Raw genomic sequence first — 144,179 nt, 5'->3', positions numbered from 1 at the left:
AAATGTTTTCCAGGATTACTTGCTTCATCCCCTTCCCATGGATTGAAGTGGGGATGGCTGATCACTAATTGCTTGGATTGTCTTTCTTGCCCCTCTGAAACTGACATTTGCTTTCTTATGATTCTTGAGAAACTCTGTCAGTTGTTGTGACCTTTTGTAGATTGAGGGCACCCTCAACATGGCATTGAGCATCTCTCCCAGCACTTTTGGGTAGATCCAATTAGGCCTCAAGGCCTTAAGCACGAAGAGTTTAAGTCTGATCCTAACTAGATCCTTCTCCAACACAGTTAAGTATTCCTTTCTCCAGCCTTTCCCATTGGTCTCAAGGATGTGGGATTTCTGAAGGCAAGTCTTAACAGTAAAGCTTTATCAATATCCTTTGCCACCAGGTCCCTTGGCCTTCTCACATGAAAGACCCACATTTCCCCTGGTTTTCTTTGTGCTGCTGGCACTTTTGTAGCAGGTTTTCTTGCTCCTTTCCCTTCTCTTGCTAGATTCAAGGGCTTTGGCTTTTCTAACTCTGGTAAGTAAATTATGGACAGGAGCAGTATGTTGCAGGTTGGAAGTTTCACAGAATCATTGGTGAATTCTGAAAGTTTTGGGGTTATGGGACTCACAAAAATTAAGAGCAGGGATGCAGTAAATTGGAAAAGGGTAATTTGAATGCAAGGTCTTTTGCAATAGCCTTGCAGTAAAACTGTGTCTGGTTGTTCAAAAGCAAGCTTTAGTTTCTATTTAAAAAAATTTCCCAAATCACATATCCTGATCCAACATTTCAGAATGTTAAATCAGAATGTCATCTTTGGTTTAAACTGGGCTGCAGAATATACAGGGTTTAGAAGGAAAAGATAGGAGTACCACTTGGATCTCATGGCATACTTGGCGGAAGGAAAGGCAGGTAGCAGGATAGCAACTTGTTTCCTACACCATTATTCCAAAAGACAGGAAATGCACAAGGAGAATCCAAAGAGGTTCAATGTACTTTTTGAACAGAGCAAGCAGCCTGCCTGACCTTGTGAACATCTTGGAGCCTAGTGGGACAGAAAGATACAAGGCATATACCACAGGACTGAGAAGGTTCAGAGACCTCCTCTACTGGAGCAGGAGGTGACAGTAGTGAAGTCCCCACTGAGCACTGCAGAATGCTCCTAGGCTGGGCAGGCATGTGAATGCTGTGCTGATCCAGTGACTATTTTCTATCATCTTGTTTCTCTGATGGGGAGTCTAAGACTCCTCTAGCTTTTGGTGCACTTTGACAAAAATTTGAAGTGCTGCACTGGGTCACGGAAAACTAGCTAATCTGTTCTCTGTACCTGAGCTTGAAACAGCCCTGCGTCATTCCTGACAGATGATTGATTTAGAAACTGCTTGAAGAAACCTCCAGTAATGGCAGTTTGCCAGTCATCCTTGGTAAACTACTCCAATTCCTCACTATCCTTAACAAAAGAGAGGTTCTTTTTCTAAAATTATGTCTAGAAGTGTTTTATTACTCTAATGAAAATTAGAATTATTTTTCTAATTCTAATTAATGAAAATTAGACTAATGAAAATTAGTCTGCTGGTGAGATGCATGACACTGTCTTCTAAAATGGTTTCTGGGTGGAAGCTTTTCTTTGGTGCACACTCTATACATTCATATGTTTGCTTGGGGATTTTTTTCTTTTTCATTTGTTATTTATCTTTCAGCTTTACTTCAAGGACATAATAAAGGACCATTAGTTGTTTGGGATTTTTTGGAACCCATTTAATAATGTTAACTTGAACGTTAGCTTACGTAGTAGTCGGACTTTTCCAGTTGTTGGAGTATGCCACCCTGTAAAATGATCTGTGGAAACCCTGACAGAATATGTCCCTGTTGTCTTTTGATCTGAACACTTTGGATTTCCTTTCCATTCAGACTGGGTCAGGCAGGTCTAAGGTTTGGGGACCTGGTGTGTTCTTGGAGGTTGACCAGCCAGAGGGTTGGATTGAGGGTGTGGTGGTTGTGCAGAACCTGAAAATCAGTTTGGTCTCAGTTACCTAGTTTGGAGACCAACTGAAATGACATGTTGTCCATCTGAATGCTTATTCCCCTTATTCTTGCTGTTAGGTGCAGAGAGTTTAAGGGACGGTTGCAAAAGCTGATTTCAAATACCTAAACGCAGTGGATCCCATTGTGGAAAAAAATCCACGAACTGTGACGTAGTGAAATGTGTCTCATACAGCCTGAATTACTTCTTCCAAGTTGTACCAGCTTGATAAAATGAGACATTGTATCACAAGAATTGAAAGTTTTTCCTGAATAAAACTACTCTGAGTGGGAGGAAGGACTTGAAGCACCACCATGCCATTTTTGGTGAGTTTTTCTGTGAGTGTATTTCTTGACAAGAAGACCCCCCAGTAATTCCCACATACCAGAATGGCTGTGTTGGAAGCCCAGTAGCCTGTTGTAAAATGGTTCAGAAGTTCAGCTGTTTTGAAAGTCTGTGCTGGGCTCAACCTGCAAGGAGAGGAGAGCGAGCACCTTTTCTGTGTGCCAGAGGATTTGTTGTGAGAAGGTGTACTCCACTGTATTGGTTATTAAAGTGCAGGGTTTGAGTGCTAGCCACTCCTTATACAAGAAATTTTGTATGTCGCTATTAGGCTTCATTACTTGGGTTTTAAGTGGATGTGTAGGGCAGTTGGATCAGTTGTCATCATCTAAGAACAACTCTTAAGATGAAGGCAAGCAATTTGTGCTTAATGTAGTAGAAAAAGGGGGAGCCAGTAGGAGGACTGGCAGGATGAAATAGGGGTAATGTGCTTGAGGCAGTAATCCAGAGAAAATGATTTTTGCATTTTGAATGGATTTGAGGGGGTAAGATTGCTTCTGTCACAGCCAGAAGGAAAGAGATTATCTTGCATCTCAGCAACGATAATGAGGGACTGGGTGTTTTGGTTTTATGAATAGAACAGGAAGGGAAGGCACTAAAATGCTAAAAGCAGGCAGGATTTTGAGGCTGTCCAAGGTGTATGGAGGCAGTTGGAGAAGAAAGCTAAAGGTGACACCCTGGCATCATGAGAAAGAAATGATTGAAAGGTGAGAAGGTGAAGGTCAGCTGCGTGTTCCCTGCCATATCAGGGTGTGTTTTGATTGACCAGCATGAAGTTCCCTTGGGGAATTCAGCATTCAAATGTCTCTACCTTGACATTGTTTACAGTGTGGTGTTATATTGTTGTCTAAACTCTGCAGTATGTTTGCAAACTCAGGTTTGCAAACTGCTGGAGCCCTGTCCTATAGGATTGTAGTTCTCTCTTTCCCTGTGGATTTGGATGCTTTTCAGAATACACCTGCAGTGAAATTTTTCATCCCTTCAGTAAGGGAAATGGGAAGTATGAATATCTTATACAATAGAATGGAGCCTAGGATGTGAAAAGAGTGGGCTGGGACTAAATGCAGACGTTTTGGGTTCTGGTTGAAATACTGTTTCTTAATATACAAAAGAGAAAAATGAACATTTGTATACAAAGCAAATGTGTTTCGTGAAACACATTGCTTACAAATAAGCTTATTTTTTTGTTAGAGTCATAAGTCTATTTCTGCTCATCCTATTTTAATCTCTATTTCCTGTTTGCTTTCACCATTTGTACACTGGGAAGGAAGCTACTGTGTCTTACAGATTTTTCACACTGCTGTTTCTATTTCTGCTATGAGAAATTAGCCTTTAGAGCAGTGTAGCAAAAGACATTTTTGCAGTGTGTTTGATGGACTGCAAAGAAGTTGGAACCAATAGAGAAAACACAGATAAGGACAATAATTTTTTTTTCATAAAGTTCATGACGAGTACGAAATTGAATAGAAATTGTGTGTTATAGAAGGCTGTTCATAGTGTTGCAATTGTGATAAGCCCTGTACAGCACATGGTGAAACGATGATGCCATTGAAGGAATGTTTCCACTACAGCTTGTTCTTGTTTCAGGCAGGAAGCTTACACTGAGAATAGTTTTAAATCTTTATACATATATATACGTGTGTGTATGTATATATATTTGTATGTACATATATATATATATATATGTATATATATGTAGGTATGTATGTATGTATATATTCAGTATTAAAATTCTCTGTTGAAAATTATTTTGGTTTTATTAAGAAGTAATATTTTCAAACTATGTATTTAATCATTTTACCTGCTGTCTTACCTCTTCCCTGTCAGGCAGCTTGGATTAAGGAATTCAGCTGCTTCTGCTTAATGGCTTTTTTTTCCTACCCTTGCAGAACAGTGCTTTTTTTGTTTGGGCTCTTAGTGCTTCAGGTGAAAAATCTAGAATTCCTGAAAACCTGTCTTTCTACTTGCTGAAGCAGTTTGTGAAAATACTACTTTTCACTGCAATATTTTATAATTGCAGTATATTTGCTTTGTTCCCACTTTCTCAAACTAATAATTTCTTCTAGAGTAGAGAAGTATTTCTTGTAGAGGAGTACCTTTAGTGATAAATGTGCTAGTGTTTTTTGTTTTGTTTTGTTTTGTTTTTTTTATGGAGTAACAGGTCTTTGATCACCTTGGCTCTATAAGGAATAGCTAGAGCAGCACGTAGCCCAGGGCTGCAATCTGTATGGAGCAGGCCTCCGTATTTTTCCTGGTTTTGGGCTTAGCTAGGGCCTGTGAAATAGCAGCAAATGTGGGTGCCATCTGGACTTCCTCTCTGTGCTCAGGCAAGGTCTGGGAATCCTGCATCACTCCTAGAGGGAGTGTTGTTTTTTTCCCCTTCTAATTGCAGTGTGGGATAACCCCAAGTTTTTCCCAGGACTGTGAAAACACAAAGTCTGCCTTTCCCAAATCTTTTGAGGTTGCCCCTTTTTATTTTTTTTCCCCTTCCCTGAGGAAGGCCATGAAAATCACTGCATAATGCATTTGGTTAAAACATTCATGTCAGATGTGACTTGATCTGGAGCTAACCTCACATGAAGCCTACTTGTTTACTTTAACTGGATGAAGAATTAATAAAATGATAAGTTGGTTTCACTGAGGTTTTTTTAATCAGTTGAAAATGATTGTTTATTCCCACAATCATGACTAATAATTGCAGAGAATAATTTTGAACACTGATGCATTTTCTCCTCCCAAAATGCAAAATCCTAAATGCAAGGACAGCATGTATAGAAAAGAGATGGAGTCCAAATATGTAGCTACTGGGCAAAAAAAGAGAAATAATGAAACCTTCCAATATTCAACTTTTAAACATTCACCTGAATGTTTACGTTGGTTTCAGGGTTTCATTAGATCCTATTGTGTGTTTACTCATTCTATGTTGCAAGCAAGAATATGCTAAATGCTTATAATTGCTTTGCCTTCTGCAGCTGAGGACTTACTTCCTTGAGAAAATGGTGGTAGAAGTACATCTCTTTTCTGTTGAAAGAAATCAGCATTTGTCATTTACATATGGAGGTGTTGTTATTCCAAGCACTTTCAACAGTATCAATTTTCTGCAGAAGACTGAGTTGTGGAGGTGAAAAGCATGGACTGAGAAAGCATAATAGTGAACAGTGCCTTGTCTGTCTTTCTCCTCTTCGCACTCCCCCTCCCAAAGTGCCACAAATTAATAATCATGTATTGGTTGTCAGCTTGCAAAACCAGCATTAATATAAAACACTTAACTTCACCTGTAGAGCAAATTAAGTGTGGATGGCAGTGGGTAAACTGTAAAGTTTATTATACTACCTTATTGCCATAATTGTCTTTTAGAACATGGTTTACAGTAGATTTTTAAATGGTGACCCCTCATGATTATCCAAACAAAACAAAAGAAGATTACATTACTACTGCTAAGTACAAAGCCAGAGAATTCCTGACTTACCCCACTGGATGTGTTTTGTTTGGCTTTCCTCCGAAGCTGAGGCATTTGGGATAATCACAGTCTGGAGCAGTTGCCCTCTTACTCAAATTGGGAAGGGGGTTGCATGTGTAAATTCCCTATTTGATGACAGTACAGCAAAAGCGGATTTTGTAATAAGCCTTTAGAAGTATTTCATGCAGTCACTAAGGTACTTACCTTAGCCTTTTGATGATATGTTATAGTTTATGACAGTGAAAGTTAAAATGTTTTGACTCCTAGAGCATCCAAAACATGGTAAATATTTGCTGAATTTCAATCTGAGGTCTGGAAGAAAATGGTTCAAGTACTTACATCCAGCGTGCTAATGTAGCATGCTCGTTCTGGTATGATAATCTTATTGTACTGGTGTGTGAAGTGTCAAAATGATGGGTGAAGGTTTTCCTGTAATCTGAATGGTCATGTTTAGGTTTTTAATAGCTATTTTTCAGAGGTTCCTTTGTCTCTTCAAATGCCTCACACTGTCTTTTAGTGGGACAGCACTGTTGGCTTCCTTTGCAGCAGGAAAACTTCGAATGTTGCCACCACTACTAAGGTATTCCAATGAGCGAGGTGGTGGGCATTGATATGTGATCTGCAATTACTTTCTGGAAGGAGGCTTTTCCAGACACAGAAACCGAATTGTCAAAATGAAAGGCAGTGGTTTTTGCTTCCTGTTTCTTAATACTCGACAGAATCTTTTGTGACTCTGACCAATGTGATTACACTCAAAGCAGAGATGTTGCAATTTGTCACTGAGCTTTGGCAATGGGGGCTGACACAGCAAACATGAGGGAAAATCAAATGTGCTGTAGCATTAAAGTTCATTTGATAAGCTTTAAGTGGTAACTTGGTGATCCACCAGCTTTTTACCAAGACTTGGTATGTTGCAGCTTACACCAGCTTTCTGCTCTACAAAGACCTGAGGTGAAAGAGTTGTCTATTTGCCAATATCTTGTTTTCTTAGGAGATTCTTGTCTAAATTGTGTGTGTTTGGTGGTGATTATTTAGTATTCAATACTATTAATTTGGGAGTGATGAGACACTAATAAATTAAATATTATGAGCTCTCTCCTGATGATAAACTAGAACTGTGGCAAAAGGAACAGATCAGCCAAGCTTCCTCTGGCTTCTATTTTTAGGACTTGAGTTTTCATCTGTTTGAAAAACTTCTGTTGTTCTGATTTTCATTGTTTGATTAGCAAGTTTATGCTGCTGCCTGTTGAGTTTCTATGCCCATGAGTTAATTTATCTTGCTTTGCATTCTTCGGGTGGTTAAAGACAGAGTGAGTCAGTGTTTTGCAGGTGAAGGTTTAGACAAGTTCTGGATAAAATAATAATGAAGGCTCTGTCTAGATTTTTATCTCGGTGCAGCAGAGGCAGACAGTTGAGAGACAAAGATGAATCTGGGTGGTCTTGATACTGGAGACTGCCATGAGCATGGATGTTCCCAGCTGGGGGACAGGGAGGAAAAAAAGTTCTTGAAATTATGAAATGCATGTGTTGAATAACAGTGTTTTGCTGTGCAAGAAACCTGTCTTGTTCAAAAAGCAATCCAACCAGCTATTCTAGCATTGCTTATCTTAAAAGCAGCAGCAGGTAACACTAATGCAGTCAGGAGTACCTTGTTTGCTGTAGGGGTAGAAAAACTGTTCTGCAGGAGTTAAAACCTGGGGAGTTAAGATACAACACATCTCCCATACATTTATTTGTCTTTTAGCAAATGGTATTTGAATCAGTTCAGTGACATGGAGAAGTTTATGGAAAAGTACATTGCTAGAGCTGTAACTGAGGTGATTTCATAGTTTATTTTTAGATGCTTTGGGTTGAAAGTTGCTAATTGAGGGTGGGGGTGACAAGGGAAGGTTTGCTTGAAGTTGGGTTAAGCCAAGGTTATCCGTATTTGTCTCAAGCACGGAAGAGCTGGCAGGAGAATTGACTGAACTTTGTGAACTTGCACAGACCTGACCCTTAACACACTCACACACACAAACTCACAAAAACTCATCCTCAAACACTTTCTCAGCCTTGCATTCCAGCCAGTTTCTCTAACAAGCATACCACAGTCCTTTCCAGCCCACACTGGGAGGACATTAAATAATTTTTAATCCTAAAATTCCTGCTCCCTCCTCCTCCTCTTTAACTTTCCCATCCACCCTCTGCATGTTCCCATTGTGGGGAAGGATGAGTGCTGTTTTCTCTTATCTCCTTGGCTATGAGGTTAATTTCACAACTGTTCCATGTTTCAGTTTTTCACCTACCACAGACTTAATGTATTAAAATGGGCCAAATCTGGCACTCCTTATCCCAGACAAATGTTTTATTGAAGTCTTTGGGAACTTTGCCTGGGACTCTATGAGATTGCAGGCAGTGGTATTTAAAAGAGGTTTCCACAGTCACTTGATTTGATTTAAGTTTTTTTTGGGGGGGGGATATAGCTTAATCAAGGCAGTTCTTTCAAGTCTGAAATCATCTCTTATGATGAAGAAGAGGTTTGGAATACCTCATTAATGCTTTCACATCTCCATGCATCAATTCCCAGCCATTTCTACTCCTTGTTTTCTGTTTGAAGGCAAACCCTAAAAGAGATGCCATTTATGTTACTTTCCCCCTTGAAGGTTAGGCTGGACAATCTTGGATTCTGAAAGGAGAGGTTATGGCAGCTTGTTATTGGGTACAACTGATTGTCTGCAAGTGATGTGATGAAAGAAAGAGTCTATCTGATATTCTGACTTTAAAACACTAATAAAAATCTTCAGGGTGGGAGAGGGGGATTTAAACCCCCTTTGCATGCTCAGACGTATACCTGTATTCTCTCACTCTGATTGATGAAACAGTAGCAGGATGAAAAATTACTTCTTTTGGGGAGGGTAAGTTCATACTGGTTTTGATCCACTGGGGGCCAAATAGTATCAGGGTGAATTGTCAGTGAGGGGAAGAAATGGGCCTGTGGGGTTAGTCCTGATAGCCCCACGTGTTTCTGGGCAGGAAACACTTCTGGCCATATAGCATTGTGCTTGCTAGAAAACCCATAGGCGGTAGCAAACCTATGAAATATAGGGCTTTTCTATATTTATAGTAAGAGGAGGATAGATGTATTTCTTTTAAGACTTCAAAGGAAAAAAATGAAAGGGAAAAAGTTAAACTCTGTCAAGACTCACCAAAATACTGATGTGTCAGCTCCTGAATAGGAGCGCAGTGTGTTCTCTGCAGGGAAGTGCTGTTGTAATCAAGGGAAATGTGGAGAATTGAAGTATAGCAGATATCCTGGATTCCCATTAAGCAGTTTAAAAAGATTATTAAAATAAAGCCTTCTCTAAGACTGAAAGGAATTAGGAAATTGTTCCTTCACTAACTAGACATTTGTTTCTGTTTGAGGCATCATTCTTCATAAGCGTATAGGAGAGGCCATGCTAGCAGCATGTTCTCTCACCCTCTGCTTCTGCACTGATGCTGATATTCCAAGTGCCTTTGCAAGAGCCTCATGCTCAGGTCAGAGTTGCAGACTTGCCCCCCTGATCTGTTCCAGCTTGTGGATTGCAGCAGATGTACCATCTCCTAAGGAGATAGGAGCTCTTTTTTTCATCCTCAAACTCAGAAGCAATCTAAAAATCTGGTTCTCTACTTGTATCTGAAGAGAAACAGAAGACCAAATTACTTTCATTTGGACTGCAGAGAGGCCACAAAGTCCTAGAGAATTTAGTGAAAGGTTTTTGTGGTGGGAGGAAGTGGAGGCAGAGGCTGAGGATTCAGCCCAGTGCAGAGGCCATAACGCTGCAGTAGCAGCAGGTTGCTGTAATGGCTCCTGTAATCTCCTGCTGCTGTATGGTTTTCCAGATGAGCTTAAGAAACGTTTTCCTCTAAGCACTCTGTCTCCCAAAACTGCTTTAATACTTCTTATTGTTTTTTTTTCCTGTGGAAACCTTGGTGGGCCTCTCTGTTGTTTGCTGACTCCATGAGTTCTCTTGACACTGCTCAGCTCCTCAGTGACTTGTTCCATTCCCAGTAGTGCTTGTCCTCACAGATCATGCAATGAGTGCATGAGCAGAAGAGTGTTCTTGTCCACTTCCCTGTGTGTTTAACTGAAGTTCATGATGGGCTGTTGAAATTACCCGAACTATACTATGAAAATGTGCCTTTTATATATATATACATTTTTTTTTTTTTTTTTAATAATGGCTCTTTTCATAGTGTACATGAAAAAAGAGTTGAGGTAAATGATTAGCACAATAAGGAAAAATAAACATCTTCTCTTAGATTTTTTTAAAAATCATATCTGTTTTTCTTTCGTTTAATCCGTGCCAAGATTTCTGTATGTGGTTTCCTTGCGTACTTACATTGTGCTGTTTCATCTCCAAAGAAGTTTGTTTGCTTGTTTTTCTGTGTTCAACTTTTTCCCAGTTATGTTATATTTTTCCTTTTTTCTACCTGAAAACAAAACTTCTGTTTTTGACTTGTCTCCATATTTTGTTCAATGGTGGAAAAAGCTGAATATGTTTGACTAGTAGTTGAGTTTCTGCAGCTCAGCTCTTTTTCATGACACTCACTTTTACAGGGTGATTTGTACAACAATTAACATTCCTCCAGGCTGAGAAGAGCTCTAATGGAAGGCTGTCTTCGAGCTGAGAGAGCAGCAGAAGTGGTCTGGGAGTAGAAAGATTAAACAGTGAGGTTAAACAGGTCAAATGAGAAGTAACAGTCAGTTGAAAAAAAGTGCATAGTACAGGGGATTAGAAGAAAGGATGAAGTTTAATGGCCAGGTTTTGCAATGAGGTTGTTACTTATGTGTAGGTAAATTGTCCTTGTTTTGACATCAGTATACAGAAGTCTGGCTCTGTCCCTGAAGCTCAAAATGTTATTTTGTAAAAATATAAAAACCTGATTTCTTGCATACTGCCTTTCCCACATACATCTCTGACTTAGTGAGCTTCCAGCATTCTCTGTGGAGGTTGTTTCAGACTTCCATCCACTGACAAAGTAAATTTCTTCAGTTGGCAAAGGCAGGTAATGGTTTACAACCTGCCTGTGATTTCTCACAGCTGCACACAAATGCAATTTCAAGAGTAAGACACCACAAATGTTATCAGCGTGTTTTTTCTTATGCTATGTACGAGCAGAATCCAAGATCAGATAAAGAAAATGTCATGTTGACCTGTGGTTGACTCTGAAATATTTTTGACTCTTGGCTTCGTAAGTTAGTTGTCTTTATCTACTGAGGCAGATTCCTTGTCTGTGATGGTGAAACCAAATTTTCCATCATGCATTATTAGAAATGAATATTATGGAAGATCTTGGTGATTCTTGACTAAAAATTGTTCTAGTACCCATTTCTTGAAAAAATGCCAATAACCTAGATATTTTTGGTACACTTTGTGGCTGAAATGCATTACCAGTAGATTCCAGGAAGGAGTGAAATGTGTATACTGTTATACTGTTTTCTCTTACTCTTTGTAGATTACTTCCCCTTATTAAAATGCAGCTGGTCAGAGAGCATAAATGTGTGCTCTGTGTGACACAACAGTGAGAACTGGGTGCAGGCTGGATGCGACTTCTTCATTTCCCTCTGAGAGGAGCTCTGACAAGTCTGGAGGAAATTTTGCGCAGGATGTTCAGGGGTTTTGCTACAGATCACCTCAGTGGGCTATAGTATTACTACTTTTCCCTAGTGAACAGAAGCAAGGATTGGTTACTTTTCTAAAATTCATTGAGCCTTTGTGATTTTTGATTCTAGTCTAATGGTTTTCCATTTTGTGCAGAAACATCTTTCCTTGTTTTGTTATGTGTAATGATAATGAATAATGAGGAAATGGCTTCATAGGTGACAAAGGACATTACAAAAATCCTACTGTGAATTAACTGTAAGATAAATTGTGTTAAAATCATCAGCTTTGGGCACAGCTCTCCTGCTGTGTTTCATCCTTCCTTCCTGCATTCTCTGCTTTTTGATAGGCTGTGTAGCTTGGTCTTTGCCAGGAAAGCATAAGGTATTGGAAAGAAAGTGGAGTTAATTGTATTTAATGGTGGGTCAGGAAGGGAGGAGGAGAGATAAGGGTTTAATAACAAGAGCCAGCACCAATACTGAACATAGATATGCTTTAAAATCTGTTCTACTAAAATAATTTCAAAAGCAGCTCCTTCAGAAATATTGATCATCTTGGCAAAGCACCATGATGATTTTTTTGAAATCTGAACTCTGTATGACCTAACACAAGGCCTGTTAAGGAAATCTTTCCCCCCCTGCTTCCTTGTATCTTTATCCTCTTTTGCCCCCTAAACCACTGACCAACAAGCAAAAGCCTCGGAACTGGCTATTCCTGCCTTGGTGGTTGGAATAGCTTTTCCTTTTCTGAAAGGAAAGGTTTATGGAGAATTTAGGACCTGTGCCTCCAGAGCCTCTTGCTTCAGAGCTTGCTGAGCCATCTCCGAGCAAATTGGTGCTTTTATGTAGTGTAAGATGGAAATATCATCTGGTATCCTCAAAGTGTGGGTGTACCATAGCTCAGAGGGAGCACAGGGTTCATGCACCTGCTGGCAGTGCTGGAGCCAAGTCAAAAATCAAGTCATGTTCAATGCTAACTTCTAACCTGCTCCATGCAGAGCTGCAAACACTTCTCCATTCCTCCATTTGGGAGCTTTGGGGGTTTTGGTGGACCACAGAAATATTGATGCTTGCTGTGCTGCTGCTGTCCAGGCTGCCTTTGATGAAAGGTGCATGGCACATGGTTCACATCTGAAGGACATTGCTTCTTGCAAACTGGGGATGTCTGCCTCTAAATCCCCTCAGTTGTGTTCTCTCCAGGCCATGCCCCAGCCTGTTGTGGGGAGCCAGGCAAACCAGTGGGAATCAGAGCATTTGGGTGTTTCCTCATCATCTCTTTGATTCTGCTATGTTTTCACTTTTTTTTCAGCCGATGAGGTGTTTTGTTTATTTTTTTTTTTTCTGATGGGTGAGATTCCTGTCATAAAATACCAACAAGAGTTGGGAAAAGAGTTTCACAGAAATATATTGTTGTAATAATACCCAAGAAAATTTCCAAGCATGATCTGAATGCAAGGCTTGATTTCTTTTGCTATGGGTCAGAGGAGCATAAACTGTTCCTTTCATCTGTGCAGTGTTGAATTCTGGGACAGAAATGCTTGGTATTTAGTATTTGGTATTTTATTTTAACTATTTTTCTGCTGAAAAATAATAAAGATCAAAATAGTGTCCATTTTGGTAATAATACAGTGTCTGGTCCAGTCTTAGAAGTTGCAAATGTCTTGCAGATAAAGGTTGCAAATTTTTATGTCTGGCAATTTCTATTCTAGCTACATAACTTATGGCTTAAGGTGAGATTCAGGATGACATAGGTTAATAATAATTTGATATGTTAAGTATTGCAAGAGACAGTGTTGAGAATTTGCTTCAACTGTTATGGTTTTTGATAGAAAGAAAATTAAATGTACTTAGTTTTTAATTTTACAGTGCACAAGGCTGGAGTCTGAGTATCCTGAGACTTTACTGAATATTTGATATCAAATATATACATAAATGACCTACTAAATAAACATTAGATAAGAAATTTTGAATTATGCAAGGCAGTTTCTTTAACAGCGTCAAAAGGTATATTCATAATTGTGTGTTGTTAAATCCTGCACCATGTATTAGGTTGGTTATGGCAAAAGCTTTCACACAAACCTCATTTTTTCTTCTGAAACTGATGGTATTTTCCTGAGTTCAAGACATTTTAATGGTTTTTATACTTTATCTTTTAAAAGAATGATAGTTGAAGATATGGTAATTTTGTTCTTCTTCCCCAAATGGGTTGAGATTAAGCTCATCATTTTAGCTTATTTCTGAGTAGCTGCTAATTTTTTTGAGGGCTGTGTGTAATGAACTAATTGTTGCCAGAATTAATTACATCTATAAGGAAAGTTTATAGATGAATGGAAGCTGTGGAACAGAGGAAGCTGTTTTGTTTTTGAAATCTGACCACTGTTAATGTCTGCAAACCTGAAAGATGATGCAGTGTAGTTTTGTTTATATGACCATTATATTCCTTGGTGCACATAATTAATATTTTTTTAAGAATGAAAACTGCAAGAATGTAATAGATTATTTTAATTATCAATTTTTTTGCCTGTGTTTTCTTTAAGGGTTAAAAATGTGTGCAGAAGATAACGTTACGTATATTGTTTACAAGGTCTCTTCTCTGAACACTTTGAAGTGGGGTACTTTACTGACCTGTGCTCAGAGTCATGTTTGAGCTGCAACTTGATAGAATAAAGCATTTAAGACTGCATAAAGATTTAAGAGTGTAGACATTGTTTGGTGTCTTTTGCTGTCATCAGTAAAGGTAAAATATTATTTCCTTTATTAAGCCCTTGTCCATTGATAGTTGTTATTCAGATTATATCTAAGATATATTAAAAAAAGAATTAAAAACAGAGCAAACACCACAACAGATATTTAGCCGGCAATTTGTGGAGGTTGTACAACTTTCCCCCAGACATGGAGGTGGTAGTCCTTAATTTGATAGGAGCAATCTCCTGAATTCTACTCATGGATTTCTGTTCTACTGGATTTAGTGACCAAATCTTGATGGGCTTTCACGTGAAGATATATTTAAAATACTTTTTTTCAGTCTAGTTTAAATTTAAACAAAATTTCAGATTGCAGGCTTGTTTCATAGTTAATGACCAGCTTTAGAGTTAATTTTCAAGGCATGTAACCATGTGTTTCCATGTATATTGTAGATATTGTAGATTTATTTAAAAAAAAATCTTCGTATCAAGAAAAAAATGAAAGAAAGGAAAATAGATCACCTTTTTCCATTTTAAGTTTAAGCTTCTCATGGAGAAGCCCTGGATAAACAGAGCTCTTCTTGCAGTGGTGGAGTTGAGTAAGTGGGACAGAGCAAAGCTGGCCCGGGGATATAGAGGTCCCTTGAGTGGGATGAGCCACAGTGGGATGGTCTCAGGGCTGGGTTTCACACACTAGGTGTTGGCAGACAGGGCTCCTTGGTACCTGCCTCAGCTCTCTCAGCAGTTGTGACCCCATGCTTTGAAAGGTTGGATTAGGGTACAGCATGTCTTCAGGAATGCATTTCTGGAAGTTATGAAATATTTTTGGAATATATATATATATATATATATATATATATATATATATACACACACATATGTATTTTCCCCTTTGAAAGTGAGGTGGGGAGCAGGAGGGGGTAATGTTTTGGGATCCTGTACTAAAAACCTGAGGCTAGCCAGGTGTAATGAAGTTTATGATGTCTGCCTGAAGGTATTTGCAACCTACAGTGGCAGCTGTGAAGGGCAGATTATAGCTTTCATCTCACCCGCATGCAGATGAGTTCAGTGGGAGAGAGGTCCTGCAGCCGTGACTCACTTGAACCCCCACACTTTATCTTTCTTTCCACCTGGCTCTATCTCTAACCTGAACTTTGCCCTGAGCCCTCGACTAGGTCCCCCGGTTACGTCCCAGGAGAGGAGTTTCTTGCAGCCCTGTTTTCTTGGCACTTTGCCTGGGGCAGGCCCTGTGCAGCCACCTCCTTGTGGGCCCTTGGGCTATGTCGTTCATCCTGATCCCTGGGTTTATGCTGTACTCTGAGCCAAGGGCATACATAACAGGGCAGGGGAATGGTCACAGCACCAAGCCTGACAGAGCTCAAGAAGTGATTGGGCAGTGCTCTTGGGCACAGTGCTGTAAGTCTTTGGGATTGTGCTGTGTAGGGCCAGGAGTTGGTCTTGATGACCCTTGTGAATCCCTTCCAACTCAGCACATTCTGTGTGTGGTTCCTTGCTCTTATGGGAGATGGCCCAACAAGGTTATCTTGATGTTATTTTTCTCTGTAATGGGGGATGAAGGGATTCCTGCTGCTGCTGTTCTTCCTCCTGTTCTATACCAGTGGGTGATGATAGGGGTCACAGTATGAAATGGGGCACTGGGGGTGACTGTCATGACATATGTATTGATGTGACCCAGATTTATAGGGTTTGCCTTCTACACTATTTTGTTTCTTGATGGTGGGTTAAGACGGGGGATTCAGATCATCTTCTCTCCTGAGGTCTCTGTGGGTCACATTATTTATGGTCTTTATTAAGAAAAACCTCAAAACCTCCCTCCCCACCATCACAAAATCAATTCATGGCTCCATTGGACAGACTTGAAATAACTATAAGAAACTATTCCTTATTTTTCTAAGGTTCTGAGGCTCAATTTGCCACTTCTCTGATAATACCCTTGGAAAAAATGCAGCCAAACTCTAGGTCATGTCAGCTTTTTGTTGTTGACTAAGAGATATGATTTTACCTGTTAAAACAACATTCAAAAGATCATTAGTGGTAGTGATGATTGGGAAAGTAATCTTTTGGGAAACCTTCTGGTTGTGGGGGAAGGCATAGCAGTGTTTGGAGGAGGGAAGAACAGCAAGATGGATTTTTTTTTAGAAGTATATTTACATTTCCAGGAAAACCTCACAAACAGTTGATCTTTGACTTACTCTAGTTCACAGTGTTTTTAAAGCAGAGATGGTGCTCTGCACCTCCCTCCCCACCGTGTGTCTGTGTGTGTGTGTGCACGTGGGTGTTTCTGCAAGTGTTGTGTTAAAAAGCAATTGGCGTTTGCTGACTTTCTGTATCTGAAACTGTTTCTTTTGGGCGTATGAACTGATTCTGTGCACCCTGGCATGTGCCTGACCCTACTGAACCCTCATGGGCAGCCCTGGGTGCCCAAAGTGCAAAGGCAGGTCCCTGTCAAATGTGGTGCCAAGGCAGAGGGGCCGTGGTGGAGATTCCCCTGTGCAGGCACTCCTGTCTCCATCGTGTGAAACCATTCCACATAACCCTAACAGAAGGCTGCCTGTCAGCTGCAGGCCTGGGGTGGGCAGGCTCCTTACTTGCTGTGATTTCCTTGCATTAAAAACAGGGAAAAAGGGCAATTTCACCATCTTGCCTGGCTGATGGTGTGATTGGTAGCTGGCTCTTTTTTGGCAGGGCTGTAGCCCACGCCTTCCCAGGTGCACACCCATGTGTATGTACACACAGTCTTGGGTGAGCATTTTGTAGGAAGATCCTGTGGGGGAAGATATATGGAAAGATCTATTTAAGTGGCCTGATTTATTCCATTGTGTTTCATTTGATTGGTTTGACTCCTTCTCTCTTCCCTCATGTTTTCCCAAATGCTAGGAAGGCCCTGCATTTTTCTTTGCTGTGTATGTTTGGCATATGTGTTTCAGATCACTTTGGCAGGCTTTTGAAAACAAGGCTTGAGTTTCTGTGAGTACTCTAAAGTTTTTCCCCTTATAGATAAAAGTATTGAAAATCGCATACGATTGGTTGGTTGAACGGTATAATTTACGCAGAGAAGGCAATTTATTCTTCAGTGTCTCAGCCATGTGTCTTGATTTAATTATTCAGTTTTCTCCTCATGCAATACAGGCACATAGTTGCATAAAAAAAAATGAAACGGAGCATTCTATCTGGCCATCTTCAATCTTCAATAAAGATGATATTGTTCTGAATATGTTAAAAATAACAAAATTCTTTTGCAGAGATTATGATAAAGGGAATTTAATTTGTGTGTGCATGTTTGGTTGCACAAAAATGAGGCCAATACCTGAAGCATGCTGTTAGAATTAAGGGCCAGTTAAAGAAATCAAAGTGCCCTTCAATTTCAGTGCACCCAAACTCGAGAATGAACCTCATAGTCTGCTCATTAAGAACTCATCTCTGTTTTGAAGCCCATACTTTAAAAAACAAAAAACAAAAACAAACAAAAAACTCTTGAGCAACAAAGCATACTTTTCAAGTGTATTTTTCCAGAGCTACCTGAAACTTCTGGCTTTCTTTGTTCACTCCAGCTGTCAGCAGATTTCAAGGTGTGTGTCTCCGTGTTTGAAGAAGTTATCATAGATATTGGTGACAGCTGGGCTTTGAAATGTTCTTTGCAGTCAACACAAAGTACATGAGGAGTGAGTCATGAACATTTACAGATCATACTTTACTTCATATGTAAGTCTTCTAATAATGAGCCTGCCTAACTGAGCTGGGAAAGCTCATGACTTCACCATGGTCCTCAAAAAATTATCCAGTTGCTAAAGCTAAGGATGTGAGCAATGTGTTTTATGATGCTACATTCAATTAACCAATCAAATTAAGATGTTAATCTCCTCTGTCACTGCCAGAGGGGTCCAAACTACTGTGTTTTCCACCCCTCAGGGGCTTCCAAGGGTATCTTTTGTTTTTGCAGTTTTAGCTATTTAAGTTAGAAAACATGAGGCTGCGCATTTTGAATGTAGGACTTTCCAGTCATGAAGTTCAGTGATTTTTTTCTCCATTACTGGTCTAATGCACTGTACAATCCTCAGCAAGGTAACTGAATGCAGCAAATTATGTTTAATCACATAGAATTAGAGAAGTTTGTAATTTGTGTTTGTAGATGTCGTGCCTGCTCCAGGTGTTAACTGAACCACCAGAAGTCTGCAAAGACAAAGCTCTCTGAACTCTGTGCAGTTATTCTGGACTCCATGTGTGGAAGAAATACTATTTAAAAAAGTGAGGGTGCGCTTAGCACTCATGGGTATAATAAAAGTTTATCACTGACAATGTGTCCTTTCTTTTTTCCTTCTCAGGATTTTCAGAATGTTTTGTAAAACACAGCTTTTGTCTGATTTTCTGAGCATTGGAAGAATCTCTAATATTGTTCACAGGGTTGAATGCCTGGATTCCACAAATTTGCCAGGCCTTAGTGTCTTCAGTTCATGCTGCAAAGTTCAGTGTTACAGACATGTACTTTAAAAATCCCTGACTTCAGACTGGAATACCTGCTTATGTTGATTTTCTTTCAAAGTTATACAAATGCACATATAAATGCACATGATGTGATGGAGAAAACTGTATAATGTATAGTAATGCTGCATAAAAAATTAATAATAAGTGTAGGAATAAAAAATAAATGGGAGGAGAACATATATTCATGAGACTGTACTTGCACGAGTGATGTACAAATATGGAGGTTTTTGTACCTAATTTAACTGCCATGTTGAATCCTTTATTACTGTTTACTTAAGAGGGTTTAAGTCTTGGTCATGCCTTTTGGCTGTTGGAACTGCAATTTCCATCCTGCTGCAGCCCATGTTTCCAAGATGGGCAGCAGTTTCTGTGTGGGGAGAGTAGCAGAGGACACAACAAAGGTGTGCTGGGAGTGTTTTGGGGACATCACCCACTGCTGCTGCCCAGAACCTTTGTTGTGTGCTTAGACATGGTTTGGGGAAAAAAGTGGATGATCACTGGAAGCTAGTGAATGCAGAAAACAGGAACATATATGTCCTAGAGTGGATTTGTCTTCCGCTAACACAACTCAGCTTCCTTTTTCTCGCATGAATGTTCCATAAATTTAATTTCTCAAGGCTGTGTTTTAAGAGCGCATTCCAGGTTGTGCTCCTGTCTAAAAAAATTTCTAGTAAGGAAGCAACCCGACTGAAATTTTGAACTTTATCCAGTGATTGAAGACCCTGTAATGCTTAAATGGGATTTATTGTAACTGAACAGGAAAAGCCCTGAAATACAAGGCAATGTAGTTGTGTAAAAGCATTGTGTTTTCTGTCATCTTATACTCATTTGACCTTGAATTAGGGCAATGTCTTTGACTTGAGTATCCGTAGGACATAATACAGCATGAGCAAATTGTTTTAAAGCCCCTATTATTATAATTTAACTTTTTATCAGTGCATGACATAAAGTTACTGAGTGCTTGTGTCCTGTTTTTCTTTCTTTCAGGTTTGAGTCACAGAGAAAACTGTGGATTTATGGTTTTGAAGTAGGTGTGAATGGGATTGAAGGAATTACATGGAGGATTCTGAACTCCCCTTCTTCCTGCTTCAGGAAAAGTCAGGTGAGTGTATTACGAAATAGTTTATAATTAGCTCAGTCCTTACTTCAGAATGTTTTTAGTCAAAACAGGAAGATAAAATTCAGATGGCTCTATGTACAAATGAACGAAATTTCAGATACTACAGATACACTTCCTAATTACAAACATCAGCCTTCAGAATTTGCTGTTCATTTTTAGTAATAAGAGAGTTTCCATTAAAAAAATAGTGTGAGATTTCTGTAAATCTCACCCCCTCCCACCCCCACCAACTCTCTGATGTAATTTTTCTGTATTTGAAAGCTTTTAGCCCAATGTCAAAGAAAGCTGAATGGACAAAATCAATTTTACCTTTCTTGAACTGATTCTGAGTGAGGCTGTTACTAGGGAAAAGTGCAAGGTTGAGCTTTATTAGACCCTTGCACGAATTTGTTAGTGAAACAGGTGAGAAACAGCAGCAGAAATGTCCATATCACACCTAGGCTGCTCCTGGAGCCTGTTGGAGTAGCTGATATGTTAGTTCCAGTGGCTGCAAATCCAGCTGGTGTGTCTTCCTGCCTCCCTCCCTTGCTGTATCTCTGCTCACAGGGGGGTGGAAAAGAAGTCCAAGGCCAAACCCTGTGGGGGGATAAATGGGACTTCACTTTGGGTTGTCTTTCTCTGGCTCTGCCTGTAGTTACATGGGGCCATCGTTAGAAAAAGGCACATGACTTTTCTGTGGAAATTGCATCTTGACGTGGCTTTCAACTTAGTCACTACCTCATGTGCGTCACCTTCAGATACTGACCAACAAATATGATCTGTGCTTCTTAGAATAACATTTTCAAGGTGAAAAGATGCAAGTCCTGTTAGAAAAGCACATGGTGTTTAAGCCCTGGCTTTTGGCAGAGGTTTCTCACTTCTACATCAATGCACACAAGACCATATGTATATAGTCCTGTGAATGTACAGTGCTGAGCAGTGCATAACAGGATGAGATTTCAGTTGCAGGTGCTGCTGACCAGACAGCTCATTCACCAAGTTGTGATACAAGAAATATTTAAGGACTAGTAAAAATGAACCCTAAAACTGACAGAGTGACAGCAGAATTTTTGTATTAGTTCAAACATGCTTGTAATTCTTGAATCTAGCTTAGATTTGTTCTGTCTAAATTGTGTGTAGGGCTGAAAATGAAGGGTGCACTGTCCAAAGTAGCTTTGGATCATCTTCTGAGTCTTTTACTCTTGTACAGGGGAGCAGGTAACACCTAAAAGCAATAGGTGTGTCTGGACAGCACTCTCAGCTTCAGAGAACCAGAGCGAAGGTGATGCCATGCTGCCTACAGCCCTGAAGCCAAGAGACATGCCATGGGTGGTGTAGGGAGAAAAGGCAATGATAATATTGGGTTGAAAGTGTCAGGGACAATGTCTGAAGCTTTGCCTGAAGTGGAAATAGGCAGCAGGTGCAAATATATGCTGGAGAGGGGCAGGCTGCAACAGGGTTCAGGAGTATCCCAGCACTTGGAGGGGGTAAAAGGGTAGGCAGCAGAGCAAAGAGGGTGTCAGTGGTGTATCAGGAGCACCTGGAGCTCAGTGGGTGAAGGAGGAAAACAAATGGGAATAGTAACTTGTGTGCTTCTCCAGAACAGAGTAGGCTGAAAGCATACAGTGGAGAGTGAAGAGGGTGGGAATTTTTCTGTTCAACCCTCTACACCAAACATTTTTTTCCCCTCCAGAGATGTTTCTTGGTGGACTGCATTTGAAACTAAGTATTAAGGAGTCTCCCCTGCAGCTGACAAGAGAGAGGGGTGAAGAAAAATACAGGGAACCAGAAGTCAAGCCTTTCTGAATGAGGGAAAAGAGCAAAGGGGTGAGAACTGTGCAGGCAATAATGAGAAAACAAGTGTTTTGAGGGGAAGTTTTGGAAAGTAATGGGAGAGCAGAGATCTTCATCAGGAAATAAACAGTGATAAGATTTGATTTCCAACTTTCTTGGTTTTTTTTTACCAGTATTATGTAAATGGCAGCTTTTATTGGAGGGGAGGAAAAATCACTTTTCCCATTAAGGAAGTGGAGAAATCTCACTATATTTGCTTGCTTGCACAAAGAATGCTTTAATGTAAGTGTGGGAAAGCAATAGAAACATTTTGGTAGTACTTCTTGTATTTTCTATTTTTTGAAGAGGGGACTGCATATGGTTACATAACCTGGGGTAGCCATCAGCCTAAAAACCCACCCCTGTGGGTCTTCAGGTACTTTCTGAAGAGAGGTTCTTTTTTCCCCACAATCTTTCATATACTGACTTGCTTAGAAAAGGCTAACAGTTTAAAACTTTATTTTGAAGTTTGTCCTAATGAAGTCTAGATATATTCTGGCCTGGACGTTCACTGCTTGATGGTAAGATTAAAATGGCTGTGAACGTTTTAAAGATTTGGGCTTTGCATAAGTACCTTTTGTTCTGTAGTGGGTAGGTGGCTGTCTCTTGGCAAGATGTTACTCCTGCCTGAAACCAGAGCAGGTCTGAAGCTGACCTAATAGCTCATAAATTGGCATATTCTCTCAAAAAATGTGATCAGCTTGGCAAGGTATAGACTGGTTTGTACTTGTGGTTGTATTAACTTTTACCTTGTGTCTGCTTTTTCTTCAGCTATGATTGTGCTTGCAAGGTGTTTCTGGTACATTTGCTTTATCAGGAGGAGACTGAGGGTGTCAGACTTTTCCCAGAAAAGTCTGGCCCTCGTCTTTCCTCATTCAGTCCATTTGTGGTGTCATATGGAGCTGGGAATGTCCTACTTTAGCAGTTGCTAAAATATATTGATAACATTAGCTTCCAGCAGGACACTCTTCTGGGCATCCCACTGTCTTCCACTTTCAACCTCTGTCTGGGTCGATCTGAGGGCTTTGGGAGCTTGTCCTGGTTTCCCAGGCCCCTGGCAGTGGTAAAAGAGAGATGGTGCTGACCAAGCTGCAGGGCAGGCAGGCCTGGAATCCCCAGTGCCATGGAAAAGTGGAGGGAAGAGCAGATCCAGCTGCAGCAATCCTTTCTGGGTGCATCACACTTATCCTCTGTCTACTATCCCATGACTGTTCCCACTGTTTGGCAGGGCTGGGGCTTGCCAGGCTGGCACCAAAGCAATGTGGCTGTGTGCTTGCAGTTTTCCACTGCTGGAATCAAGCATTGCAAACTTCCATTTATGCCTGGGAGCTTTTTACTCCTGAACGTGCTCACTAAGAATATGAATTGCCATATGAATTCCTGACCATGTTACTCTGTGTCTGTTTCTAACCCTGTCTATTCATCTATTTTATTTTATTTTTTCAAAACAACTCAAAATGTAGGTAAAGCAAACATTTTATTGTATCTGTAAAGATGCTGACCTAGCATCAAATGGAAGATTATGATGAAGTGATAAATGTTTCAAGCCCCTGGCTTTTTATCTCTGATTTTCTTTTTTTTTTTTAAATGTTTCTCAAACTTAAGTGATTGAAAAGTTTTCCAGATCTGATAACTGCAAAGATTTCAAGTGAAACTTTTGGCTTCTATCCCAGTATGAGATCATACAAAGTGATATTAGCTGAATTTGTACCAGAGTTTGAAAAGCAAATGAAAACACATTACTGTTAGTGTTTCTCAGCTATTTTTCAGTTATGCTGGACAAATGTTTTCTCATTGGTTAAATTCTGAGTACCATTTGAAATGTTTTCTAATATATATGTGTATATATATGCACACTTTTCTTTGCTAGTATTGTATTTAATTTATACTCTTTGGGTCTTTTATCCTTGTGAGCAGGACTCCTTGGATTCCTTTTAACATAGAAGTTTTTTAATCTAGTGCTGAGGAGAAAGCTCACTACAAGAGAGAGGATGTACTGAATCCCTGTTACTATTCCAGATTGACCTTAAAACAATATCTCTAACCTGTTTTTCGTCAGGTTTCTGTGACAGGAGACCTTGAAAGCAATGGTCCTTGTAGGGGTGTGCATACCTAATAAGGGTAAATGTGTGTCAACTACCTGAGTTTTGTGAGTCTCCTTCTATAGAGGAATAAAATAAGATAAATAATACCTTGAGTTAGGCATTTAGATTACTGAACAGGGCTGAACTTCAAGGGCTGAACTTGCAAACTCAAGCAATCGGACGCTAGAAAATTCTACATTTAAAGCTACTCATTCATCCCCTTAGTAAATATTCATTTTGATTGCCTTTAATTAGAGGATTGCGTGCTTCCCCCCTCCCCCTCCACCCCCCAAGGCCTGCATATTGTTCAGCACACAGCATGGCTAATGCTTAATGAGTGGGTAGGTTGTTGATGTTTTGTTTCTCACCATTTCTTGTATGGCTTTATTTACTGCATGGTTGGCAGATGGTGCACTGAATACAGAACTACTCTTTTCCTCATGGAGATTTTCATGGCATTAACACCATAAAGAGTTACTTTACTGCATATTTTTCAGGGAATCTTAGCCAGAAGTGAAAAATAAGACATACTTATAGGACATATTTAACCAAACTCTGAGCCTTGACAGTTAATTTTCTGGAAGGAGATGGTTCCAGCACAGTTGCTTTGGTGGAAGATCTATCAGGCTGTACTAGTTCCTTCCCTCACTCTTCTTTTTTGTAGCAGAAGGCAACAGTGGGTCAAAGTTGCCACAGGGGCCCGAGGTATCTCCATAACTCAAACAGTTTGATAGAAATATTGTGAACCACTATAACATCCATCCTTCTCACCAATGTTTACTTCTTGCCATTGTTAATTGTACAAGAGAACTCAGAATTTCACATGTCAGAAATCTCTTCTGTAATCAAAGGAGTAGATATTTTGTCCAGCAAGCTGACTCAGCAACCTGTTTCCAGCATTCAGTGCACATTTGAGACCCGATGGAAATGAACAAAACTTCAAAACCCACTGCAAGCTGCAGGAAGAGAACACCCTTCATCTGGTTTCTGTCTTGTAGGCTGTAAGCTCTTCAGGCTGGAGCCTGTGCCTTTCCATATGTCGATAGAGTATTTCAAGCACTATAGTAGTATAAACAGCAGTGAATGAGGTCATCATATATCAAACAACATAATTAAATCAGTGCTTTATTCACTGTCTGTGTCTCATTATGGCTGCCTCCTAGGTCACTCTGCAGCCTTGGAGATCATGTAGGAACTAGAATGTTGCAACAGCCCTCACAGAAACATTTGCTTTGAAGCTGGTGTTATTCACTTAGAGACCAATCTTCATAAAAATGTACTTTTGAAAAATGCGGTGCAATTTTGAAAAAGCCATGTAAAAGGGAAACACTATTGATTTTTTTTTTCATAAATTGTCATGCACAAATGTCAGCTTCTTATCACACAATTGTGATGGGATTTCTTGATTGATTAGAGGTCTGAAAGCAATCAAGTAGATGATGTATTAGAAAAAAACAGGTTTCTCAGAGGGGAACATAAGCTTAAAGTGCCTGAAAAGCAACCAGATTTCAGGCATTGGCATGAAATTGGCATTTTTTAAAGTTAAGTGCTTCTTTGTTTTGGCCGCTACTTTAAAGTGCATTCCCTGTAAAACAATATAGGAAAATATTTTAAGATGCTCCTTCCCCCTTTCACAGTTCTGGTACCCACACTTTAAATCTTCTGCTATATCAGCACCTATAAGTGTTTTATAGCAGTAGATCCTTATGTGTGTTTTACAAGGGAACTAGGCTACCAATTTTGTCTGAGCAATAAGGTTCTTTGAAGTCTGAAGTCATAATAAGATATGCACGTAAGCCTCGTGCCTTACCACATATGATGCCATGGGCATGTGTTATTGCTTACCTATGCCTTAATTACCGTACACATGTAGCTACAGGAATATATCCATATGGTTTTCCTACTGTAAACTTTCAGGTGACTTGCTAATCTAGGCCAGTACTCAGAAACAAGGGCTGGTCTGAGATCTCAGTAATTTACAAAGATGGCATACAAACTTTGGCATTGAGGCTCTCCCAGATTCACTTGAAATCAGGTTACATTCATATTCTGTCTTGTTTTTTTGGATAGCAGCCCAACAGCATGCAAAGTTGTTATGTTGTTGCTTGACCTGCTCTATCCCAGTCTTGCTGCCAATGGAAAAAGAGGAAAAGGTATTCAGGATTTATGTTCTCTTGGCTTTGCCATAAGTGAAAGAGATTTTTTTCCCCACATTTTTTTTTTTTTAAATCTGGGAGTTTCCTGAGTTAATTAATATTTCCCAATTAATTTATTGAAATAATACATGTTCTTCCTCCCTGGTCTATTTGTCTCTGGTGCTTTTCCTCTCTACCAGTAGTGACAGCTCAGAAACATGAGTTGGTACCATGCATTAGGGGATAGTCTTTGCTAAACTTGAGCCTGAAGGTAGGAAAGTGTAGAAAGATCAAAGGCAACTCTCTAATATTCTGCAGTACAGGTGGGATCCAGGAATCAAATATAAAAGCCAAGTTGTGCTGCTCAACCAAATAGCCTCATTGAGAGTGGAGGACACCTGCCAGCTGGGCTGCCTCTGGGGCTTGTTGGCCCTCCAAAGCACTTCCACAAACCTCCTGCTGCAAAGATGGGAGGTGGGGATGATGATGAGGAAGGACTTGCAGGATCCTGCTGGAGGTACGAGTCAGTAGTTCTTGCTAGGTAGCTGAACTGCTGGGAAGACTAGCCTGGCAGGGTAGGAAAGCTGAGGGAGGGGCAGAGAAGGCTACTTACCCCCAGGCTAGAGCTGGAAATCACCTGGCTCCTGCTCAGCTAGTGAAACAAGAGCAAGGAGAAAAGTCTGTCATCCTGCCTGAAGATGGGTACCTTCATGTGGTTCTGGGGTGCTGAGGACAAGTCAGTTCTGCTAAATCAAATCTTAATAAGAACCCCACTGTTCTTAACCTTTTCTTTTTTTCAGTAACTTCATCCAAACAGGATGATCAGAGGCAGACAAACAAGATCAGAGGCAGACAACAGAAGTATAGGCTGCTCCGTACTTAAAATTAATAGTCTTCAAAAAATGGCTTCAATTTTATTATGTTGTCTTAGTGGCTTGGTTGTTGACTGGTTGGGCACTTGGTAAACCTCCTAATAAAAAGGATAGATGCTTCTGTTGGTTTTGCACTGGGTTGTTTTTTTTCCTTTGTTCATGCTATTCTTCTGTGATTCTTTTTAAAAATAGCCAGAGTAAACCAGAAGTGGTAAACCTTAATTTGGAGGTGTTAGCAAGAGGTGGCTCACCCTGATAAGGGTCATCCAGGCTTCACTGGTTCCTTGTTATAATCCACTACCCACTGTGGTTTATCCTCTCTTAGTATTACGTCTGTTATATTTGCTATCATCTCTGTGCAGATGATAGCTTAATATTTGCAAATGACCTAAATACAATGAATGTCAAGTCAAAAAAAAAAAAAAAAACAGAAAAAAACCCCATCAAAACCTCTAAGAGCGTATACCTATGAGAAGACAAGGACAATACTGGCAAGCCTGTTAGGGCAAGTGTGAACAAGTATTAGATATAAAGAAAAAGTGTGGGTTCTGGTCTTTTTTTTGTTGTTGTTGTTTTTTTGTTGTTGTTCCTTTGCTAAAGGGGCACAATTCTCATTTCTATTTGCAGTCATCCAGGCAAGCTGAGGTGTGTTGAGTGCAGGGCCTAATTGCTTGTGCACTGCATGCTGTGCCTACACAGCTTTCAACTGGGAGCCAGCTTGGAGCACAGGCAGAGCAAGCTCAGGTCTGTCCATACCTGCCTGCATACAGAGATGCTCAGAAGAAAGCAGAGACACCCATTTTGTCTTTATTACTGCATTACACCAGAGGCAATTCTCTAATTAAAATTTGCAGTTGGTGTGGTGTGCTATAGCTGCTGTAAATTTTGGTCATGTCAAGACTTCCTGGTGGTGGGAGGAGAGGCACAGAGAAGCCAATGAGTGCAAACAAGGGCTCTTGTGTAGATGGCTGCAGCAGGCCAGCCCTTGTGCCCCATTCTTGTTATTAAGGTACCACCTATGGTGCTTTGTACCAGGAAAGTTACTGAATAGCTGAAGAGAAAACGTCACTAATGTTGGATAGTGGAGGAATTAAGATGTGCCTTGTCCTGAAAGAGGTTCTAGTCATATATCCTCCTATCCACTAGACTCCCATGGGATAAGGTGCTTGACAAGGCTCAAAACAGCCTTGCTGCTGCCTTTGCCCTGCTGCATTGCTTCTATTTATCTGACACAGTAGGGAAAAACTGTGAACTAGGATAACAAGGACAGCGAGATTAAGAAATATGCATTTTAATAAAGGGATTAGAGAATAGATTTACCTATCTTAAAACTAGAGAAATAGAAACTTGGAAAGTGAATAGTTTTCTGGATGGGTTCTGATTTTTACCTTCTCAGTCAGTGTGTTCATTTACTTTGGCTATCATGATGAGTACTGAAATGCTATCCCAAGTTGCTGTCTTCTGCTAGCTTTCATGAGCTGGATGGCTGAAAATAGTGTACCACACTGTGCTGTTTCCACCCCTGACTCTAGATCAAGGAATATGCAGTTACTCCCCTTTCTGGGATGGGAGGACTTGATCATATGGGAGCTCTCAAAAGAGGTGCTGGCTGGCATGTAATTGCCTTTTCCTTCTAGGAGAATGCTTTTCTCTTGAGCAGGCTGGGGCAGAAAGCTGTGGGTCTGGGTGTTGAGCATAGTTAAGCAGTCTGTGTTTGGGTGGGAGGAGCAGAATGGGTTAGTATTAATGTGAAGCCCCTGCTTCCTGTCGCACTGTATTTGACCTGACATAAGCAGCTGACATAACATCACCGTGGGCGTTGACAGCATTTTCTTTTAATATTAAATTTGGGGGGAAAAAGTTAATAACTGTTTTCTTCTTAAAATGAAGTAGAAAACCCCACAGGATCTTGGCTGGCTCTGCATGCCCTATAGGTATGTCTGGTTGTTTTTGATGAACAAGGTGCTGTCCTCCTGTTTACCTCTCTCAAAGGAAGTGTCTGTTGACATAGTCTGCATTTCAATCATCTTTATTATACAGTTCTCTGGGAAGCCTCCAGGGCAAGTTAAGCCAGCCCTGAAAGAAGCTTCTTGGTCACAGAGAGAGAAGAGTCAGAACAGGCACCCACAGTTTGTATTTCTTTATTTGCAGAGATCTCTGCCCTGATAACCTCAGACCCCAGAGCCGCTGAAGCTGGCTGTGTTTGGAGTGGTTCAGAGGCACAGAGGGCAGGTCTCCAAGTGGCTGCTGCATCCACCCATGCACTGCAGCCAGGATGTGGCTGGGTGTGCTGACAGTGCTGTTGGAGAGCTGGCTTCCATGTCCAGCCTAGTGGAGACTGGGGTTTCCCTGCAATGGGAGACCTCCCACTAGATGGGTGCCTCCAGGCTCAGAGGCATCTTTTCCCCCTCACATCACTCTGTGCCACAAGTTTTCTCTGCACGCTGTCACCCTGCTTGGTGCCCTTAGTGTGGCTCAAAGCTTCATAAGGCTTCATGTGCCATTACCTGTGACAACTTATTCACTTATTTGAATGGCATCCAAAGTGTTACAGGTTGTGGGTTTGTGTTAGAGTCCAGAAGGTTGGTCCCTGAACTCAGCAGAGAACTGCTGTTGGTTGTGCCATCAAAGCTGTCTGTTGTCGATGAGGAGAGAATTTCACTTCAGATTGAAGTTTATGCATCAAAACTGAACCTATGTGGGTAGTGAACCGTGGATGATTTGCATGTTTTGGAAGTGTGCTTTGTTATTCCATGCTCGTGTGTTTTGAATAGGTGAAGTCAGCTTTGGCTTGCAATGAAGTGTTATTTTCCTCTAGTGCTCAGTGGTGAGCTCTAGATAGATGCTTGTGAAAATGATGCTGCACAAAGAGCATCCATCTTCTTGGCAAAAGGTGAGGCCCTGACTGGCCTCGGTGTGCCCTCAAGGCCTCTTTCTCCAAATCTGTGCAGCTGCTGACACCTCCGAGGGGCTAAACCTATCCATCTTTTGGAAGAAGAATGGCTTTCTACTGCACTAATAGAGAGTGAGTTATAAACCTTCCTCTTTCAAGTTTTCTGCTGTCAGGTCCTGGAAATTTGTTTTATCTCCGATAGTTCCTACCTTAAGCCAGGTGCAATCTCTATCAAAAACTGATACCCAGAAATGCTACAGATGGTTAAAAGCAGTGTCTGAGTGACCCTGTTGTCAAGTGTAAGGTGGTACTTGTGGTGCATAGGGAGCTGCCTAACAGCTGAATGTTCAAATATTAATTAAAATCATTTGCAGCGTCATGCACTAATGATGAAAGCAACTTGTGTGTTCATTGCAGCCGAGGATTTCAAGGGCCAAATTCACTGGAAATATAAACAGTGGTGCAAATTATATGTTAGAGCACAATTGTTTCACTGCAGGCTATAAATAACTCCTATTTTAAGACACTGGGGGTTATTTGTCTCCTGTGGGAGAGACTGTATTCTGTGGTGTAGCTGACCAGAAAATGGTTGTTAGTGATAAAGTGGTGTAATTTGCATTGATTTATTATTCATTGGCTGTGCAGATCAAGTGCAGCTTACTCAGCAAGAGGGATTGATACCAAATTCTTTTGTCGCTTAAACAAATATCCCTGCTGAGTATAAGTGAGAGATATAATTGTAACAGAAGAATGGTGTTATCAGACACTTTCTAGCTTGTAACTCTCTAAAATCTGACTTACTGAGAATTTGACTCCAAACTTAAATTTGGCCTACCTGGGTAAAAAGTTTGATAGCTATTGGAAGAAGATGCACATTAAAAAAAAAATAAATTAAAAGGTAATTCCTTGACTTTGTCTAAATTCTCCATATTGTGTAACATGCTCATCCTGCTTTGGAAGTTCTAGTGCTTATGTTGAGCAACTTGCACCCATAATAATAGGCCTTTATGGGCTACTGCTTTTAGTGTGTGCAAAATGGAGTTAAGGATAGGACATGATCATTCTTATAAGGATTTCTTCTGAAAATGTTAGGTTCAGAGTTTCCAGGTATTTTGAGACGTGCTGTGATTGATGTGAGAGTGATATCAATGTCTACTTTGATGTTCCTCTGAAAACTGTAACTTCTTGGAAGAAATCTACTTAAAAGATTGTTGGATTTATCTTCTCTTGCTCCTCACCTTTTAAATCAGTTTTCTATTCATGGTGGTTGTGGGAGAAAACCTGGAAATATGAATCAAATGCTTCCTCCAAAAAATGGAGGAATATATTTCTTAAATGTTATTTTTAAGTTATTCTTGGGGGGAGGGAGGGTGTTTTATGTTCAGATTCATTATCTCCAGGTGTGCATGGCCATTACTGCAGGTGTTGAACCCATTCTTCCCTGGACTATTATCAGCAATGATTTCACAGATTATTCTGTGATTCCACTGTGATTTTGGCTGAGTAAAAAAGTAAAATTAGTTACAACATGGGAGGTAAAGCAATGCTGGAAGAAAATTCTTTGAGGCTTTCTGGTGATTAATTTGTCTTTGTACATTGCCTGAGCATCAGTCTCCCTCCACAAATCTTCATCTACAATCAGACTTTGACTAAACACTCCCTGTCCTGCCATGGGCTGTTGCTGTTTGCAGCCTTGAGTGAACTTGTGGAAAGAGTGCTGTAACTATAAATTACTCTTTTTGGGCCAATTGTTCTGGGGAAATCAGAGCAAAATAATAATCTTGGAACTTAACTGTTCTCCTAAGAGACATGTCCTACCCATTTAAAACTGAACTATTTTGCAGCATATTCCTTCACATTTTTGCTAAAGGTTAACAAAATTGTTTAGACAGCTCTAGTTGTTGCACATCAATCTACTTTACAACCAGCTGATTAATGTGACTGATTTCTGCAGCGAATTTCTCTAATCACTTCTTATTTACAAACTGGGGTGGTTTTGTTTAAAGCAGCTATGCTGTGAGTGTTCATCCATCTTAAAAGTTCATTCCTTGACTGAAGTAAGTTTAGGAAACACAAGTCTAATGGACCTCTATGACAAACGGTGCCCGTAAAAGAAGAGGTCATATGCAACATCTCTGGTAGTGGTAATCCCTCTTGTCATCTCCTATAGATGTAGTAAAAAAAAATAAATAATTCTTGAAGTAAAGAGAAAGGAAATCATAGTGAGTGTAGGCAAATGAGAGAAACAGTTACTCTGGAGCCTGCAAGGAGCTGTGCAGGAAGCCAGGAAACTGTGGATTTTCATTATCCAGACTATTGGCTGACAGCTGGTGATGTGAAATAATCTACAGCTTTTTTTTTTTTTTTTTTTTTTTTGAGAACTTATTTAAACCTCATGGACTTACTCTAGTGGGAATTACAGAGGTTTCTTCTCCAGAAAGGAAAGATATTCAGTCTTTCTTCAAGTGGAGTTAGGCAATGGACCGATGTCTCTGCTGTGATACATTGTGCTTCATTACAGACTACAAGTTTTGAATCCCTCTGCATGTTTATTCTGCTGGTAAATATCACCATAACTGGTAGTACACTAACTTTTTCCAATGGTAAACATAAGAAATATTCAGCAGCTGTGTCCTATAGGGAACCCAGCCGGACAGAGCCAAGAGGTTTTTGGGATGCAGAGTAAGCAAAACTATTCACTTTATATTGACAAGCCACTGTAGCTCTGCGGAATTGTGGCATGGCAGAAACAAGTCTCACAGGTTTTGAATGGTCAGATCTGTTCTGTAGAATGTCAGCATAACTTGTGGCATTCTGTTGATTTGGAAACAAAAATCATATAAGTGGATATGTAAATGTTTAATTCATTATTTAAGGACTACTGCGAATCTGTTAGTCACATTCAGCAGTCACTATGCTTTTTATTTTTATGGCAGGAATATTTTCCCTACACTTTTATGACTTGTTTCCTTCTATCCCTATGTATGTCTGTGAAGATATTCTACACATGGCTTTCAGTGCAGGAATAATTCTGCAGTTTTCCCTTTACTCTCTGTATCTTCTGTTCTGATGACACCGATGTGTTTGTACACGAGTCCTTTCTGAGAAAAATATGTGATGTTTCCTAGTACTGATTTTACCAATTCTTTCAGACTTAGCTTACAGATCAAAATTTTGATCAATGTTACCTTCAGTTTGACTTTTTTAAGCATCTCTGGTGATTTTGGATACTTGAGGACTTAAGAAGAAACTGCTAAAACTCTTGCCCCATCCCTCTTCACCTTATGATTCTCTCTGCCTTGTTACTTTTTCTGGTTTTAGCATGTGCTCTTTCATCCTGTTACTGTCCCTTTAGACTGCTTCTACAAAAAGTCTTCCAGCCATATTGCCTTAATTATTTTTTTCTAGATTTCCCTATACTTTGCACTGCCTCAAACAAAAAATGAACTTTATTTTAGAAGCACCTAACATTCTACCTGTATTCTATCTGTAAGTTTTACAGTTTTTGGAGGCTGACTCTTGCTCTCCATCAGCCCATTGTACCTTCCTCCCTCACTCAGGTTTTTGCTACAATTTAAAGTGGAACTTCAGTGGTTTTGCTCTTTCTTAGGAAAACCTCATCAAGATATGCAGATCCCTTCCCATTTACACTTTTACTGTGACTTCTTCAGACAATCTGGATTCTGGCGATAAGAATTCTCCCAGTTCCTAGTGAAGGCCTGTAGGTAAGATGGGCAGATGAGAGAAAGGCTTGGACTGTGTTTCTTCTGGGTTACATTCAAGAAACTAGAATATTTCTTTAGGGATGGTGTGTGTCACTGTGTGGAGGGGCAGTATGTTTTGCTAAGATTGTTCCATCAGTTGAATACATCAAGAAAGGATGTGCAACAGTCTGAAGATGGTCGTGTGATATTCATGCCTGGCTTTAGTGTGCAGGATGTCAAAGGGAGAAGATACATGAATGGATAACGAAAGAAGAGTATAACTGATAGAAATGGTAGTGATCTTAATTGGATCCTCAGGACATTTAATGAGAGGTTTGTGATTAACTTGACAAAGTGATTGATTGTGGTCAGTTAGAAACAAGGAAAAGATTTATACTTAAATATCAGGTTATTAAGGAAGGGGAATCTGAACTACCTATGAAGACAAATGTTGTAGAGAACAATAGGTGCTTAACAGAATAATAATCTTGCTGGAAAAGGACTTGCTGTATTCAAGAACAACAGTAAGAGAAAGTTGTAAACTGTCCATGAGTGTAACTGTGAAAGATGATTAAAAAAAACCCAAATCACCCTAGCCCCTCCCCACAAACATAACAAGAAAGGACATAGTGAATAAAAGAATATCTGCTCTGGTTTTAGCAGCTAATAATGAGATCATAGAAAAGCTAGACTTGAGAAGTAACTTCAGATCAAATGATCAGGAATCAATTTAATTAAAATGAAGGGAGGACTAAAAGTTTGTCCTTAATTAAAATTTTTTCTTTAAGAGATACCTAACATGAGTTTGCCTAACTGCTAGCAACGCAAGCTGGCTGCACTGAGACCTCATGAACCTTAATAGAGCAGGAATTGGGAACTTTTGCAAGTACTTCAGCAATCTGAATTCTGTATCCTGAGGAAGGAGGAGAAGTTGTCAGAAAAGGGTGAAAGAGTTGCTAGAACTCAGGTCATATGGAAGGTAACAAGTGATGTTTATACACATAGAAAATAACATTTGAACCATATAAATAACTTTCAAATATCAAGAGGACTAGTATGTAACAGTGCTGCTCATGCAGGGATTAAGCATGATATAGAAGTGGCACCTGTGTGAAAAAAACAACACCCCCCCACCTAACCCCCTGCCCCATATCCCTCTGAGGAAACCCATGTGGTGACCACTGGGGGAAAAAAAATCTGAATGTGATGGAAAGAAACCTCGAACGTGGCAATACACCTGAATCACATAGGATTAGACAAACTTTATAAGTAAGCACTCAGAAACGGAAGGTATGAGTGCAAGGATTGTTTTAGCAGATCCTTCAACACTCACTGCCCACCTCTGGGGTCCACACTTTGTCCTTAATTGTGTCAGCTATCTGGAACAGGAGTAGTTTTGTGGTGTCACACTGCTTGGCATTGTGGTTCTTGAGTATCATTGCATCAGTTCAGGAAAGTTTAAAGTATCTAAACTTTAGGAACAAGAAGAAGAAGAAGAAGAGGGTGTGAAAAGAACATTAAATGTGATGTCATGCTAGGAAACTGAAGTATTTGACAATTTTCTGACTCAACAGACATGTTAACATGGCCAGCTGTTGTACCTTTTCTGCCCTGTTTTGAGAGGGCATTGACAAGACAGTGGCATTTTTGGGACACTAAAGGGGAGAATGCTGTCAGACTGGTTAAAATAAAGTGCAGAGTCAGATCTTTAAGATGCTGAGACTGGAAGAAAGTGACTGAAAAGGTATGAGTGAACCTGATACTCGGAGAGAATGAAACATCACAAGTGATGCTAAATTTTCTGTGTAAGCAGCTCCCAGAGTTGGCATCAATTGAAGGAAGAGGAGGAAGTTTTGCAGGGAAGGCATTTTGTGTTAGGGGAAGTTAATTTATGTTTGTGGCAAAATGTAGAGTTCTAAAATTTGGGTGGTAAAATGATGCATGTGTTTAAGTGCAAAGGAGATTTCATGGAAGGTGAAAAGATGTGTCTAACAACATGGTTTCATAAGCTTCTCAATCTGATCTAAGGCTCCTGGCCTATGCTCCTCTCCTACTCTTTCCAGATCACCTTAGACTGCTTTGGCAACCCTTAAATGGAATCTGAACCCTCAGGCCTGAGGTGAGGGCTAAAGAGATGCCCTAATTGTGTTAAACTGGGAAGAGTACTGTGGCAGTGGCAGGGCTTTCAGAAGTGCCCATCAATGTAATGGGCTGCCCAGAAAAGAGAAGCATCATTGATAGGAATGAGAGGCTGAATTGAAATCTCAGTGAGGATGAGATGTCAGAGCAAGGATGATGACCAGCAATATCAAAAGAAGGGCCACGTAGGAGGGAGATCCTTGAGATTTGCCCAGGAAGTGATCATGAATTACTGCGGTGAAAGCACTTCAATTCAAAGGGAAACAGCGGAAACTGGGCTGGACATGATCCAGTACAGAGTTGGAAGAGAGGAAGCGAGTACAGTGGCTTTAGCCCGTGCTTGCAACAAATTTTACAGACAGGGAAAAGGAGGAAAAGAACTGCTGAAATAGGTAGGGCTGACCTCTTGTGGGTTGTGAAAAGGGGGAACAGAGGGGGAGAAAGAGAGAGCAGTCAGTGAGGACTAAGCTTGGCTGAAACAGAAATGTGCAGTCGATGACAAATAGAAGGGGTTAAAGAATTTCGGCTAAAGTTGAATAGTCTTCAGGCTCCGTGTTTGTGATATTTCAACAAACTGAATTTTTGGTAGGAGTTGGCAAAAAACCAGTGAGAGAATTGGAAGTATCAGTAGCCTCATGCTTAATGAAGAAGAAATTGGCTATGCAAACTTTTTCCTCCAGTCAGTGGTAACTGATCTGAACCAGCAAGGTGCTGCTGCTTTGCTTTTTCCTCTTTCCCTGCACAGCCACAGCCGCCAGGCCAGGCAGGATTCCGACGTGTGCCCTGCCGCTTGGCGCTGGAAGGAGAGCCATGCTTCCAGACTTCAGGGGCTGCACAGCCTAATTATCTGGCTCTGCTCCAGCTGGTGATTGACCCAATAAACTCTAATGAATCTGGATTCCTGCAGTCTGATTTGTTTCCTCTCCTGGTTATGTGCTTCTCTCAGACCATGAAGAGCTGAAACCTGAGTGCTGGCTTTGACAAAGGGAGTGAGAGAGGGGGAAGCAGGGGAAGAAAAGACAGATAACAGCCGAATGTAATCAGTGTTTTATTACCATCCTCAGGAAGTGGGAATGGCTTTAAAAAAAAAAAGTAGTAGGTTGGAGCAAAGAAAGTTAGTTATGGTGAGGTTATTTGACAGGAAATTACAAAATACAAACAGAGAGAAGAAACACATTTTAAAACAGGGTAGGAAATCTCAAGTTACTTCACTGTGTATATTCAAAACCCTCAAAGCAAAGGCTGAAAATAGCAGTTTAAACAAAAGCTATCTTATCTGATAAAGGCATTTCAAGCACAAAAGGAAATTTATATATTGGGTTGACAATCTTAAAATAAACTGATTGTCTTGATAACACCATAGATCTAATTGTGGGAAAAAAATGGGTTCATTTGTATGACCTGCAGACATGGTAAATTTCTGTGTAAATTCATTCCTTTTCTTTCTTTGTACATGTCTTGTCTCCTAAGTAGTGTTTATCAGTGTTTTCCAGAAATTTTAAAGGTAGATTTATGCATGTAGGACGAAGCTGATAAATATGTGCATAATTTTAAAATTCCATGCAGACCAGATACAATTCATTTCCTGTGCTACTGGATGGAAGCATATTAATGATACTTCAGCAAGTAGCATTCAGATTCAGAAAGATTTTGCAGAAATACACTGTTTTGGGATGAGGGTAAAATTTCCAGTACTAGTTATCAGGATTATTATTTTATTAATGTCATTTTTTAGTAGATTTGTGATAAGCTTTTGAATACTTGGTGGCCCTCTTCACCTTCTGTGAAGAAAGGAAACTATTCTGTTACAGCAAGACCTTTATCCTGTTGAGATTTCGAATTAACATTGCATCTGTAAAGATATGTGTCCTTCTAGTGAGATAGGATACGTGTTGCAGGGCTGAAAGAATTTGATTTGCTGTAAAGGAGGGAGCATGGAGAACGGGAAGAAATAACTCAGTTGTGCAAATGATCTATTAGATTATCACAGTTCAGATCAAAGGCTTCGAATGCCGTGTGACAAAATATCTCGCTCACTTTTGAATGAAGTGGTGAGAAGAAGCATTAAGAGGTTTTTAGGTACACCTGCCTGGCCGCCATGACTCGGAACTTGGTGTTGCCTCTTGCTTCTTGCTCAGCAGGCTGCATATCCAGTGTATTACAGCTCAGCAGCTACATCTGCAACTCTGTGCCTTGTCATAACTGGGACATGTATAAGTCTGGGATTTTTTCCCCAGTTCATTTGTCTCCTGTGCCTGTAACTCCCTACCACTAACATTGCTGAGCCTTCACAGTCAATGAACACAGCAAAATAAAGTCTGGTGGGAAGATGCTTGCTGAGTGTTCTGTTGGAAGATAGTGAGGTGCACTGTGGCTTTGTCCTGGCTAGGTTGTACATGGATGTTTCCATCTGCACTCAAATATTTCCTTTCCTAGGTGATCCAGATCTGCCTGGAGATCTCCTAGGGACCACAGTGCCCAGAATTATCTGGCCTCATGGGGCTCAGAGGGTATCACTTGAGTATAGGACAAAGATGACTTCACATCAGCTTGTGTTGAGGAGGCCTGGTGGTCTCTTATTGCTGGAAAATCTTGCTAGGAGTCCTGTAAAGCTGTCAGGATCTGATGAGGGTTTTGCTCTGCTTAACAAAGAACTATCAGCTGGCAATGGGCTGTGAGGATTGGGTTGCAGTGTAAATTTTCTGAACTTGTGATCGCTGGGGTTTGCACTCAAAATAAGTAGAGATGACACCTATGCAGAAAAGCTGACTTTTTTTCCTATTGATTTATGTCTTATTTAAATGACCTCTTTAACAGGATTTCATTAATTCAACCTGGTAACTTCATGAGGGAAAGCTGTGGGAGGAAAGTATCTTCCTCCTTTAAAATGGGTGTGTTGATGTCAATATGAAATGGTAATCTAAAACAGTGAGCTTAAAGAAAAAAACAAAACCACAGCAGAAAATTAAAAAAGAAACAGCACTAAAATATCTTTCAGTAATGTATATATTGAGTCTATTGTAAAAGAGGTAATAGAACCATTCTTGGCTGACTCTAGTTTTGAAGTATTTTTTTTCCTTTTTTTTTTTTTTTTATTCTGAAACCCTTTCCTGTTACTCCTCGATACAATTCTGAAATGTGCATGTGTTACTGTAGTTAAAAGAGACCAATAAATTCTAGTGTCCTATATTTAGTTCTCACAATGCTGATCCAAGTATTGTGGACTTCTTTTTTTTCCCACCTGGTTTTTCAGCAACAATCAATACCAACTGACACAGCTGATAGAAGATTTTCTTAGGGTTTAGGAGCTTGTATCAAAATTAGCACCTTCGAAGAATTCTAATATAATTTAAAAACAAAAGTTGACTATTATTATGACGCATCTTTTACAATCAAATCTTTCCTTTTTTGTCTGAAAGTTTAGATATATATGAATGATATTTAAGGAGGTGCCAGGTGATCATGACACTACATAATTTTCTTTCTATCTGAGTGCCATTTTATAGCTGTTATTTTACATGTGTAAAAAAATGAAAAATCAGGTTCTGGAGATGGAAAGTTATTGCCCTGTAACAATCCCCATCAGAGGTTCATATTGTGACCAGGTAGCCAGCATGTCGTCTGCTAAATACATATTAATTCTAGCTTTAACTTCTTAGCTAAGTTAAAAATAGCTGCTAGAATTAGGATACAACCATTTGAGTAGTTTGCATTAACAATTTTGCTGTTTTCACATTCATAATATAAAAAATAGATGTTCATAATAGTAAAATTCATTCATAAATAGTAAAATTCATTCATAATAGTAAAATAGATGGACTTATTAAGAAAATAAAAGAAAACTGTATTTTATGTTAAACTGAAAAGTGGGGACACTGCTTTGGGAAACTTCTGTTTGCTGGTTTTAGAAGGTGTGTACATGATGTTCATTGTGACTACTGAGTGCAAATAAAACCTAGGCTGAGAAACACAGAGGTATGTTGTTTCCTGGCTTTGGGCATTAACCCAAATTTAACCAGGCATTTTCCTGGTTATGGGAATTACTTGAGCAGGTCTGAGACATCAAGTGTCCTTTCCCTGTGACACAGCTGAGACTACTTGTGGGTGACTGACTTGAGACAAGAGTAAATGGATGGGAACTGGAATAAAGATCCAGCTTCCCTGACAGGGCTCTTCATGCCTAACCCACTAAAAAGTGTTCCAACCAAGCAAGGTGCTTCTGCAAGGCTGAAAGACTTACCAGTTGGATTTTGGGACTTTTAGGACTTTTCACTATTCCAAAATATATCTCATGTATTTAACACGTGTCCCTGCATCTTCAAAACTCCACTGTGGGTAAAGTTTGAGCTAATTAACCAGTAACAGATGTAAACCACATTCATATCCAACCATATGTTATCCTTGTAATTTATCTGTACTTGCTTCCTTTAAAAACCATGAAGGCTGAATGTATATATTTACAAGTATATGGTTTTAGTTTTGCAACTTTTTATGGTTTCCAAATATAGACAGTAGTGCAGTTTGTTTCAAGGTGTTTTGAATAGAGCACCTGGCACATTTCCAGCATTTTTCCAATCAGTCACTGGCTGGCTTTTTAAAAAATTTAATTTTAAATATGAAGTGGGCATTTTGCAAAGCACTTAATCCAGCTTCAGTCTAGGGCTGTAGCCTCTATATATGGGTTGATATTTGTGGACTTTGTACCTGGAGAAAAACAATTCTGTGAAGCTTTGTTGCTCCTTTATACAAAAAGCAAAGTTTCTTTCAAGTGCTTCCAGTTTTAGGGAGAGGGGTGAAAAAAAATTGACAGTAAGACTGAATTTTATTATAAAACTTCAGGAGAGAGAAGATAGAGGAAATGCATGAAAGTATTTTCAAAAATGTGTTTAAAATTCTATTAAAAATAAAGATTTTTAGGCCATTCTCATTCCTGTTTTGTTGGTGTGGTTTGAATGTTCATGGATTAGCAGTGTTACTACATTCACAGCAAAAAGCTTCTTCCTTCAGGGGCTTACTCAGTAGGGCCACAGCCTTGCAACCTGTGATGGGACAGGAAGGTGTTTTTTTCTGTTGTGAGACTGGAAATCCATTTTGTTGGTTGTGTATAAGACAGACAAAAGTCTCTTTTTTATTCCCTTCATCCCTTCACGTGAAAGCTCTGCAGTTTGGCCTGAGGGAAGTAGGCTACAAAGAAAGCTATCAAATTTTGCAGCCCTCCCTATAGTGTTGCTGTTGCTTCTTGAATCCAGCCTGAGGGAGCCATTAGAGTGATCTTCTAGCAGCTGATGAAGGGAAGAGTAAATTTTCTATAGTGCTCAATCTGCCAGAGCCTTGGGATCTGGGCTCCAAGTTAAAAGTTGCAAAATTACTGTATTCCAACTTACTAATGCTTAAGGTTTTACCTAATATTATGTAAGAGTTTTCCAAGTAGATTAATAAATCATGTGATATCACTTACAATGTTGTAACTGCCTACACAATTTTTTTCAAATTAATAGCCCAATATATAAATTACTTTCTGCTAATGTTGAGGGGTTTTTTTCAAATACATATTTTAAATTAAGTAGATACAAATAAATGATCCTTTTTTATTACTGTTACACCCCTAAGCAGAAGTTTATTTGTGTTATATGATGGTGTAATATAAACCACAACCTAAACAACGTACTGAAGGGAAAAATTATATATATAATATAGAAGTTTTAAATGAGATGAAGGCTAGTGTCAGAGTTGGACTACATTAGAAAATTATTTTTTTAGTACTGAATACCAGTGCATAATGAAACTATTTACACAATTATGAAATAGCAGTTGTTTGAATTCTTTAAATAAATTCTTGTGTTTGCAAATGTTACGATGAGAATAAAGTAACAGCAAATTCAGATTTCAGCACATATACAAACAGTTCTTACATGATTTATAACTGTCAAATGCCTGTGCTGCAGATCTTTTTGTTGGAATGTACTGAACTAATTGGTGTTTCATAGACAGCTACAGTGGAACTGGTATTTGCCATTGTACTGGTGACTCTTGTGGAAACCAGCTTACACTCTTGAGTCTTGAACTACTTCACCTTTCTCTTCTCTCTCAAGCTTAAGCACAGGCTTCGGAGTCTTTGGGATCTCAGTCTTATCACAAAGCCCTCAATTCACATTTTCTGCTTTAGCTTCTCCATTCTTCTGGGTAGAAAGTGCTCAGATCTGTTTTCTTCCTGGGCTTGCTCACTGGTAACACATGTCAACTTTGCTTCTGAAGCAGTCAGACCTAAGAGGGAAATGGTGTTTGAAAAATCCCCACCGTCTCCTAACACGCCTAAAGCTTGTAGAAGGGTTAGGAGTGTGCATTATATTAAAATTGGGATTACCTGAATTTTTGAGAAAAGTTTATTTCCCAAATTACTTTTTTATCTACTTAAGCCAAAGTGTCTTTTAGTTTAGTGTAATATGTAATGAGGCCAAAAAAAAGGGGTAGAAAATTTTATATGAAGACACAGTTACCATAAGTGACGTGGATTAGTAAGAACTGGGCATTAGCTCAAGTCCTGAGCAGAAAGGGCTATGTGGGTGTAGTTCTTCCAGGCTGTCTCCTCTCCAGCAGGTTTGGTGTCAGTGTGGTCTTGTGGCTGGCCTGTGACTTCAGCAGTGGTTGGCATTTTAAACTCAGCCTCTTTAAAACCAGTGACTGACAGAAACTTAGTATTGGAGTCAAGCAAATGATAACACATAAATGCCAGGGGACTGATTTATGTGCCTCTCTGCTGAATTCCTTACAACCTTTTCTCCTAGACATTCTGCCTTCCCACAGGGGAAAAAACCCTCCCACTAGACCTTGATTCCGACTTGTACATCTGGCACTGATGTCTGGTGTGTGACAGTGATACTGTCAGCTATATGATAGACATTCCAGGTGATTTCAAAAGTCTTTCACAGAGAGCCACAAACCCAAAGTAGCCTGTTTCTGTTGCGGTAGCTCCACTACTTTTAGTGTTGAACCCTGTTTTCCTGAATGATGAATGAGGACTTCTACAAAGACTAGAGGAGCCAGTTGGGTTTGCAGCTAATTCATTTGGATTACTGAATTCAAAAGGAGTTTTCCTAGGCTGTCTGGAAAACCATGAAAAAAATGGCATCAAGGAATGAAAGATACTGCAAGTGTATATAGGACAAACCCGTTTGCCCTGCCTCCATAATTTGAATTGAATTACTGTAATTAAATCAGATTTTTGAAGGCATGGAGGAAGACATTTTCCAATAACATGCTCAGTCTGTAAGAGACCTTTTGCAGTAATGAGAACAGGTTCTGGGTAATTTCGGAAAAGTTAGTGTTGGTCTATAACTAGCAGCCTGTTGGGTTGTATTACAGCTGCTGAACACAAAACACGTGCTGCCCTGCATATCCAGCTGTATTTCTCATGGAAATACCATGGCTATTGGAATTGAAGTAGAAACTCCTTTGTTTTTGTAGTGCAGTGATTGTGAAAGAATATTTTTCCACTACAGCAGCTTTGTCTTCATGTCTGCCACTTAGGAAAGTTTAACACAATTTAGAACTGTTTTCACTTGTAGAAAGGTAAACCCTGTATAAGGATAGCCGTTTATTGGAAAGCTAAGTAAAATGGCACATGGTCTGGATGTAAAATTTTGTCAGGTTTAGACACTGGGAAAAGGATCGAACTGTGGAAAAAGTTGTCATAATAGAAACTATACCTACAATTAACAAGTAGTGATTTTTAATTATATTTAAATGAGGCCAGATGTGTTTGAGTGAATTATATCCAACAGGGAAAGATTAAAGATGATCCCTATTGTTTAGACACATGCAGTCCTAAACCTTTTTTAGTCTCTGATGGCGGTCTTGGTGTGCTCCTGCCTGTGCAGTGAATCAACTCCAACTCCCAAAACCTTCCTTTCAGGCAGTTGTAGTGAGCAATAGAGGACCCCCTGAGCCTCCTCCAGGTGAAACACCCCCAGTTCCCTCTGACACTCCTCATGGGACGTGTGCTCCAGACCCTTCCCCAGCTCTGTTCCCCTTCTCAGGACACGCTCCAGCCCCTCAAAGTCTTCTTTGTGGTGAGGGACCCAGAACTGAACACAGTACTTGAGGTGTGGCCTCAGCAGCGCTGAGTACAGAGGGAGAGTCACTGCCCTGGTTCTGCTGGCCACACCATTGCTGATCCAGGCCAAGATGCCATTGGCCTTCTTGGCCACCTGGGCACAGCTGGCTCATGTTCAGCCACTGCCAACCAGCATGTTCAGGTCCTTTTCTGCTGGGCAGCTTTTCAGCCACTCTGCCCCCAGCCTGTGGCACTGCCTGGGGTTGTTGTGGCCAAAATTCAGGACTCAGAGCTTTACCTTGTTGAGCCTCATACAACTGTTCTGAGCCCATCAATCCAGCTTGTCCAGATCCTTCTGTAGAGGCTTCTAGATCGAGACTCCCACCCAGTCAGTTTGGTGCTGCCTGCAAACTGACTGAGGGTGTTCTCAGTTGCCTTATCCAGGTTGTCAAAAAAAGATATTAATAGGACTGGCCTGTCACCACCACTCTCTGGGCCTGCCTGTCCAGCCAGTGTTTTAATCAGCGAACAGTGCACCCATCCATTAGCACCCATTTTCTCCAAAAGAGTGCTGTGGGAAACAGTGTCAAAGGCATTACTAACATCCAGATAGACAACATCCACAGGCTTTCCCTCATCCACCAAGCAGGTCCTTCTGTCACAGAAAGAGATAAGTTTGGCCAAAAAGGAGGACCAGCCTCTCATAAGCCCATGCTGGCTGAGCCTGGTCCCTTGGTTATCCTGTATGTGTTGCATGATGACACTCAAACTGATCTTCCATGATCTTCCGCACCATCAAGGTTAGGCTGACAGATCTGTAGCTCTCCAGACCCTCCTCTGGCCCTTCTTGTACATGGGCATCACATTTGCTAATGTCCAGTCAAGGGGAATTCCTCAGTTAGCAAGGACTGCTGGTAAATGATGGAATGTGGTTCAGTGAATCACGTCCACCAGCTCCTTTGGTACCTTTGGGTGGATTCCATCTAGTTCCATGAACTCGTGTCTAAGTGACATAGCAGACCACTGACCCTTTCCCTTTGGATTATGGGGGCTTCATTCTGCTCCCTGTCTTTAAGCTCAGGGGGCTGGGTAGCCTGAGATCAACTGGTCTGACTGTAAAAGACAGGAAAAGAAAGAATTAACACATCAGCCTTTTCTTCATCCTTAATCCGTCTGTTTCCCCTATGTCTAATGAAAAATAGATATCCTCTGAAATATGATGGTCTCTGAAAAAGCACATTGTAAATTCTTATTTTGCATTGGTGCATCTATTGTATCTGAATTTTTGCTGTTTACCTTCTTTTATACCCCTGCAGTGTAACAGCTTCTTCTAAGAATTTCTTTCCTTCCACTGCCTACCTTTTTGACTAATCATATCTAATGTATATTACAGTTTAAAATCAAAGTGTTCTCATGTGATAAGGGAATTCTTATTGTCCTCCTCATTTTCTAGAGGCCTGCCCTGAGACACCCTCTGGTTATGATCCACATGTGCTACTGAAGCTGGATAGAATGGTATGACACACCTACGTATTTTGAAGAAACTTACCCCTGCAAGCCTCTATTTGTATACTTGGAATTAACAGATGCTTTGCTACCCCTGTGCCATGCCCCCGCTTCTGTAATGTGCATACAATGATATCATTCATATCACCACACAAAGATGATGTGAAAATGAATCACTTAATGTTTGTAATGCATTTAGGTGTTGTGATGAGCACTGTAGGAAAGCCCACAAGCAAATGAATAATTCATTGTTCAAATCAGGCTTTGAACAGTACATGCTAAGCAAGACATGGGACTTCAAACTGAATAGTGAGAGTAAACCCAAATAATTAATGATCACTTATTCAACTATGATGGTTGATTCAGAGTATTGAAAGGGAATGGCCTCTTGCGGAAAGAGTGTAGTCATGAACTAAGGGACTGGATGCTAGTATATGATGGGAAAGATAAATAAAGAAAAATAGTTTCTGTTTTTTCTTTTGTTTTGTTCTTTCAGTGAACTTTAGTGTAAGTTCTGATGTGTGTTTTGGAACAAAGATGAAGTGTGTTAGACTTCCTAAATTGCCTGATTTTAAGTCTGTGTATCTCCCATTACACATATGTGATAGTATTAGAGAATCCTAATATCTTCTTTCATTCTGTTTTCATAGTTTGCTGCTGCCCAGTGAATCCTTCTGGTCTTTGGTGTTTAAGCATAAAATGAAGGGTGTAACACCTTCTCTGGACCCTGTGGTACAGTCTTTGCATATATTTTTTTTATTTTTGATATGTCTTATATCTTGATATGAAGTGATCTTAAGAGCAACTAGTGGAAGAGGAGATGTAAACTTTCTCCTGTGTCATGGCTGCAAAATGAAAGTTTAGTTTTGATGGAATCTTAGGTTCTGGAGTGACTTGTTCCTGTGTTCAGCCTTTTGACCTTCCTTTCCATGATAGCTCTGAATGTTTACATTCTGAGAGTGAAAAAGAAAATTGAGGGAGGTATTTGCAGCTACACTACACAAAAATATGTCAATTATTCAGGCTGACTAATAGTAACCAGTCACCTGTAATTTTTTATAGTACTAGAGCATAAGCCATCCAGAACATCGAATCAGTTCCACTCTGCAGATGGAAATGATGTTTGTTTTTTTTTTTTCCCACAGACATCTCCTCCCTATTTCCCTAAGCTGAATCTTTAAAAATCAATTCCATGTTTTGATCAGTTTAAAATCCTGAATATGCTGAGGTAAAATTACAAAAATTCTAGCATTTCACTGCTTCCAGTGAAAAATCTATTGGCACTGCAGCATTAAAATAAACCAGAATTTCCTTGAAAACTGTTATCATTCACATTTGTAATTTTAAAAGTATTTTAACTGTATTTTTTATGCTTGGAATGCAAGACCACTGAGTACAGACATGTCCCGGAGACAGCCACAGCCCATGTTAATACAATGACATCACTAAGTGTGACAAATACCAGTTATGTCACACCCTCTTTTGAAAACAAAAGCAAGTAACATTTTAAAAGCAATTCTGTATTCACACTTCTGGACCACTTTAAGAAAGTGCTACTGCTGCATAATGTTCGGGCAAATTTTGAGGGCCAAGCTTGCATAATAGCCTAGTGACTGGAATGAAACTCAGGATCAAATATAAAGGGATAAACCTGTGTTTTAAGATTGTAGAGAAATATGAACTTTAAGTACATTAGCAAGATAAGAAATGTAGTGAAAGGAAGAAACATTCTTTCCTAGATTCTGAAGTTGGCAAAGAGCAGCAAACACAATTTTATGTTTTTTACTACAATGTATATGAAGAGAAAACTTGCAAAGGATGAACTCATCTTTTGCAAAGATGGGCCAAATTCTTCTACCTGTAGGTTGAAACATTCAGAGAGTTCTATAGGTGTAGTTTCAGTGGTCTTTTATAGGAGATGAGTTCTGGATTCTAGCTGGTATTTGTTTCTGGTTTTGTCAGCATTTTCTTAAGGTCCTGAATTATTTTTAACCTGAGTTCATAGTAAACCAAATATTTCATTTGCCTCACAGCCAAAACCTCACAGAGGTGGATTTCTCAAGTTTGCAGGTGTTGGAAACTTAAAATGAGACCTGTAACTTGGAGACACAAGCTGGTGAATGTAGGTACCTGAAGAAGTCTGCGAATCTGCTGATGCCAGTCAGGCCCTGAGTTAGCAATGTTGAGTTTGTTCTTTGGATTTTTTACCCAGGGATCTCAAAGCCTGTTATACCTAATAAATTACTCTTGTCCACAATGTGGAAGATGTATATAAGTTACTATGAGCTTATTCTAAGCCTTCACAAACAGAAACATAAATCAGCATGGCTTACACTGCATGCAGAAGTGGTGTTAGGAACAGAAACCAAAGGTCTTCTTTCTCCTCTGGGTCAGCTGACCCAGGAATGTGAGAAAACTCATTCATGTGCACACAATTCTGCCTGCTGTCAAAGTCTTTAACCTATTTCCCAAAGAAAACAAGACTTTTTTATTTTTTAATTTTTTTTCCCTCTTCTCTCCTTTTCTTTCTTTTTCTTTTTCTCTCTCTGGACCTCTTCTGCTTCATCCCTTCACCCAATAAACTTTGATTGTCTTGGCCATAGCAAGTTTGGGCAGAGTTGGAAAGCGAAAGCAATAAAAATGTTATAAAATATGGAACTGGCTAGAAAAGGATGATAAATTAGTCTTTTCTGAGAGATGTGTGAGCCTATCAAGTCTGTCTGGCCTGAGAGGTTGGCTGAGCTTCTTGAACACTGGTTCAGGCTTTGCCCTGGCAAGGATGACTGTGTGCCCAGCTGCAAGTTGGCTGACAGAGGGATGTGTGAAACCATGTTGAAATGGTGTCACCGGAGTAAGGGTTGCTGGGAATTGTAATTGGTCATAAATGAGAGAAGCTTAGGTTTAATTAGGGGCAGAAGTTTGCAGAAGAATTTGGAGCTATTCTTTCTGCCTGTAAAAATACATTTAGCCTACTTGGGAATGAACTGTTATAATTTTGATCATCTTGGCAATTAAAAAAAGCATTTTATTTCCAACTAGAGTTGATAAAGCAGAAACTTATTTAAAATATTGAACTCTAAGCCTCTTCAAGGGAGTGTTTCTTTAAATAAGTACATAGCAGCATCTCAAACTCCAAGAGGTTGTTTTTCTTTTCTAGTCTTCTAAGCGAGTATTCTTTGCAGTTGTGTCTTTCATCTCATGGGAACTGTCTACTCCTTGTTTTAATCCCAAAACATCATCAAAGTCAGTGGGAAAGAAGCGGAAAAAAAATAGTATCTGCAAACTCCAAAATAAAAGCTTAGTGTATTGTGATTGAGCTGGGCAAAATCCTATCCTGGTAGTTTTAGACTTTGTATAGGGAATTTTCAGAGTGGGAACTTTTAACTGCATTGGTATATAGACTTAGAACTATTCTTTTCACCAAGGACTACACACATGAAATGTGTGAGGAACATGTGGAGTGATGTTTAATTTTGTTCTCCTTTGGAGTACAACATTGTAGCTATTCAGGATAGAAGGAAATCAGAAATGCATATCAGAAACATGTCCCTAGTCTGTTTGGAAGAGAAAAATTGAGACTGTTATCCTTCCATTCCCCCTGGAAAATCTGCTATCTTGATATTCTGTAATCTGAGTGAGCTTTCAAGGTCACCAAAGTAATTCTCTGAAACCTGTGGATTTAGTATTCCTATAGATAATAACATCAGGCCCATTATCTCATACTCTTCAATTTTGTTTTGGCTTCCTGCAATTTACATCCCATTGTCCAGTGATATTTTCTGCTTTCTTTTTAAAGTAAAGTCAAATAACACTTCTTATGTTGGCTCTGGACTTAATAAAAATCAGACATGCAGCATTTGGGACTCTTAAAATAACACGTTTTAATACAAAGATGTGAGATATCTTTTGAAATCTGTGGTGGATGTTTATTTCCTGCTGGGCTTAATTTAGGAATCTAGTGCTAGCATTAAACCAAGGGGAAAAATGTTTGCTCTTTCATCTGTGTGCCACATCCCATCCAAAATCACAAACAGCTCCTTTAAATTTCTGATCTTTGTCCCCTGCTGGATGTGCATAATACACATGCCTGTCTGACATATGAGACAGCCAGAGCCTTAAGAAAAAAAAAAAAATTGCTGAGCTTATGCTTCTTGTCTTAGGCCTCATAATCATCTGCATTTTGGGAGAATGACAAGTGGCAAAATCTGTTTTGATTTAATGAAGATGAAGCCTTTCTTTTTTTGAAGAAACCTTTCTTACCAAGTCAAAAGTCCTGATTTTATTGGAAAAACAAAATCCAGGTAAAATTGTCTGAGGAATAAATACCTTCCCCATATCAGAGGACCATTTCCCTTTTTTTAATACTGCCTTTGAATTCAGAAGTAAATACTTTCAGGGGTGTCACCTTATAATTGCAAAATTTACTCAGGTCAAACCCAGATGTGAATGTGTCTTTAACACCTGGCCATGTAGCTCTTCCAAATGCTCATTATGTAGGTGTACACCATAACACACAGAAGAACTTCTGGTTTTGTACAAGCTAAAATGAATCTGTGGCTTCAGACATTCAACTGCTTGGATCACATAAAAAAAGCTGGGAATAGAGTTTAAAAGAAGTTTTCACTTTCTGTTTGATAAAAGTCTATCTTTGTTTAAAAAATCATCTTGAGCCCATTGTGCTATAATAGAGATTACACATGAAAAGCATATTTTAAAATAAAGCTATTAAGTTGTAAAATGTAACATTGAAAAGTTTGATGCTAGAATCAATATTGGTCCTGTAATCTCAGTGGGTACGTTGTATGTAGGCATTATGATACAGATTTTAATTATATGCTTGCATCTTTTTTCTCTGTAGTTTCTCTGCCTCATTTACATATACATTCCTTCTCACCTCTCCCTCCCCTCAAAGAGAAACTACTCTTTAAACTGACAAGCTATTTGATGTTTTGTTTTCCCTTTATGCAGTATAAGAGCAAATTGCACTAACTGTATGCTGTTCCAGCCCTGATAGGAGGTGCAAAATAATTAATTCTTTCCTGCAGTTCTCTGTAGTACTTCACCAACTGAGGAGCAGAGCCATCCTCTGCAGCCTAACACCAGCTTTTTAGTTGCAATTGCAAGGAAAGCCCTGCCAGCACAAACTTAGAGAATTAATGTATTGAAATGTTAGTTATTTTTACGAAGTGTTTGTGTACAGATTTAAATTTTCTGCCAGGTACAGAGAGCTGAGAAGATTCTGAGTCAAAAAAAAAAAAGAAAAAAAAAAGAAAAAGCAGGCATGTTCATAACTGACAGGCACGTTGCCAGTTCCTGATCCAAAGCAAGTGTCATCTGAGGCTTCCCAAAGGAAAGGCCACCAGGATTTTACAGTATGTATTCTTCAATTCATTTTTTTGTTAAAACTGCAGTTTATAGAAAAGCAAAATCTCATGCCAGGCAATTTAATTTGCTGGAAAACAGGCCTTTGAAAGTAAAAATATCTGACCCACTTGGTAAATGAGCATGTTGTTTGACTAAAAGTATTAGTTTTGTAAAAGGCTAAGAAAGTGTCCTAAACTTTGATTTTTTTCAAAATGTTCTGTTGTTAGCATATTCAAAGTATTCTCCACATAGTGGGCAATAATCAGCTGTGCTATGGTGGTAGGAGTTTGCTGGTCAGATATGCCTTGGGTCTAATCTGCTTTCTGTATTTCAGATTTCTGTCTGTGCCTTATACAATCACACTTTGCTTTTTTTTAAAATGATGTTCAGTAATAGAAATAAACTAGAATTCAATCCAAGGCAGTGTGAGTGTTCATTTTTAAAATTAGATTGTTTATCAGTGGTTTTCAAAGCTGGCTTTCAAAAGGGGTAACATGATTTTTCTTTTCAAAGACCCTAAACTCTGGTTAACACTTCATATCAAAGGGAGAAACTAAGGAGTATTTCTTTAGAGAAGATATTTTGCTTTCTTGGACTTTATCTATCTTCCAAATCCTTGGTATTGACCTTAAGCAAAGTGATGAAAAGATGCTTGAAAAGAGCAGATATAGCTCAGCCTCAGTTAGGAGGGACTGTTCCCAAGCACCTCTCCACTTGGCACTCCTGATAAAAAGTTGTTTTAACCATAGTGTAGTCCAAAAAGTCTATTCAGTGTTCTTACTTTTTGCCCATACTGGGCACAGATTACACACATGACTCAGAGGTCATGATATGTCCCAAGTGCAAGACCCTGATGTCTTTCTGCAGTCTCTTTGATCCATTATTTTCTTTTACTTTACCAGCGAGAGCTCAGTTGCAAGCACACATGGAGGTACAGGAGAAGAAACTCAGTGATGTGATATTATTGTATCTCCCACACCATTTTGCTGATATTATTTTGGTATACTTTGTTCATCATTTATGTGAAGCTGTGATCAGTCATGTTGATACTAAATCTCACAGAGCCATTATTTCTCTCATTTGGAGGTTGAGGTAGAAAGGTAAAGTAAGCATCATCAAGGGGCTGTGTAGAACCAGCCCTCTCTCTTAACAGTAAGCTGCCACAAAATTAAATTGTCCTGCTGATGAGATGCCATTAGTGTATCACCTCCAATAAGGTCTTTATTTCATCAGTTGTGTCATCACCGGTACAAGAACGAAAATGAATGTCCAAGTGGTACACAGGCCAACTCAAACCACAAAATTGAACTTTTTGTCTTCAAAACCCCCAAAGCAGTTGCTCATAAAACAAACCATCCCGCCATGCATTCTAGTACTTTCTTTGCAAAATATTTGTTCAGTAAAAAACCTGCCCTTTTGATTTCTTTATAGGAAGATATGCCAGAGGGGAAAGTTCTAGGCTGGTGGTATAACTTTGAGGAATTACAAAAGGATTGAAGAATTCTGAGGCAAATATTTTTATAAAGTTTGGACACTGAAGACTGCTTCACTGAGTTCCACTGAGACAATATTTCTGAGCATGGTTCTGATGAAGAGCCTTAAAAACTAAAATATGTTGGGAGTTTTTAAAATGCTGCCTTCAATCTTTATGTGTTGTAATAGGGACAAATTTTAGGCAATGGGAACAAAGGAAGTCCTAGTTGGGCCCATTCCTATTCTTAATTGGAGGCTTTGAAAAATAAAGTGTGGAGAAAGCACAAATCTTGTCTTAAATTACGATGTCTTAAATACAAATCCAATACAAGTGTCTTCTCATGAAAATGTTTTATTTTCACTTTTTTCTTTTATTTTGAGAATGATCATAGCATATAATGTGAATTGTATATGAAATCATCTTGTGATAAAGCTTCAACATCCCATATTTAGATGAAAATATGTGCATCTGTGTTGCTGTAGTCGTTACTCTTGTTCTGCAGCATTTCCTATACATAGAATGCAGGAAATATGCAGGAAATTTAGCTCCTCTAAATGAAAAATACTTAGTTTTAATGAGTGCAGTCTAGATTTTTTTTATATATTTTGCTTATTTGAGCATGTCTGGGTTTATTACATGTTTTCTTAGCCTAAAATTAAAAAAAAATAAAAAAAGAAACACAGCCTCGAGAAACCCACCGTGAATTCTTAGGTTCAGTTTCACAGATTTTTGTATTTTTGTCCTAGTAAGTTAATTTTTTTGTGCACTTGTAGTTGTTGGGACATATCTTCTCTGTTCCAGGACTTCACTTCTCATTTGTTGGACATTTTTTAAAGAACTCCAGAGGGAGCTGAGAACATACTTGACTCTGATACAGTGATATAGATAGGTCCAAATTTGAGCAAAATGAAGCTTGCAATGCTTATGCTTCTGTATTTTACTGTGGTATTTATGTAACACTTCAAGTTATTGTGCTGGCATTTCAGATATTTCAGTTTCTCTTCATCACCGTTATCCTTAAAATTGTTTCCATAGATAGCGGGCCAGAAGCAGGAAATGAGGAGATGCAATGGAACTTTTTGTGTAATAGGAGGGATTAGGTCTCTACAGAGAAGGTGTTTGGCTTTCAGGCCTGTACTTTCTTTACATGTGCAAGTACAGCTCATGTTCACCTCTTGTCTGTAACAAAATACTCAAGTTTTGCAGTTCATGTGCAGGAACTGTCCATGTAGGTGTCTCTGATACTTCATGGCTGGTTTGTGGCATGCTGCTGGTTTTGGCATGTTTTAGTTCACTTAAAAAATAAATAGTGATTTTTTTAAATCATTCTTTGATCACTAAATATAATTTTCATTATATTTTTTTGAGAAATCTTAGTTCATGTCCAAATTTATGGGACTTCATGTTAAAATTCCAGATGCTTTGGATAGAATGTGCTGCCAGAAGTAAGAGTGTCTATGCTGAGTTTGTTATGTGCCTTCAAGGATGTGACGTTGGAGGACATCCTTAGACGTGCAGAATTATTGCTGTGAGCAAAGAAATTAAGTGTGTAGATTTCTGGGGCAACTTTCAGTTCTGTGCATTGGTTGTCTGATGCTTGTCAAACTTTTGCTTTGAAAATACAGAGGTTGCATATTTTGACTGAATATTTTATAGATTATGGATAAAACATTAAATATGGTTTACTGGATGTTTGCATTTTATTGCTGTAAATTTACCTTATATTGATTTCTAAAGCATAACTTTTTTGAGCTATTTTTGCCTTTTCATTAGAAAAATGAGGTTTAATGAAAAGTTTGATTGCTGCAAAAGAACAAAACCACTGACACATATTTTTGACCTAGCTGTGTGAGAAGTATTTTAGAAATATAAAATGAGTGAATCTGGCTGCAGCTTGTTGTTAAATGGATATGAGAGAGACTTTAGGTTCAGTGTCATTAAGCAGTTTCCTTAAATGGGGATATGGCTTGGAATGGTTGTTTATAAATATGCAGATGTACTTAAGCCCAATAACTGTCAAGCATTTGCATGTTAATGAAGTGCTACTGTGCTAAGCAGTGGACAGCCAGCTGGAACAGTGGAGATAGGATTTATGTTGAGGATCTCAGGGAAACTGCCATGCCATATAAACTGAAGCTATGGCTCCTATTGACTGGCAGACAGCTTGTTCACTATTGACACTTATTTTCTTGTATTCTATCAGATGCACAGTAAAACCGAGTTCCTGCTCTCCCCAACCCTTCTGTTTTTTTCACTAAAGTAAATCAATTTTGAGGACAGAAATGAATACCCTTCTTTCTCAGATAGACAGCAGAACTCATAAGGGAATAATTACAAGTCTAATTCAGCTCTTTTAATGACATCAGCCCAATGATTCTTGGATTCAAAGTCCCGGATGAGTTCCTAAGCTTTTTAACTCTAAGCTTCTAGGCTGAAATAGTATGACATTTAAATTTTGTTTTCGCTGAAAGATCAAAGAAATTACTGCAGCATTAATTAACTGTGTGTATTTTGTTTGTGTAGTTCACTGAAGAAAGATTGTGTATTTAATAACATTAATTTGGTGGGTGAGATAAGGAAAGGAAAGAAGGCTGCTGTGTTGGGCCTATCGGAGGAATTGTCTGTAGGGCTGACAAAACCTTCTAGAAGTTGGTCATCCATGTATATACTTTCTAGAAGATTCTTCAGTCAGATCTAGTCTGATAATCCTGATGAGCTTTTCTAATGGGCTGGATTGCAGGTGGATTTCTTGGGGTGACTGTTTTATCTTGTGCAGATTTCAAGCACATGAAGATTTTTTATTTTGTACAAAAGTTACAATTATATTGTTGGCAGTGTAGAGGGGAATGCTACATGATTTTATCCTATTTTTACATTATTTTCTTTTTGGTAATATAATAGCATCCATAACTTCCCCTTATACAAGAATAATATGGGGCAGTGCTGGGGCTGTTTGTATTATTAAAAACAGTGCTTCTTTGATCAAGGCACATCAGCCATCACTTATACCCATTCTTTGGCAACTCATTGTATTGTCCTTAAGCTTTTTCTGGAGGTAGGTGCAGTGCTTGCCTTGCTGCAGGTGTAGCACATCTCTGCTGGTCTCTATGATTTTTCAAAGACCAGGAGAGAGCAGACACACTGCAACAGCAACCTCTTCTCTCAGCACCCTTGGGTACAGCCCATCTCTGATGTCCTGACAGCTGCTGAGTTGTTGCTGTCCCAAAATGATTCTTCTGCTAGACTGAGGTGTAGAGCACGACTGAAGGCACCCTATCAGAAAGCGTCCTTGGTTTTGTCTTAGTTTCTGTTCCCTTGTAATGCAAGGGAAGGGAACCTCTTTGCCAGTCACATATGGAGGTGGTGCTTCCTGGTCCAGTTTGCTCAGAAACAGAACAAGGAGACGTGCAAGCAGCTGCTGCTGCTGGGGAGAGAGCCGTGATATTTTGCCGAGGTGGAGAAATGCTGGAGGAAACCGTGCTCCCTCCTACAAATCCTTTTTGTAATGTAAAGAGATTATTCCTTAATTAGAAGTCATAGATTTTTGCCTGCTGGTTGGAGGCAGCACACCTGTGTGCCGGCTCCAGGGGGAGCTGGCTCTGGTTGTCTGCTGGCTGCCGGCGGCCACTCCGGTCCCGTTTCTGAGGGAACAAGTGTTGGATCAGCAAATGGGATGTCTGGGAGAGCAGTAACACGCAAATATTGATTTACTGGCTACCCGAGCTATTTCTGTGGTTGAAAGCTGTCTGCCTCCAGCCACAGTGCCCTGCCCTGCTGCCTTACCTTTACCGCTTGCTGAGGACTCGGGTGTTTTAACACATGCCATGTGAGAAAGTGCATCCGTGGAGTGCTCCTGTGGTCAGCCAGAGCTTAGCACAACCTATTTCTTCCACTGCCCCCTGTGCTGAGACTTTGTGTTACATTTGTTAACCCTGCAAACTGAGGACAAGGACTGTTGGTATCTGACATCTCCCAGAGGAGTGAGGAGCAAACAACAGGACAGAGCTGGGGAGGTGGTTATCCTCGAATTTTCCACCCCCTGTCCTCCTCTCCCTCTCCTCTCCCTCTCCTCTCCCTCCCCCCTCCCTCCCCTCCCCCCTCCCTCCCCTCCCCCCTCCCTCCCCTCTCCCCTCCCCTCCCCTCCCCTCCCCTCCCCTCCCCTCCCCTCCCCTCCCCTCCCCTCCCCTCCCCTCCCCTCCCCTCCCCTCCCCTCCCCTCCCCTCCCCTCCCCTCCCCTCCCCTCCCCTCCCCTCCCCTCCCCTCCCCTCCCCTCCCCTCCCCTCCCCTCCCCTCCCCTCCCCTCCCCTCCCCTCCCCTCCCCTCCCCTCCCCTCCCCTCCCCTCCCCTCCCCTCCCCTCTCCTCTCCTCTCCTCTCCTCTCCTCTCCTCTCCTCTCCTCTCCTCTCCTCTCCTCTCCTCTCCTCTCCTCTCCTCTCCTCTCCTCTCCTCTCCTCTCCTCTCCTCTCCTCTCCTCTCCTCTCCTCTCCTCTCCTCTCCTCTCCTCTCCTCTCCTCTCCTCTCCTCTCCTCTCCTCTCCTCTCCTCTCCTCTCCTCTCCTCTCCTCTCCTCTCCTCCTTGGAAAAACTCCTACCCCTTCATATTTAGTGCTTTGCAAAAGGTTAAATTCAGCCTCAGTTTGAGCACAAGGGGGTGAAAAAAACCATTATGATAATAAAATTATGTTCTGTGTAATTTTAGATGTCAATCTGAAAATCTGCTGATTTGGGGTCGTGTTCAAGCATAAGTCTAGTCTTACAATAAAGTGGCAATTGTGTTTAAAAATTCTGACTCTACTGTTCCATGAATGCAGATTTAACCCTTATTACTATCTAGATAACACCAGAGTTGTTGCTTTTGATCTTACTACACAAGATGCTAACTGACAACCAGATTCCTTATAATTAACCCCTTACTAGATGGACTTTTATTTTTTTTAAAACCTACATAGCTTTTTTTGTATTGTATATCCCTAGATGCTCCTGCATTTTGTGGTCTAATTACATTTTGAATAGAAAGGAATTTTGACTTTTCTGGGCTAAGGGTTGAAATGGAGTTTGCACCTGAAAAAGGGGATTTAATGCTATGCCAGCCAAGCAGCAATAGGACTAAAATCCCAGAATGCCTGACAACTGTCTGTCTGACAGTGCCTGACTGCATTCTGTTGCCCTCACCGTCCTATTAGGAAACCTTTCCAGGGCTCAGTGAGCTCCTGAGAGTTATGCTTGTTTGCAGAATCTTTCCTTCTGCCCTTCCCTCTCTTTCTTTTTTTTATTATGAAATTACTTATTAAATATTCACTGGATTCTAAGGTTGTTAAATACAGCTCATCAAACTTTGAATTTATGCCAAAGAAGATTTTGGCTTCTTCAATTTGTCCAGCTTCAAATTGCTCCCATTGTCCAAACCTTTAGCTGGCTATTGATGTGGTGTGGGAAAGACCTGATGGAGCAACCTTTCCTTGAGAGCACAACACAGGAACAGCAGGTGTCATACAGACCTTTGGGCTGTTTCCACAAGCTGGAAGGGCTGTTTCTGCAGTTTGGGATCCCTCTGTGGGTTTGGTACCTGCTTGTGCTGCCCTCGAGCTTCTTCAACACTTTTATTGCAGTGTGCTACTGAAATCACCCTTGCTGGCAGAATTTATTGCCTGTGGGGTTTTTTTAAGGTTCCTGGGCACTACTGAGACAGCCAGCAGACCCTTCTTGTACTGAAAATCTCCCTGAAATATTGGAGACCTTGTGATTGTTTCACTTGCCTGCTTTACTTAAAAAACTTCTGCTGTATGTCAAAATTAGAGGAATCTTTTTTCTCCTCAATACACTGATAGTTCCTGGCAATTGTGAGTGCGACATAAACCCATTAAAAACCTCCAATTAGTTCTTAACCAGTGTTTATGCCATAGCTCAATACAAATTATGTTTAAACATTAGCATAAAACAAAACTGTGCTGTTTTCTTTTTGACAAATTGGTGTATGCTGTGGAAACCACAGGATTTGTGGGAGGAGGAGAATGCCTTGGAGAAGAATCCAGTATTAACTGGCTATTGGTTACTGCGATGGTACACAAACCTCGGTGTCAGACTGGCTTTGTTTGTTGCTCCAGGAGTTGTGGGCTGCTGAATGTTTTTTTAAGGAACACTTTTCTCAGTTGCATGTTTGCCTAGAGGTGGTCTCCTCTACCACAAGCACCTTATTCTTGCCAGTCATCCCTTCAGGCTCAGCGTGCTGGTGTAAGCCAAAGCAAGAAAACATATCCGCAGACCACAGCATGCTGCATCTTATCAGCAGTGGCCAGCAAACAAGCTCAAATCACCCCTAATTTGTAAAAAGCTTACCAAGCTGGGACTAGGCTCCTCAGGAGACAAGCTGCCTCTTTCTCACCAGCTGAAATGTTGAGACATAGGGGGCGCTGCTGTCCTGGATTGATTGAATGTGCTGATGCCCTGACACCCTTTGCAGACATCAGACATATTTAGAACTTAGGACATGCCTCCATTCTGCCCTGTTTATCCTGATCCTCCTGGAAACCTTATGTCTGTGATTCATAGGTCATTGAGCCTGGGCTAATCAGCTATGTTGACTGGCATGGTATATTTTATTGGGCTTAATGCAACCTTAACGTTGTTGTGCAGTTTCCAGAATATTTTGTGTGATATGCCCATGACCAGAGGAGCTTAAAGTGACTTGGAATTTGTCCCTGTCCAGTTCAGACTGCATGACCTTTCAAGTGACTGTGAAGCAATATCTCTTCCTTTTTCCTCTGTGCCCCAAAGGCCAATCCAGGACAAGGAGGTTTTGAAGGGACACAAGCAAAACAGAGCCAAAGTAAACACCAGCAAGTAAAGAGGAGAGGAAGAAACAGAAATAGCAGTGAAAATCTGTCAGGTACAGAGAAGGCCCTTTTTGACATATTCTATTTCTTATAACACTTAGCATACATTTAGTTAAACCAGTAAAGAAAAAGCCATCCCAACCCTGTGAGATGTTATGTTTGCATTTACAGTGTATTCCTGCTGGGAAGATTATATTCAGCATTTGAACTAGGGCAAACTGGAATTGTTTTGTAAGAACTGTATATTTTAACAAAGACATTTTTTAAACCCTGGAACATCTCCCTACTTGTTCTCAATTAGGTTTATGTATTAAAAAAAAAGAAGAAAAAGGCAGTGTGAGCATGCTGTGTGTGTGCTACAGAGCTGCCTAGACAACTGACCCTCCCTATTTGGCTGGCTGTTTTCTGAGAGCATGTTGAACACATGCTCTGGTGCTGTTTGAAGGCCCCATGAGAGGAAGAAATTGATTGAAAGCTCTCAGTTATGCTGAAGTGGGTGGCCAAAGTGCTGGAATTAAACAGATGCTGTGAACCTGCTGAACTTTGTTGTTTATAAATTATTTTGCAAGCCATCTGGAACAAGATTGGTACCACAGTTTACAAAAGCTGTGGCTGAGGGTTTCAGGTTGGGCAGCAAGTGTGAAATATTATTAAGTGATTATCAGATTTTAAAGGCTTTTCTGAGTGGCTTAAAGAGAGACTCTTAGGTTAGAGAGGTTTTAATTAAAACACATTGCTGGCCTTTCTTTCCTCATGGTGTGTTTATCTAAGTTAGGTTTGGGTCTCCCATTAAGTTCTTAACAATACCCAAAGAACCCTACTGTGACAGAGTCGAGGGGAAATACCCATTAGATAAGAGGTTTGTTTGCTTCATGTGTGGCAGGTTGTACTGATGTCCCTGACAAAGTATTCCCCAGAAAACCTTCTCCATGTGTAGGGCTGTCAAATGTGAGATTATTTATGTTTCAGGTGGAATGAAGCTACTTAATACATCTGCCCATTTCCCAAATCTTGCTGAAGTAACCCAGTAATTCCTGTAAGTGGGACAAGGGCACAAGGACATCGCAACATGGCCAGGCTGTAACTGGCAGCCTCCCTCTGACTTGGCTTGCTCTCTCTTTCATGGGCTTTCCCCCTGGGAGCAGAACTGTGTCCATAGATGCCATTGTAGATGAACAAGTATGGGCTGGATAAGGAGACCAGGCCTTGGGAGACCCTTGGGAATCACACTTTGGGAAGTGTGATTTTATTGTCCCCAGCTATGGCCTCCCCTGGATCTGTGAGACTGGGAATCTTTAAGCTTTCTGCAATTAAAACAAGGGGGATATTTGCCTCTTTTCTTAATGAATTTCTCTTTATAAGTCTTAGGGCAAATGTGCTGTGAGAGTGGTTCATACATTTACCCTGTGAGCAATGTACCTGAAACAGCTCAATGTGCGGGATGCTCAGCATGCACTGGCTGTGTGTAAAATGGGAAATGTCACAGGAAAGACGCTGTAACCCACAAATCTCTGCTATTCCTGTGCTTTGTACATGGACCTGATGGTGTGCTGACACACACGTGTGCATGTGCTGACACACACGTGTGCATGTGCTGACATACAGCTTTTTAGGCAAGGTGCATTGCTGCTCCAGTTCTTTCTGGAAGGTTGCTTCCAGTGAAGGTGGGGAGAACTGAAAGTCTCGTAGATATTGGTAGAAAGCATAGATTGACAACTGGAGCAGGTATTAGGAACAAAAATTATACAGTAAACTCACACAGTTATTGTAGGAGTACCTTTCTCTTCTGTTGGCTAGGTGGAAATTTTATGTGCTTGTTAATGTGGCTATCACTGGAATGCAGCAATAAAGAAAGTTTTCTGGTCAATAGTTTTATAATGCTGAACAGGCAGTTTCCCAGTATGACTATATATCTCAGTTTTTTGGCATTAGGTACAGGGAGTTAAATATAACTTGCCTTTCCTTGTGCTGACCACTTGAAATGTAGTCTCAAAATATGATGCAGTCACTTGTGTTAATGCTATTTGTATTTTGTGTGTGTGTGACAATTTCAATATGGTCTTGTTGAAGCTTCAATATATTAACAGCCTATGAAAGAGTTGCTAAAATATAGCTGGTTTTCAGACCTGATTTTCTATTTTCCTCTGAAAACTCAGATTTGTGTGCAGGGCTTTCTGTTATGCATGAGGTGCTAAGGAGAAGATGGGAACCTTAAACCCAGAACTGTTATAACTAGTGAATCTTAGGTTTCTGAGAACAGATGCTGGTTGACACATGAGTTCTGACTGTTGTTTTGTCCCCTCATTTGGGGCCTAGAAAACAGGGGGTATGTGTGGGAGTGTGTGTTTCTACTTTCTGGCCTCTTTGGCTATGTCTTTTTTCCCCAGATGGGTGTAATTTTTAAGTGTTCTGTGCTGTGGAGCTCTTTCTGCCGACTTCTGCTCCATTGGGTCGCTAAGTAGGTCTCCCTTGCTCATACCCTGCTGCTTATTTTCACAAAATCTGTGAGAACTAACTGGCCTTGAGACTTTGGGTCCTTTGTTAGATGCGTCTGAATTTAGTGAACAGGTTCAGAAATTGCTGGAAGCATGGGTGGACTGACTACCCATGTCCATGTGTGCTCACAGGTAATGCACAGTTATGCTTTGCATGTGTAGGAACATGTGTAGCAAGTACTGCGTATGGTTGGTTTTGTTTTTTTTTTTTTTTTTTTGTTCTCTGTTCAGCTGATGAAATTCCACCAGGTCTGAAAATTAAATCCCACTTTAGCAAATAATTGATTTGCCTTATTTTTTTCCCAGGCATGTTATATGTTTATTTTTCTTCTCTCTAATCCATCCCTATAAGTGGTATAAGAGAAATGCTGACACACTCTTGCCTCTGCTATCACCAGTGGGTGCAGCTCTAAAAGTACCTAATGATTTTAATGAATTTTGTGGCTGAAAGTTGGACACTGAAGCTTATTTAAAAGCATTCAACAGTGAAAAAAGAATAGGCCTTTATTGACATCTAGTCAAAAGTGAAGACTTAGCTGTAATTATTTACAAATCAATTAATGGACCTTTCCTCTAACACCCTATCAGTCAAAGACTCGCTAAGAGCAGCGGAGAGCATTGATAAGAATACACCATGAAACAAAATCAATTGGTTTTTGTCATTCTGACAGAAGTGAGCTGTACACGTGGATTAACCCAGAATGCAACAGGAAAATGTCCACAGGCTGGAAGATAACCTAATTTTGTAAAATCAAGGTTGTCATAAGGATCTTTCATAATTGATGGTGAGATTAGAATTTATCTAGCAGCCTGGTGGTAAAAATCAAAACCGCTTCTGGTACAGCATTGCAAACACTTCAAAGCTTGGTTGGCTTCCTCAGATCTGGAATCTGTCCTTAATGTCAGCTAATTTAAAGAAAGTAGATACGGGGCATGAGCTTTGAGATCATACTTTTATGAATGAGGTCATATGTTTATGGTTGTAGTTGGCAGCTACAGTATGCAGTCCTTAAGAAGTATTGGTGCATGTGTATTTCTGATGCTGTAGGAGAGCTGCCAATATTTTTTCTATTACCTTTTGAAAGTTTTTTTTTTTTTTAATTAAATGTTCTTGTGTACAAAAACTTTTGTTCATATTTTGTGTCTGGATATGAAACAGTGATGATATTTGGGTCATAATCCTGGCTCTGGTATGATTCTGCAAAACAAAAACAAACCCTCAAAATATTTCCTCAAAATGGTATTTGAAAAAAGTCTAAAATATTTTTGTAATTATCAGCAGAGGACTAAGATATTATTGGGGTGATTTTATTAAATGACAAATACTATCAGTTGTAGCAAATCTTAGCTCTTTTTGTGATCACACAATGTGAAATTCTCAAGAAATTTTCAGTCTTGTATCTGTATTTCTTTGGCTTGCATTCAGCTCAGTAAGAGCAGTGCTCTGATTTCTGCCCCCAGCTGTGCACTACATATTTTACAGCCTTATGATTAGCATAACTTTATTCCACTCAAGCATTCCTCATCAGTGTGCACCAGCTTCCTCTCCCCACTGTGGGCCTTCCCCAAGATGCTTTTGGGAAATCCTGGGCAAAGACACCTCTATGCACATATTGCTCCTTCTCTCCCTCCCTCCATCATGTCTGTTCCTAGCTGTAATGTGCTTTTCTGCATTTCTGCAGGTTATTCTGCAAACCATCCAAGCAGTGTAGCAGTAGCACTTCTTGATTATTCAATTCAATTTTCAGCCTAAGGTAATTCTAAAGATTGCAACTCCTCTGAGATTTAATGCAATAACCCTTCCTCACCAGACAGTGCAAACAGGCACTGGTGAGTACAAGGGCAGGAATACCTGAGAATCATTTAAATAAACAGCACGCCCAGCCTTAAAAGAAAACCCAAACAAAATATATTAATCAGAATGATTTATCAGTAATGTTTTGTGACCAAGACCAAAGGTCAGCACAGTAACCTTTCAGTGATGCATAGTGCAGTCATGCAAAAGACTTGGTTTCTGTTCCCAGGCTTGGTCTGAACAAACTTGTGTGGTTTGTTTAATCTCCATTGGGAGAAAGCTTTGCATTGCTCATTGATTTCAAGGGTGATCATACAGATGGAAGTTTGTGCCCTTTAGGTCCTGAAATGGGACGACAGTGCTTGAGAGAACAAGTTTTTAGAGACTTTCAAGTGCTAGAAATATGTAATGAATGTTAGAAAGAATGATATGGAGCTCTAGCTTTTAACATTGTAAACCCTTGAGAAGGTAAAAGTATGTGTGGTCTGACAACTCTGTGCTGAACATACAGGATTCCCAAAAAATCCTGCAGTGCTCAGTCACTTTGTACCAATAGAGATCCTTAAGTTTCCAAGCTCCTAAAAAGAAAGGGATTTTCAGTGAAAATAATAAATACACTAAAAAAAGAAAAATTAGGGGATCTGTTGTAACCATAACCTGGTAAACATAACTCTGATATTAATTAGCATGGCAGTTGTTTTTAGCTGTTGACCTCTTAATGTTTCCCTCTGGCTATTATTTGCAGTAGCATTTTCAAAATTCTATAATGTTTGTGTCTTCTTTATTTCATATTTATATATATTGGACAATTTTGTCCCCACCCTCCCCATGTTGTACAAAGACAACCTTTTTCCCTCCTTTTCCACATATGCTCATCTCTCCTCAAGTGGGGCAGAGTGAAAGGGGCAGAGGAGGAATCACTGAACTGAAGCCAACATCCTGGAATAAATTATTTCTGAAAAATAATAAATAATTTTCTTGTCTGAAAGACACGGAACTCCTCATTTAAACTTATTGTACTTCTTATGTATCAAAATCACACAATGATGTAGACAAGTAGTTACATGAGAAAAAGAAAATTACTGTTGTTTCCAGCTTGTTTGATGCAAACTGGTTTTTTTCAATATCAAAAGACCTCTACGTATGGTTTCTGACATATGTCATAATCTTGACATTAGTTTAGAAGTATGCTAGGGATTGTGAGATGCTTTCTGTTCTTTCTCCTTAGGAGATGGCTCATGGTCATGACATACCCACTTAAAAGCTTTTTACAATATTTTCTGGGCAAGCACCAATTGTCTTACGGGAAAATTTGACTTTGGATGAAAAGGTGAGTAGAGGAAAAGGAGATGAAAGCACAAAATTAGCTTCAAATCACTACCTGCCACCATCTTGAACTATATTTTTTTTCCATTTACCTTTGGGAGAAGAACATTTGGAAATAGCACAGGATCAGTAATGTTCAGTGACTATCTTGTATAGTGGAATTTTCCTTGGAAGTATACACATTCTAGGTGATTTACTTCTTGCAGCTTAAAAACGTGTTATTCTTCAAATACATAATTCTCTTTTGCCTGTTGCTTCATGGTAAATATTATGGGAAAAAAACCCTTGTGTCACTGTGAAAAAGTTCTTTTGAAATATGTTTCCAAGTCTTTCTACTTATATATGGCTCCTCTGTTTTCTGTGATTTCTAAAATACAAATTAGGGGAAAGATGCTCTCACTGGCTACTTTAGAAATTAGATGTAGCTATTTCTTTCCTAGCAAAAGAAGGTCAGATTATCTAGCACCCTGTCCACTTGCATTTTGAAAACCTCCAGCAATGTGGATTCTGTCATGTCCCCAGAGAGGCTGTGCCACTGAATGATACTTCTTGCTGTAAAAAGCTATTTTCTTACATCTAGGAGCACAACACTGGTAGCGGGTATTGAAATTGTGCTTAGAGAAGAGGGTATTGTGAAAGCTTTCTGTGTGTAAGAGAGATTGAGATGAATTCCAGTGGAAGCAGATACACATGTTTGAGCAAAGTTTTATTGAGGTTTTTTCTTTTTTTAAAATTTGTTTTGTTTTTCTTTTTGTGAAAAGAAAAAATCTGAAGATCAATTCTAAATCTACCTTTGTTGTTTAAGTAATTGTTGGACTGAGAATGTTTTGTCTTGGCTTCCCTCTATGTGAAATTAATCCTTAAGCTTTCAACCCCCAAAGTAATGCATAGCTGGACATAAAAAATATGTGTATATGGAGCATGTTTTGATTTACCTTAAAAATATATCCTTCTCATGCATCAAGTGAAGCAGTCTAATAATATCACAGCACATCATGACAACATCAAACCCAGATGACCAGATGGTTCTCTGTGACTCAAAGAAGTACAGTTGGCATCTGCAAGAGAACAGTCTTCTTTGGTACTCATTATTTTCCCTGGCATTTCACCCAAATTACTAAGAGAGTGTAAAACTTCCAAACAAACAAACAAACAAACAAACTCTCAAAGGCTTCTCTTCCAACTACCACACTATTCCATATTTGAGCACCTAATTAAAATATTTTGGTATCCAGATTTGCAGATGAAGTCAACATTTGGGGGGATTGGACAAGATGATCTCCAGAGGTCCTTTTCAACCCTAACAATTCTGTGACTTTTTAATTTCTGTTTATTGCTGATGCAAAGGATACAGAATGTCTGGGTACTGGGAATCCAGACACTGGTATTGATCACTTTAATTTGTTGTTCATGCAGCAGGCAGCCTTTTGACAGACTTCTAGTTTTGTAGACGTAGATCTGTGCTTTCTCAAACCACTTGGCTTGTCAAAAGTCCTTAGACTTTTGTAACTAATGGTAATTCACATTGCAGTCTCTGGAGATCCAGCATCCTTAACAGCCCAGGGAAGAAATATCACTAGCAACATGTCAGAAAATCAAAATATAAACTTGCAGCTTAAATACCATACAAGTGCAAACTGGTATTGGATGATGGTAACACCTTATGTTTTCTAACAAATGAAGTAAGGAGGATAAACACTAACTATTAGACAGCTTAAAAAATAAAAGAGACTCACATGGTTTAGCATAGCTAGTATTTTATGAAATCTCTGTGAAGTTCTGTTTAATAGCTCAACATCCACTTAAGAGTGGAAGAATAACTTCAACACAAATGGAACCCACTTTTTCTCCCTATTAAAAAGTTCTCTAATCATGTGTGCATTCTATACAATGTTGCTGTTAGTGATAGAAAAAAATGTTTTCTTTACTTGAAATCTATTTGGACAATATTAACTCTAGATCTTAGCTTCATCTTGACTGCTAGCTCTGTTCTGTATGAGAGACATTAATATAGATGTGGGAGATGGGAGAAGAGCACAAGTTTCTGAAAAAAAAGAGCAAAAATACTGCGTGAGGAAAACCAAAGAGAGTAGAAACTGAAGACAAAGTAAACAGGGAATATGGAAAAGTGAAGGAATAAAGGAAAGGCCAAAAATTAACTTGAAAAGTTCTGGTAAAATATACCACAAACTGCCTGTCATTTGGGGTCAGAGGAATGTTGCAGTAGCTTAAAGATGGACTGATAGGCAATCTTAGGATCTTTGATAACTCAAGAAGTGGAATTGAATGAAGAAATTTAGAACAGATATTAATCTTTGGGTTAAGAAAAATGTTACAAACTAAAAACATGTTAAAGATTACAGATCCTCAAACTGAGATGTATATAAACTTCACAGAGTTTGAATAGCAATCCTAATAGTTTGTTTATTGTTGGTTTAAACTTCAGGGAGTAACCTCATCAGGCAAGGGTGGTGTGCTCTTACTGCTGCTCATCTTAGCCATGCAGAGGGGAAAAGGAGGCTGGCAATGCACTGGTAAGTGCAGTGGTGGTATTTGTTATGTAGGATAATTCCATTCTGTTGCACTATCAAAATAGAAAAAGGCAAATGTGACAAAATTTATCTACAACTGTGCAATGTGTTTTCACCCCATGGGGCTGATGAGAAGTGGTGTGAGGATGTGGATGTTAAAATAACTGGAGGAGAGGAGTGCTAGTGCCTCTAACTGTGGATGTGGCTATAAAAACAAATTAGTGTGGGGTGAGTTCATTATAAATTCAGTGTTGGTTACTTCCTCAGTACATGTTTTTGACCTATGGTTAATCTGAAGTAGTGCAAGGTGGTTCCCATGTGCCAGAAGCACCTATCAGGGAAATTCCCAAGAGCACCTGCTGGCCTGTGAATTCATGAGCTCCCCTGCCTTGTGCATGTGCCCTTATCATGGCAGAGAGAAAAAATCAGCCTGGCATTTGAATATTGTGAATCAATTGAATGGGCAGAAATGCTTCAAATTATGTTTTACAGCACAGCTCTGCTGCGACTGCACCGTTTCATTTTTATTTTATTTTTTAAAAATTGTGAATCGGCACTAAATTTCAAATGCAAAATAGGCAGTAAGGCTGGTTGGTGTACATTTGTCTGTTAAAAACTGGTTAAGCTAGCTTTGGTCTAGGTCTTATTTTGTGCCCAGAAGTAACTTTGTAGACATAAATTAAAGCATGCAAATACTTGTTTGATCTGAGACTGCAGTAGGCAATTAGGTATCTTTGGAAAAAATAGTCTGTAACTATTTCCTGGAGAAGAAGAATGAAAGAGACAGGGGTTTAGAAAGTAAGCAGTTACTGTTTTTTATTATACTAGGGCACCATGCCAGTGTAAGCCATTTTAGGCTCAGTCCTTGCATTCAGAAAAAATTGATTCACATTGCAAATTCCACCTGCACTGGGTTCATGATCAGAAGATCTCTTGTTTTATCCCTGGACAAGTAGATCATATTGCCTCATGACTTTCAGAGTTTTTTGTCCTTTCTGACAGTTTACCTAGGGATTCCTAGGGATGAATAAAGAAACCACTTCTAGTGTGATCTTGTTACCTAGAGCAAATTGAAAGGTCTTAAATACAATCATTGAAAGTTTTTGACAAATGTCATTATTTAAATATAAAGGCACGAAGGAATACATTTTCAAAGTATTGCCTGGAGGATTGGCAATATTTCTTTCTTTGTAGTGAGAAGAGTAGTACATTTTAGACTTTGTCCTGTATTTGAAAGAGCTCAGTAGATGAGATCTGAGGGCCTTTGAGTTTAGAGAACTTTGTTTTGGGAGGTCCAGGTTGAACTTTAAAAGCTGTGTATAGCCCTCAAAGCCTGGCCTGCATATTCAGTTTCCCTGTCATTTCAAGGTGAGAAAAACATTTTTTTGCTTGCAGGCTTTTCATTAATGTTGAAGAGAAATCACGAGAACAATCAGCTCTCATGATGGTTTGAATTTCTTTTGGTAACAATTCATGTAAATAGGTATGCATATGTAAGCTAGACATAGCTTTAGGGCTGCTGTTAAATTGACAGTGTATATGCCAGTTGCATTAAAATTGGACAGCTCTGACTTATGTGCTGTGCTGTTAGCTGTAGGAGTAGCATTTAGAAATATTACTTTTTCTGGAAGTAAAGTGGATTGACTGTGAATTGGGATTTGGGTTTGGGGGGAGTTGTGGAAGTCATAGAAAACCAAAACTCTATTTCTTATGAACTATTTTCAGCTCAGGATTGCTCTTAGATTAATATCCAAAAAATTAAGCAATGTCTTCTAGCAGTTCTGTTAACCTCTCTTTAAAGCAGGTGTGCCATGCAAGTCTTTCAGATATAGAATCACAAACTGGCTTGGTTGGGAAGGCCCCTTAAAAATCATCTGTACTCTCCTGTCATGAGCAGGGGCACCTTTCACTAGACCAGGTTGCTCAAAGTCCCCTCTCATCTGTCTTTGAACACTTCCATGGATGGGGCATCCACAACTTCTCTGGGCAACCTGTTCCAGTGCCTCACCACCCTCTGAGTAAAGAAGTTCTTCCTGATATGTAATGGAAACCTACTCTCTACATCAGTGAGCTCTCTTGGTGTGTCCTTGACTGATTAGAAGTGATGCTTGCTACTGCCTCTTTTCATTTGGTTTAAAGCAGAGCTACTGGAATGCAGGTCCTCTTTATTAGAGAAAACAGAAATACAAAATAAGCTGAGCCCTATTTATCTGAACATAGGGGGACCACAGTAAAGTAGAGAAGATTTCTTGCAAACTGTTAAATGGATCAAGGGCTTGCCATGTGAACACAATGCACACAGAGCAAGGAAAAGGTGCTGATGGAATGAGGCATTGAAAAACAGTGTTGACTGCACAAAATAAGTGTGCTCAAGCAGCAGTCAGGGTCATTTGTCCCTGTTTACCATGGCAATCTTTATGATAAAGGTGTAAATTTCATAGAATTCTTATGAAAATTTTCTGCTCACATTTATGCATTTAAGCTATTTTAAGGTGCTGTCTTTGGAATTGCATGGGCCGGTAATAAGCACCCAAGACCTAATCTGGGGATGAGAAACAGACCCAATAGAGCAGACTGGGAGAGCCAGTATTGTTCTTTGATGGTTCTTAAAAGGTGTGGATAGGAGGATTTTTAGAAAATGTGAGTTTTAAAAGGTGCTTTAACAGTGCTTTCATACGCATAAAATCTTTGTACTTAGCTACTGGAAATCTGTGGTACAGAGAATCAGGGTAAAAGAGGTGTTGAAGTCCTTGGGGATAAACAAATAAAAGACTGTCTAGGTGAATGTAGTCCGTGTTTAAATCAGAGGTTGTTTGTTGCGAGGTTGTATCCTCAAAGCAGCTGTTCATAATAGCTTGTTGTACCAGTTCTACAAGATTTTTTGAAAGAAAAATCAAGATAGGAAGCTTGCTGTTTGCTTGCTGTTGTTTCACACAAGAGTCCTGCATCTTTGCACCCTGTTCTGGAAGCCTTTTGCTTTGAGGAGTTCTCTTTTTCTCTCTTGATCAGGAATAAATCCCATTCAAGCTCAAAATAAAGGGGAAATATATCTTTTCTTCACTTTCCTTTTTCTTTCAGGTGCTGTGAGTTAGGGGGAAGGGAAAAGTGCTAGAATTTGAGAAATGTTAAGAGCAGGCTTTAGAGCACGTTTAGCTATAATCGTTCTTATACACTCATGCATCTCTATCCTTTTATTACCAGCCCTCCATGAAACATGGAGATTAGCACTAGTCATGTGGAAGTGTTTAAAAATTCAGGCAGTGACAATAGGAAGTGTCAGACAGTAATGGAATAAGTATGACAAAATTACAAAGACAGCAGCTATTCATTAATAAATTAGAACCTCATAGGATTTTTTAAAACTGAAGGTGTCTAACTTGGAAATGATATTCTTCTGGCTGCAACTTTATAATTTCCCTTTCACCCTGTTTGGTGGGAAAAAAGTAATCCCTTTTTAATCATAGGCCAGATCATGTGTTAATACTCCCCACTGCACATCCAGAAGCAAATTTAGTATGAAGAACTGCAGGCACAGCCCCTTCCAAGGGACAGGTGGGGACCTGTGATGAGTAACCCTGGATATGGAGGTGCGAAGATGGGGTGAGGAAAAGAAGGGGCGTAGAGTAAGCCTGGCTCACAGCGCCTTTCTCACGCTCTCTGCTTACCAAAACCAGTAGCGTCACACTCGGGGTAGCCAAAACATGACATAAGAAAGGATGTGTCACGGCTGGGTAATTTTGGTGGTGTCACCAGGAGATTCGGGGTGGCATTTCCTTGACGCTCAGCCCAGCACCTCAGTGCAGAGGGCTGTGCATGGGATTCCCTGGCAGGGGGCTGTGACTCGGGATTTGGCAGGGGACAGGCCTGCCTCCCCCTCCTGCTCAGGCCACTGCACACAGAACACCACCCAGATCTCCGCGTTCATGTTTTCCATTTAAAAGCATTCAGGGCCACCCAGTGCTTTGAGTGAGCAGCTGTGGTGGTGGGTCTCACACTGGCCAGAATGGAGAATGTTCTCAGTTACCCACATTAAATATGGGTGGCCACGATTCTCTCGGGGAAGCGCTTCCTTGCTATCTGGAGGTGGCACCTATTGTCTGCTCTTTGAGCTTTGCTGCTTGAAATGCTTTTCTTCTGCTTCCTCTGTCTGCAGATTTGTGTGTGTTCAATGGTCTTGAGAAACCTCACATGGGAGAAAACCTTTTGAATCTGCTGCTCTGGTATAGAGGGACCAGTTTAATGAGAAACATTTCTCTGTAAAAAGATTTTATTAAATAAGGTCCCTTGTTCCTTTCTCCATTCCCTGCCCCTTTTGTTCCCTCTTCTTTCCCAGCTGAGGACTAAAAGTGACTCTTGGATGCAATATATATTTTCTGATCAGCCCTCTGAAAGCTAAGTCCCCTGTTCTTCCATACAAGAGTGCCATTTCTTATTTTTTTTTATGAACTGAGCTTATTAACCTGCCTTTCACTTTGTGTAAACTGTAATTAAAATGAATGAAGAATTTGACTTGCCGTGTGCCCTTCTGGATCTGTTGTGGGGTCTGCCTTAGCAATATGTATCAAGAACATTGAAACATTGATTTTAATTTTTTTTAAAGGAAGACTCAGGTCTTTCTTTAAAAGGGGGCAATTTCACAGAGAATGGTCAGAGCCTTTGAATGATGAACCCAGGAATGCCTTCTACCCTGGGAAAGATTTGTGCAGCCATGGCTGCTACCTGTGGTAGGAAATGCAAAGAACGAGTTAAGATCACAGTCAGCTGTAGCAAAGTCCTCACATTCCTGGTCTCCAAATAGCTATTTTATGGTTTAAATTTTCTTCCCCTCCTTGATAGGAAAATTGGTGAAGAAGGTAGCAGGAAGTGACAACCTTTGTGATCCTAACTGAAAATTTACTAGGGTGAAGTGGAAGTTGTTCTGTGTAACCTCTGAAGACAAATGTGATGGGAGCCCAGGCAGCCTGCTGGAATTTAGAAATCTGAGGTACCCAGTTTGTAGAGGATAATTCACCAGCAGTATTTGCAGGAGGCTTTACTTATTTATGTATCATGTTTGGTTTTGGTTTGGGGTTTTTTGTGGGTTTGTTTTGTTGTTATTTTGTTTGTTTGGGGTTGTTTTGCAGTTGTTTTCCTAATTTATTTTTAAATTTCAAGCTATTTTTCAGTTACAATATGATCAGCTATGACTCAGCTTTTATTTTCATGGTACTAACTTTCTAGACATTTTCTGTGAGGCAAAATACTGAAAGCAGGATCTGTGCGAGTTACATTGCTGAATCCTTGTCCAATGCAAATGAGGAGTTGAGAGAATTATTTTAAACACCAGAACTTTTAAGCAAGCTTGATTGTTGATGGCTGTGCCTATGATACAGACAGATCAAAAGATGACAATTTTCACTTTTAATTTAGTTATTCAGAGGGGTGTTTGGGGTTTTTTCCCTCGTTTTTGTTTTTGTTTTTGTTTTTGTTGACCTATCTGATTATCTTTGCTTCTTCCTCTTTATGCTGCATTGCCCAGAGTCTGCTTTTTTGCAGCCCAGAATTCCTATACTGAAAGGTCAGACTTGGTGTATTTGCCATTGTAATCTCCCTATTCCCCTGTTTTTAATCTCCCCATCATCGAGATTTTAAAAGTAAGAGTGATGTTTTATTGATGAGAGAGTGGAAAGGGAAATATATATGATATATAGCCTCCAGAGTGGCCTGTCCAAAGATGTAAAGTGCAAATTCCTTCAATTAGGGGGTCAGAGTTAGAGGATGGATGAGTGGGTGTTGATTTCTCATCAATGTCCTTTGGTCTTTGCTCCACTCCATGGCTGAGGGTATTGTGAAACAATGCAAAGTCTAAAGGGAGAAGATGTCTGCCTTTTCCATAGCATGCGGAACGTGGCCTTTCCTGGTGCCTGTGTCTTCCCAGATGCAGCCAAACTGAGTCTGGTGAGCAGCTCTGTAGTTTCAGTCGAGCTGTGTCTTTGCACTCAAATAGTTTCTGCTATGTGCCTTAATTAATTAAATTGTATAATGTGTGCAAGGGAACCTCCTCCCCTTTCTTTGGATAGTGGCTTGCTCAGCTGATTTCGCATTTAAAAGTCCCAGTAAGACTGATTCTTTTGATGCTATTCTCTTTCTTTCCCTTGTGCAGGGTTAGCCAGCCTCATTATAAAGGCAGCGTAGCCAGGCAATTTCTTAGCTGTGGGTAAATAGGGAGACCTTTGAGCCGAGCCATTCCAGATGACCTAGGATGAATTGGACTGCATTCCTAGCAAGGGCACCCCTTTTCCCAAGCAGAAGAAAAGCCGCCTCTTAAGCACTCCCACTTATAACTTGGGGGCAGATGTTTTGCAGCGTTGGTTTTTTTTGCTGTGCTGAAAATATAGCATAAGGTTAGCAAAATATTTAAACTGTAGCATAGTCACAGGCTGAGTGCACAGGGTTTACTTAAGGGAGGAGAGTGCTATTTATGGAAGGCATGTGGTTCACTTCCTCCCCCCTGAAGTGGGAATGTTTCTGGGGTTTGGCATGCTTCTCTCTGTAGTATGTGGAAGAAGGAGACCAAGATTTTTGGGAATTTTCAATATATTCAGATCCACTTTCTCACGCCAGGTGTGAGAACTTTCTGATTGTTTTGTGCATTCACATTTTACCTGCCAGGTTTTGAGCAGTATTTTTAATATTTTACAGTCAGACAGTGCAATTTTCTCCCCTTTATAGTAGAGGTACATTGATAATCTGAATTAAGTGCAAATTACGGGAACCGATTAGGAGCAAAATGAGAAAAAGACATTACAGCTCTTGCAAATGCTTCATTATACTAAACTGCCAATTTTAAAATTCATTTCACTGAGTTTAAAGTGAAATGTTTAAAGGAAATGTGGATAGCTGGAAAGGTTGCCACGCTTCTTAAAAAAAGATTATATGATAATATGAGATACTTGGTTGTCATTGTGTCAATTATGGCTCGTCAGGCAACATTAGTCTTTGATGTCTGGCATTTGTGGAAGACAGTTATATGAGAGAGCTAAAAAGCCCAGAAAAGTATGTTTGTTACTTGACAGGGTTGATTAAGATATTCAGCTCTGGAAACAGGTCTTTACAGTCCAATATTGTCAAGGCAGGAAAATATTTTTATGACTTGAGAAAATGGATCAATTAATTTCCTAATCCTGGGGAAGGATTGATCTGGTAGTGGCCAGCCCAAAAATGGGACTTTGGGAATAGCAACTTGATGTACTCTGCATTTAGGAACCTGTGCTTGTCTCCAAGAGCTGTCTCAAGCCCCTTGGCAGGTGGGAGGCAGGAAGGTGGTGGAGCTGAAGGTTGTCCTGTGCAGTGTGAGTTTTCTGCCCTGCCATGATCTTAGGAAATATTTAGTTATCCTACACCCATGCTGGAGGTTTGAAACCCATAGATTTTTTGTTCAAACCGTTAAGCTCTTTCATCTAATGAAAATCACTTTCTTTTAAAATGGAAAACATTAAATCAAATAATAACTATTTTTTTTTCCTAATGACTTTTTTGATTCAAGAGCTTTCGGAGTGCTTAGCCTTGCAACTTCAGATTTATTTATTTTTTTTTTTAAATTGCTTTACAAAATCACAGGATGTTTCTGTGGTGAACATACATCTGTGCTGGCTTTCGCTGAGCTTTGGAAATAGGTCAGGAATTAAAGCTCCGGCTTTGTGGTTCGGAGGAAAGCCCTTAAGAAACTCTCTCAGACATAAGAGGGTAAAGAGGGGTCACTGGAAGTACTGTTTGACCATATATAGATGGCATGGTCTCTCCTGCTTGCAAGCATGTATGACTATATGCAGCCACATATGTGTAAGGGCTGATCAAACTGGTGCTCTTCCATGCCTGTGTAGGAGAGATTGCTGCAGAAAAAAAAAAAAAAAAGAAGGCAATCATGAGAAAACATTAAGAGAAATGCTCTGCCTCCACGTGATGGTGATGGCTCCTCCTTACATGCCTTAAGCTTAGCTATATGTCCTAAGATTAGTCTATTGTTTTGTGTATCTGTGTGAAAAACCAGCCCTATAGGGAGCGTGCATTCAGTGTGCGGTGTCATTGCCATGGAAACTGGCACCAAACCTCATTCACACACGGTGCCTGGCTGGTGATGGATGGATGGATGGATGGATGGATGGATGGATGGATGGATGGATGGATGGATGGAGGTCAGGCCACTGACTGGCCACTGACGGATGGAGGTCAGGCTCTGGCATCTGCACTCTGCTGCCCTGGGGTCTTTTGCAAGTCCCCCTGAGAGGGAGGCAGTGGGAAGAGAGATGGTGTTTTGCAGAAGAGAAGAGGCAAAAAGTAGTGCAGGAAGTAAAAATGGCCAGTGAGACGTGAAAAATCAACCATTTTGTCCAGCTCTCAGATAGTACTCTATGTAGTTTTTTAATTTTGGGGTTTGTTTTCATTTCAGAATAGCAGTGGAAATTAATAACTGCTGCAACATCAGTGGGAGGTGCTTGAGTCATTTCTTATTCCCTCAGCCTGGGTCTCAGCAGGGCGGCATGGAGGAGCTCTGAGCAAGTGAGGCATGCACTGAATGTGCAGCATGAGGCACAGAGGTGGAGCACTTGGCATAGAGATTAAACTTGGACATGATTTCTGTGGGGTTTCCTGAAACATTAAAGAAAAAAGAAGTTCAAAGCCTTAGGTTAAAAAAAAAAAAAAGAAAAAAAAAGAAAAAAACTAAAGTGAACTGAAAAAAAAAAATCCAACCTTTGGGGTAAATGGAATTCCCCTATATTTTTCTTTCCCTACCTGCTAGGAATGTTATGGCAGGATTACCAAATGTGAAGATTTTATTTTCAACATTATAGAAGGAAAAAAATGGGATGGGAGGAGAGGTGTTTTGTTTTTTTTTTTTTCTTTTCTTCAAGACATTTTTCTTTTCCTTTGGCATAAGCAACTTCTTCCATCTCTCCTTAAGTCCACTGTTTGTTAGACCTGTGGGTGGCTTTTAAACAACCTCATCACAGTGTAGCTTTTTTGCCAACCTAAAACATTACTTTCCAGGCATGCTGTGTAGGCTGCTTGCCTTCACAATGTACACAGTTTTTAATGGCTTCTGTGCCCAGGTTAGGGAGAGCAGCTACTGCTTTCTGATCTCTCTTCCTCTTCCCAGAGCCCCTGTCTGTGCTGAGGATGCAGCACAGCTGGGAGAGCCCCCCCAGCCCCTTAGTACTGCCTGCAGATGAAGGAGGAAATTCACACTTTCAGATGCTGTAGGGAAGTCTGATTTCTTTGTTGTGAACATTGCTCAGTGTGTTTTACTAGTAAAAGCTTAGAGCATGGCTAAAGGGTTAGAAACCTGAGTATGATACAAACCTTGGGTAAGTGCAGCTTTAAAGGTTCTTTCTCCCACTCTGTACCTCTTGCTCTTTTTCATGGGGTTGTTAATCAACCCAAGCTAGCTGGTATAGATAAAATGAACATATTAACAAAATGTTTGCTATACATTTATTTCTACTCCTGCTTTCCAAGCAACCTGTGGGGCCTGTGGACAACATGTCATTCTGTCAAAATATTTTAAGCATTAGGCCATTTCTTTGGGAGTTGGTATTTGTCTGAGAATATATGCACTTAATCTCTAAGTGCAGTAAATTTATTTTTATCTTTTATTACATAAAAATACTTTAAAATCTGAGAACCTGCCGTGCATAAATGTAAAATAATGCACTTAGACTTGGCCCCTTAGGGGCAGTGGATGTAGTCAGATTGTTGTTTAGCAACCTGACAAGTGGAAATTGAGTGGCAGTGCAAGGTGAAGCCTTGAGCGGGCTGGGGAGCTGCACTGCTTCCCTCCTGTGTGTTTCCTGCAGCAACTCTGCTCCATGTCTCTTTCTGTGGAGAACATGCCAAGGACACAGTACATGGAGGCAGAAAGGGGAGAAGTGAAGCTTGTGCTGCTAATGCCATTCCTCAGGAGGCTTTTTGCTTGGTCTGTTTGAGGTCAGGAATGATGTGTCTGTGCTCACAAATTGGGATCCTTGGCAGCCTCATTTCCGATCCTGCATTTCTTGAACAAACCAGGTGCTTGTAACTCCTTTGTCTCAGCATCCTCTGATGCTGCTCATAGCAAGTGCACATCTCAAGCTGTGGTCTCTTTGCTGTACCCTTTCATATCTCCTCTGCTTGCCCTCAGTTGTGCCCCTAATGTCAATGTGAGAGTGATGACAGCTGTGCAGTATTCCTGATTGTGCACATGTGCCAAAGCCTACCACAATTGTCCATCCCCTGCGATCCCATGCAGCAGAGAAATTAAATCATTGAGCTGCAATATCATGTGTGTCCAGCTTCAGCATATTCAAGCTCTGTGTGGTTTATTGTCACATTTGTGTCTAATTGCTCACTGGGTCTTCATGTGGTGGTGCCCTGAAAGTGAGTTGCCTTCATTTTTCTCTTTGATTAGTCTCCTCTCTAATTTAAAAGAAGTCTTCCCTTGAGGGAGGTTTTTCTTCATTTATTTTGTTAGTGGATGCTTTTTTTGAATTATAAACTTCTCCGTATAGAGCCTAGAAAACAGAAATGGACTGACAAAAATTTAAATATTCCTGCTAAACCTGAGTCTGACAATGTTCAAGTTTAAAAAAGAAAAGAAGTAAAAAAAAGTAAATCTGAAAGTCAAGTTTGTTTCTGGTCTTAGGTTTATAATGTTTCTGCCGAGTGAAATGACTGCAGTAGTGTATGAAGCTATGGAGAAAAAAAGCAGAATCTTTTTCTATGTAGATGTTGTCATAATATCTAGTCCCCTCTTTTGAAAATATAAGTCAGGGAAATGTGTGCATGGAAGTTCAGAAATAAACACCTGGACTTCTTTTAACATTAAAGTATTCAGAATATATAAAGATTACCTTGATAGATATGCTTTGTTCTTTAAATGAATTGGTGAAATTTAGCATGCTTCTTAAAGAGGCCTTTTGCCAGTCTTTTCCCATATTCTTAGCTCATGCCTTTGCATAATGATGTGATCCATGGTGGGCAGGAATAATCCAGCCTAACGATGAATAATAGTAGCATTTGTGGTCAACTGGTCATGACATTCTCATTTGAGCATTTCTCTTTGGGAACTGCGTCTTCGAGTCATGAGACTTGCATTAATGTCAAGAGAGAGAGCAGTACAGAATCAGACTGGATGAGGGAGAAAGGGGACACTTGTTTTACAGGGTCCACTGCGGTGGAGGATGGAATTAAAGAAAGAAAGAAAGAAAAAAAAAGCCTTGCTTGAAATACTGGTAGCTTTACAATCCTCTCTTTGTAACACTTCCTCCACTCCCAAGTACTTCTATACTTCTGTGTTTAAACCAATGTATGTCTACAGTTCTGTTCACAAGACCCACTAGAATCTCAGTGAGGGATAAACAACCGGCAGGAAAGGAGGTGGTGGGAGTAGAGGACAGGGAAAGCAACAAGTTAGGAGGAATTTATTGGTAGCCTAAAATAAACAAATGCAGAAAAGAGCAGATAATTTTTAAACATGCTGGAGTTGAACATTCTACTCCACATTTGAATCCTCCTGGGCAGAGGAAGAGGAACATGTTGGCAAACCTGGGGACCAGGTTTAAATGGAGACATGATGCTAGAATGACCTACTTCCATCATGCCTCATCTGTATGATTTCTAAGTCCTGAGTATTAGGTATATATGGAGGTTAATTACACAGAGCTATATTATTCATTGATAAGTAGAAAGGGATGTGTGAAAAATGCACAGTTTCCCACTACAATTAAAATATATACTTGTGGTAGCTGTGTGTAAAAATAATCTTTACACTATAGCTTTGATTAAAGTCGGGTTTGAAGTACTGTGATTGTGTTGATTAGATGTGTAGGATGTATCTGCTATCTGTTTTAGCAAAAAAATGTGTTTACAGAAAGATGAATAAATGGGAGCGGAGTATCTGTGATTCAAGGGAGCAGAATTATTTATGTTCCGATGACTTTTGCAAACTGAAAGTCCTGGAAGTTGGTTGTGAGCTAAGAAAACCACAAGTGCTCAGGCTTGGTTTAAATTAAGTCTCTCAGAATTTGTTTTAATGTATGAGTAGGAATCCAAATATTGTGGTGATAGAAGAGCTGACATTCTTTCCATCCTTCAGATGTCATTTACAGGACACTGGAGATGGTGGAAGAACCAGAACGCTACACTGCTCTTCCATGGTGTAAACTCCTGCTGAAAAATCATAAAGAAGAAAAGGAAACTTGATTTGTAGTCCTGAATAAAATGACATTAAGAGAACATATGCTTCCTTGGAACATGTTACTTAAGAGATTCTGACAACGTATCCAAAACAACTCTGTCTTCAAGAGGGAAAAAAGAAAGTAATGTCAAATGTGATAGTCTTCTGATGCGTTCCGTTAGTTGTGAATTTCTACAAGGATTCTTCAAACACAAAATTATTATAAACACCAATGGTCTTATTCAAAATATCAAAAATAAGGTAACAGAAGCATGTCAAAGTGGTACAATTTGTGCTGAAGTTGAACTATTCTGCAGCAGCTGAAAGGATTGAAGATAACCTTGCTCATCAGAGTTGTATTAGAAATAATTAGTAACAGCGGCTCTGGTATTTGGCCCATAGCTTTCCGAGTAGTTTGGAAAAGTATTTTCACACAGTATGTGCCCAAATATTTTTTTAAATTATCCTCCGCACTTTATTTAAGTTGTGTAAAAGTTTGTAACTAGAGAATACAGACCAATTGCCCCTCCAAAGTAAGCAGCAATATTAGCTGGAGCAGAAGAAACAAAAACCAGATTAAACTGCTAGAATATTTTCTTCCATTTGAATGACAATGCTTTCTAAGCATTCCAGCTGAAAGTGAGGGGTCATACAGTTTGATTCCATTTAAAAGCAGAGCACAAGTCTATGGAGAGAACACTGGGAGTACACACAATAAAGATTTAACCTGAGAAGGTTGTATAAAGAGTTGTGAAAAAAGGCCAGGGAATAATGGTATTGATTCTCATACAATTAAAATAAAAGTACATGAAAGTTTGCTTAGATTCCTCTAATTTTTCTTGTTATTTGAGAAGGGTGTGAGAAGCTTAATTTTAGCCTAGGCTAGCCTAAAGGAGCTGCATTATTTTTACTTTCAGACTCTGTTATATGGTAGTCTACGACAAGATACAAATTTTAGCCTAGAAACAGCTAATGTTCCCTTGACGAACACTACCAAAGTTTTTTCCTGACACCATGGAACACTTTTCTTAAGCAGGCAATTTAGCTTATCAGAATAATATCTGTAGTGATGGATGGTAACATTTACATGCACAATATGGATAATTCTCCACTTAGGAAGAATTTAGAGCTGCTGTAGTGGGTTTAGCTTCTTTGAATTCAAATTATTTGCACATGCCTGTGTCATGGCTGAGTGTGATCTCCTCAGCTTTTCAAAGTTAGGTTGCTGAAGATACTGAAGCAAATAATTTGGAAACATGCTTCCTAATCATAGAATTCCTTTTTCACTAAGGATGTTGCTTTGATAAATTATTTACTTACCTCTCCTCAAACATATTTACACTTTTCAAATCCTTTATTTGTTCATTTTTTGCCCAAACTGCACGTCCTTGGTACCAGCTTCTGCAGATAGTCTGAGGGAATAGATAGATATAGAATAGATAGTCTGCAGTTTGTGCAGCTCCGAAAGATGAAACAACATGAAGGAAACAAATATGAGATTTGATTTCTTGTATCTCCTTTTATTTTGTGAGTGTTCACTGCATTAGAATATCCTCACCAGCAACCCTCCTGCAGTTATCATGTCTCAGCTTTGTTTTAGTGCTTAACCAGATGTAAAAGATGTTTTATTGCCTTATATATTCTTCCACCATTTAAGTAAATCACTTCAGTGTTGTATTAGAGATGACTGTAAAAAGATTTTTTTTTCCCCGCGACTAGTGGCCAGGTATGCACACAAACCAGCATATTTGGAGCAAGCAGAAACCTGTCCTGCAGTTATTTGAGAGGGATACTCATTACCCCATGAGTAATGCAGCAATCCACGTGTCCTGCTGCTGAGGACCAGCTGGCTGCTATGTACTATCAGAGCTGCTTGCCAGCAGGCACGGATCATTAAGAGCCTAGTTGCAGGATATAACATCTTTGCAGTCAATTAACAATGCTGCTCTTTAAAAAGGTCCAGATCCTTCCTGATTCAGCAAAGCACTTCAATATATGTTCAAAGTTAAATGCTTGATTAAAGTTTTGTGTAATGAAGATGTGAGGTCTTTTGCTTGAGGTTAAACAGGTAGGCACATTCCCAAATCAGGGCCTGACATGTTATGGTTCTTAAAGGTTTCCAGGAATCTTGAATATCCTGAAATACTGACTGTGCTGATTTCCAAGCTGAGTAAGTCCTACAACTGAAAAACAAAACCGCACCACATGACTGTGAAGCATGCAGGAAAACTTTTTAAAATCTATATCTGGTCATCATTGATGCTTGTCTTGTCAGGGAAATGCTAGCAGACTATTTGCATTTGTGTAATTTTAAAATACATTTAAGAAATGTCATAACCCTAGTCATCTGGATATGGTGAAAGAATCATATTTGGTAAAATAAATTTATTCTTTGAAGAAAGAAACAATGAGAGTAATTGAATTGTTATGCACTTCCTGACTGTAATGTTTCTCACTAGACAGGGTTGTGCTTTGTAGCCTGCTTCCTGTGGTCAAGTAAAGGAATGAGTATTAGGAAGACCAAAATTCAAGCTTTTGCCTTATCATTTTATGTAACAATGTCTACCACTTTCCCATGCTTATTTTCTGTTGTATGACATCTGCTCAGTTATTGTAATATCCTGCTGATAACTCATTGCAGTAACAGGCAAATGTCTTTGCTCTATTTCAGTGGGTCAACAGCAGAATCAACGATAATCTCTCACAGATTGTGAGTTATTTATTAATACAACCACTCTGCTCCTCATGGATTGGGTCTAAACACCTTATTATGAGATCTAGACTTGGCATTTTCTGTGATAGTATGTTGATTTGTCAGAGCTCACTGCAATCTTTTGCAATGTCCCGTCTTCTTATATCCCTGCAAATAAAATGCAAAGTTCCAGCTGACTACAATGAATGTAGATTGAAACCTCAAATAATTTTTAAAGCAACTTGTGATCTGGTGAAACATCCTATGAATGTGGATTGTTCCATACTTCCTCTTACTTACTTTGTCCTGCTAGAGAACAAGTTGAAATAAGCTTCTTGATGTGTGTGTGGCTCCTTACTTGTATGTTTCCAACTTCTGTTTTCAGTCTGATTTGGGTTGGAGTGGTATTTTGCTTTTAATTTATTATTTGGACCTGAAACTTGAAATGAGAGAGCCAAAACAAACACACCTCCTGTATGAAGGCTGTCTAGAAGTAGCTGGACCACAGTCTGTAAGGCAGGCACAGCACCAGCTGTTGAGGTGTGTCATCCGTGCCCATGGAGCTGGTTCTAGCTGCTCTGGACACCTCTGGGGATGGGGACATGGCTTCTGTCAGCCAAAAAGGTAAGGCAGGAGTCAGATCCTAGAGGGTCTGTCTCTGGTTTCTACTCACAGATTCACTGGATCTGTTCATGGGTAAGACTCAATGATTTCACAGATTACTGTGTTTCGATATGTGGGGGAAATTTTGGGTTTAGTTCATGCAGTGCTTGATCACTTCAGAGATTCAGGCTCTGGAAACAGAGAGGGAAATCCAGAGAGCTGAGGCAAACCCTGCTACAAGACCAGCCCCCAAATTCCATATCCATCACAACCCACCAGAAATCTGATGTTCAGTGACAATACTGCCTTTCTTTGCCTTACCCCAGACTTTCATGTAATTTCAGATGGAGCAGTTTGGGTGCAGTGATAGATGCCTCTTTAGGTGAAAGTGCTTGCAGCAAAATGCCCAGCCCCTTCCAGCACGGGGGTAAGCCTGAGCTGGGAGGCTGCATCAGAAAATGGACAAACTTTGGAACAGTTCAGACTACATGTGAACTTTGCCACTAATTAAATGTAAATAATACTGCTCAGACTCTCATAGCTGAGTTGAAGCACAGATTTTGAAAAGAAAGAACTTGGATCACAATTTTATGACTATCTCTAAAATATTTCATAGCTGGTTTATGACACCAGAGTGTAAATTATGGGGCTTTAAAGAGTTGCATTGTGAAGGTTTTATCCTTTGTTTATGTACAAAACAGAAATACTACTGTTTTGTTATCAGGGAAATTAAATACATATTTTTTAAAGTTCTGTTTAGGAAGCCAAGTGTGTTAGTAAGAAGAGCACCTAACTCTTTTTTTTTTTTGCCTTTTCTTTTTTTTAATGTGTAGATACTGTATTTTTATGGGTTGATACTGAGTAATTATTTTCAGCCAACTTCTGTAGGTCTAAGTATTGAAAAGAAGGAGAGGGGAATAAGTGTGTTGCATGTTTGCAAATACCACTACAATGGAAATAGGGTGTCTAACACCATGTGGATCAGAGAAGAAAGGTTTTCTATTACATGAGCTGATGCAGAAAAATATCTTTTGGAAGCACAAGGCATTTCTCAGGCCTGAAAGAAAGCTTATATAGTTAGTGTGTAGATAGAATCGGCTTGTACCGTGTGCATACATGTACATACATGTCTACACAAATGCAGTTCTGTACATGCAACAACAGCTACCATATTGTCTCATTTGCATTGAAACTGTATGGGCATGTTATCCATTTTTAGAAGAGAAATTGTAACAAATGAAAATTTAGTTTAGTTTCCTACTGTATTTTTAAAAGCTAACGTAAAGCTAAGTAATTAAAGAAATGTTTTGTATTTTGGAGACCAGAATTTGGATGTGACTTCAACAAGATTCATCAGTAGCTTACTCTGGCCTTTATCTCTTGGGGTTTATATCCATTATTCCTTCAGATTTTGCTCCATCCTATGTCAAGATGACTCACTGTTATTTCCTTCCACTGTCTCATGCTGGGTGACCATGGGCAGAAAAAATGTTTTCAGCTGCTCCTTTTAGCTAATGTTTTTGTTCCAGTAGACTCAGCTAAATTTTTCAAAAGTTATGAAACAGTTATGTCTGTGAAACTCCATGTTATTCTCCTATGCCCAACCTTGGCACCAATTTCCTTTCCAAGCTCTGGGAAAAATGCTGGTTTATATTTTTTGGATTAAACTGAGGTGTGATTCTCCTGTTCTTGAAGACCTGAAGGACTGGGAGGGGACACGATTAACCATAGTGGTGTGAAATACCTGCTTTTAATGTTTCTAAATTCTTATTGTACAAATCTCTTGTGTGTAATGTCTCTATTTTCTTAGGAGTTTCAGATGGATTGCTCTTAACCAGCTGTCAAGGCCAACACTGCTGTACAGTGTCCTTGTGATGGGGTGTCTTGGAAGGATCAGGCAGATCAGGCTTCACACTACATCTGCACCTGAGGGTCTCTGTGCTGTAAGTGCACTACATTACATTGTGGCTACTTGGCACATCCAGATCAGTTAATTGGGAGTGCTTTGACTTAACTTCTGGAAAACTTACCATGATTTTGATGATTTTATGCTTTTTAGGTGGATGAAACTATGTGCCTGCCTCATATAAATATGAAAGATGCTTTTATATTTACTTATTAATCTCTGTAATCACCATAAATTTCTAGTGATTGTAGGATATTTTTCCTCCAGTGCATTGCAAGCATGTGGTAAACAGCACAAATGCTGTATTTTACAGGCAGTATCTGATAAAAGTAATTTGGTTGCTGCTTTGCTGCTGTCCCTAACAAGAAAAGGAGGAGGTACTATTAGTTATTTTGCACCTCTAATATGCCTAGTGGTAACTCTGAGTGTATAGAGAGGGGTGTGGAAACAACGCTGTGCATAGAGGTGTTCATTTCCCAGCTGTGAGAAAGACGTGTCTGCAACCTAACTGTACTTGTTTCAGCTGAAATAAACACTTTTGGGAAGAATTTGGCTGAATGGTTATTTTTGGTCTGGCAAAAGGGAAACCGACTGAGTGACTGTTATTACTCTGATGCCAATTACTGGAAGCGACCAGCTTAGGGGCAATTTGCTGACTTTGTTTAAAAACAAAACTGGTCTCTCTGGGTCCAACTGTGATTTAGTAAGGGAGGAGCCCTAAACCACTTCTTTTTTTTTTCCCCTTTCCTTTTAAAAAAATAATTTTCAATTATTTTTTTAAAAAGTTTCCTAGCTGAAAACATTATCTGAACTCCACATGGTGTGGGATTTAGGGAATTAACAGGATGATTCAGACAGACAATCCTCACATTCATTGCCACTCCTGAGAACTTTCCTTAAGGAATAAAATTTCTTTCCTGCACTTGGTCAGAAACAAAACAAACTCAAACCCTTCAACCCTTCTCTTTCTCGCTCTCTCTTTTTTTTTTTTTTTTTTTTTTTTTTTTTTTTTTTTTTTTTTTTTTTACTGGAAAGTAGCACAACTAATAAATGTAACATTGAGCTCCAGCACATGCTGTCGGCCGGCATAATCTCAGGATATGAGTGGTGTGATTTTAGCAGGCATTTGCAGCACTCCTCCCTGCGAACACTTGGCTGATACATTGTCCCATCACTGCTTCCCTTTCCTCTCCCCTGCTCCATATGGAGGCGTGTGCCAGCAGGAGCTAAAGGGTGTTTCAAACTGTTGTCTTTTCATATTTTGTCCTTAGGGAGTGGGACAGAAAGCACTGAGAGTGCTGCCTTGTGTATTGGTTTGCATCTCTGTGAGAAGACAGACCAAGGGCAATGCCTGAGCTCTGACCTTGGGTACGAGAAAGTTGTGATCTTGCAGCCCCACTGTTCTCTTGATGTAACTCTGGTTTCCTTTTCCTATATGTGTGTGGGGGGTGGGGGGGAAGGTCACAGAAGATGCAGTGAATCTCTTCAGCCTGAATGCAGAATACTCACATTGTGCAGAATTCCCAAGGTGCGCACCAGAAGAATTTTATGATGGATTGGTTTCCCACTCTTTCCCCTTTTGTTGCTTCTTATCAAAACCAAACAAACTCAAACAAAACATATCCTTTCATTTAAGCAGGAAATAAAGGAAGCTTGTGAAACTTGGTGCTTGCCCATGCGACAGTTTAGTTTAAATGCCCACAGGCACCTGTATTTTCCTGCATTCTCTTTTGCAAGATTGCTTTCCTTGGTGCTCCTTGTGCAGATATATTTTAAAAATTCCTCTGCCATAATGTTTAACTTTTTTAAAAAATTTACAGTCAAACTTTATTTTCCCTCCTTGATCATATTTTCTCACTACCCCAAAACTTCTTTGTCCATTCCCTTGGTCATTTTTTGCTCTTTGAATCTGGAAAATTCTCTTAGCATGCTCTTGTATTTTCTGTTCCACAGTTGAATAGTACCAAACTTACCTGGTGATTTCTTGATTTTCTATTATAATATACTTATACTTTTTTACTCCTAATGTTTTTGTTGCATTGTTTTTATTACTGGCATTCCCTGCCAAATTGAGGCCTTATCGGTCAAACTGTCTGACCTCTATGTTCACAGAGTCTCCATGGGCTTCTTCTAAAGTTCACCTGAGTTTATTTGATTGTTTTGAGCTTCTCTGCATTTCCAGTCCTATTTCACACCAGCTTTTCTTACTGTGTCTTCAGTCTGGGGGGAACAAGGGAAATTTACTAAATATCTTGCAGCCTGTTCCCTCTCACTGTCACAATCATAGGCAACTAGATCAGCAGCTGCATGACTTACTGCATTTGAAAGACAAATCCAGCCTAGAGAAGGATCAGAGTGGCTGCCTGCAGTATGTTGCCTTTCACCACATTGCTGATTCCCCTCTTGCTATACCAGATGCTGCCAACACCCTTTTCTCTGGGGTGCTTCTGTAGCCTTGTGTCTCTGCTGCCTTTCCTCTAGCCAATGCTTCGCTGGTGTTTAAATCCACGTCCACCTGTGTTTTTATTACACACAGAGATGGAAACTCTGTCCAATCATTCTTTTTCATTCTTCAGCTTCCTTTTGTTTTGTCTTAAATATATTCAAGGGGGAAACAGGAGGAGGGATGAAAAAGGAAGGGTTCAGTCTAGACTTCCAAAGCAATTTCCTTTTCCCTACAGAGCACAGCTCATTTCCTTCCAGAGCGATGTGGCTGGGAAGTTGCACATTTCTTCTCAGCACTGACTTTCCTGAAATTTGTTGAGTCAAAGCACAGCTACTAGGCGGGATCCAGGGGACCATAAACAGGAGTGTGTGAGTGTTTTTGTTGCTGCCAAACAGGAGAATAAACAGAGATTAATATAGAAGGGAGAGGACGGTCTAGATAAGCAGCCGCAGGGTGGAAATGTAGGAAAAAAAATAGACAAATATCCATAGACACACCTGCACTTGGGCGTTTCTGCACCCTGGGGCCTCACAAGGCTTATTTTTGCCATAAATGTCTCAAGGACAGAGAAATGAGCAATGTGGAAGTTTATGATTTTCCTTGAGGGTTAATTACAAGGTCTTGCCTTTGGGGGGGAAAAAGAAAAGGCAATGCTTTATTGTTCTAAATTTAACTCTTTATACGTTGCATATAGCTCAGGACAGGAGAGTTCTTTTTCTTCAAAATGCATTTATATTTGCTGGTTTTTAATAGTATGCCATTTAGTACGGTGGCATCCACTCTTACCAGATTTCTGTGTTTGCTTTGAATCAAACTAATAAATTGGTTTAAGTCAAATTAAAACCAGACTGAAAGAGTATTGTAATCATGGCTGAGCAACTTGCCTCCTTCAGAGAGTTCAATATATTCTGTGCTTAATTTTTTTCAACTGTATTAAATACAGTTAGGAAAGGAAATGCTTGGGAGAAAAAAAGAAAAAAAAAGAGGAAAAACAAAAGAAAATAAAAGAAGTGATGAAGAGTTTCTAATACAGTTGGTGCCTTTATGTGTTTGCTTAAAAGATGAGATTTCTTCTGTGTTGAGAGTGTGTAGAGACATGAGCAGGAAGATGAGCTGGAATCTGACTATGTGTTTGATGTAAGATAATTATTTCATCCATTCCACTTGCTTTTTGCTTACCAAGACAATTCACCTAGTATTTATTGTCCTGCCACCAGTAACTGCAGATTAGTGTCTGAATAGCTGATACTTACTTCTGAGTCTGAAAAAGCTCATAACTGATTTATTGTGTTAATTGTCAGAAAATGCATAATGACACTTCAGAGAAGTACTCCCAAAGTACTAGGTATTACAGTTACACAGGAACTTGAGTTGGTTGATATTTTTTTAGTAGATGAACAGGTGAGGAAACTGCCTTTACATTTTGTTTCAAAATTGAAGGTTCAGCAAACTGTAGGAGCTTTAAAAGATCTCCTGCTTCTCAGGCCCCTTGCTTTGAAATCCCAGCTAAGAAAACAATTCTGCTATTAGCCATAAGGTGAAACACCACAGTGTTTGCTACTCTCCAGCTTAATCATGTTTTTCCACGCAAAGGAAAACACCTGGCTTAGGAAGAGTTTGTATGGGGCTGGGCATGTTGGGAGGGAGCTGGTTACTGCATCCATTCAATCTTCTTTCACTCGGTACTGTGCCAGCATACTGGGGCCTCATCATCTGAAGCTGCTGCCTGGAATGGGAGATTTTGTAAGGACAAGAAAAAGACAGTGTAGTGTAATGCAAAGACCTTGTGGAGCTGACACTGCAAATTATAGAACTTTTCTGTGAGACTAAAGGATGCTGCTTTCTGCTTGCTTCAGTCAGATTGCAGGAGGCCTGACTTGTACAACTTTTCCATTTGCAGAGATACCTCTGCAGTGAAAGGATGCATAGCTGGTAGCTGAAGGTCCTTGAATTCATTATAACTTACAGCTATTCATCCAGCTGTGTTGGGCTGGTTGGCTCAAGTTTTCAACAGCTGTAGCTGGCAGGGAAATTTCTGCTCTGTTAAACAGAATTCTGTCAGTCCCAGGTATTCAAGATGGAATGGAGGTGGGGGATAAAAAGATGGTTATGACATTCTACTGATATAATCTGCAGTTGAGGAATCACTGGACTTTTTTTTTATTATTCCTGAAATGTGTGGCTTTCTGTGGCTTGGATTTTTTTTTTTTTTTTGACATGTTTGCTGTCTTTTGTCAGTTCCAAGCCTGCATTTATTAGATCAGCTGATGATGAGAGGCAAAGGTGTTGCTGTCTTATGGGGAGAATGGATACAGGACAAATACAAATGATTTGGAAAATGCTACCTTTGTAGATAAGATTGGGACATTATGCACTCTGACCAAGAGAACTGCAATAGTATGTAATGTTTTTACCCTGCCAGGAAAAAAGAGCAGAATCTCAAACTTGTGAGAATTTTTTCATCTCATTTTTCTAAATATGCAGTCGAGTGGTACTTCAGACAGCAGAGGGAGGATAAGTCTTCAGGCACAAATTGAGGTTGAGTGTGTTTGTACATGTAGATGCTTAGTGTTGCACAAAGCAGGGCAGTTCTAGAGAAAAAGCAGTTGTGCTCCTGGAAAGCCAGGATTTTAAGCAGTGCTATGTTAAGTACTGAATGAGGCAGATCTAAATACACAGAGATGGAAATTAAAAGAAGGAAAAAAACCAGGGTATCTAGCTTTGTTGCCTACCATCTGGAAGGATTGCAGTGCCTGTGCTGCATCCCAGGGTCTGTCAGTGGCATGTTGTATGACCTTAATAAAGAAACTGCCTCTCAAAGTTCCCAAGGTCTTACATTTGTAAAATGAGAGCAATAAGCAAGGTGCCCTGAGTTCTGTGAATAAAAAGGTTCTGTATAAAAATTGTTTTAGTACTGGTAATCATAATATATATGACAATAATTGATTTATTCTCACCATGGTTTTAATTCAGACAGGATTATGTCTATTTTTCTGTGAACAGTGCTAACATACAGAAAGTTGTAAAGATTGCAATTGCAAAATTGCAGTTTCTCTGAAGGTATTGCATAGGCACAACCTGCAAAGATTCTGCAATTCTTTGCTTTTTCTTCTGGTGTGTACCATAGCCTATAGCAGTGAAGTATTTTCAGATCTGTGCTTTTCAGAAGAAGTGTTTAGCACTTTCCCAGGAAATGATCAAGAAATAAAACACACTAAGAAAAGAAGCTAGAATTTACTTTCTGTTTTTGAAGGTGGTTTGTTTTGAAAAACAAGGTGGAAGGGGCTAGGTCTCCCTTAGCATTAGCATCTGAAGAACAGTGTGTCTTACACTGAACTAACAGTGGTGGAGTAGAATAGATAAGAAGAGTTACATTACTTATTTGTACGTTTGCATCTCAGTTGTTGCTGTAGCTGACTCTGAGGCAGAATGGGCATAAGGATGCAATGACCATGTCTTGGGATTAGGTCTTGTCTCTCAACAAGTAATCTCTTTCCTGTCACTGTCTCCTCTTCAATTTCACTGGCCCAAATAAAAAGTGTATTCACTTTGAAAACCTTAAGTGTGTTCTTATAAGTCTCTAGATTTGGAAAGAAACCATAGCTGGCTTGTTTAATGAACAATCTTTGGTTGCAATCCCTGATTTCAAAACCTGCCTTCTTTCAGCACTGTTGATGAGCTCAAAGGGCAGATAACTGAAGTTCAGTCGAACTGAGGATGTGAATATAAATGATATTTCTGGTTAGTGCTTTTTTTTTCCCCCTCTTTGGTACAAATGTGACAAATACCATCACTAACCCGGTTGGAAGCAAGCAAAATAACAAGGTTACACCACAGACAGAGTTTTTGAATGCGAAGGAAGTCTTGGAGTTTCCTAAACACTTGGAGGAGCAATACTTTCTTCCTGAAATTTCAGGATGTAAATGAAGACTTACTGGACTGTGTATGCCTTGACTCTTGCTAACTTCACCTAAGCATATAAGAGGTGCTGCAGAAATAAGTGTGATCAGAGAACCACAATGCTTCTCAGAAAGTAGCTTTATGGAGATGTGACACTGTCCATTTTATGCCACCCTGGGAGGCCTGCTAGAGCAGGGAAGAGTAAGTCCCTCCATCACAAATGCATGAAATGGGCCGAGGATGGATTATAAAGATATTTTCCACATGACTAAATTGTTTTCCTCTTTCTTACCCATTGCATCTATATCAGAAACATTGCTGGAAATGCATATGGGAAATTAGCAGAATGTTTGTTTTGCTTCTTTTTCAAGTGTTTTAATGGTTTTAGGTGAGTGTTTGACTTTGTTCATTGGCCCTTACACAAGAGACTAAAAGCTATTTCCTTTTTCCTTAATTAGAGCATGTGGAATATTTGGTTTCTGAGCAGTGAAATTCCTTTCAGGAGATAGGTGAGCATATGTGGTAGAAGTGGTTGTTTCTGTAAACTTGAGAAGTTGGTCCTTCTGTATTTTATAGATATATCCTTAAGCCAAACTTGTACCTTACATACAGACAGAAGTGCATTTTTTTTCTTTTTTTTTTCTTCTTCCCCACCTCCCCTTTTTTATTTTTGGAATTAAATAGAAAAATGGGAAGTTAGAAATATCTGAGGGAATTTCTAGGAGGGTGGCCATAGGAATGTGGTAGCAAATGTGGTGAAAGCAACAGCCCAGCCCTGTTTGTGTGTGCAACTTTATTTCAAGCCTGCAGATCTGATGCTGGTGAGAAAGGGGAAAAAAATTAAAACGGAGAGATCCTGTGCTGCTTTTTAAGGTCATGTATTTTTATCTCTGCTAGCTTGTCTGTGTGGGTGGGCAGGTATGAGTCTTGGTCTGTCTTCTTATGCAATGTTGAGGGAAGTTGGGGTCAGGGTGGTGCCAGGGCCAGCCCACATCCTCCACCCACACAGACCCGTGAAGAGCTGCACACATCAATCAGGGAAATCCCTCGGCCCCTGGCACCTTGGAGCGGGCTTGTGAGCTCACGGTGACATCAGGTGACTGTCACATTGCCATGGGGCAGCACCAGTGCCCGGCCCATGTTCTGTGTACATCAGGTCTACCTCCTGAAATAAATTCAGTCCAGCGCTCAGACCACCTATAACCATCCTTTTCTCTCACAGGTGCTTTGGGGTAGAACTGATAGGAAGAAGAATGAGGATAATGATTTTACAAAATGTTGTAGATCTCCACATAACAGCCCCTGCAAAATGCCATGCTCTTCACGGTGTCAACCAGTTATAAACTGAGAGGAGAGAGGGAAAACCAAGGCTGTGTCCAGCCAAGAGCAGAGTTGCCAAAATCAGTCATGATCAAAACTTTGGAGAGTTTTTGAACCACAGACAGACACCGTGCTGGGGGAAAAGTTCTTGCAGAGCTACTGCTTTCATGTCCATTTAGTGTTGTTTTTTTTTTAAGCACCAACATTGCCATTTGTTTTTGTTCCTTAAAGGGTGAACCTGGAATAAATGCAGGCGCACCCTACCCAGCCCTCTATTTTGCCGTCTCAATGTTTTGTAGTATACCAACCCCTACATGTAAATAAATTGACTATATGTGATGAAAATACTCTGCACTTCGCTCTGTGTCCAGGTAAGTGTGGAAGGGCATCACTGGCTTAATTTGCCCCTGGGAATTTTGTAGAGTGTCTCTGGGTTGTATGTTCACATATGAGAGAAGAATTCAGTGTCACCTTCTGGTGATTTATACAGCATATCTGTATTAGCCCTTATTTTGCTAAGCAGATGTAGTATATTGGATCAAATTGTTTTGATGTGTGCCAGTGGGCAGAGGAGGAGCTCCAAGGACTGTGGAGATGGTAGGTGCCTCCAGTCCTGGGCATGCTCTTAAGGCAGAATGATGTCTGCATTATTTGTGGGTGGGATCTCAAAAAGTTTAATGTCTCCAGAAATTAAGTTTAAGGTGTGTTTCAACCTGCCTGTAGCAGTCTATCCTCTCAGAGCCTGGAGGACAGCATGCACCCATACCATCCTTCCAGCTGCAGTCTAAACCTTGCTTATGAACAAGTGTATGAAGAAACTCAAATTAAAGGGCTTATTCAATTATTTTATCTTTACACATAAGCAAGAGATAGCAGGATTTTAAGAAGGAGTGGTATTATAACAATCCTTTCTAAGGAAAAAAAAGGGCACTTTTTTATCCATTAAAATACTGTAGCCCTCCTGATTAAGCGTATTCACAGACATACAAAATTACAGGGTAAGGGCCTGCTTGGGAACAAATTGCCCCTATATTGTCATGCCAACAGTGTTCATGCTTTTCCCTCTCACCAACAGATAATAACAGGCATAGATGCCTCGACCCATGAAAGGAGGTGGCTTCAGTAATGCTGTGCAGAGTTGTTAGAAGCAGTACAGCAATTCTGACTTCTGCAAGGTATTTCCAGCTTTGAAATACTGTTTTATTTAGTGATGAAATGTAATGACTTATGAAGTGTGTAATTAAGTATTGCCATGATATCTTTGTAGCTTGCAAAGATAATGGGGACACCTTCAGCTATGTTACATAAGGTTTGGTAGGTGTGACATTTGTGATAGGGGGTCTGAGTCTTTCTGACTTAGGATGTGAACTCACCACCACTGAACTGTTGAGAAGAATCTCCCTATAGGGAGAAGTCTCCTCTTCTTCCACTCCTTTATTTTTCTTTTCTGCCAATAATCTTTCCTGAAATCAAATTCCTAAACCAGCTGCTTCAGTATCATGCTTTTTTGTTTTTCCTACAAAAGCTGTTCCATGCTTGTTTCACCTTCAGGATCCACATGAGTAGTGGTTCTGCTTTAAGGTACAGGAATTGCTATCCATGCATAACATCACATGGATGCTGGCTAACAGGCTGATGCACAGGAGAACAGCCATGAGATGATTACAAAACAGATGTCCTTGGCTTTACCAGCTCTGGTTGCTACTTTACCATACAAACGAGCTCACTCTCTTAATCAAGTTTTCACAGGGTAAGGGTAGAACAGGCTGGTACAGATGGTGGAAAAAATCAAGAGACACAGGGAGTGAGGAATAAGAAAAGTCGAAGGAAAATATTTGTCAGGCTTGATAGTGTTAATGAAAATATAAAGAAAGAAAGGAGGAAAGCAATGTTTGGAGAGCAGAGTGACCTAACAAATGTGACCTCTGTTTTTCCCGAGGGCTTCTGACTTTGAAACCAAAGCTGGCTTTAATGTTCACCAGGTGCCATCAGGGTGTTTTGATTGCCTTTGTGGAAGGGAATTAGCCTCATAGCTTCAGCATCTACACTTCAGTGAACTTCAGGGACAGGGTGTATTCTTGCTCAGATCATAACCCTTAAGGTTCAAAGGCCATGAGCAACTAAATAATTAATTTTGTTCTTCCACAGGAGGCAATGAACATAGACCTATACTTCACACCAGTTTATCACAGGAATTTTTTCAGTCCCTGCTCAAATAGCTTCTGCATGAGCATCTCTGAACGTCCAGCTGTACCAATTGGAAAGCCAGGCAGACACAGCACAGAATCAAAGCTGGCAGTAAGATGACCTCATCCTAAAATAATACTTTGAAGTTTGTATTTTGTCAGTTGAGATTATAGTTCAATTTCTTGGAAGAAGCAAGATGCTATTTTGCTGAAGACATATGGCTCTCTGTCCCCTGTTGTTGTATAAGCAAATTGTTGGTACTTATCATCCTCTTTCTGGCTGCTTCCTCACCGTAGGTAATTGTGCCTCTGATATTACCTAGATAGCTCAGCCATTCTTGTGACCCGAGAGTAGATTTTAGCTCTTCAGGTAATTGTCTTGTCCTGCAGATGATGGATTTATAGAAATATTGCATATTGTCAATAAAAAGAAACAAACTGACTGATCAGTGGGGTTTTTACTCCCCCTCCCACTTTCCTCTGGGAGAATCAAGAGCCAAGCATTTCTGGACAGTTCCCCCTCCCCTTGTGAAGCTCAGGGAATTCAAGCAACTCATCTAATCCTGTGGTGCAGAGGCTGTGCTGCAGCAGGGAGAAAGGTGTGATAGGCAACATATCCTCAACAGAAGAGATTTTCTGGGTGCAGGACCTAGGGCTACCCAAAGGCCAGCTCAGGATCATTGAATCTCAGGATCATTGAATCAGGTCACTGGAGTAGTGGGGTGAGTAAGTTTGCTTTGAGCGGTACTGTCCAGCAATGACTCTTGAGTATCTTTGGTTTTCTCAGTCTTAGTACTGTAGCAAATACATGCTTTGGGAAGAGAATATGATAGTATCTCTAACACAGCTAGTTGAGCTGCAGGATCTCGTGGGTCCAGATGTGCAACAGGATGCTCAATGCTTCAGCTCATCATTCACTTTCTGCACCAGTATCTGTTCATTCTACTGTCTCCTCTCATACCCAATTATCTGTTTTACAGTCCATTAATTTCAGTAATTTTCAGAGTAAATTTCAGTTTCAGAGTAATTTCAACAAGAGACAGGGAAGGGGTTTGAAAGGGCCTGGAAAGTTTGCAGATTTTCAAACAAATGTCTGCAAATGGTCATCATATTTGAAAAATCATGGCAGTCCAGTGAAGTTGTCACTGACTGGGAAAGGGGAAACATAAAAGGGAAAAGAGGAAGAGGTAAGTAGCAAGATCATGGAAAAGATCCTCCTGGAGACTGTGCTGAGTCACGTGGAAAATAAAGAGGTGATTGGTGGCAGCCAACATGTATGCCTAAGGGCAAATCACGCCAGACAAATTTGGTGGCTTTTTGTGACATGGTTACCGTATTGGTGGATAAGGGAAGAGCAACTCATGTCATCTACCTGGACTTGTGCAAAGAATTTCACAATACCACGTAACATCCTCTGAACTGGAGAGGCACAGATTTGATGGATGGATCACTTGGTGAGTAAGAAAATGGCAGGACAGTTTTACACCAAGTGTTCCAGTCAATGTCCCGATGACCAGGTGGAGGATAATGATGGGTGCTGTCCCTCAGGAGCCAGTACTGGGGCCAGCACTCTTTAACATCTTTGTTGGTGACATGGACAGTGGGACTGGGGCACCATCAGCAAGTTTGCCAACAACACCAAAATGTGCAGTGCAGTCAACAGGCTGGAGGGAAGGAATGCCATCCAGAGGGGCCCTGACCGCTTAAGAAGTGGGCCTAAATTCCAACAAGGCCAAGTGTAAGGTCCTACACCTAGACTGGGGCAAACCCAGACACAATTACAGGCTAAATGGTTGCGGAATTAACTGAGAGCAGTCCTGAGGAGAAGGACATAGAAGTATTGATTGACAGGAATCTCAGCATGAGCTGGTAACGTGTGCATGCAGCCCAGAGACCCAACCTTATTCTGGCTGCACCTGCAGAAGTGTGGACATCACATTAAAGGAGGGGATTCTGCCCTTCTACTCTGCTCTGGTGAGACCCCATCTGGAATGTTGCATCCAGCTCTGGGGTCTCCAGCATAAGACTGATACAGACCTGTTTGAGCAAGTGCAGAGGAAGGACACAAATATGATCAGTGGGCTGGAACACCTATGAAGACAGGCTGAGAGAGTTGGGATTGTTCAGCCTGAAGAAAGCTCTGGAGAGACCTTAGAGCAGCCTTCCTGTACCCAACAGAAGTTTACAGGAGAGCTGAAGAGGGCTTTGGGGTGAATGGCTTCAAACTGAAGGTCGGTGGGTGTAGATTAGATATTAAGGAAGAAATTTTTTTATGAGAATGATGAGACAGTGAAACAAGTTGGCCAGAGAGCTGGTAGATGCTTCTTTGTCAACATTCATGTTGAATGGGTGTTTGAGAGACCTGGTCTAGTGGAAAGTGTCCTTTCCCATGGCAGGGGTGTTGGAACTGGATGATCTTTAGGGACCCTTACAACCACAGTTGTTTTATGATTCTGGGATTTGGAATGCTGATGTGCACCAAAGATCCAAGAGTGCCAGCATTCACTGAACTGTACATGATAATGTTGTTAGTAGTCACATTTCATAGTGTGGCACAAATTGCATCTTGTCTTTACCTTTGTGTAAAAGCACTGAATTTATGCTGTAGTAATGCTTCTTATTTAAAGTGAGAAATGACTGCATAGAATGGTATTTGAATCCAGAGGGAGTATTTTATTAATAAGTAAATAATGATATTATGAAATTGAATCTTACTGCCTTTTTTTTCCCCAATTTTTCTTTGAGGAGTGCCTTCTATGAAAGTGTGTGCACAAATAAATTGTTTCCTTATGTCTCCAAAACATGTTGTAAATGTTTAATTTAGTTTTAATGACAATGACAGTTTAGAAAGGAAACACTATTCAAAGACAAGAAGTATAGAAGTAAGATTTTAATTTTATGAATTTTAAATAAAATATTAGAAACAAATTCTGGAGTCACAATAATATACATGGAGTTATATAAATAATATTCATGGAGTCACACATGCATATATATATATATATATATTTATTTGTCTTGTTAACATCAAACTGTGTTTGAAAATTTTCTTGAAGATTTCCCAAGCAGGTGCAAAATCTAGGTACCCATTTTTTGACTTCATGTTAGGATAAAAAGCATGCAGTTGGTGAGTCGGATTTTGCAGTGCTACAGGCATAGCTGTGTGCTTTGGGCCCGATTATAATCACTAGGGAGATTGAAGTGTATTGAAAACCAGAAAATCTCAACAAGCCTTTTAAATGAATTGTTGAAGTCCTCTAAGAGGATTTCAGAATAAAGGTATCTGAATGCATTCACATGTGCAGGGAAACCTGAGTGCATATGTGCATTCCTGGCCCCTGGAGTAATTTCATGTAATACTAGCACAAACTAAACCTGTGTTACTGTAATGTGCATGTTGACTTGGATAGTGCCTTCCAAATCCTTTCAGAGCTGTTAGTAGTGTGAGGACACTTCTGATAGAGAGCACAGACCTTCTTCACAGCCCCGAGTGATTTTTAGGGATGCTTCAACACTGGGGACTGAATAATTGAGCTTGGAAGAGAGTGTTTCAAAGTAGATTTGAAAGAATAAGAGCAACTGGTCCATCTTGAAAATAATACTGATTTTTTTTTTAATTTGTTTCTCACATGGTTAAAAATAATAATTTTGTGTTTATGAAGTCATCTCTAGTTTGTGTTCAAGAGGAAGCTGTCTCAGTATGTGCAGCTGAAAAGTTCTCCTGCTTCATTCCCAAATTTAACCTTCAGCTTCACTTTCCCACAGCATAGTTCTGGCTGCATTGTGAAACGAAGAGCTGATATAATCTTTACTACCATTATTTCTTTCTGCACAAAGAATTTTGTTTCTATGGTAGAAGAAAAAAGAATTTTGAAGTGTTTCCACCGAGGTACAGCTAGAAAAAAAAAAAGTTAGAAAAGAATTGTCATTATTTGCATTAAGAAAATACCAAATAATTCAAATACCTACATGGCAAAATTTTTTCTGAAATTTTGACCATGCTTCTAAAGGGTCACCAGTTACTGATGATGAGTCTCAATGATTGTATGAGTGAACAGAGAAAAGTTTGCACTCAGATGTCTTGAAGTTAGTGTTCTGGATGTATTTAGAGTGGTTGTTTTTTTTTTACATTTTGCACCTCTTGCAAATTAGCCCACAAGGTTATGGGGACATAGGTAAGCCAATGAGTTATTGAGTTTGAAATGCTACACCTATAGATGCGTACACAATTTTTCATGTTGTAAAGTGGATAAGAAATGGAATCATAGAATTGTTAGGGTTGAAAAGGACCTTAAAAATCACCTAGCACCAACCCACCTGCCATGGGCACGGACAACTTTCACTAGACCAGGTTGCTCAGGGCCCCATCCAACCTGGCCTTGAACACTTCCATAGGCATCAACAGCTTCTCTGGGCAACCTGTGCCAGTGCCTCACCAGCCTCACAGCAAATAATTTCTTCCTAATACCTAATTAAACCTGCCCTCTTTCAGTTTGGACTCATTGTCCCTTGTCGTGTTATTATCTGCCTGTGTAAAAAGTCCCTCTGCCTCCTCTTGATAAGCTCTGTTAGAGTGCTGGAAGGCTGCAAAAGGATCTCTTTTTTGGGCTGAACAACCCCAACTCTCAGACTTTCCTTGTAGGAGAGGCATTCCAGCCCTCTGATAATCTGGCAATTCACCAGTATGAACTGCCAATGAGTGTTAGAGTAGGCCAAGTCTGCACCATCAATTATGTTGTGTCTTTGAGATATTGTGGATTTAACACACTTAATATCTGTAAAACATTACATTTGAAGAGATCTATGGTGATTTTCTGTGCATGTATCTGATATGAAAAAAATTTGCAAACAAAATCTTTTTTTTCTTATTGTCCACATATCCACAAATAAAAACAAAATGAGAGAGGGTGTTTATAATTATTATTTATGTTTTCTCTATGTACCTAGTTTGTCCAAATAGCCAATTTACTGCTAGTGACAACCTTCTCCCTAGGCAGTAATTCCATCTACAGTCTGAAGTGTGAAAAAGAAGGTACTGGGATAGATGTAATTAAACTTCTGGAGGAGTTGTTCATTTTAGTAACTTCTTCCTTTGAAATTTCCTCTAATATTAGTAGTATATGAAGCCCCATAGAAGTGAGAATGCATTTGATGACAAGGGAACAGAGGCATGGTACTGCAGTGCTTACAGCAAAGACAGTTGATGTGGGAGATGACAGAGCTCTTGGGGAGATATCTATGCCCTAATTGCTGCATTCCAGGTGCAGCAACTCAAGAAAATAAGTCTCTGGATCATCCCTTTAAAAAAAAAAAAAAGGTGTTGAAGCACAGTGTAATTTTTTAAATTTGACTATTGACTTCAGAGTTCCTAAGGGAGGGAGAATAAAAGAAAGTTGGATTGTGAAGTCCTGGCACACCTTTGGCTACAGTGTGCAGGTGGGTGTAAATGTAATCATGCTGTAGACACATGAAAAAGGGGCAGAGTAGATTTGCACATCTGCTGACAATCTTTCTTTTTAATTTGGAGCCACCTGAAGGCAATAATACCTGGATAATAACTCCATCCCCATACGACTTCTGGTCTTTCAGATTAATAGTGTGCAGCAGGGGAAGAGAAAAAGGAGTCTACTTCTAACTCTGGCTTCTGTTCACCTTTTTGTGAGCCAGAGAACATTTCCTGTCTGCTTGGTGATGGGAAATGTAACCAAAACAGGCATCAATGAGTGACATTTCTCATGGCTGGCTTTTGACACTGAGTTTTCTTTACCACCTCAGAGATGCTGCAACATGCATGAAGGGGAAAGGAGGACAGACCTTTACCATGCTTTGTAGTTAACTCACTTCAGTATTTTACCTTGTTGGTTTCTGAGTATATATTGCACTGTATCTAAAATACATTTCTCAGTTATATTTCCTTAGAGTCCAGTATGGCAAGGAGCAGGTGAATACTGCCAAATACAATACATGTACTTCTGTGAGAGACATATTTTGAAATAAGGAGTTTTACTTTGGTCTAGAATTTATATATAGACTCTCTACTTATAGTTCACACATTTTTGCTTTTGTAGCTTCCCATACTTTCCTTCCTGTGAGTGTTCTCATATTTCCTTTCTAAATTACAGATTTGAGGGAACAACCATTTTCCTTGAAAAAGGCTTCACTTTTGGGGATAAGCTATGACCATTTTAAGAAAAGTCAGCAGTTCACAAGGGTGTTGCCGAATATGGGATTATAAGAAATGGGACTTCAGGAAAAACAAACCAAAATCAACAGCCCTCAGAACCTTGCAATCTTGAGATGAATAGTACTAGGAAAAAAATCTCCATCCTGATTTTTTTTCTAGGAGGATTTTGTGCCAGATTATAGCTCTTGCCCTGTCTCAGTCAAAATAAGTTTTGCAATGCACATTCACCTGCCATGTGAAGGGTGTGGCAAGGAAAGGGGGATGACTGATTGAAGAAGGAGCAGCAGAGAGAATTTGTGTTTTTGCTATGTTTAGTATTGATGATACAGTAAATCACTGTAAACACTTGTTAGGAGTATAGATTAGGATGTTATATTAATATTGGCAACTTCACTAGAATCTGTTGGCATACTTAATTGTTTCATTACTTTAATGAGAGAATATGAAGATATGCAACTCTTTAGGAAGAATTTGTGAAGGACACAGTCAATTCACCACTTTTTTGACTTGTACTGGAAGATGTCTTTCCATTTGCTGGGGATGAGAATTCAGAGTTTGAGTTTTGAAGGGATACAGGCTTGGACAAGTGAAAACTGCATTTCTGTGAGAAATTGTACTGGGGTTTTTTGACTTGGAAAAATGTGAAATGCTGAGACATGCTTTGCTCTCCATTTTTCCCTCCTTTTGTTTGCATCCACAATACAAAGGTTTAGGTGGCTCTTTGTTGACTTTCTGTAATTTTTGTCTGCAGATTACAGAGTCTTTCAGCTCAGCAGTTCATGGTAGACAATTTTGCAGTGTAAAACTCTGGGTCTCATGGGTTTTGGGCTGAATGTGCAGCATGGGTTAACAGGTTCCACAAATCCCAGGGGAAGAAGCTGGGAAACCCATCCTCTGGAGTCTGCTTTAGGACCTTAGCAAATATTTTCCTTTCCCTCAGAGGGGTTTTAGGCCCTGCAAAAGTGCATTACCTGTCCCAGCATAGGCAGTGTGCTCATAACATAAAACAACTCAAAGGTTTCTATGATCTTGTGAGTTATACATATGTTTGTATGCTTGTTTATCCATAGCTATTTTTTTAAAAAGAAGGCTTAGTATTTTACTTTTGACATCTTTGTACTCCTCTAGATGCTATTTAAAGGGTCAGTTTTGCTGTTATTACTTAATCTTTTGAGAATGCTAGGTAAAGATCACATTTGATGTGGCAAATTCTTTCTGTTCTACATATTGTCCTGTTAAATGTTCTTCACAGAACTGTATGATGGAGCTCAGACATAGTTGGTTTCACCAGATAAGGAAAGTAATGAAATTCTAGTCTGAAATAATGATACTGCGAGGTTGTTCCATGTTTGAGAGAGATTTGGTACCTGTATTAAACCAAGGCTCTGGTTTGACAGTGGACAGGAAGACTGAATCTGAACTAAGAAGTTAAATTTGCCTGGGAGTATCCTCTGGCACTAAGGATACGGACAGCCTATGATGAAATCATACAGCTCTCACTATCCAAAAGAATGTGACCACATCCAATCTTACAGGATTTATCTCTGGGCTGTGTTTTTTCCCCTGTGGTGCTGGGGAGTCTGCCAAACCTGTGCCAAGAACTTGTCTAATAATTGAACTGCAGAGACAATTATAGTCTACTCTCTGGGTTTGCTTCTTGGTGCTGTTTAATTTGCTGATGAAAAAGAGGCCAAAGAGGAGTGTTTGACTACTTATCTCTAGTTGTGTTTATTGAGGATCAGCACTCCAACTGATGCATCTCATGTATTTGGAAACTCATTTTGTCTTATCACTGCTGAAGACTTTGTTATGGTTTTGCATTAAAATGACACACATGCTGCTTCTGCGCGTCTCTTGGAGGGGAAAAAAATTAAAAATTGAAAAAGCAGCCTTATATCACTGGCTATTATACATGAGGCTCTAGCATGATAGTATTGAAAGGACTTGCCTTTTCCATGAGGTACTTTTTGCCGTTCCAGTAAGATTTCAGGGGCCGGTAGCAATTTCTTTTCGCCATAAGATACAGTAAGCTCTTCTGCGTGCTTTGAGTGCATGCCTGGCGTGTGCGTCTCTGCACACTCGCACCCATGCATTCATTGCCCATGTACAGAGGAGGTCTGTAGCATCTATGCATGATTTTCAGTGGTTAGCAATAAGTGACAGTGACAGGTCACGTGCATGCTGGGGCCTGGGCCCTGCGGGAGGTGGTGCATATGCACCTTCAGCATTAACACAATCAACATCCGCTCAAGAGAAGGGTGGCTGGGCCTTTCCTTAGGAAACATATGCCAAAACTATTATCAAGGTCTACGTCATGGCCTGCAGCAAACTGGACAGGATGTTAATGAGGAGGGAATTGTGGAAGGAGTCTGAATGCCTCCCATATTATTGAAACAGAATGCTGAATAAACAGAATGTTTCCATTACGGTGTCCTGTCAGCAATCTCAGTATTTTGATCTTTATCAGCTTTATGCTGATAAAGGTTTATTTTTCATTACTTAGTTGATACATGTTTGGGGGTGCTTTAAATCCATTAAATCCATTAAATAAATAAATAAATAAATAAATTCAAACATCTGGGAGGCTATAAAAGACTGTGGAGCCAGGACAGCTCATTATTTCTCCTTGACGAAGAAATCTCTGGTGCATCCTGTGATGTCTGTGACAGTGTGTAATGAGGCACTCCACTATGTCAAACCCAGAGCAGTAATTCTGTCTTATCTGCTGCAATAATGAGATTTTTTGCACTACTGAACTCAGCAGAAGTTACAGGTGTAAAGAAGATGTGTGTGTTTTACAGCTACTTACAACAGGTGGAGGCCAAGGAATTAAAATTGATTGTTTTTTTCATTCAGGGACCTTGCTTCAGAACATAGCTTGGAATTTAAGTTGTGTTGTTGATTCAAACAGTACCTGGCACTAGTTTAATTTCATATTTGGCAGTTTTTTGTAGTAGTCCTTGTTCAATATTTTACTGCTCACTTTTCTTCTATTTGTTCTTCCTTTATCTTTTTCTTCCTGTCCCTCTCTCTCTCCCCCTGAAGGTTTGCCTGAGTAGCAAGAGTAAGATATCTAAAATAAATACCGTTGGTGATAACAACTGCCCATTTAAAGCCATTTTTGGATGTGTTTTAGAAAGCATAGTACCAGAACAATATCGAAGCATATATTTTTTCCAAGATTCCAGCTGTTAAGAGTCTGCATTCTTATGGATTGATCATAAGTTCAACATTACTATTAGTTTGATGTCCCTTGAAATGTTAGGCTGTTTATTCATAAAATTAATTATATGTGGCCAATGTCATAACAAGTCCATTTTGTAATTAAATTTCAGCTGCCTTGTCTTCCTTGGACAATGGATGTATTTTTTTTTTTCCCACACCATGGCTAATGTGCAGTAACTAACATGAGGTAAGCTGGAGTTGTAATATGAGTTAGCAGGGTGACGTGGCTCTTGGCCTCTTGAGAAAGTATTCACATACTCCCTTGTCTTTGTGACTGTTTTACCAAATGTCAGCTCATGTGTGCTAAGAATAGGTCTTGCTGCTCTCTGCCTCAACAGAAGTGACCTCAGCCCTGACCTGGAGCTTCCCTGTCTTGGGTAGAGATTGTTCATGTGCCAGAGCCATTCCAGCCACAGCTCCTTAGCCCCCTGAGGTGGAAATCTGTGCCCTGGTCTGCTAGAAATGAGAGCTTTGGTGACACAAACCTATCGAACAGCTCTCGACTGGCAGTCACTGTCGCTCATTGTCAACATGAGCTTGTTTTGAGGAACCAGCTACTGGTGAAGGTCTTTCGAAAACACTTTTTTTTTATTCATAAATTTTTCTTTGCAGGGAAAATACCTGTTAATATCAGGTACTTAAGAAAGGAAGAAGCTGGATCTGATCTATTTGTTTTTGTTCCACACCATCATTCCAGGTGACCTAGTTTAGGATTGTGATGAGATCTGAAGAGCAGAGTATTGAAAATGTTGTTTGTGAGAGCCTGTGTGCCAGAACAGTATGGGGTAAAAATCATCTTAATGAGATGCTAGATCATCTGTAGAATGCATCTCTCAGTAAATACAGTGGATTTATTTTCCTTAAGGGGCACACAATGAACCTCTCACAGGAATGCACTTTTCTAAGGCTGAAAAAATAAGTAGATGCTTTAGTTCTTTTAAGGGTTAAGCAGAAGCAATTTTCTGCAGTACCCCACAGTTGCATCTGTCATGGCAGTTGTTATTGTCAGCCTGCTCTAAATTCACATCTAATGATGGAATATTGGACAAACTTCTGTGTAAATTTCTCCAGAAATAAATTAACTTTTTTAGTTTGAGAAAAATTATCATGGAAATGTTGTCTTATTATTGTAAATCAAGATCCAAGACCTGAGAGTCCAAAATACTACTGTAGCTTCCATCTGAAAATCAAGGCCTGTCAGGTGGTATCACATCCACTCCCCTTCCAGCTTTATTTGACCCAAGAGGAAATTCATTGAAATGCTTGCTAACCTTTACTGAGCAAGAGGAATCACTTAATAAACATTATTTTCCCCTTGGGAGTTTTACTGCCTGGCCTAGGTTTAGGTTTCCCTCTTGACATTTTTCTACCCATGTTCTGATTCTTCCAAAGAACACAGTAAAGAGACTAGTTGCATTGATGCTCCCGTGGAAGAAACACAATATTTGTTGTTCAGGGCCTTAGCCAAACAAAGAAGGGCAGATTTTACTGTTCTCAGTTTGCAAGGGGAATGTCATAAACCATATGAGTTTTCATTATCTCATTCTTTATAGGGAAAAGGTGAAGTATGAGCAATGGGGGGGAACAGAACATTTTTTGGTTTTCCTTAATGCATCCTGCTAGTTAATTTGTACTGACTGCAGGTTGTGTTATAAAATGAATTAATAAAAGATCAATAAAGTTTATTTACAGAAGGGAAGTTGCCTTGCTTTTTGTTTCCCCATCCTGATTCTGGTTGATGACATCCTCTAGTTAATTAGTTAATTTCCATGAGTAAAACTCCTAATAATACGTTGCTGTTTTCAAACTATTAAAAAAATTAAAATCTGTTTCCCACTTCTCTGTCCTTGCTTAGAGTAGAATCCACATCTCTCAAATGGAATACATGCAGGACTCTATTGATTTTTCTTTTAGTCTACATCCATTAACCACAATAAATTCCATATTGAAATAATAAATGTCTTCCCACCAGGAGAATGGCATTGCTTTCCCTTTCACTTCCAGACCTGAGGAATTATTTGTGTTTGTTTGCTGTGTTAGCATTTCTTTGCAACTCATGTGTCACCAGAAAACCTCCCTTGACAGAAGTCCTCCAATTTTTAATTGTCTCACTCCTGCCTGAGTGTTCACTGAATGTCTCAGTCCAGTGCTATACACTAGAAATAGAGCTGATAGCCTATTTAATAGACTTGCAGGCTGAAGTAAATAACACAACTCCATCAATAGGAGGTGAAAATTCAAACACAATTTTATAGATGGATTGGCCTGGCTACTGCTAATATTTTTCTTGTTTTTGAAGCCTGTGTTTTGAGACATGTACTGATATATGTACATATGCAAATGCATGGATATTTGTGTTTTATAAAACAGAATTCTTTTTGGGCTGGTTGGGTATCTAATTCTCTACAGAAAACAATGGTAATGAACATGAAAGCATCACTTGTCAAATCATTTTAGTTCAGTTTTGCTGAACTTTTCTCTGCTTTGCCCTCTGATGTGTATACACTACATTATTTTGCACATTACTTCTTAACAATCATGCAAACAGTACCCATCCTTGTACCACTACTAGACAGGAAATTTATAGAGCATGGTCACTGTTATCCAACTAACCTCATTGTTGTGATTTTAGTAAAGAAAAGTGAAATGTGGTTAATATGGGATATTTTGGTGTTTTACAGTTATTTTTTGCTTTCAAAGAGCATAGTTCAGTTTTCTGGGCCAAAGGATTTACTTCATTCTTAATGTTTCATACTTCATTTCTTAAAGAGTTATCAAACTTGGAAGGAGGTTTTGTTGTTTGTTTGTTTCTTAAGTTAATATGCTTTTTCATATACAGCATTTTTCTCCTTTCTTGATAGGGTTGCTTTACAGATAACTGGGAGCATTGTAGCTTAAGTTAACATGACGTGGGGTGATGCCTTATTGCTTTATCTTTGATGTAAGCAAAATTGGAGATTCTATCTATTCATTTGCGTAAATAGTACTTAACTTTCTCTTCCATAGCTTTTTCTAGTCAATCACTTGGATGTGGACACAGAATAAAACATCAGCTATCAAGTTCTGATTAATGCATTTCAGAATTCTGGTTTGCATCCCCTGGTGTACGTATTCTTCCCTTGATTAAGATGCATTTCCTGTCATGTTACATTTTGACCAGCTTAAGATGCATCAAAGTATAGATATACAATAAGAAAATATTTTTAACATGTGTTTTAGCTAAGGTATGTTAACAGCTCACTTTTAAATCTTCGTTCAGATAAAGCCTATGGCACCATTCCACATTGACTTGTGTATAAATAAGGGAAGATCTTTACTGCATCCTTGAATGCTCAGCCAGGCATCTGTCATATTTTATGATTCATAGTCTAATGAATAATTTTGTGCCCTCTGTGTTAACCAGAAGAACTGAATCTTTTCTTTTAGAGCTGTATGAGTAAATGGAAAGTCACAAAACTGAGACTTTTGCAGGTGAATTACTGCTGGTAATAAACTAAGGTTTAAATCAAAATATTAATTTGCTTGTTAGCTTGCCAAAGATACAATTGCAAAATTTTTTTCCTGGTAAATTGTTCTGTGCTTATTATGTCTCAATTCCTGTTCACAATGCACACACTGTTTGCATTAATTATACACACCCAGTGTGCACATGATTTTTACTGTACAACAGCATACATACTACACACAGATTTTGTATTTCCAAAATTGACATGGCAATGGTGTATTCTTCAGTATTTTGTGGCAAAAAAATCCTACCACAACCTTGAATCAATTTCTTACAAAGGGCATTTCTGTCCCACTCACTGTTCATTTGAATGATATTTAAAGGCCCTCTGCAATTATCTGAAGATAAAAAACACACTAGAAGAGAAAATGAAGCAGGAGATGGCACTGGCTCTAACCAAGGGCTGATTACACTTCTGAGAGATAGGTCTTGGCAGTAAAGTACCTTAAGCCTTGAGGAAAAGGTTTATAATTTTTGATTTGGAATATTTGATACATTGAAAAGAAGGAATTCTGTCTTATATAGTGTAATTCATGCCAATAACTGTTTACAAATCAAAATATATGTTAGGATCTGAGAACTGGGATATTTTGATCAAAATCAGTGTAAGTGCGTTGTTATTGAACGGCAATAATAATGAACAAGATAAGCGCAAGAATAGCTAAAGAAAAGGTATGTCTTTTTTCCCCCCAAATAGCAATATTTGAATACACTTGCTGTTCATAGAGCTTTATTGACATGACTTTTATTAACAGTGATAGCCATTTCCTGCTCTGGCCCTAAAAGACTGTGCTTTTAAAAGCCATGTCCCCTTCCCCATTCCTGAAGTAGGAAGGGATTCATAGATGAGACGTGACAGTAGGAATATTCTTATTTATAAGGTTGAAGAAGATCTCTTTTACACTCAGATGTCCTGTTACACTGGGCAAGAGGTTTTGGTCCAAGAATTAAATTTCTTTTGGTTTTTCCATCATGCTGTGAGTTAGTTAATATTATGAGAGAAAAGAGATACAGTGATGGCAAGCAGCAACTTGAAGGTTTACTTAGTCTGCAATAATTAGAGAATATTATAGAAATTGTGAAAGGGAAACATATAGGAAACATATTGTTCATTCCATTGAACAGTGTACTTAAAGTCTTTTAAAAGCAAAACCAAAGGATAAATGAGTCAATGATAAACAGTATGGTTGCCCACATGTCCAAGATACTGTCCTGTCCCTTGAGGAGATCCAGTTATTTGACCTGAGCCCAAGTACATAATAGCAATATATCTTTAAGTGACTCATCAGTGCTCTGAGAAAATGCAGGATATAGGTGTCACAGCAAGAGAAAATAAGAGGGTTAACTTATATAACATTCTTAAGCCTTCAGATAAGTTTTTAATCAAATACTCCGTTCTATCACATTCTGTTTTCTATTGCCAGGCTTAGTTTATTTCTTCTTTTATTTATTGACAGGATTAAGGATTAAATATCTACTTGTTTTTACACACATTTTTAAATAATTGTGGTTATAACAAACCTTTAAGTAAAATGCTGAGAAAACATTTTGCGTGTGCTTAAGAAAAGACATAAAATAATGTTTATGACTCCTCTGTCATGCAGTTGAATACATCTAGATATTATTTTGTCTTTTTTTATTGAGACTTACCCTAAAACCTTTGAACAATGCAACACATGGAATTCCAACAATGCTGGAATTAAGGCTGGACCCACATGTCTTACTGTGAGAAAAAGGAAAAAGGTAAATCAGCATTCTGATATAGCTGGAGGTGAGTAGAGGTGGTTGGAGGACCTCTTGCCTTCCTCAGTTTTCTCGCTTTCCAGCATGTGATATGTGCTACAACTTAGAGCTGGAGCTGCTTGTGAGTAGGACTCATGTAATATAAACAAAAAGGGCAAGAAGGAGGACCTAGGAGCTGCTGACCAGTCCGCCTTACCTAAATCCCTGGAAAGGTGGAGTTCCTCACTCTGGAGGATACATGGAGGACAAGAAGGTGATAAGGAGTGATCAACATGGATACACTAAAATGAATGAGGTTTGACCAACCTGGTTGCCTTCTATGATGGAAGAGCTTCCTGGATGGATGAGGGGAGAACAGTGGATATTGTTTACCTTGCCTTCAGCAAGGCTTTTCACACTGCCTCTCACAATATGCTCATAGGCAAACTTTGGAAGTGCAGACTGGATGAGTGGATAGTGGGTTGCATTAAAAACTTGCTGAGCAGCAGATCCCAGAGGATGATGATAACTGACAGGACCTAGCTAGAGGCCTGTAGCTAGTGATGTTCCCCCAGGGTTCTCTACTGGGCCCAGTATTGTTTAACTTATCCATCAATGATTTGGATGTAGGGGAAGATGCCTCCTCAGCAAGTTCACTGATGACCAAAAGCTGGGAGCTGTGTAGCCCTTCAGAGGGACCTTGACAGGCTGGAGGGATGGGCTCAAAGGGACCTCCTGATATTCAGGATGTAAGTGCGGAGTCCTACCCTCTGGAGGAATAACCCTGACCACCAGTACAGGCTGTGGCTGACCTGCTGGGGTGCAGCTCTGCAGAGAAGGAACCTGGGGGTCCTGGTGAACAGCCAGCTGTCCATGAGCCAGCAGTGCCCTGGTGGCCAAGAAGGCCAATGGGATCCTGGGGTGCATGGGGAGGAGCATTGCCAGCAGGTCAAGCAGGTGATCCTGCCCCTCTGTTCAGCCCTGGTGAGGCACATCTGGAGTGCTGTGTCCACTTCTGTGCTCCTCAGGACAAGGCAGACATGGAGCAACTTGAACAAGTCCAGTGGACAGCAATAAAAATGATCAAGGGACTGGAGCATCCTCTGATGAGGAAAGGCTGAGAAGCGGCGCCAGAGGGGACCTCATCAGTGCTTATCAGTATCTGAAGGGAGGGTGTCAGGAAGATGGAGCCAGGCTCTTCTCAGTGTCAAGCAGCAGAACAAGAAGAAATGGCTAGAAACTAATGGACAGGAAATTCCACTTAAATATGAGGAAGAACTTCCTCACTGTGCAGGTGACCAAACACTGGAACAGATTGCCCAGAGAGGCTGTGGAGTCTCTCCCATGCTAGATATATTCAAGAACCGTCTGGACAGAATCCTGTGCCATGTGCTCTAGGACTACCCTGCTTGAGTCAGGAAGTGGGACTGGGTGACCAATTGTGGTGCCTTCCAATATGACTCATCCTGTGCCTCTCTGAAATACACAGGTTATAAATATAGTAACTGTAGAGTGTGAAAGTAATCTTAACTTTAATTTTAAACTGAACACAGCACAATTTCTGGCATCTAGGAACTGTACGTTAATTACCTAACCAGTGTATTTCTCCTCAGCTTTCAGTTAGAACTAAAGACTGCCTCACTCAATTATTTTTGCACTGCAGATTAATGAGCTGAAATGGGAAGAAACACTTGTAGAGCAACTGAAAACCTCACTGTGATATAAAGCAAACAAAATCTCACTTCTTGATAGTGAGCACACCACATCTGTAGAGTTTTATTTTATATTTTGGGAAATGTTTTTGTGCCCATAAGTTCCTTTGCTTTGTGTTTTCTTTTCTAATATGACATACTCTAATGCAACTTTGTGAGCTAGTGAAAGATATTACTGCATGATTAGATGCACAGTTAATCTGTCACAACAGCACAGTGCCTGTAATCTTTTGAAATTCTAATGCTGGTAATCCAGACCCCTATCAATGATGCTATGCACTGTTATTTATTTACACCATAAACTTTATCTTATAGAAGGAAATTTTCATGTTTTGTTTGTTCATTTGTTTATTTTTCTCTGGACTTTGGATTGGATGTTGGTGTCCTTAGAAGTCAAGACTCTGTGACCCAGAAGGAAAACCTCAGGATCAGAATTCTAGCACAGATTTCTCTATTGTATCACACCTCTGAAGGTCGCCAGCATGGGGTTTGCAGAACTTAGGCTCCTTTCTACTCTTTGACCTACTTTTTATAATAAACCTCCCTGATATCTTCATTGTGCCTTCCAGTGAGTGTCCTCAGTGCTCTGGAAGATTGCTTTAAATAGCAGTGGCATGTGCACATTACTGGCAGTCCACTAGGCCAAATAAAACTTAGTTTAAAATTGACGGCATTGCGCTTTTGCATGGTATTTTTCTGTAGGCTTTTTTCAAGCCACAACTAAAGTGCTTGCTGTTTCTAAAAACAATTTACAGCTGTTCATATTAGCTAATTTTAAAAAAAGTGAGACGAGTGCTTACAAGATTCATTTCTAGTTCACTCTAATTAGTTGTTTACAGACGCTCAGTTTTGAAATCTTATTGGACATCTAGCAGGTCAGAGATTAAATGCTCAAAAGCAAATGCATTATGTTGGATGATGAATATCAAAAGCAAAGTTGATGGAGCTGAGTCACTTTAAGAATGGGACTTCAGGTTCTTTTGACAGTTTCACCTTTGATGTTTCAAGGTGGCTGAAAATTTGTGTATAGTTTAGTGTCACTGAGACTTGGTTTTAGGTACCTAAAATTTAACCTTTGGCAATCACAGAGAACTTTATAGTTCTTGGCTTCATGAAGGATGATGATCTGCTGGGGAATGACTGTTTTATCAGTGAAAATGCAAAAGTGGCTGCAGCTCTGTTTGTCTGCCCAGTCTCCTTTAAAGCTTCAGTCCTGTGGGTGATACATTATCAGGCCCATTCCAGTTTCCTGTTTATATAGGATCTGGCTTTGATGCGAGTACAACAGATTAAGAAGCAGAAGCAGAGTTCCTGTTTTAGTACTTTCTCATCAAGATGTATATAAGTTCAGTGACACTGTGCTGACAATTATTAAAAACATCAGACTGGAGAGCACATACTTTTACATCAGCACCAAAGATTTAAAGGCATACAACCTCAGCAGCAGCACCACTAGTTCATCTTTAATCAAAGCTGAAGATTAGGAAGAAATTTTTGCATTTTGTTTTACACGTGTTTTAAGATAAGGAAAATCATTCTGAAAAGGCTGATTTGTCTATATAAGAAAATTAAAAAAAAAAATTCCTGCATTAAATAAAGTCCACCAATTTTGTCCGAAGTCCATTTATCAACCAAAAGGATGTGGAAACTTGTTTGTCTTTTCTGGCAATTTCTTAGTTGCATTTTGCATTACAAATTCATATGATTTCCTTGCAGTTTCAATGTCTTTAGCAAAGTTTCTTTCCATTATCTCTCAATATGCTTTTTTTTTTTTTCTTTTGCGTACACTTTAGTTCTCCTCACAATAAAGCTCTTCCTTCCTGGGATTGGGATAGAGTCATCAGTTGCACTGACTCTTTCCACTCTTGCTAATAATCTTTTTTGGTAGCCCAAAATTTTGGTTTCAGTGTGGAATCTGGTTATCTGCATAGTGTTCTGTTGATGTGTTTCCTTGTACAGCAGTACACATCCAGCAGAGCAGTCTGTGAACCACGTATGCTTCTTATTCAAAGACAGAAAATAGAAAAACACTTATGATGAAATAAAAACAATCATCATCATCATCATCATCATCTAGTTATTTGTGTTTGTAAATAAATCCAATTTAAGTGGTAAGTGCTATTCCTTTTGTCACAAAAATGTACAGTCATTCAGAGTAAGCTTGTAAAAATCCTGCGAGAATGTAAGCTTTAAAGAACATCCCAGCTTTTTGGAAAGCCATGCAGACAGACCAGGACTCTTTCTTTCCCTTGGTCTGTGGCTTCTCTTGGGAAAAGCTTTGTGATGACCCTGCTCCACATTAACTTTTCCTGGGTTAACTTTCCAAGTTGGGTATAAATACTAAAGATTGTATTGTAATTCAACTTGTCTGTAGTATCTATACCAGGTAACCCTGGAAAACTAACTCAGTTCTTTCCTCCAGCAATAGTGGCTGTAAGACTCAGGTGCTTAGGGTACTCTTTTCAATCTACACCTTGTGTTGACAAGTTTGCTAGTCTTCTAGTTTAATTAGTGTGTGAACGTGACTCACCAGTTTCTCTTTATGAGTTGGTGATGTTTACAAACTCCTTTATATTCTATTTGCATTGTTTGGGAGTTTCATCAAGAAACATTAGATATGTCTACACATATGAATTCCATAACACACAATATAATCTAGTAACAGTACCTATAACTACAGCATGTTACCAATAAGAGAAAGCTTATATTTTCTTTGAATAATCATTTTGCTGTCTATTTACATTTTAGAACTGCCTATATTTAATATATGCTCTGGTATTTATGTTCTTACTGACTATGCGTTCCTTTCTGCTAATTTATGGCTGTGTTACTTACATTTACTTAACAAACCAGAAGGTTTAGAAAATAGAAAGAGCATAGTCTGGTATAAAAATACTCCCATCAGAAAAGGTTTAGTTGTCAAATCTTACAACTAAATAAGAACTAATTGTGTATAAGAAATAAACCAGGACTTGCTCTTACTAAGGTACATACATGCACTCTGAACCCAGAGGTGGGCTGGGTTATTCTTATATTAGTTTTGAAGTTGTTAGCTCTTGAAAAGAAAAAAAAAATAAACCTAAAAACAAAACAAACAAACAAAACCTTAAAATGAAGAGAGTTTATTTAGATGAGTTTACTATCTTTACTGATAGTCACTTTTGTGGAACCTTCCTTCTCCTCACTCATCCCCAGTAAAATCAGTGGAATTTAGCTTGTTTTATAAAGGGCTCACAACTGATTGTTGTTTAAAAATCATGCTTACTGCATGTGCTTGTGGAACAACAGATCTTGAGTAGGGTTTTTTAGGTATGTGATGTAAAAGCAGTCCTCATCATAGTGAATTGTGATACATCTATTTTATAATCCCCTTACCAATGAAAAAGGTGTAAGGAATCTGTGTACACTTATTGTGATAGTTATGTGTTAACAATCAACAGATCTGAGAAAATGTTGTATTGGTCAGTATGATTCCTAAATTTATTATTTGGGAATCCTGAAATATGAGGATTTTGATTTTACTTTGCATGTCAAATCTCTGACCTGACATGTTAGGAACTTGCAAGATGGCTGAAGAACCAAATTCTTCTCCAGACAAACCCTTACACTTTCCATGAATTACACAAGTGTATTCATGGGGATAAAGGCCTTAGAGGGACTTTAAACTGTTTAAGGGATCCTAATAAGATCTAAAAGCTGTAAAGTTTGTTAGCAGAGTTTATAGTCTACATGCATGGCTATGGTCTGTATTTTTTTTCAGGCCAAGGTCAGTGGTATAAGTGGAGCTGTAAAAACTGCCTTTGAAAAACTGTAAAGCACACCACTGACTGAGACAAGACACTTCCAACAAATATTTGTGTTTGCAAAGTAAACTTTTAGAGCTGGGGCAGAAAAGTGGAGGAGAACTTTTGCCAGATCTAGACTATAGCTCTTGAGTTTGGGTTGACATTTTATTTTTTAAAATTTCTTTCTCATAATGTCACTCTTGAGAATTTTTTTTCACTTGTGAATGAAAAGATGGGTGATGAAAAGAGGGTATTTGCTTTCCTGAATTGTCTGAGCTAATGCTTCTGGGTGCAAAAGGAGACTTCTTTTTCTGAAGCGGATAGTATAAAAATTTCTACTTGGTGCCCCTTACTGCCATAGTCAATGCCACTTAAAACACAGCTTGTGACCAATTGCTTCCAAAAGGAATGGAAACGTCACAAGCCAATCATTGCAACACAATAAATGACACAGTGCAACAAGACTATACCTGCACTCCAAGAGTGTAATGAGGTGGGGGCTTGCCTTTTGAAACCCTGTGGTTACCTTGCTTAATAACTTGATGTCTGTCCTCCACAAGAGGAGCACGGGGCTTGGCTGGTCCTTGTGTGATGCCTGCAGGAATCCATTGGCATCAGACATTGTCAGCACATTGCAGCCAGTGTTAAGAAATTCTAGTACCACCACTTGGGACTGGGTAAACTGAGCCTTCAGCTGTGTATCAGAACATTGCAGCCATCTAACTCTGCTCCATAGGTCCTCTTCATCCTCTTGATACAAGTGCATGCTGAATTTCAGCCAGACAAGAAAGTCAGACCTGCAAAGCTGGGCCTGTGCCAAGGCTTGTTTGGCACGCTCAGGGTCAGGCTGTTACAGGGGTGTCCTTGGCCAGCAGGGAGTGGCTGGAATGGTAAGTAAATACAGTCAGCACACGTGTAATGTTTATACCAGATTCCATTTATTCTAATTTTTATTTCCCCCAGGACAGTGTTTTGTTTTGCTTGAAATCCAACCCAGTCTCCATGACAGTCTCCCTAATATCTGTGAGAAACTTCATAAAGAAAAGGTGGTGGGTTCACACACTACCATAGTCTTTACAAGACATGTTTAATACAGTGACTTTTCCCTAGCCAGAGATGAACTTCTTAACTCATGACCACTTACCACATTTGCTGTTCTCTCTCTCTTCATGCAGAATGTAAATATCATGGCACTGTGAATATAGTAAAACTTACAGAGCTTTTAATCATTCATATGGTGCAATATACACAGAAACGGAGCAGCCAGCAGATAAGAAACATAACTATATCTTTATGTAGCTATGCCATCACTACTGGAAAGCTCTTGTTTCAATGGATTTAGCAACATGTAACATAAATTCTTCCTGCACTAATCAGGAATTGTGTCTTGAACACAACAATAGAAAAAAAAAAAAAGAGAGAGAATTTAGAAAGCCCAAACACAACAGCGTACCACCTCTGTTTTTAACAGAGAGAGAAAAATCTTTTCTTGTTGGCTGTTCTATTTACTCAAGAAGAGTTTCAAGAAATTGCAGTTTTATTGTTTTAGGCAGGAGATAGAAACAAACAAACTGAACAATACCAACAAACTGCCTGTAGATGATAAAAAATAAAATAAATTTAAAATAGCATTTTTGAAAAGAAAAACAAATCCCAAACCTTATCAATCCCTTGCAACATATCTCTAGGCAGACCTACAGCCTTTTTTGCCTCACATAAGCCTTTTTCCAGTAGGGAGGGGCAGAGTGGCCGGCAGAGTTTGGCAAACTATTCAATTGCTTTGGAGAGCATTTAGCCCTTAGTTTCATAAGCATCACGAGCAGCTTCAGTTTTAAGCTTCAAACTTTTGTACGTGTAGTTGTTATTTTATAAGTAAATATGACAAATGGGATATATTTTATTAGAAATAAGTTACTGAAGTTTGTTATTGTGCAAAGGTATAGATATAGAGATAAGTTTTGCTTGCTATTAAATATTCAAAGTCTGAGTTACACGGGATAGTTGGGATTTAAAGCATGGGATATTTTTCCTCTGTTCTGGCTTCTACTGTAGTGAAAGAACTTGGCAGTGTTTGTTTATCGTTTCTGGAATATGTCTAAACTTCCAAATGCACATGTTTTCCAGATGCTAAGAAGACACTTACTGTTTTTTTTAGTGTTGGGGTTTTTATTTTTATCCTGCAGTGACGGTGTTGGAACGAGTAATGCTCAATCAATAAGCTACATTTTCTTTTTTTCCAAGGTAGCTGTAAGGTTATTATATAGGGAACAGAAGTGCAAATGTGTGAACTGCAGTTCATATCAGAAACAATTGTCACAGCTCCTAATGCCATGTGCAGCAAACTAGAATAAGCAGAGCTCGAACAAAATAGAAATTAGGAAGAAGAAAAAAAGGAGTGGACTCTGCCTTTAAATTAGTAAGCAGTGACCCTTGTAAGTATGAAATAACCGATATAAGAGCTCGTGTTGCAACAACTATTCGGACCACATGGAATTAAGGTATTTGCATATCTCAAGAGGCTGTTAATTTTTAAGATGCGCTTTTTGCTCTACTTTGTGGAATATAAGCTGTCCTGAGTGTTATTTGTGCTGCGTAATATTTTTCACGTTTGTTGGAAAAGTTTAATTTGTGCAAGTTTTAGCCATGGATAAATATCAAACGCATTCTGTGATTAAATGCTGGGTTTGTATTAGATACCAGCATTTTAAGTTCTAGACATAAAACTATGTAACGCTCTCCAACGCCTCTTAAAGGAAACCACAGACTGTTTCTCAAGCTGGTTATACCAGGATTCGCTCCCAGGGACTCGGTGCTGCAGCCCTCGAAGCCGGGAGCTGAGCTCCCATAGATTTTTGTGGTGCAGGCACGGCACGCTCTGCCCGGCACGGGAGCCAGCTGAAGTCAGCCCCGTGCTCCGTCAGACAGTTCAAAGGGAGCAAAGCTCTCATCATCGCTGGCAAGCCCGAGGGGTAAGGCGAGGACAGGGCGAGGCTGCCAGAGCAGTTCCCGGCGCTGAACTCTCCCAGGTCACTCCTCCAGCCCTCGCTGCAGGGAGGCGCAGGCAGAGGCTGGGATGTGCGCCAGTCATCCTGCCGGGGCTCCGGCTGGTGGGCTCAGGACAGCACTGCCCTTCTGGGCTGCTGTGCTGGGAGCCCTGCGTCGTGTTTCCAGCTTTTCACAATGTGCTTATTCCACCCGGACTTCAGAAGTTTCAAGCTTGTGCTGGGGTGTGTAGACGCTGTGGAGCTGCTGTTGGCCACAGAGCGCTGGTGGTGCAGACGGCAGGGATGCTGGTACGGTTTCTGCAAGGTCCTGTACCTGCGTTTGAGGTGAAAGCTCACCAAGTGCTCTGTGCACACACGCCACCTCTAAAGAAGCCCTGCTGAAAATTTACCTTTGCTGCTGTCACACAAAGTGACTAAAAACCCAGCTCGAGCATTTTCATTTAAATAGTCTTTCTAGCCCATGTATTATTCAAAGAAATGTTATCTTATGGAGAGTCCTATTATGCAACTGATTGCATTAAATGCTGGCATAAACCTTTAAGTTGAAGAAGTAGTTATTCTCTTCTACCATACCTATGCTAGCTAATAAATTATGAAAAAATATGTGTGTGCGTGTGTTATGAAAAAATCTTTGTGCACGTTCCCTGTGTGGGGAATATGTGATCACACGGCCCATGATAAACGCTGAAGCATTCACTGGTGGTTCTGTGATAGGCAGGCTCACTCAGGATATGCTTTTTCTTTGACAGTGCCATGTAGCAGTGCCTCGATTAATGTTATTACCCTAAGGAATATAATAAAAAAAATCCAGCGGAGCAAGAAAATTATTGTTACAATAAAAGCCATTCAAATGAACATGCTTATTAACATACCTCTCAATTGCACAGAGACTAAAAGACACAGAGTGTGTTCTCCTCTTCCACGTTGCTCTGCATATTTTGTCATTATGCTGCAGAGCTGTCGCGACTGCTGTCTCCTGGTTATGATTTTCAAATCCCAGTTGATGATTAATACCTTTGGCTCAGACAGTAGTAAAAGGCCGGTGTTGTACCTGCATACATTTTCATACTGCTCTGACAGCAGTGATGTGCATTGCAATGTGGAGGGGCATGGGGGGTGGAAGGGAACTGTGAGAGAGGAAGAAAGAGGGTGTCATGCAAGAAATAATTTTTTTCAATACATTTTCCTGGTTTGTCAGGTCAGCACTCAAAACACACTAGAAAGCACACAGGCTAGAAATGCATCACATGAATGCCTTGCATTTCTGCAAGGCCTCTTATGCTGCCACCTTGTACTGAGCAGGCATCCTAAAACCTCCTGTGAGGAGACGGAAAATGTAGGATTCATGGATAAAGATAGAGGACATTCAGTCACCTCAGGCAAAAAGGAAGAGTGGATACGGTGCAGAATTTCATCCAGATTCTGCTGGGAACTGTATCTTTGCCAGGGAAAGGCTGTTCCTGGGCTGTGTATGTTAACACAAAAAATGAAGAGAATGTAGTATGTATGCCTAGTGGCAGTGGCAAACTTAAATCTGCAAAACTATTGATGTATACTCAAAGACCATAAATGTAAACACAAGTAGAAAATTAATATGTAATTAATGAAAGTGTTATAGGATCCCTGATATTCCTCATTCGGTTTTCTGACACTGCTCTATCTCTTCTTTCTCCCATCTTCACCTGCTCCCCACATAGTCATCTTTCCTTTTGGTATCTTCTGTTCCACCGTAGCATCCACCCATCCCATCACAAGTTCCCTTTTCCCTCAGTCCCAGTGCCTCTCACCTGGTTTCTGGGCCCTGCTCTCAAAAGGGAAGCATTTTCAAAGTTTTTGTTCATAGATGATTGTCCAAAACAAGCCTAAGGCACACAAAGATGGGGTTGGACTCAATGATCTTGAAGGTCTCTTCCAACCGAGTGATTCTCTGTGATTCTGTTTGTGAAAAATCAGTTTGGAGAAGCTGGATACTCAGCGGTGTGCAGTGCTGTACATGCCGGTGACCACACAATACCTGGTGCTTATGTTATTTATTATGCAAATTAATCTGAAAATACAATGTCAGCCCCTTTTGGACTGGGATGCTGAGTGAGCTGGATGTTTGCGAACAATGCTGCTGTGAGCCGTACCCCTCCCGTTGGCGAGTGAGGATGTTTCCGTGATGGAAGCATTGTTTGGGGTTTGGCAGAGGCTGGGAGTGGGGCACAGGAAGCGCTCATTTCCCTCATTTCCCCCAGGCATTTCACTGCTGCTTGCTGCCAGCTGCCCACAGCCACTCAACCTGCTGTGGTCACCTGCTCCTGCACGCTGCTCTCCACAAATGATAAGGTTGTGATGATCGCACAGGTAATTGGAGGCTCTTTCTCTTTCAGTCCTCTGCTCAGATTAGGGGATGTGTGTTCCCACTGAGTCGGTAAATGGTGGCAAGTGGGAATGTCTCAAGTGGACAGTGGGGAGCTGGGCAGAGCTCTGCTGCAGAAGCTGCTTTTCCAGCGGGATGCAAAGGAGATCCTGGCAGACAGATGGCTGGCTGCCCGGTTTGCAGTGTGTCCTTTCAGACCTCAGTCTCAGTTCCTCCCCCTGTAAAAGCATTCATTATGTTTTGTCACTCAATACATTAGTTTGTTTTAATGCACTCCAACCCCACATATATTTAGCAGTCTCTTTTTGCTTGTTTTATGGGACTCCACTGTGTTTGGAAATGAATTAAAGCATCTGAAAAGCTTGGCAGTTTCATTAGAGAAGGATGGTCCAATCCAAATTAGTATAACTCATTTAAAATTGAAGTAAAATGTTTTAAGGAGAGTGATCTGATAAATATTGGCTTAAACTAATTGGATTTTCAATAGACAAATTACTGCATTTTTCTCATTACTTAGTGCTCTGTAAGGCTTTCACATAGTATGTGAGAGTTCAGTTCCCTGCTATGGAGCTGAGAAGGATGAGTGAAATCACTGACTGAAGATGCTTTCCAGGTCTTTGGATACTGGATGGCTCAGGGATGCTGTGTGGCTCAGCCCTCTAAGCAGCTGAGCTGGTTAGGGAAGAGGTGTTGTCATTTTCTGGTGGTTTTTACAGAGGTTTGCTGATCCTCATGCTCATTGCACATGTGAGATGATCTGCAGGCTGCCCCTGGCATCTCCAAAAAGGGTGCTCACCAGGATAAACACAACATAAAGCCTCTCATGTTATATGTGGAGCAATCAGAGGTTTGTTTATTTGGGGGTTTTGTCTATTTTGGTTTTTTGTTTGTTTTGTTTTGTTTTGTTTAATTTTCCTTTTAAATAAGCAAAAGCAGTACTTATTTCCACCTATTTTCCAGAGGACAGAAAACCATGCATGTCTTTCCAAAGTGAACTTCTGTATTACAATAAGCTATTACATACAACCAAATGAGATCTAAATAAAAATACAGTGTTGTTTTCCTTTCTTTTTCTTTAAAAAGTATTATTATCCCCACTTGAATAATAGAAAATAGAAAAAGAGAAATAGAAAATGAGCAGGGATTCTTAAAACCTTATCTGATATTGGGAGCACCATGATTTGATTCCTTCCAAAGCATGTTTTCTGAAGACAGCTGGCACTCATATATTTGGTTCCTGTTCTCCTTTCTTGAATGTCAAAGCCAGTGTCTTATGGAGAAAGGATCTGCTCCTCAAAAAGGTATTCAGTAAGGTAGAAGAATATGGGGCCTGAGAGGTGTTCTTGTTCCTTAGTACTGAAATGTTGGTATAAGCAGCAGCAGAAAAAAAATGTATTTTAGTGTCTGTGTGGTAGGAAATTGCCTGTGGATGCAATTAGCTAATATTGACAGTCTCAATGGTGGGTATGCAAATAATACCATGATATTCTTCTGTCTAACTTCCTGTCTGGGAAAAAGTAGAGATGAAAAATTGAGTGGTGCTGTGAGGCCCAGTGCTCCATTTGTTTTTCTAATGCAAAATACCCTACAGCAGGGCGTGTCTATGGGATATGTGTTCTCTCAGTTTCAGAGAGCCAGTAGCTGCCTGCATGGCTATGGTGTACACGTATGTATTTTTACAGGGCAGATTTCATGTATCTCATATGCAGCCTTGACCATCCCAGACCAATATCCCAGCTGAAAATGAATGGTTTCTGTCAGTGCACTGTACTTCCATGTGATTATGCTGGTGTGCTTATTTTTTGTTACCTTTTGAATAGGTAATTTTAAATTGCTCTCTGTAGGGATGTTCTCTCTGCTTGTCTGCCTATCAGTCTTTCTATCCGAATGCAGAAGTATTTGATTTGTGTATTTAAAATAATAAAGATGTCAACAGTAGTGTCATATTGATTGATGTTAATTGTAAGTCTTTAATGGCTCTTCTGGTTTGGCCACTCTCCTTGCAGATTGTGATTTTATGGTTAAAATAATGCCCTGCTGTCCACACACTTGGTCATAAATTGTGCTCTATCTTTCTTTAATGACTTTGAATGCAGTGGTATAATCCCAATAACATACATTATCTTTGGTAAAAGGAAAGCAGTGACTTTCATCGTGGTGATGGATGGATTTATAAGGACTAGCTAAAGGACTTGCTAGGATCACAACCAGAGGCAAAGCTGATTGTTCTGCTTGTGCATTGCCATAAGCAGAAACAGTTGGCAGGCAGTCTTGGATAAGTGATGGTTTTCATTCAGTTCCTCTCTTTCCACTCCATATCATCAGTAAAAGTTAAAGAAAAGGCTGAGATGTGAATCAGTCTCATATCAAAAAGCTAATTCCTTAGTAATTAAGTAAAAAATCTCTAGGTATGTGTTGGCTATACTGAAAAGTAAAGTAATGCAGATTCTTGCTTTGTGGGCATTCTCTTTAAAGTAAAGAATGAACACTTGTTTCACCTTACAGAGGTGTATTTCTTCAGTGAGCTCTGAGAGAGGTTTCACCATTTCTGGGGGAGTTTAATCATTTTACATGCATGTAAAAAGTGAAATATCAGGGGACAGTATGGGGATGTGTTCAGGGATGCCCACATACATATGGATGTGTGCCATGCTGCACACGTTTCTTTTTAAGTAGATTCACTGTAGTGATTCTGAAACACCACCTTATTTCTTCTCTATCCATAATTGGCTCAGTGAAGCTCCAGCATAGCATAGAGAATCCCGCCATGCTGTGTTCATACAGACAGGTGCACACAGAAGCCTTCAGAGTGACCTGTGTCCTATGGGGCCTGGGGTATGACTAGTCAACCAGGCTAAAAAGCTGGATGTTTCCTTGTCACTGAAAAGTTGGGAATAGAAGTTAATTTGGAAAAGATACAGTTACAGAAAGTGATTTCTTGGAACCCTAGTGCTGGCCTTTACTGCTTGGTAGCTCACTGTAGTTATATTGATCAACAGCACAGGAATCCAAGGAAATTATAAGTAAGGAATGGGAATTGTTTTGTTTTGTTATTTTTGCTGGATTAAGTGGAGAGTCATAAAATTAGTGCTGAGCAGATCTGTAGCACAAACAGTGGTAAAATATATGACAGAATTTGGAAACATTTGGGCTTTATTGCAGACTGCAGTTCCAGCGATGCCTCCTGTAGTAGTTTCCTTATACAGCTGCTGCTTGATGAGTTGCTTTCTAAATCAACCTAATTGCTATTTGTTTATTAAGCTAGAAACAGAACAACAATATGGATATGCTTAAATGTAGCACAAAAGTCAACAAATAAAAAAAAATAAATATTTCCCCCCCAAGCTCAGGCCAGAGCAGGATAACAGCATTTGCATTAAGGACTTTGAGTAACTTGCCATCAAATTTTACTAGTATTAATTTTTCTGACTGACAAAGCAGTGGTGTTCCTTTGCCATTATTGTGAAGTGTATGCTTCCAGAAGTCAGATCAGCAAGACAGCATCTAGGTGGCTGATGAGCTGGGCAGGCAGCTGTACTTGCAGCTTCAGAGTTACTTTTGGTTCTGTCATGAGAGACCCTGTTGGTGAGAGTCTGCAGCACATTACTCATGTGAGTCTTTTGGGTTGGTTTTGTTTTGGAATGGTGACGTATTTATTTTTTTGTTTGTTTGTTTTGGTGGCTTTTTTTGTTTATTCCTTTTAATTTTTTTTTTTTTTTTTTAAATTCTGCAGTTGGTCAGAATTTTTTCCTCTGCAGTGTGCTGGGGTTGGGCTTCTTGAAGCATTCCCCCAGGTCCTCAAAAGACAGCATTCCCTTGTCCCAACCCCTGCTCCTTTTTGTTTACAATAAATTAGCAGTAGTTCCTGTGTTGGAGATGAAATTATAAAAAAAACTAAACAAAACCAAAAACCACAAAAAATCCAACCCCAAGGCTTCAGTTTAAAAATGCAGGTTAATCCTCCACAGCTTTCAGAAGCATTTCTGTAGCATGCTACTAATTAAGATAAGGTTACCATTTTAAGTTATACCAGGAATGCAATTATAGCCCTTACTAAGAACTGTAGCAATCAATTTTATACAAATTATTCAGACCTGGTAAGGTAGAATGAAATTTTAATAGAACAAGAGAACACACTGTGGTTTTATTAAATATAATATAGATTTAAATTACTGCTGAATGTTGTACTGCTGTGCATTCAGCAGGAATCCATGTATCCCTTTCTAAAATCTTTTCTTAGATAGTATTAATTCAAGCATTATTTTGCTCTCCTTTTCCATGTACAATTTCTACTGATTTTTGATTTTTAAAAAGAGAGTTTAAATGTGAAAATTAGTGTAGAAATTGGTGTAAAGGAGTATTTGGTATGCTTACTAAAGGATAAAAGAGTTGACATGTACAAATGGGTACACATTGATGTCAGATGGATATTTATGACCTATGTAGCTTGTAGATCTGTGTATTTTCTGCAGATACTGTGCACAGGAGATCAAATTCATCTCCAGTTCAGGTAAGGTAAGAAAACAGTGGGCAGGTGAGAGGGCTACATTTCCACCAAGCCCCCTGTGCAGTAAACAGGCTGGGATGTTTCCATATCCTTGAACTTTGGCCAAAAAGACTAAAAAAACCCAAAAAACAAAACAACATAAAAAACAATCAAAATAGTGTTTTAGTGGAAGAAATAAATAAACTTACCCATTTTCTTTTTTGTTTTATCATTAAGATATACCTGTTTCTGAGAAATAGTGTGCACCATGGATATGCAAACTATAAAAGTATGCTGTTATGGAATGATTTCACAAAGTTGTGCAAACAATACAGTGTTTTTATCTCTCACTCTGTTTTCCAAGCAGAGAATGCTTGCCCTTTATGTTTTCCTGAAACATTTTCATCTTTAACTTAATCACTTCTTCTTATGTTGCTCTGGTTGCCTCTTTCTTTTGTAGCTGTGCATACTTGTATTGCTTGAGTTATACTCATGTTTTACAGATGCCCTTTCCTACATTTATAAAAGTGGACAGCTTTAAACTGCAGTTAATCTTGAGTGTCCATGTGGACTTAATCAATAATTTAAAAGTTCAGTCCTTAAAAAAATGACTGTTTCTCATGTGCACTTAAAAACTCAGCAAATTCAGAAGAAAACTTTATCTAGAAGGAAACAGAACACATGAAATGTGGGTGAATTCACACTCCACCAACCTTATCCTCTGATGCAACAACTTAGTCATCTGTGAATAGAATTGTCTGTAAATAAAGAGTGGAGGAAAAGTATTTATGCAAATGCATTAGATTATTTCTTCTTTCACCTTTTTTGAGATGTTAAGATGGTTATTTTTATATTTTATATGTCCTTTATAAAAGAAAATTTTCAGTAGGAATTACCACTTTTTTTTCTTTAATGCATACTAGAATTTTTTCAGTAAGAGCTGTGGTCTTCTACAGGGTGGGAATTTAAAACCTCTAACTTCTACCTCCAGCAGATTTGCACAAGGCTGTCAATTTCAAAAGAGAAATGTCTAATTAATTCTTTACTAAAATCTTCAGCATGTGGGCCAAGAAGAAACATATTCAGCTGTCTGTGTTTATTTGAGTAACAACACTGTACTTCCCAGAGCCCCAGTTACCTACAATTTTTGTTATCTGAGCTGGACTTGCCAGCCCCACTGACCTGGAGGTAAGGCATTACTTCACTTCATGTTAACATGGATAATGCAGATAGTACTCCTTAGTCTTAGGGATGGTTTTCCTTTCAAATACAACTATAATAACTCTTCAATCAGAAGCCTTGTTAGGTTTGAGGAAATAATGCAAGAAAACTTTAGTCATTGTGTTTTTTTCCATTTAATTTTTTTTACCAGCATGTGTCATGGTTTAACCTGAGCAGGTACTAAGCATCACATCCTTCTCATCCTATGGAGAGGCATATATATGGTATTGCTCCTTTCCTTTATGAGGAAAACCTTTGTTTTCATTTTACTGGCATGGGAAACTGGGACAGGGAAGTAGAGCCCTTTGGGGCTGAAAAGGTGTCACTGGTCAAGCAAAGGCCACTGAAACAGCACAGGTAAAATCTGTGGTGCCTGCCTCCATATGCATCTATGTGACTATATATAATTTAAGTTTGACTGTTTCTGATTGCACCTTCTGGCCAGACTCTGCAACAGAAGTACTCATATTAAATTGGTTATCCTAACAAAAGGAATTAATGTTAGGGGACCGTGGTTCAGCTGAGAGCTGATCTGCAGGATAGCCTGATGCAGACACAGCAAATGCAAACACGTCTCTCGTTCTCCCCATTTATTTAAAATTAGCAGGAGTGCGGTTTTGTTTTCTTTTCAGGATGCGTTGTTTTTGTTGTTTGTGGGGTTTTTTTTGTTGTTTTGTTTTGGGTTGGTTTTGTGTTTTAAGTGCTTTAAAAATGTAATTCTAGAAAAGAAAAGAATGTATCATTGTTACTCATTTTGAGACTAGTCTGTCTAGTCTGTCTTCTGTCTGACTGGTAACTCTGTCAAGAATTTAATGTTTGGAAAATATTTTCATGTTGCAGGCAAATGCCCTTTCATGTCCAAAAAAATTGAAAAAATATAGTATTCTCTCAAAAGAAATCGGGTTTGCACACAGTGCATCAGCAGCTTTGCAGTCGCTCTCAGGATAAATGAAAAGGCATATCAAGATGTTTAGGTACCATATGTGAAATTCAAATCCATTCTAGTCTTAAGAAGTTTTTTTTATTTTTATTTAAGGAGGGCAAAGGCAGCCGGTTAATTGAGTATGCTTTGTTGGAGAAGTACATCCAGAATTAGGTGTCTTTAATTTAGGTAATGGGGTGAAGATAGTTGGATTAGGAAGGCATATTTTAGGGGAAAAAAAACACCCCTGCTTTCATGGATATGATCCTCTGTAGGTTGAGGGCAGAAAGATGTAATTTAGGATTTGTGCCAATTAGACAGTCATTGACACTAGAAATAAATATAGCAAAGTCTACACTAAGGTGCGTTATGTTGTTTTTATTTCCTTCTTAGACTTGTTCAGGCTTATCTAGACTAAGTTCATTAGCAGTGGTCATAGACTTTGTTAGTGCAACTGTAAACTTACAGGTGAAGGTTATTTTGGCATGCACAGAGGTAAAATAATTTTTATTTACAGAAGGAATTCCTCTCTGCCAAATTGGAGGTTGGCCTTCATTAGCCATAAAATATATATGGGCTGATAACACAGGTGGGTGTCAACTTCATTTGTTGTTAAACTTAACAGTAAACTGTTGGGTTGGTTAAAATGCCTTTAACAGTAAATATTTAACATTGTAAGTACTTACAAATATCAGTGGAGCACCACCTGTTTGTTGGATCCAAATCCGGTAAATAGCAATATTTTCTAGTTTGGAGTCATGTTTTCAAAGATCATGTTTCACTGCCGACAGGCTTGGTTTTGAGATATTTTGAAATGCTTGAAAGCATACGATGGGGTGCTAATGATGAGCAAAAACAACTATTCCAAAGCTGAATCTCATAATGGTTGTCAGAGTCAGAGGAATTTTTAAATGGCAATTGAGTGCAGAGGAATTTTTTAAATTACTTCTTGGCGTTGGATGTAAGACCAGGAACCATTCAGCCTGTTGATCGTAATTATTTTTAGACCTCTTTAAAGCTTTTCACAATTTGTATACTGTTACACATGTCTTCAGTTCACAAATTAATAGCATTCATCTGAGGCTTTTATGTTGTTCAATCAGAATAACTTCTGTAGCCCTGACTCAGGAAAGGGTCTTTCCCTGCAAAGACCAGGGAAGTAGGTGCTACATTCTGAAGGCAGTAGAGTGTAAACAAGGGCTTAGTACCTGAGCTTAAATAGGTCTAATTTTAGGCCTTTTAAATAAATATGCTTTTCTTCAGTTTATTCTTTGGACTGTCATAATTTCTGACAATAATCAGGTTTCTCACCTTCTTTCCTCAACTCTGCTGTACTTTGCTTTTTTTTTATTTTTTTATCCTCTGCCCCTGCTAGGAGGCTGTAGTTCTGTCATGAATACTGCTTGGTTAGTACAGTAGAAGATGAAATGGGTCTCAAACACTTGTGAAGGTAATCGAAAGATTAAGGTTTATAGGTCAACAGAAATACAGCTCCAGTTATTTCTCTGTCTCAAATAATTCCTTAAATTATACCATTTATGATATTGCAAGAACATTTAAGTTAGAGGAATCTTTATAAAGTTTTGGGCACAAATACTTAAATATGACAAACACCAGCAGTGAAATTATTCCTCAGTAATGTGGACATTTGTTCAGAGTCTCCACCTGTTTACGGGATTCAGCTTGGGACGAGCTATGTTGTATTAACAAGACAATTTCTACAGGCTTCAATTGTGGTTGCAAATACTTATCTGAAGAACCTCAGCTTGGGGGCCTGAACATAAACATACAGAACTTTTGTGTAAGTAGGTAATGTTATAAATCATTCTACCCTCACACAAGGGCAGAAGGGGGTAAATTATGTACACTATAATATTTAGAAGTTTGGATGTAAAAAAAAAAAAGAGAGATTGTAACATTAGCAATTTGAGTACAAAACATGAAGAGAAGCAAAAAGCTATAATCTGATTAACTAAATATATGGTTATGAAGTTATAAATTCTGGCAACAATTCTTCAAAGTGGCAATGTTTTACAATGAAAATATCAATAAAACTGTTATGGTTTGAGGAGGACTCGTCTTAGAAATTTCTAATACTATTTTATTTTACATTTACGAATTGAGGCAAAATAAAACCAAGTACAGATGGGAATGAGGCTTGACAGAGTCAAAAGTAACTGTTAGAAAGTGAATGGGAGGCAATGTTAATATTAAGTGATGCTACTGGCTCTTCTCCACTCTAATCTTTACTCCCCATTTCAGCCAGATACACATATTCCACTTACGTATATTTATAGGTGTGTATTGTATGTATAAATGAAAATGTATAATGTATAAATGAATAAATGAAAACACACACACATATATAGGCAAAGTTTATATTTAGACATATGTAGACATATGTATTAAAGAACAGTGAGTGAGGTTAAATTTGCATGTATTCATTGTCCTGCCCAAACAGCTGAGTGATGAGAGCATCAACCAGGGTTTGAACGTGTGGCTATTCTCACTTCTGTGTTATGCTTTGGTTTCTGGAAACAGCCTGTCGCACTTGCAGTTTGGTCCTTGACCTTCTGTCACTTTTGGAGATGTGCCATACAATCTTTGTTTACAGTAACAAGCATGGAAAAACTGACTTCCTGACAGTAATGCTGAAGTCTAAGTTGAAACCACTCACAGGTGAAAAAACATAGCTCTTCCACTTTGAACTTTTAATGTGTGTTTGATGTCACATACCCATCTAAAACTGGGCAGCCAAGGAGAGGAAACCAGTCTTTTGCCCAAGACCAAATATTAACTGACTTGTCTGCAGTTTCACTAAGGATTTGGTTGTAATGTTTTCTGTGTGTTTTTCCATGAGGAGCATAACATTTAAAATTAACCCCTACACTTCCCCTGCCCCCAAAACTGGTCATTAAATTTTTATGAACTTATGATATTAATTGACTGAGAAGGTCATGGACTTGTAGCAACTTTTATGTGCAATTGTATGTGCACAGTTGCATGTGCAACTCTGATCTCCATGTAAGCTCTTCATCACACAGCTTTTTCACAGGCAGGTAAAGCACATTAGGGTTTGTAGGCTGTTTTGTATGAATCACAGAACCATTGACTGGTTTGGGTTGGAAGGGATCTTAAAGATCATCTATTTCCAACCCCCTGTGCCATGGGCAAGGAAACCTTCTGCTAGACTGGGTCACTCAAAGTCCCATCCAGCCTGGCCTTGAACACCTTCAGGGATTGTCCCATCCACAGCTTCTCTGGGCAGCCTGTGCCAGTACCTCACCACCCCCACAGTGAAGAACTGATAGACTGCAAAACTTCCTCCTTTCCTGAAATTTGCATTACTTCCCCTAGCTCATTAATCCAATACTAATGACTACAAGACTTTTAAAGGAAATTAGGGCATCTTCATGAGGAACTTTTATGTTCAGATTACGTTCTCTTCTTGAAGTGCTGGTTTACCTAACAAAGCAACAATTGAGTTTTGGAGTCAAAATCAAGGTCATGATGTAGAATGAGTGCAAATCTAATGGAAGATGTATGACACTGTTCAGTGATCATGTTTTTGGTAATGTAGCTTAAGTGATGCGTTTTGTAACAATTAAATATTCCAGAATTATGTCATAGTTGTGTTATTTCCCACTTCCAAGAAAATAAAAGGGAATTGTAAGGTCACTGGAAATTCAATAAGTGAGTTAGTGAAGTATTCCTATTTTACTACAAGCTGTACATTTTAACACACACTTTCAAATGTTTTTTTCGAATGTTATTTTATTTTTACACCATAAGGATAATTACAGTCCTCTACATTAACCTATATCCCAATGTGTTTTACACTGGCATATACATTATGCCAGTTTCTTTTTGAACTGTAAGAATTTGGCTGCAGGAGTAACTTACCTGTTGGAAACTGTTTTTACTAAGTTAGAAGAGTAATTGAAATATTAACCTTAGGAAACTTTCACAAATGCAGAGAAGCTTGTATATTTTTCAGTGTTGTTTATCATTTGGTTGAATTTACATCAATGTATCACATTCTGCTCAGTTGATTGTCCTATTTTTGTTCCTGTCCAGGACTGCTGCTGAAGTGTTCTTTCGCACAGTTTGCAGAGTTCCAGCAGGACAAGGGGGCTTAAGTTATGTAGACTCAGTCTTTTAAAGTATGTAGGCATTTTCTAGCTTACAACAATAAAACATAGGTGAATATAGAGAAAATATCACTCAAATTTTAAAGAAAGATAGTGTTTGTACTTACATTGGAAACAGGTTCTCAAATATGATTAAAGAGCTGGCCAATACAAGCATGTGTGACCAGTGCTGAAATACCTGAAAGTTTGAGAGGGTAATTGCAATAAACTGTCCATCACACATCAATCAAAAAGTGAATTAGCTTGGGGAATTTTTCCAAGAGTAATATTGAATAGTCAGTGAATTCAAATTAATTGTTCTGGTTTCAGATGACTGCAAGAGAAAAGTTCAGAATGGTGGTACTTTATCAGTTTCTTGTCATTAAAATCTCTGTGCTGAAAATATAGAAACATCATTTCCCTTTTTTCACATGCATTCACTTAGATGGTCTAGACAGATTCTAGTGCATTTTACTGAAAATTCTACTAAAAAAATGTGGAATCGTGGTTTATTTTAGCTGTTTGTGTCTTTTTTTTATGAGGAGGCAGTTAGATCTCCATTCCAGACACTCTACAGTTTAGCAAGGAGATGCCAGAAGATGGCTTTGTAGAAGCCCATCAAGTAGCAAAGGAGTTTAGCTGTAATCACACAAAACTCTTCAGAAGATGTCTTACCTTACTGAAGAAGTACAGTGTAGATAAACTGCATTTGGGACTTGAGCTCTCAGATGACATTGACCTAAGTGTCTCAACTATGGCAGTGTGTGTCTAGCCATACCCTGTGGTCACTAAACTTCTGCTGGTATTTTGTGTGAGGCGTAGGGCTCTTCATGCCCTGGCCAGTAGCCAGTATGGTTCAGCACTTAGACCCATGTGCAGCTCTGTGGTTTTTGCTCACTGACACATATGTTTGTTTTGATTTGAGTCCATAAGGTTTGCACGCTTGAGATTCACTTTGAGGTTTCAAGTTCAGTGAAACGTCAAGTTTTGCCTGGATTTTGGGTTGAAACCTCAAGCCTAATGATAATTCTTTCTACGTCTGCAGATTACAGAGAGAAAGGTCATCAAAAATAGAACCCCAAAGGCCGATTCTTGCTGAGAATCATCAAGTATTCAACTGGACCTTTCCCTGCGATTATATGTTCCCATCAAATTAGCAACTCCACATTTTACTGATACATACAAGTGTGCTTGTGGCATTCTACTCTAATTGGAAACATAGCATTTCTCCAAGTTTCTGTTATTTTTCAGTTCCTACTTCCTAGGTGGCACTGTTTAGTGCTACTCAGGGGGGGTGGATTTCAAGTATAATGAGGAAAATTTAAACTTATTGTTGTTTTTTTTCTGCCCAGTCTCTGCAGTTCTTGTGCTATGATTAATCAAGGAGAAGTTCTGCTTCCTTTGACTTCAGGGACTAAGACCCAAAGTAGAACTCTTCCCAAAAGGAAAAGCTGACACCCTAAAGGTTTCATTTTCCAAAACCAAAGTTTTGTTTTCAGTGACGTTCAATACATCACATTTGCAGGGATCCATGTTGCATTGGAGTACTGTACCACGTGAAAAATTAACCATACAAAAAAATATTTAGTTTAACAACATCTGAAAATTTCTCCACAAAATTCAGTAGCCTCTAAGCTCCCATGAATTAAGATTTTTTTGGACTCTTTGTTTATTGCTCTGATTCTTCCTGTTCATCTATAGTCTACAGTCTACTCAGCTGCTGAATCTTTGTTCTGAAGCCTGTCCTGTGTGGACAACTACATCAAATCCAACATAGCCTGTGTACCCCTAAGGCAGCACAAAGCTGCACTAATATGGAGCAGGATTTGTGATCAAATGTTTGAGAACTGGTCTTCAAATCCTGGCACCAAATTGGTCCTGGGAAAATTTCTATTGATGACTTTTCAAGGCAGCACCCATACAATCCCAGTTCTTTCCACATATTTCAGCCCCAAAGCTTTCATCTGAACACAAGCAGTAATGACCTCAACCCAAAATTCTTACCTGTACCCTCAGTTGTTCTGTTTGGACAACTTCTGAGTTCTCCATTCTCTGGAGCGGAGAAAATATGCTTTGGAGCTAAACTGAGAAAGTAATTTTAGACAGGTAATTTCGAGTCTGCTAGTTAATTGCTTTGAGAGCTAACAACATCTAACAGAGTAAAGTACTTATGCTAGAGATTTGAAGAGAGAAGAAAGGTCATTACAAATGCTGTTAACAAAACACTTACTGGGGAGTTTATCTGAAGTATAAGAAATAGATTTCCAAGCACTATGTGCAAAAGACTGTCTCTCACTAAAGCCTTTCTTCACCTAAGCCTTTTTACATTTCTGAGGGAATTGGGACTGGTTTTTCTCTTTGCAATTCTTGCCTCTTCCCCTTCCTCCCTCTTCATTGACACCTTACAAGACTGTGTATCCCTGGATCTTCCTTAAAGATACATACATTGTGTACTTACCTAGGAGTTTTTCCACAAGATTGTGGGTATCTATTTTTAGATACTTTAGGGCCCATTTTCCAGGTCTTTCCAGATTGAAAAATGTGTCTTGTTTATTCCAAATAAACCTACATTCTCCAGGTACTATGTTAGTTCAACTCCAATTCTGACTTCTGAGTGTAGTTTAGGTTTCATATGCAAGGGATCTTTGGGTTTTCTCCAGTTTCTTATGGGTAACACCTGGTAGAACACTGGAATTGATATCAGGGTGTTCACTAGCGTTTTAGTACTTTGGTTAATAGTTGAAATGGAAACATCTGGAGATTTAATAATAGTAATGTGGTAATAATTTGGAGATGCTACTAATTTGAGCTGAACTGGGTTAAATTCTTACAAAAAGGCCCTTCATTCCTTGCTACCCTCACTGTGTTTTCTGTGGCAGATCTAGGAAAATGTATGCAATTCAGCAGTTCAGTAGAGGCTACCTCTATAAGAAATACAGAATGAACATTTATTTTCCCAGGGAGGAAGGTCAGCACTGGAAGACGTTATGGAATCTCCACCTCTGAGAGTTTTCAGGATGAAGTTGCATCTGACCTGATGTAGTGTTGACGATATCCAGGGGTTTCACATACCTCCAGATGACCCTTCCAATGTATCTCTACGTCAGAACAGATAAATGAGCTACTGGTATCAAATGGGAAAGATCATTGACTCACAGAGTCACAAGCTGCTGCAGCTCTGTCTTAGAAACTAATGAGAACAGATTAGAAGCCACTCAGAGCCACTATAATGCTGTTATAATAGCTGTAGGTTAAAAACAATGGGACTGGTCACCAGGACAGCTCCTCTCATCTCGTAATCCAAAGCCCTGAAGACATATATTTTGCTGCACTCAATTCCTGCCTCAGTAATGTTTATATTTTGGACTGAGAAAGTAATCCATAACCTGGATTCTCCATATTAGCTGTCATTGCATCTGAAAATACAATATTATATTGATTAGCTACAGTCAGAGTTTAGGTATACCTCTATTGGTTTCCATCAAAGATTTGCCAGTGCCGAAATTATTAACCCCACAGGTGAAAATGCTCTCAGATGTACATTTCTGTGCATGCAGTCCTCCACCTCTCCAGATCACTAGCAGCACTGCTGAGGCTGAATGCTACTACTGGATTTTACGTTGAATTTAGGCAACTCCTAGGTGCAGCCCATTGCAAAACCTCTTTCTGAGAGGAGCCAATAAGAACAAGCTACAACTGCCTTGTGCAAAATTTTGCAATCTGCTATTGCGTGAACAGTTGGGAAGGTTGAAATCAGCACAAAGGAGCACTTGGGTTTTGCTCCGATTGTGCTTTCCTGTGTAAGGGTTAAGCATATCTCTTCTGGGGGAATTCTGTGCTTCATCTCCATTATGTAACTTCAGAGATTGCAATGGGATCCTGTGCAAAGCAGCTGTGTGGATTCATGGCAGTTCTCTTCCTATATTTCCCCGACACCGTGTACAGTTTCAGTGTAAAGAGCCAGGGAGCGCAGCGTTGCGAGGTGGTGCCCAGCTTTTGCAAACAAAGGGAACAGAAGACTCTGTGCCACCTGCTCTGTCACTTGAACAAATGTTAGGCATAAAACAAGCTGCAAAACACTAACTGTTTGTTGGATGATAACTTTGTGAGCAGCAATTCCATCGATCATCAAGGTCAGCTTTTCTGCTTTTGTTTCTCGAGCAAACCAGTCCCTCGGTTCCATGCTCCTATAGGCAAGATGGTGAAGCAGCCAAGGATGTTAACTGCTTGGTGCCCTGACAGTAAACAGCATTGTGGAGCTGCACACTCTCATTCAGAGGCTGTCAGAGGTGTCCAGATGTTTCTGCGTTAAACAGGGCGCCACAACACCTCTGCAGGAATTGGCTGGCAAGAATGTTTGTTTCTTGGCTTGGACTGAAAGCTTTTGAGTCGGCAATATGAGAAAAAGGTTGCCACCGTCAGCGAACCAGAGAGAGCTCTGTTGTGTCCATACATGAAAAAGTGCAAAAACTCTTCTGCTCATTTTTTCCTGATTATTTTGTGGACAGTGTATTTACTAAAATTACTGGTTAAGGAAGCGGTGAATGCCTCTGTGTTTCTTGCTGTAGTTGCTCATTGAGTGTGGGGCTGAGGGGGAAAAGGAGTAGTCCTGGAAAACAGCTTATTAGTCTCAAATAAATTATTCAGAATGCAGGTTTAGATACAGATTGCAGGGAACGATAATGGAGATGGTTTTCTCAGTCTGTTCATGTTAGTGAGACATGGAGTATGCTTTTCAGGAATTCACTTAAGTGCAATCAGTTTAGAATAACGTAGCCTGGAAGTAATATTGCTGCCATCCAGCTAGTGTCTGTGGAACAGCATTCTCCTGCATCCTGAAACATTGGCATTGAAGATGGATAGATATGGAGATATTTATATTTTGGGCTGCTGCCTTTTTTTTTTTTTTTTTTTAAAGGGAAATTCATTATAACCACTAGAGAGGGGCAGGTTTCGGTCGAGGTATTTCTCCCCCTCTGCGAGTGAAATACTGGACCACATCAGCATCCGATTTGGGTGCGTCATGTGGTTTCTCATGTGATGCTGGTCTCACTGCGCTTTGGAGAGTGAGCCTTTGTGACTCTGCACTCTTGGACAGTAGCATCCAGCAACGTAGGATACTTTGGGAAGGAAGAAGAAAAGAGGCAGCCTCCTAGAAAAGCCCGAAACCCAGAAAAATAAAGTTACGACAATTTGTTATAGTTATTGTTTCTTCTTAACTGTTCTGGCTTTTATTTTTAATTCTGGGTCTTCCCTTTTCTCCATTCCTGCAGGCATAAAGCTGCAACATTTGGAAGAAGCAAGACCGTCTTTCCTCACAGCTACGATGCTGCACCGCTTTCGACAGAACCTGCTTTTCCCTCCATTTACCTGGGCAGCTGCTGCTCTTTCTGCTGCTGCTGGGGCTGCTGCAGCCTTGCTGCCTCTGCTTCGCCCTGGCTTGGCTGACTCGAAACTCTCTCGTCTGCACATTGCTAAGGAAGAAGAGCGATGGAGCCGCGGATTTTTTTTTTATTGGTTCTGGAAGCCAAGGGTTGCAATATGTGATGATTTTGGGGTTTTCTGTGGTGAGGGGGAGGGAGGAGAAAGGAAGGGTGTTAATCTAGGATAGGGTGGGTGAAAGCTTAAAGAAATATTATGTCAAATAATCCAGTGCTCGACAAGGGCATCAGCAACAAGAATCCAGCCTCTGCTGCTCCAGAGGATTAACATGTGGAAGTCACAGTGCTGCAGTCGGGTTTCACCTCAGTGTTGTGCTGGAGATGGATAAATAAGGCATCGGTTGCATCTGCCTGTTAAGGCAATGCCAAGGGAGAAGGAGAGAGCGAGCAAATGCAAATGCAAAGGAAGAAGAAATGCTACGTGCCGTTTGTCCAATTCTGTGGATACTCACTGCAGAGAGGATGGATTGATTAACAAAGCAGTATATGGACGGAGGGACTGTAAATTGCAGCTTGAGCACTCCTGGTGTTGTCAGGGAGAGAACTGATGAGTTAGGTGGCTGCAGGAATATCCCCAGGGAACACAGCAGCCTCGCACTTTGTGTGTATATCTGTGTATGTACGTGCTTTTGTGTGTGCGTGAACATGTATAGAAATGAAAGAAAGTCATTTCTCACAAATTTACAGAGGATGTTTGTCAGTTTGCTGGGTCAGACTCGATTGCAGCTTGTATTTTCAGCTCTAGCTCTACACCCGTTTCCTGACTGAGGTGGCACTTTTTGAAAACAGATGGTAGGCAGTATTCTTTTAAGAAATGTGAAAGCAGATCCTTTCTGCTTAACACCTTGAAGCACTGAGTCTTCTGCACTGTGCTGAGAGAAACCGTGGGGTTTCGTTTTCTCCATCTTAAAATCTCTATAAACACAGCTGTATTCAGTATGGTGAAAAATTCTATACTGTAAATAGAAATGTGATCAATCTAATCAAAATAAATGCATCCCAGATGACTTCTAGACCAGCTGGCTACCACAGTCATCAGATGACTAAATCCTCAACTGAGTATTTGTATTCAGTGTTATACTTGCATCTTTTGCTTTTGCTTTTTTTTTTCTTAGATTTTCAAAATCAGCCTCAAATTGATAAGGATTCTTCATATATTGAGAAAAGGCAATGCTTGTCTTTGGCAGTTGATTTCTGTGAAATGTAGCTTGATGTATTTTTTATTTCAGAATGTGCTTGGTGTGGTTTTAGAGCAGGTAGACTTGTCACAGGACAGGCGCATTTCATTTGGTTGGTAGATAAGCCTGGCCATATCTGCACAAAGCAGGAACAGGGAAAACAAGCACTGCACTCAGCTAGCAGGGATTGGCATGGATTCTAGCAGCTGTCTATTGAGAAAAAAGGGGTTTTTTTCCTTTCTTTTTTTTCCCCTTTTTATACAAAGCCATGGACCATAATGTCACACTAAAATGTGTATGAGGGGATTTCCCAATAGTCATGGTGAGCTACCCTGCAAGACACCCGTCTGGTCCTTCCACTATTTGTTCCTCAGCCTACAAAGGCAGCCCTGTGTGTGGAATTGTATTTATCCAGCTGTTGGATAGCATTCTTGTGCTGGGGGCTAAGGAGTCTTATTACTCCCAAACTGTAGTTTTCGGTTTGCTTAAAGAAAAATAACTCTGGCGATAGAGAAGGCTCTGCAAAGGGGTTCACACCACTCCTATACCTTTCTGAATCTGTTGTGTGCTTCTAACTCAGGCAATTTAAAGCAAGCAAGGAGGGAGGAGGAAAGACTGAAATCACAGCTTCAAAGCTGCAGAGACGAACAAAATGTCAGCAGCTTGTAATTAGGAGCCCACGGTTACGTCAGTGACTGTATCTCTCCAAGAATTGCTATGTGATGTGTGCCACAAAGCAAAGGAAGACTCTCATAAACTGGTTAACAACCCTGGCTCAAACAAGAAAGAGCAAAATGGATTAATGAATCTGCTGTGTTCCTAAGTCAGATGTGGATGGATTACACGCACAAGGTTTGCTGAATTCTGCAGCGGTGAAGACTGAGTTATGGGACACATTCACCAAAAGTGCAAATCCTTCAGGAAAAAATGCAGACGAGCAGTCTGTCTTTGAAAATTTCTTTCCTAGCTCTGTCCAGTACGGGCAGCTGCGCGACATGGAGGCATGCTCTGAAGGAAGAGACCGGCGAGCTGCACAAAGGTGTTTAAAAGGAAGGGTGCAATTAAGCACAAAGCAAGCCTGCTGAAATTCTCTTCTGGCATTACAGATTTGATACTGAAATACCACCCCAGAGGAGACCGGCTGGGCTCTGGTGTGGTTTATATTAAGACTTCTCTGGTTAAGAGCGAGGGGGGAGGGACAGGGCTTCCTGCAGCATCTTGCAGCCATGCAGAAGTCCCCAGGGCTGTGGGAAGCAGGAGGGATGGATGTGCTCTTAAAGACACATGCCCAGATCCTGCCAAGGGGCTTTCTGAACTCTGCAATTATTTTTAGGTCTGTGAAGGCAACTCGGCAGTGCTGAAGCAATGAGATTGCAGGGAGTGTTTAATCCACTGCGACTGGCCTTTCTCTGTGCCATGGCTGGGAGAGGTTTATAGGGTTTTATCAATGCCCCTTTACCGCACACAGCATACATGCCTGTCACTGTTACCAAAGACCAGTTACTGGAGGTCTGGTGTAGTTCCCTGCTCCCAGTAGAAGTCCCTTGCAGTTCAGCTCTGCTGTAGTTGCTCTTTAATTTACCAGGTAGAGTGTATTATACAAACAGTGGGCGTGGGTGGTTTTTTGGTCTGGTTTTGGTTTTTTGGTTTTTTTTTTTTTTTGGACTGTGAATATAAATGTGTAGGAGGAGGTGACTCTGTATATTAAACCAATAGCTCTTTGAATTGTGTGTAGTATAATTTAAATATACTTACTTTAATTAATAGAAGGTTACAAAAGCTGGCATTGTCTGGGGCTGTTTAATTTACATCTTAAGTTTAGTCAATGAGCATAACCTGCCTGATTAGAATAGTGTATTCTGCACAGCCAACAGGGTGGAAGGCATTATTTTGTTTGTGTTAGTTCAAACAGCTGGTCATTAATGCAGGCCCCATCTCCAGAGTGAAGTGCTAGTGGACATGAATGGCTGCCTGATTAATGCTGCCCCTCGACGGGTCCTTCATCCAGCAGCGATGCTCGCAGCAGAATAATGCAGCGGGATTTGATTGCGCTCTAACAGGGTAGTATGTCATTGTGTCACCAAGCGATCGAGGTTATTATGGGGTAGGGCAGACAGACGGGACAGTGGGGTTACTAGACCGTGGCATTTTTAGAAATGCAGGGCTGACCTACTTAGAGTTATTCTTGCTGGCTGGCAGCTGCCTGGTGCGGGGCTCCCCCGGATAGGCTGCGGCTGTTGCTAGGGGGAATTAGCATGAATTTTTCCACATACAGGCTCAGTGATTGAATGATAAAAGCTGACTGGAATTAAAGAGATTCAGTTCAGTATTATGCAGATTTATCTCCCTCATTTTTTTTCCTCTCTGTCAAATGCATAAAAAGGAGCAGAAAACAGTTTGTTTCCATTTATTTTTGACCTATTTTTTTCCAGGGGAGGGCAGAAGAGTTGTGAATTTTTGGTAATAATCTAATATTTAGCCTGTTGAAATGATATGACAGTGGGTATGCATCTTTAATGTATGAAAGATTAAAATGCTGCCACTCTGGAAGGGAATGAAATGAATATATTTTGTGTTCTGGTCAGGCTGTCACCATTTTTTATTTGAAGCTATGTCTGATTCTTTCACCTGGAAAGGGGAAACATATACCACATTTAATTGCATAACATAATTCTTAGCTATTTTTATCTATCTGTACTTCAAAAAATTAGTCCTGATTATGCTTGTGGATAAAATTAATCCCCAGGCTATGCCTTATGTATGTGGAGAGAGATGCCCAGGGTAGCTGCAGTATTGTGTGTCATGTTCATCTGAAAAGGTGTTTACATATTGCAGGCTTATCAGCACTGCATACCTAGCAGAGTGCTGATGCCTGTCTGACATATAATCAGATCAATTAGAGAACTCTTCTGGATTTTGGAGTATTTTTCAGGCCCTGTTTGAAGTTGGATTCTCTAGATGGCCTTCTTTTATTTATTTGCATCTGCCTAAAACAGTGTTATCTTTTCAGAGAACTCTGTGCTCCCTTAGGAAGCAAATAAAAACAATACCCAGTGAAGAATCCTTTGATGTAATCATGAATATTTCCTTTGTTATTATCACTAATTATAGACGATCTTTGTTTAAACTGCTATTTCCCTCTGTGTGATCTTTTACCATGCAAAGAAGTTCCGATTTAGTGCTTATAATTTTAAGTTAAATATTCATGGCAATGTATCATGACATCACACTCAAAGAAGTGGGAATTTTCAAAATATGAGGCAGTGGGGGATGGGAGAAAAGGACCCACATGTCTTTGGAATTGCAAAATATAAAATGTTAGTCGGTGCTGAAAAGCAGTAAACTAATTTTTGTCTGAAACAGTTTAATTTCAAATATTTGGATGAATGAGATACCTTCTAGAAGGGTGTGAACAGCTCAACTGCAGATCTGAGGTACCTTTTAGAGGAGTGTGAAGCTGCCTGTGCATCTCTCTGGACAGCTAGCTGCTTCCCTGGAACCAGAGCTGTCCTGCCTTAGCCCCTGGAATTTATTGGGAAGGTATAAAAAAAATGAAACCAGACATGAATTTGAATGCATTTTGTGGCTGAGGCAAAGTATTCCGTTCCTACAGAGTTGAATTTCCTATGTCTTTTTCCTGGCCTTGATTCATTACTGAAACTTGCAACAGTTCCTTCTCTGCTCCTTCCTGACAGTCTCATGGAGTGGCAGATTTTTAGAAAAGTGTAAGTGAGGAGGAACACTATTTGGTGCCCAGTAATTGTGTTTGCCTTGTCTGTCCTTGGAGGTTACTCCAGAAAGTTGTGGTCCCACTTCCCTCAGCAATATTCTCTTGATCAAAATCTGAAGTCCTGCTCCTCTTTCCTGCAGGATGCTGATGGATGCTAGGCAACAGACAGCCTTTGTCTACAATCGTCTCTTGAGGTTCTTGCCCTTGTTGGTTGTAGCCTGTTGTAGTTTCATTCAGTTCACTTGGGATATTATCTGACTTGGGCTTCAGCAAATCAAAATAAGCATGCAATATTATATTAATGCGGTACCCCATTATCTAGAAAAAAACAATTGGAGTGTTTGGTATATTTGTGTTAAAAAAGAAGGAGTTCGAAGAAAAGCAAAAATAAGATAAAGCATATACTCTTGGGAAAGAGTTGTGTCCTTGCAGTTTATCTGGATTTCAACACAGTGATTGTTTATAACAAACATCAAATCAGACAGTTTAACAAACTATCAAGTAATGTATTAAATATAAAAAATGTAGTGCACCAGAAATTGTATTCCAGGTAAAGTTACCCTGCTGAAAGTCTCTTCAGTGAATTTTTTTCCAAACAATTGAATGTGTGAATGATGTGTTCATAATACTTTTGGCAATTATGAGTAGCAGAAATACAGAGTTAATGAAACAAACCAAAATTCTGATCTGTCTGTGTGTGTGTATGTATAATGCATAAGAAACAGGATGCCAGAGGAGTTTGAAATACACGTCCATGTTGAAAATATTGTCAGTTGTGCACATTCTTTTGAAAAACCCATGTTAATAACTTTCTGATGATCTCCTCTGAGGTTTCTATTCTTGCTACAACTTACACCTCCTACCTTGATGTTTCTTACCTACAAAAGATTGTGTTGTATTTTTCAACATTCTTGTACCATGACCTCTTCTGTGAGCTATGAAAGATCTATTATGCTGAGTTTCATGCTCTAGGGTGGCTAAGTGAATGCTGATTTACTGGGAGCATACGCAGGCAATATTTTTTTTAACCCCATCAAAATACCCAGAATTCTGCCTCCATTTGCAGCTGTGAGGTGGTTGTACTGCTTGGTGTATTCCTGACATCAAAGTCTTGGCCAGTCATGGATTTGCTGAGCATTTTGTGATTTTATGGCAACTTTCTGTTTTTCTGAAAATGATCACAGGATACCGGATATAGAGCAACTCATCTAGATTCCCATGCCACAAGGAGTGAGTTGACTTCCAGCCTTCACCTCCTGCAGGGCCATACAGATCAGTTCTTCTGTAGCAAATGTGTTTCAGTTCCGATTTCAAACCAAAAGTACAAGGAACTGTCTCATATTTCTTAAAAGCCTGGCAGTTAGCACATTCCTTTTATTGCAATGCAGTAGGGAATACAAATGTTTAACAAAATAAAATAATCTTTACAAGATTTTTTTTTTTCCGGTGATCCATTAACATGGAAACAAATTCTGTAACAAATGCTTCTGTAACAGCCAGGATAAGAATTATTGTGGCTCCCACATTCCTGCTCTTCCTCCATCCATGCATGTGTTGCCTGTGCACTCAGAATTGCTGCAAGCATACATGGGTGTATACAAGCATAGCTTACACAAACACAGCACTGAAGCATATAGCATGTATTCACAGTTGTCTCAATGCAGCACCAAAGCCTGTCCCTCTAGATATATGATGCTGTTTTTATTATGATGAAAAGTGGCTTGACATGAAACGTAGGCAGTTCTGGTGTGTGGCAGCAGCCATTGTGTTAATGCTGTGATCCCATTCAACACCAGCAAAACAAAACAAAAAGAAAATGTTAATGTGTGATAGAAGGGAAACAAAAAGGATAGTGTGGTGAAAAATGGGATGTACCTAAGATAGCTGTGTTTCATAACCACTTATGCCTTTTATGGACATGTAAAATAAAACGTGTGATAGGCTGTTTCAGATAGAGGGAGATATTTTTTATTATTGCTAATTATTCCCTCCTGCTCTTAGGCCACACCTACTTCAAAAGTGAATCCAGACTCAGATCTTGACAGAGATCGTGACCCTGTTGAAACTGATGGCTGTTTTATTCTGGAATTCAGTTGGGCCAGGCTTTCATCTCTGGTATTTTCCCCTGAACATGTCTTTTTCCTATATTCTTTCTCCAAAGGGTAGTGTTTCTATTTCTACTTTTTTCCCCTTCTGTTCCTCTGAAAATTCTTTGAAAGATTACTTTTTTGTTGAGCAATTTACTATAAATTTGCTCTTGAGTAGGAGAAAATGTGGGGAAATATCACTTCACTCATGAGCTAGTAAAGTAGGGTTGCAGTGAGTCCCAATAATTATGTTTTTCTGAATGCTTCTGCTTTCATCATAAAATGTCTTTAGTTTTTAATGAAAGGGAACAGAGAGTGAACAAAACAAATACACCAAGGAGAGCCTGGTGTCTTAAGAGTCTGCAGAAACTCAGGTAATGAGATAGCTGGTGTCTTGACCTACAAAGATAGGGCTCTTAGAAATGTCGAGGGAGGCAGAACGCAACAATTTCAAACAAGAAATGCTTTCTAGCTCTCTAGCCACTTGTGCTGTTGTCATCATTAAGGTTAACAGTGAATTCATTTCTCTCTTTTTTTTTTAACTTTAGTGTTGCATTAACAGTACTCACACCAATATTCAAAGAAATTATTCGTATGGAGGTAGGTATACCACAGTTATGTCAGTTATGTCTGCATTTGCCATGTCTTTCTTTGTTATATATAGACACAGTAATTAGGCTCTTTTGAGGTAAAAATGTTTTTGATATTTCAAAGTTGGAGACGTTTGAAATAAAGGCAGTTAGTAGAGGACATTGGAGATAGATTTTTTGCAGTACTTTACCTGCAGAAAACGTGCAGAGTGGAGGAGGTGGCGCGTGGTGCTTTGGACTTGTTTTGGTTACGATTGAAACAAATGGCTGGTGAATCTTGATGTGAATCTCCTGCTCATGACCTCTACAGATGGTAGTGCATTATGGATCTCAGCTGTAACTCCTGTGTGTATGCACTGACACACGTATGTGCTGTTTTAGCTGAACTCTATTTTTGTTGGTGTGTCATCTCTTCATATTACTCCTTTAAAACTAAAACCTACAATTGTTTACAACTCCAGAGGAGATCGCAAGTTCCAGTCTTTCCTTCTTCATCTTGCTATGGCAGGTAAGATTACAGACCTTTGTGAGGTTTCTGAATATATTCCTTTTATATATAAAGGAACAGAAGTTCTAGCATTCTTCAACGCCATGGTTGCTGTGTCACAGCCTGTGGATCTTTCCATCAAATGTATTCTGTTAAAAGCCAGGGAACCACACACTTGCCCTCAAATTTCACTTTGGCTTCTTTGTATGACACTCACCGAGTTTTTGTGATTTTTGTTATTGTGAAGAAATACTTGCAAACATTAAAAATAACCTCCTCTGGTGCCTATATTTGTATGATCTGTTTACATTTGATATGAGTTTAGCTGAATATGAGACACAGAGACTAAACACTGCCCTCTGAAATGTTTTCTTTCCCTTGTTTTATGAGAGTAATCCTCTTTCTTTTA

Source organism: Cinclus cinclus, chromosome 1 (genome assembly GCF_963662255.1).
Source record: "Cinclus cinclus chromosome 1, bCinCin1.1, whole genome shotgun sequence".
Lineage (NCBI taxonomy): Eukaryota > Metazoa > Chordata > Aves > Passeriformes > Cinclidae > Cinclus > Cinclus cinclus.
This window is presented reverse-complemented; position numbering follows the sequence as displayed.